General features: G+C 56.9%; 11 protein-coding genes, 1 long non-coding RNA gene and 2 gene segments (V, D, J or C); 5 read left to right on the plus strand and 9 right to left on the minus strand.

Moving 5' to 3' along the window:
* The first annotated feature begins 905 nt into the window (after positions 1 to 905).
* On the plus strand, positions 906 to 5,795 carry LOC310883394 (carbonic anhydrase 15-like). Of its 2 annotated transcripts, XM_083803622.1 has the most exons (8): positions 906 to 1,529; positions 2,883 to 2,918; positions 3,553 to 3,723; positions 3,840 to 4,000; positions 4,341 to 4,433; positions 4,704 to 4,770; positions 4,927 to 5,093; positions 5,372 to 5,795. In XM_083803622.1, exons 1-8 carry the CDS (start codon positions 1,463 to 1,465, stop codon positions 5,576 to 5,578), a joined length of 969 nt encoding a protein of 322 aa, XP_083659748.1. In that variant the 5' UTR covers positions 906 to 1,462; the 3' UTR covers positions 5,579 to 5,795. The 2 variants fall into 2 exon arrangements, with proteins under 2 accessions (XP_083659748.1, XP_083659749.1); XM_083803623.1 differs by lacking the exons at positions 906 to 1,529; positions 2,883 to 2,918 and adding an exon at positions 2,949 to 3,348.
* Positions 4,027 to 8,993, minus strand: LOC310883395. The gene is made up of 3 exons (XR_014573509.1): positions 8,975 to 8,993; positions 8,695 to 8,751; positions 4,027 to 4,126 (listed from the first exon to the last, which is right to left on the minus strand). It is a non-coding gene; the product is annotated as an uncharacterized lncRNA (long non-coding RNA).
* A 3,677-nt stretch (positions 8,994 to 12,670) lies between these two features.
* On the minus strand, positions 12,671 to 49,647 carry IGLL1 (immunoglobulin lambda like polypeptide 1). Of its 32 annotated transcripts, none has more exons than XM_083803606.1 (4): positions 36,842 to 36,990; positions 36,408 to 36,698; positions 14,948 to 14,983; positions 12,671 to 13,186 (listed from the first exon to the last, which is right to left on the minus strand). In XM_083803606.1, the coding sequence occupies exons 1-4, from the start codon at positions 36,885 to 36,887 to the stop codon at positions 12,864 to 12,866; spliced, it is 696 nt and encodes a 231-aa protein (XP_083659732.1). In that variant the 5' UTR covers positions 36,888 to 36,990; the 3' UTR covers positions 12,671 to 12,863. The 32 variants fall into 32 exon arrangements, with proteins under 32 accessions (XP_083659732.1, XP_083659736.1, XP_083659735.1 ...); XM_083803610.1 differs by lacking the exon at positions 36,408 to 36,698 and adding an exon at positions 34,420 to 34,704 and having other exon boundaries at positions 36,842 to 36,944; XM_083803609.1 differs by lacking the exon at positions 36,408 to 36,698 and adding an exon at positions 34,417 to 34,704 and having other exon boundaries at positions 36,842 to 36,944.
* LOC310883291 (Ig lambda chain V-1 region-like) lies at positions 21,542 to 24,021 on the minus strand. The segment is given in 3 exons: positions 23,867 to 24,021; positions 23,425 to 23,723; positions 21,542 to 21,553 (listed from the first exon to the last, which is right to left on the minus strand).
* A 1,054-nt stretch (positions 49,648 to 50,701) lies between the features above and the next one.
* Positions 50,702 to 51,456, plus strand: LOC310883742 (Ig lambda chain V-1 region-like). The segment is given in 2 exons: positions 50,702 to 50,714; positions 51,074 to 51,456.
* Positions 51,457 to 53,074: 1,618 nt separating this feature from the next.
* On the minus strand, positions 53,075 to 56,249 carry LOC310883400 (vacuolar protein sorting-associated protein 29-like). Its single transcript, XM_083803631.1, has 4 exons — positions 55,426 to 56,249; positions 54,882 to 55,070; positions 54,077 to 54,312; positions 53,075 to 53,516 (listed from the first exon to the last, which is right to left on the minus strand). The coding sequence occupies exons 1-4, from the start codon at positions 55,681 to 55,683 to the stop codon at positions 53,399 to 53,401; spliced, it is 801 nt and encodes a 266-aa protein (XP_083659757.1). The 5' UTR covers positions 55,684 to 56,249; the 3' UTR covers positions 53,075 to 53,398.
* On the minus strand, positions 56,245 to 56,844 carry LOC310883743 (pre-B lymphocyte protein 3-like; the record flags this gene model as incomplete). The annotated part of the gene is made up of 2 exons (XM_083804556.1): positions 56,245 to 56,573; positions 56,796 to 56,844. The coding sequence occupies 2 exons, from the start codon at positions 56,842 to 56,844 to the stop codon at positions 56,245 to 56,247; spliced, it is 378 nt and encodes a 125-aa protein (XP_083660682.1).
* LOC310883398 (polymeric immunoglobulin receptor-like) lies at positions 56,438 to 63,423 on the minus strand. 3 transcript variants are annotated; one of them, XM_083803628.1, is made up of 7 exons: positions 62,179 to 63,421; positions 61,016 to 61,369; positions 60,316 to 60,672; positions 59,211 to 59,285; positions 58,563 to 58,705; positions 56,796 to 58,430; positions 56,438 to 56,573 (listed from the first exon to the last, which is right to left on the minus strand). In XM_083803628.1, exons 1-6 carry the CDS (start codon positions 62,222 to 62,224, stop codon positions 58,377 to 58,379), a joined length of 1,029 nt encoding a protein of 342 aa, XP_083659754.1. In that variant the 5' UTR covers positions 62,225 to 63,421; the 3' UTR covers positions 56,438 to 56,573; positions 56,796 to 58,376. The 3 variants fall into 3 exon arrangements, with proteins under 3 accessions (XP_083659754.1, XP_083659753.1, XP_083659755.1); XM_083803627.1 differs by having other exon boundaries at positions 56,796 to 58,705; XM_083803629.1 differs by lacking the exon at positions 59,211 to 59,285 and having other exon boundaries at positions 56,796 to 58,705; positions 62,179 to 63,423.
* Positions 63,424 to 63,631: 208 nt separating this feature from the next.
* LOC310883404 (uncharacterized protein C22orf15) lies at positions 63,632 to 67,656 on the plus strand. Of its 2 annotated transcripts, XM_083803649.1 has the most exons (5): positions 63,632 to 63,978; positions 65,076 to 65,162; positions 65,411 to 65,536; positions 65,892 to 65,966; positions 66,452 to 67,656. In XM_083803649.1, the coding sequence occupies exons 1-5, from the start codon at positions 63,954 to 63,956 to the stop codon at positions 66,565 to 66,567; spliced, it is 429 nt and encodes a 142-aa protein (XP_083659775.1). In that variant the 5' UTR covers positions 63,632 to 63,953; the 3' UTR covers positions 66,568 to 67,656. The 2 variants fall into 2 exon arrangements, with proteins under 2 accessions (XP_083659775.1, XP_083659774.1); XM_083803648.1 differs by having other exon boundaries at positions 63,852 to 63,978; positions 65,892 to 67,656.
* Positions 67,657 to 67,803: 147 nt separating this feature from the next.
* Positions 67,804 to 69,206, minus strand: CHCHD10 (coiled-coil-helix-coiled-coil-helix domain containing 10). Its single transcript, XM_083803632.1, has 4 exons — positions 69,052 to 69,206; positions 68,785 to 68,962; positions 68,506 to 68,659; positions 67,804 to 68,066 (listed from the first exon to the last, which is right to left on the minus strand). The coding sequence occupies exons 1-4, from the start codon at positions 69,105 to 69,107 to the stop codon at positions 68,047 to 68,049; spliced, it is 408 nt and encodes a 135-aa protein (XP_083659758.1). The 5' UTR covers positions 69,108 to 69,206; the 3' UTR covers positions 67,804 to 68,046.
* A 667-nt stretch (positions 69,207 to 69,873) lies between these two features.
* LOC310883399 (uncharacterized protein) lies at positions 69,874 to 90,047 on the minus strand. The gene is made up of 8 exons (XM_083803630.1): positions 88,129 to 90,047; positions 87,945 to 88,049; positions 77,835 to 77,905; positions 77,257 to 77,348; positions 76,641 to 76,817; positions 75,451 to 75,662; positions 74,231 to 74,435; positions 69,874 to 70,266 (listed from the first exon to the last, which is right to left on the minus strand). Exons 2-8 carry the CDS (start codon positions 87,993 to 87,995, stop codon positions 70,103 to 70,105), a joined length of 972 nt encoding a protein of 323 aa, XP_083659756.1. The 5' UTR covers positions 87,996 to 88,049; positions 88,129 to 90,047; the 3' UTR covers positions 69,874 to 70,102.
* Positions 81,189 to 99,789, plus strand: MMP11 (matrix metallopeptidase 11). Its single transcript, XM_083803624.1, has 8 exons — positions 81,189 to 81,429; positions 89,960 to 90,210; positions 91,431 to 91,574; positions 92,570 to 92,703; positions 95,318 to 95,565; positions 95,723 to 95,936; positions 97,684 to 97,941; positions 98,855 to 99,789. Exons 1-8 carry the CDS (start codon positions 81,337 to 81,339, stop codon positions 98,986 to 98,988), a joined length of 1,476 nt encoding a protein of 491 aa, XP_083659750.1. The 5' UTR covers positions 81,189 to 81,336; the 3' UTR covers positions 98,989 to 99,789.
* Positions 99,790 to 99,926: 137 nt separating this feature from the next.
* SMARCB1 (SWI/SNF related BAF chromatin remodeling complex subunit B1) lies at positions 99,927 to 111,664 on the plus strand. Of its 2 annotated transcripts, none has more exons than XM_083803625.1 (10): positions 99,927 to 100,214; positions 101,445 to 101,556; positions 102,222 to 102,251; positions 103,278 to 103,407; positions 103,992 to 104,129; positions 104,753 to 104,880; positions 105,445 to 105,611; positions 106,050 to 106,240; positions 110,212 to 110,378; positions 111,294 to 111,664. In XM_083803625.1, the coding sequence occupies exons 1-10, from the start codon at positions 100,122 to 100,124 to the stop codon at positions 111,299 to 111,301; spliced, it is 1,164 nt and encodes a 387-aa protein (XP_083659751.1). In that variant the 5' UTR covers positions 99,927 to 100,121; the 3' UTR covers positions 111,302 to 111,664. The 2 variants fall into 2 exon arrangements, with proteins under 2 accessions (XP_083659751.1, XP_083659752.1); XM_083803626.1 differs by having other exon boundaries at positions 110,247 to 110,378.
* Positions 111,665 to 114,195: 2,531 nt separating this feature from the next.
* DERL3 (derlin 3) lies at positions 114,196 to 118,276 on the minus strand. Of its 2 annotated transcripts, none has more exons than XM_083803634.1 (7): positions 118,090 to 118,276; positions 117,928 to 117,990; positions 117,680 to 117,753; positions 117,106 to 117,199; positions 115,937 to 116,132; positions 115,436 to 115,526; positions 114,196 to 114,856 (listed from the first exon to the last, which is right to left on the minus strand). In XM_083803634.1, exons 1-7 carry the CDS (start codon positions 118,180 to 118,182, stop codon positions 114,745 to 114,747), a joined length of 723 nt encoding a protein of 240 aa, XP_083659760.1. In that variant the 5' UTR covers positions 118,183 to 118,276; the 3' UTR covers positions 114,196 to 114,744. The 2 variants fall into 2 exon arrangements, with proteins under 2 accessions (XP_083659760.1, XP_083659759.1); XM_083803633.1 differs by having other exon boundaries at positions 117,928 to 117,993; positions 118,090 to 118,254.
* Between the last annotated feature and the right edge of the window lie 5,546 nt (positions 118,277 to 123,822).

Here is a 123,822-nt window from a genome sequence, read left to right on the forward strand (position 1 = left end):
AGCAGCTCCTGGAAGGTTTGATCTGGTTCCTATAGAAACTGCAGGCTGCTCCAGCCTGGTGCAGCGGGAGGGCACTGGGATGGGTGGGAGCAGGTACGGCCTCTTCTTGTGGGGCCGTCGTGGGACAGGGGGCTCGTCCCTGCTGGGTGCCAGCTGGGCATCTCCGCGTGGTGCTCCTGGCTATGTGTCCTCTGTGGTAGCATCTCTGCCCCTGCCTGCCTTGCCAAAAACAACCACCAGAGAAACGCCACGTCCCGGGAGTCTCCCATGCCCTGGTGAATGCCCCAGGGTGGGAAATAGACCTGGGCCTGTTGGTGGGGTGGGTGCATGGAGGGGAGCAGGCATGCAGGGCGGCCACCCCCTGCTGTGGGCACGGTGACATCCAGGGGCAGAGGGACATCGGGCATGGCTGGGGCAGTGGCTCTGCCTAGGGAGGGGGACAAATGTGCCCCAAAGAGCCCCATGGAGGTGAGCCCAGTCCTTGGCGTTGTCCCTGCAGTAAGTGGCAGAGCTGAGCCGCAGCGCGTCCCCGGCCAAGCCGCCAGCAGGATGCTTGTTCCTGCGGCCCTTGTGTCAGTGCCGAGGTTTATTTATCCTGGCAGCACCACCGAGCTCTGAGCCAGGACGTGAGTACCTGCGAGAGATGAGGGATGAGCCCTGTGGCCTCCTTTTTCACTGCTGCCTGAAGAAAGCTGGGATATTTTAGGATAATGTGACAACACCACAATCCTGCACGTTCACTCCCCTTCCTACCTACCCTCTGCAGGAGAATAACTCTTTCGTTGGGATGAGAGCTCCCCTGGGACATGGACCCACCCCCCCATGGGCAACACCCCAAGGGGGCAGCACCTCAGGCAGGTCCTGGTGGCTTCCAGAGCCATGCTGGGGGTAAAGGCAGTTGCACACTCCTTTGCACAAGTGTGTGTGCGTGCAAGGAGCGGGGAGGGGATGGGGCATCCCCAGTATTCTCTGAATACCAATGGTCCTGCAGGGACTTGTCCGTGGCCCTGTGCCGAGCTGGGGGCACAGTGGGATTGTTGCAAGCCCCTGCTTTAGGGATGGAGAGCGTCCTTAAGGGAATGGGATGCCTGTGGCACCCCTGCCACCCCCTTGGCCCCCAGGAGGGGAGCAGGCCAGGCAGCTTGGTGCGGCCCCAGGGCTTTGGGAGGCTGCCGCTGCCCCGCTGCTCCTGGCTGCCCACGCGTGCCAGCCCGGGCAGGGGCCTGGCGCTGCGCACAGGGGCTGGCTGGGGGCCGGGCGCTCCCTGCTCCCTCCTAGCAGGCGAGGAGTTAAAAACTCAGCCCTTGTGATGAATATTTAACAGCAGTGCTCAGGCTGGAGCTGAGGATTTCTCCGGGGCTGGCAGCGCTGCATCCCGCCCCAGCCCTGCCGCCCGCCCGGGCGCACTGCGGAGGAGGACGGGGCATCACGGCGGGGTGGCCGGCACGGCCCTGCTGCTGGCATGGGGCCTCAGGGGCTGGGGATAACTTTTGTGACTTTGCCTCTTGTCATCCGAGCGGCCGCGGGAGGTGAGATGCGCTGCCTGCCCGCTGCGCTGCTGGTGCCTGGGGTGGCCGGAGGGACGGGCGTGGGGCGCGGGTGCCAGAGGTTTGTTCCCCTTCCACCTGTCGGGGAGCGGATATGGGTTGAGACTGCTCAGGCTGGGGTCCTGGTCCTGCCCCATCCCCGCAGGACATCCCTGTCCCCGCTGTGCCATCGGACTTGGGGAGGTGTTGGCCCTGGCAGGAGGTGGCCGGGTGGGTGCCCCTCGGGTGGGGTGGGCATTCAGGAACTCGGGATTTGGGCTGCAACCCAGGGAAAGTCTCTGTGGGTGAAACCTCCAAGCAGTTTGGGGCTGCTGTGCTGGGCTGGGGCATGCAGACACCCTGCTTTGGGGCAAGACTGGCAGCAGCAGGCACTCATCTGGCTCCTGCCAGGGGATGCTCGTGGTGGGGCAAGGGCAGCATGCTGCGGCTCTGAGGGTTCCCAAGGAGCTCAGCTCCCACTGGATAGGGAGGAAAGCCCAAGATCCCTGCCATGGGGACAGTCTGAGTCCGGCACCATCCCGCTCCCAACCCTCTGAGCCTGCTGTGCAGCGAGGATTTGGATGCGGGGCTGCGGGCCAGGGCTGTCAGCAGCACAGGTGGTGCAGGAAGGGCTCAGCGGGGGCCACTTGCGTTGCCCATCCCCGCGGGTGGCTGCGTGAAGGGCCGAGGCTGGGGGCTGCTCTGTGCCACTGCTCCCCCGGCCACAGCATCCGCACCCTGCCGCCGGTCTCTGGCGGCACATGCAGTGCCGGGGGGCCGTGCTCCCACACACGGATCTGGGGCCGGTTGGTGGGACTGCGATGGGAGCAAAGCCCACAGCCCTGGGAGCTCCATCTCCCTGGTGTTCCCGCTTCCCTGCCGCACCGAAGCCCGGCGTGGAGCGAGCTGTCCCCATGCCGCCTGCCTCCGAGCAGCTCCCGGCACTGACAGCAGCGCTGGTGGGAGGGAAACGGCTTCGGATGAGGATGCTCTGGGCGACGGGGCGAGCGTCGTCCCCGCGGCGTGGGTGCAGACCTGCCCACGGCCACCCCTGCGTGCTGCAGCCGCCTCCTGCTGCCCGGCCAGCCGCGGGGGCACCGAGGGTGCCGCAGCCCCCTCCGGCTGCATCCCCCCTCGGGCCGGGGGTGCTGGGCAGGTGGGAGCTGCAGAGATGGGGCCCGGCCACCCCCAGGGGGTGTCCCAAATCGCACAGAGCTGCCCAGGAAGGCAGAGAGGGGGTGAGCGTGCGGTAATGCCAACACCAAGTGGGGCTCAGGTGGCTGAGGGGGGTTTCTCTGCAACAAGAGGGGTTTGGGGTGCCCCCACGGCCCCCCTGACCCGTGCTCTCTCCCGCAGGGCAGTGGTGCTATGACTCGCAGGACCCCAAGTGCGGTGAGTGGGGACAGCCCCGGCACAAGGGCACGGCTCTGTTTCGGTGCCCTCCCTGCCTTGAGAGGCACCTGCCCTCGGTACGCCTGGGGGCACGTTGTTTGGAAGCACACAAATAGCTTGTAAAAGGTTAATTAAGGCTCAAGGAGCATTTAATCAGCTGTTACAGCCCAGCTGCTTTATAGCCCTCGGGTGCACGTGCACCATGCCCGGCCACCGCAGCAGGTCAGCCGTGTCCAGGGGCATGAGTGGCTGGGCTCTGCTTATTGCTGCCCCGCAGAGATTTGACTTCACAACAATTCAACCAAACCGGGCAGCGGCCAGGGCTGGTTTTGGCTGAGGAGCGGGGCTGGCAGGGGGCAGCCAGGGCTGCACAAAGCCGGCCACGTGCCCTGGCAGGGCTGTGGGGACTACCCCTTAATGAAGGCAGAGGGTAACGTGGAGCCTGCGGGGTGGGCAGCACGGGGGGGGGGGGGGGGCGCAGCTCCCCAGGTTTCCAGCCAAAAACCTCGTCAGAGTGATGAGAGAGGGGATGGAGACAGTGCAGGGACTGTGGGGCCAGCTGGGGACCTGGCCACCCTTGTCCTGGTGTCCCCCTGGGGGTGGCGATGGCTCATATGGCTGTGCCCCCCCGCAGGCCCCAGCCACTGGAAGGAGCTGAAGGCCACGTGCGGCGGCAGCAAGCAGTCCCCGGTTAACATCGACAGGCGCCGGCTGCAGAGGGACAGCGGCCTTGGGGACATCGTCTTTGAGGGCTACGACCAGGCCCCCCCGGGCAAGTGGAGGCTGGTGAACAACGGGCACACGGGTGGGTGCTCTGCCCCCACGATGGGGCTCAGCCCCCATGCCGGTGCTGCAGCTCTCTGCTGTCCCCACGGGGCTGCCCTGCGGCCGCCAGCCCCGTCCCTGTCCCATCCCTTGCAGTGATGCTGAGCCTGGAGGGTGAGCCGGCCTCCGAGCACATCGCCATCAGCGGCGGGGGCCTCCCCGGCCGGTACCGTGCACTGCAGCTCCACTTCCACTGGGGCAGCCCGGCCGGGAACGGCTCCGAGCACACCCTGGACGGGCACCAGCTCCCCATGGAGGTAGGCGGGGAGCAGCCGCCGTACCCGCAGGGATCGCACCTCGAGTTGGGCAAGGGAGGGAGGGCGGTTGTGAGCGCGGCTCCACCGAGCACCTTGGGATCCTTCTGGACAAATGAGCCTCTGTGCCTGTAAAATATTTATGGTCTGTCAGAGTAGAGCAAAACTGACTCACTGCGGCTGGAGCAGATGCTCAAGCACACATGGGCTGTGCATCCCCTTTCCCCCTTTCCCACCTCTCCCCCTGGGCGCGCTGCTTTCCCGGTGCCCGGCCCCTGGTGAGGTCAGGACATGGTGGGGGCTCGGCCGGGTGCCCACGCTCAGCCCCTCTGTCTTTCCCCAGCTGCACATCGTCCACATCAACGTCAAGTACCGCACCCTGGGGGAGGCCAAGGGGCACCCGAGCGGGCTGGCTGTCCTGGGCTGCTTCTTCCAGGTAGGCTGGTGGCGGCTCATGGGGTTGGTGCCTGCCAGCACGCGTGGGTTTGAGCAGAGCACCCCTGCGGTCTGACCTGGGGGGGAAGTGTCCCTGGAGGACCTGTGTGTGTTCCCAAAGGCTCCTTGGGAAATGCCGGCTCTGGGAGATCCTCTGTCTGAGAGCCCCCAGCATCGTGCAAAGCAGGGGCCCCGCTGCAAACTCCTCCACCCCACCGCTGGGCTGTGGGACAGGCTCTGCCTGCCTGAGCTGCTCGCTTTCGCCTTGCAGGTCTCTGAAGCCCCAAACCCCAACTACAACACCATCGTCAGCGGCCTGAGGAACGTCTCCCACGCTGGTGAGGCATCCTCGTGCTCCTGCCCTGGGGCATGAGCAGGCGGGAGAGGCCTGGGGGTGGGCTGGGGGCAGTGGGCGGGTTGGGGGGCAGCGGATGGGGGTGGCCCTGCCGTCCCCTGTCCTGGCGCAGGCTGAGTGCCCACATGTCACCACGCAGGGCAGTCTGTGGACCTGGCCTCCACCTTCCGCCTGGGCACGCTGCTGCCACATGCCAGCCGGCTCTCCAGGTACTACCGCTACCAGGGCTCCCTCACCACCCCTGACTGCAGCGAGGCCGTCGTCTGGACCGTGTTCGAGGAGCCCGTGGACATCGGCTGGGCGCAGGTAGCGTGGTCGGCCCTGCCGTGGGGCTGGAGAGCCTCAGATGGCCAAAAGCCGTGCTGTGAGCGTCCCAGTCCTTGTGCATTTCCTTACACCTGAACAATAGCATGGGGGAGATAAAGGGGCTGTCTGCTCCTGGGGCGCCGGGCTGGGCTGTGGGGACGGGGGAGCTGAGGCGGGTGGGTGGATGAATCGCTTGGCCCCGTGTTCGAGCCATGCATGCCTCAGGGCTGGGACACCTAGCAGCACAGCTCCCAACCCCATGCCTCTCCTCCCGGCAGCTGCGGGCGTTCGTGAACACCGTCTACTTCCCGGCCTCGGGCCCCGTGCCCCTCAAGATGACCGACAACTTCCGCCCGCCACAGCCGCTCCGCAGCCGCAAGGTCTTCGCCTCCAGGGACGCCACCTCGAGCCGCGGCTGCCCCTGCCACCTCCTGTCCCCCCTGCTCCTGCTGGCCCTGCTCAGCCCCCTCTCGCCATCCCCATAGGGTCCAGCATCCCCTGCCTGTCACCTCCTAGCCCCCAGCATCATTGCAGAGATTTGAGGTGACATCTGATTCAGGGGAAATGGGGAAAAATGGTTAAAAAAAAAAAAGCACGTCAGGACAGCAGCTGGGCCAGGGTGCTGCAGCCCTGGCTGGTGTGGACGTGGGGCTCGGCTATAGGGTCTGTCGGGGCTGGAATAAAGGAGAGCTCCTGGCCCCATCGCTGCCTCCGGCTCCGTGTCCCTTCAGCAGTGACGGCGCTGGGTAAGTGGCATGGGGGGCAGCAGCGAGCTGGGGGTGGCAGGATGGGGCCAGGCTGGCTCTGTAATGGTGCACAGCTCTCCCGTGAGCCCCAGGGGCCAAATCCTGGCCCAGCACATGTCCATGTGGTCGCTGTGTGTGCTGACGTGGCCACGTTGCCTTCCCCCGGGCCCTGTCATGGGGACGTGGCACATTTCAGCCCCACGGGGTGCAGCACGGGGAATTTGTGGCCCTTTCCCAGGAGCTAATTTTAGGCCAGCAGAAACTGCTGCAGCTGTGCCTGCGCTGCCCGGCCCCGCGCCTCAGGGCAGAGCCACGCAGAGTGGTGGCCCATCGTTATGGTGCTGATGCTCCAGGCACTTCCAGCCTCTTCCAAAGTTATGGGAGTAAGAGCACAGGTCCTTGGCCAGCAGCAGAGGGGGGCTGCTTGGGCTTTTCTTCATTTCTGGGGGGAAAACGGTGCTGCAGCCCTGTGCGGAGCCAGCCAGGGCCAGGGTGTGGGTGCGCTGCAGATCCAGGGAGCCCAGGGGACCCCCGGCAGCCACAGAGCATTTGTGGACCCCACAGCCACTGCCTGAGCATGGATCCTTCAGGACAGCCCCTGGGAGAGGGCCCTGGCAGGGCTGATGGGAACCCCTGGTGAGAGGGAGCTTCCTGGGGGGCTGCAGCACCCATGGGTGCAGGAGGGTGTCTGAACATCCCCCATGTGTGGGCCTTGGGCTCCCACTGAGGGCCGCAGATGGGAAGAGGCATCTTGAGCAGGCGGCCTGGATGGTGTCTGGCAATGACCCCGTGCACTGACTGCAGACCAGAGCGGAGGCTGAGCCCGAGCTGGGTCCGGCCTGACACCTTCATGGAGGAGCAGTTTGTTGGACCCCGGGGGTGCTGGTGCTGCACCGGCATGGTCTGGCTTGGTCACTGCAGCCAGGCTCCGGCTGTCACCACCCTGGAGCAGCGGCCGTGCTCGGGGCCATGAGCACCGACCTGCCCTCAAGGGCTCCGTGAGTGCTGTACAGGGGGGTGAGAGGGCGGCTGGGGCCGGGGCCAGCCAGCACACATGGGGCCTCTCTTGTCCCCATGTGCCTGCCCCTGGCAAGCCACGGCCAGTGTGGAGGCTGCAGGCTGGTCCCTGCCACCTTGCCCCAGGGCTGTGTCTCCTGTGCCCCGCAGTGTCCCTGCACCTGGGGGCTTTGAACACGCACATGGGGGAGGACGGGGCCAGGGGCAGGGCTGGGGCCTGTCCAGGAGCAGCGCAATAAGCCCATCATGTGTGGATGGAGACGGCAGCGGCCCCAAGAAACTCTCAGGCACCGTGCAGCACCTTGGCACAGAGCGGCCCAGGGCCCAGCAGGAGCACTGGTGGTCTGTAGCTGGGGGGGACCAGTCTCTGTGGCCACAGTGGCACTGGGCGGCTCTGGGGAGTGAGGCACAAAGCTGTCTGGCCATGTGAGACCCCCTCACACACACACACACACAATTTCACTGCATCCATGGCTCAGCCTCAGTGTTCAACATGGCTGCAGGATGGGCGCTTTCATGGCCCAGTTTTAGAATCACCGCATGGTTTGGGTGGGAAGGGACCTTAACGCCCACCTTCCCCAGCCCCCTGCCATGGCCAGGACGCCTCCCACCACACCAGGTGTCCCAAAGGCCCGTCCAGCCTGGCCTTGGGCTCTTCAGGGATGGGGCAGCCACAGCTTCTCTGGGCAGCCTGTTGGAAAGCCTCACCACCCTTGGAGTGAACAATTTTTTCCTGATATCTAACCTAAACCTACTGTCTTTTAATTTAAGTCCATTACTCCTTGTCTTATCACTGCACTTTGCAGCATTTGGAGCATTTGAGGTGTTTCTATGAACGGCTGCACTGACGTGCCCCCCATGTCCTGCAGTGAAAGTCTGCTCTGAGTCCAGAGCCTGCTCTGGAGTTGGGGGGCAGAAGATATTCACCACCCATTTTCCCAAATCCCAGCCACCATCACTGGGGTGCTGCCTGGAAACCCCCTCTCTAAGCCATTGCCAAAATGGGGCCAAAAATCAGCTTCTCCTGCTCCTGGCCCTGCTGGCTGCCATGCCAGGCAGCGGCACTCGCGGTGCCAGTTGCTGGAAAGTTTGTGCCGAGGAAGCCGAGCGTGCCGTGGCCGCAGCTATTCCTGGCCACCAGCTGGTGTTTGGCCAAAGTGGACGTATGTTTTCGGCCGGGATGCAATTTTTAGCAAGACTAAGTGCTGCCCCTGAGCCCCGTGGCTGCGGTCAGCACATCTGGCCCGGGGGGAGCACAGGCCCAGCTGTGGGGCTGGTGAAGTGCAGCTGCACATACATGCGATGGCCAGCACACGGTGCCCTTCCAAAAATGCCTAAAAACATGGCAGAAACACTCAAAAACTGATATTTGCCCCATGGAGGTTGCAGAGGGATGGGGAAAGGCCGTCTTTCTGTCTGGGGATGGGGTGTGCTCAGAGCACAGTGGCTGCTGGCAGGGGCAGCGCTGTCTGAGGTGCAGGATCCGGCCCTGGGGTGCACACCACGTCCCCATCACCTCCTGTAAGTCCTCCCCATGCCACAGCTCTGGCACTGGCAGGCTGTCACAGCAGGGAGAAAAATCAGCATTTGGCTTAAAAACTTCCCCAAACGGCTCAGTGAAACAAGCACCTTGCTCGTGCTTGAGGGCCCCGGACAGGGACGCAGCAGCTGGTGGAGCACATCGCCGCACACATCGCCCACCCTCTGGGCCCGGCCCTGCTCCTGCCTCCCCGCTGCCACCTCCCCAGCCCCAGCACCGTGCCTGCTCCCGATATTTCCCAACAGCGAGCTACAAACCTGCTCATGGGCGTCTTAAGCAGGGATGAAGCTCAACTCACGTTCATTTTTCAGACAAGCTGTTTTCAAGACATCAAGAGATGGCTTCGTTGGCGCACCTGCATCAGGAAACACGGCTTTTTACAGTAAACGCCGACAGAAAACAAGTGTTTGCTTCCTTTCCAGAGCAGGTGCATAGCTCTGTTGGGAGTTTTACTTTATTAACACGCTAAACTTGAAATGACAAATATTTTTAAGCAGCTCAGAGGTGTTTATTTTTGAGATGGCTCAGCTTGTTTATGACCTGGACAAGCCATGAAGTTTCTATTTGTTGCTATTTACCTCCGCGCGGGCTGCGTGCGTGGCTCCAGAAAAAAAAAACATCCCACCGGCAGGGCTGCTCGGGCTGCCCAGCTGCGCAGCGGGTGGTTGCTGTTTTGCCACTGCCATGCAAATTTTCTCTTCTCTGCGAGCGGGCGATTTCGGTCAGGTGGTACTTGCAGCTGAGCCCGCCTGAAGCATTTATTAATTTCATTTAATTCCCCTTTAATCGTGGTGCGATGGGAGCTGCGCTCTCTGAGCTGCCCGCAGCCAGGGCTCTGCTGCAGGGGGAACATTCCTAATGTATTTTATTTCACACATTCTGGGAAATCTGCTCCGTATTTTGGGAATCTTGAATCTGCCATGCACATTTCATGGCAGGTCGCAGTGTTGTGGACAAGCTCAGCCATGACGCTGCCTGGAGGCAGGCAGGAATTAATGGTTTAATTCCATCCATCAGTAAGGATTTGGGGTGACCTGGTGGTGGAGAGGGAACAGGGGGCCCAGCATGGGCAGGGGGTGGCACATGGAGACAAGGCCATGGGCAGAGCAGTGCGGGGCCAGCCTGGTCCCAGTCCCGTGTGTGTGGGGTTGGCGGTGCTGCATCCTGTGGGCCCGGTGTGCTTGGTGGGGCAGGGTGTGCACATGTGTGTGTACATGTGCTGCAGCCAGGTCACCCCACGCCGTGCACCATGCTGGGCACACACCCTGGCATGGTGCCGCCGTCCCCAAGCAGCAGCCAAGCTCGACCCAGCCCAGGCTGGCCCGGCCCGGACCGAGGCGCGCGGCACGGCAGCTGCTTGGCGCGGCACTCGCTCTGCTTCACACGTCAGCGCTCGCTGGAGACCGTTTCAGTTCCTTTTTTCTGCCAGCTTGGGCCCCCCAGCTCAAGTTTTGATTGGAGATCGGGGAGTAAATTTAGCTCGGGGACGCCCCGACCCCGCACAGCTGCACGGTGGGGCTGGTGGAGCCAGGGGGGCACGGGCCCTGTGCACCCCCGCAGCTGGAGACCCCCCGCAGCTGGAGACACTGCCCCACACCTTCCTGAAAGAGCTGGGGGGGCCGGGCAGCCCCCAGGGCCTCGCACTCACCCTGTACCCCAAGCCGAGCTGCCCCTCTGCCCACTCCCACCGGCCAGCGGCGGCTATTCTGAGCGCCCGGCTCTTGCTTTCGAGTTTCAGCCCTGCTGCCTCCAGGAAACCCAGCTATTTGCGTGGCTCACAGCTGCTGAGACAGGGCTGGGGATGCCCCCACCCTGCTGTGCCCCGGCCCCGCTGCTGCTGCATGGCAGGAGCTGCTGCCACGTCGCCCCGACCCACCGAGCCCCTGCAGGCTGGTGGGGATGCCCGGGCTCACCGGCAGTGAGATGTGGGGTGATGTGTGGGAAATGAGAGCACGCCCTGGCTGGTTGGGGGCACAGATGTGGAGGGGATCTGGCCTTTTGGTAGAGAGAAACCATCCCCATTTATCAGCCCCCCCACCCGGAGCCCCTGCTGAGCCAGCACCACGACCCCCAGCCTGGGTGTGCAGCCCCCTGTGAGATCCAGACCCTGCGGGAGCACCAGCTGCCTCCGTCTGCAGCTAATTAAAGCCTTCCTGAAGCATGTCATTTACTAAATTAGGTCCCCCTCGATTTGAAATTAATGGCAAGCTGGAAAAAAAAAAAAAAAAAAAGCGACTGTTTAAAATTTCACCAAAGGACACCACAGAACGAGACCGAGAGCTGCAGCCGGGCGGGGAGCCCCTGGGTTGTTTTCCATCAGCACATTTGTTCGTTTTGCAGTTTGGGGGGCTCATTTGCTTTGGGGGAGCCAGCCTGGGGGGGTCAGCCAGGGCGCTGCCGTGCCCCCGCTGGTGGCACCACCTTGCCCCATGCCAAGGCCCCGTTTTGGGTGCAAACCAGCCCTGTTGCGGGAGGCAGGGGAGCACGGCACTGTGATGTATAATTCAGCACGCTTTCCTCAGTGGGCTGTTGCTTACGGAAATGGTTTAGCAAAATCTTTTAATCAATAATTAGTGAGTTCCCCCCTCCAAAGTCTGATTTGTGAAGCCAGAGCCCAGCTCACAGCTGGGAGCCCCTGCTCGGTATTTTCCAGCCAGAGCCTCAGGGCACCATTTGCCAGATCCATCAGGAGTGCTGAGCCTTCGGATTCCCGAGAGGGGAAGGAAAAGAAAAGCCACCCTCCCTGCGCCCATCTTGGCACTCATGTCACTGCGGCCGGGCAGCCTGCAGCAGTTTGCCTCAGGGCTTTGCTTTGTGGCCCTGGGCAGAGGGCAGCGATTTGGGCAGGGACATGGGGATGGCAGGGAGCTGCGTGGCAGGGAGCTGCTGCCTGAGAGAGCCCCGGTGCCACGGAGGGGCTGTCCGTGGCCCTTCATTTCCTGGCACGTCTGGGGTTGCTGCTCCAGCAGGCTCTGCACCCTTGGAGGTTTGGCCAGGCAAAGAGCAGGGCAGGGAGCAGAAGCTTTGCCCCCTCGGATCTTGTAAGAGTTTGTATTTGGCAGGATATTTGCAGTGTAGTTTTGGCTTAATCTCCTGAGAAATCCTCACATAGGAGCAGGAGGAGCTCTGCTTACCCTTGGCGGGTCCCAGCTCTCATCTCAGGGACGCGGTGACTGCAGGCCACAAGTCGGGCACATGCCAGGGGTGAACTGCTGGTCCCAGGGGAAATCCTAACAGAGAGGCATGGGGCACAAAGCAGGATTTCACCTTCAACTGACAAAACTTAATTGCTGGAGGAAGAAAATGAAATTCAGCCCAATCCCGTCCATCAAACACTGTCCTCAGTACCGTGAGTGCACATCGATGGGGCTGGGAGACACCAGCCCCTCCCCAAACTGTAGAAAAGTCCCCCACATCACTGAAATGCCACAACTCCACAGTGAAGAAAACAGGCAGACGTGTCTTCAGTGCTGCACCAAGTGCAGGTGGCTGCGTCCCTCCTCCAGCATCGGTTTAAGGCCATACAAAAATCCCTGTCCTGAGAGCGTGGCCGGCCCCTGCTCCTGCACCCACCGACAGCTGGATGGAGACATGGGCTGGGCTGGGTGGCTGGAGGACAGGATGGTGGGACAGATGGAGGTGTTAGTGTAGGTGGGATGGAGGGGTGGATGGGTGGATGGATGGGTGGATGGAGGTGTTGGTGTAGATGGGATAGAAGGATGAATGGATGAATGTGTGGAGGTGTTGTGGTGGACATGAGAGATGGAGTTGTTTGCATGGGACACACACAGGGGCATATGGTGTGGGGACCAGGTTGCTGTAGGCATGAGGCATGGGGACAGCATAACGTGTGAGCGGCCACTCTGGCATCCCCACCCATGGGACACCGGGGTGACTGAGCACACAGGACGGAGCCAGCAGTGGCCACGTCCCCAGCACACACAGCGAGGGCAGCGAGTCCCTGTGAGGGACCCAGTGCCCAGACACCAGCGGGCGAGGGGCAAGGACAGTACGGCTACGGCCAAGCGCTCAGTGCCAGCACAGCGCTTAGACTGCCCCAAACTGCCTCGGAGCACTCTGCCTTGGGTGATGGAGGTGCCGGGGGGGGTGCATCGGTGTCCCCAGCGCTCAGCCGGGAACCCCGAGCACCCCCGGCACTACCAGTGTGTGCATCCCCCCTGCCCCCCCAACCCTTCCCCACACTGGAGCCGACCCCGCTCCGCGCAGGGCGGTTGGCGCGCACAAGGACACAGAGACACGGATGCAGAGCCAGCGCTAGTTCAGTGTTGGTGTTTATTTGTGTGACACCCGGCGGAGGGGGACAGGAGCAGGGGACAGGCACAGGGGAATGGCAGGGGCATGAGGGGGGACATCCGGGTGAGGAGGGGGGGCTGCTGTCACCAGCAGCGGCCAAGAGGGACAGGAAGGGTGAGGAGCCACTGTCTTCGTGGCTGTGCCCCGTCTGGGTTACGAGCACTCGGATTTGTTCAGGGTCTTCTCGGTGACAGCGCCTTCGTGCGTGACCTGGCAGCTGAAGGACTGGGCGTTCTTCCACTCTGTAGCGCTCAGCGTCAGGTAGCTGCTGGCCATGTACTGATTGTTGCTCTGCCTCTGGGATGCAGAGGTCTCCACGCCACTGGTGCGGGTGGAACCGTCGACTTTCCAGGTCACCTGCACCGGGCTGGGGTAGAAGTCGCTCATCAGGCACACCAGGGTGGCCTTGTTCTGCGAGTCGATCTCGGAGGAGGATGGCGGGAAGAGGTAGATGCTGGGAGACGCCTTGGGCTGGCCTGCAAGAGAGGGGGAGAAGGCCATGAGACCCCGCCACAGCAGCCCCGCCGCGTGTCTCCACCCCAGCTGGCATCGTCCCCGACCCGCAGCGCGTCACTGACAGCCCCGATGGAGGCAGAGTTAGGGCACACATCCACCTACGTACGTGTACGTTTGTATAAAGCTGTGTATGTGTAAAACATGCACACGCATCCATAAACCCTTCTGTGTTACATATATACGCTCTATGTGTATATACATACACATATATTGTAGATCTGTGTACAGATAAAATGCATTAAACAGATATTATCCATAGATATACATATATATTACATACATAGATATATTAATATATAAATATATAACTATATATTAATATATGAAATATATATAAATTATGCAATATATTACCTATATACATACACAAGTATTATATATTATGTACATGATCTACGATAAATGTATATAATATATATATTTATGTATATAAGCATTATCTTTATATACATATATATGTGTATATATACACACATATATACAGATATACACATATATACGTGTATACACATATATATAACCGATATGTATATATATGTGTATATATATGTATATACATATATATGTATATACATATATATATGTATATACATATATATGCATACATATATATATATGTATATATATATACACACAAACACAATTTCAACCATATATATTTGGTTGAATCTGATTCAGTTTTGGAACTCTGGTTAGTTGCCATAATGCCATTTCTTTCCTGTTGCGTGGCTATTTTTTTAAATTTTAATTAAAATTTTAAAGACAAAGCAGCCAATTTTCTAGCCAGCTCTGCTTTAAGGAGTGTTCAGACTCATTTCAGAAATAAGTACAATTAAAAATCACCATGGGAAAGGCTGGTAAAGGAGATTTGCACTTTCTGAGATGGCTACCTCATGAAATGTATGTTAGCCACATCTAATCTGTATCTATATCTAGATCTATATCTTTATCTACACGAGAAACCTGCAATTAAAATTTTTCTGCTGACGAAACTGGTAAACTACACTTTTCTTGGACTTATGCCGAGTGATTTGTGTCAGATTTTTTTTTTTTTGGCTAATTTCTTCTGAAAATTACAAACACAGAAGCAAAAAAGATATTCCTGTCGGCTTTTTAGCAAAATAACCATTTTTTTGACAGCACTTACCTGAACAGCACGCTCAATACCTCTGAAAAATTTAATTTCAGCTTCCAAGGACATGTCATTTCAGTGTCACCCGGACTCACCAACAGTGCCGGGGCCACTTCAGGGTCCCCGGCAAGAGAAGGGACCAGGGATGAAGAACTTACTCCTCAGGACTTAGTCCTCAGGACTAAGTATTTAGACTAAGAGGACTTAGACTAAGTCCTTAGGACAAGAGGAGAGGTCTAACAATAAAGACTATCAACTAATTTCTTGACAAAGACAAAAATTGACTTTCTTATCAACCTAAGTCTAATTTTCTGAAATCGCATGGCAGAGACAGAACTCAGGCACATTTTCTGGTCGAATTTTAAGATCTTTCAATCGTCAAAATAACCCCAAGTCCTCCGTGGCGCACACCAGAGTCCGCCGGGACGAGACACAGCCCGCGGCAGCGCGCTGAGAGCCCGTCCCTGCACCAGCGACAGACCCCAGCCCACCGCCAAGTCCGAGAAAAACCCCCAAATCACCAAAAATCGACAAAATGTCACAATTCCATGGCAGGCCATGAAAGACCGAGGCGAGGTCAGCGACTTACCCAGGACGGTCAACGTGGTCCCGGCCCCAAATACACCTCACAGTGATACGGGGCCATGCAAAAACCTCCCACTCCATGGCAGGGGCAGTCTTGGGTCCCATGGAGATGTTAGGATGGAGGTGATGGGACGGAGGTGTCCTGATGGACGCAGCAGGATGGAAGGTGATGGGATGGAGGTGTCCTGATGGACGCAGCAGGATGGAAGGTGATGGGATGGAGGTGTCCTGATGGACGCAGCAGGATGGAAGGTGATGGGATGGAGGTGTCCTGATGGACGCAGCAGGATGGAAGGTGATGGGATGGAGGTGTCCTGATGGACGCAGCAGGATGGAAGGTGATGGGATGGAGGTGTCCTGATGGACGCAGCAGGATGGAAGGTGATGGGATGGAGGTGCCTCAATGGACACAATGGGATGGAGGTGACAGGCTGGACACGATGGGACGGCGGTGATGGAATGGAGGTTCCCCATGTCCCCAGCTGTTGTCACGCTGTTCCCGTGGTGGTGCTGGAGCCCAGCCGCTGGTGCTGCTTGGGGCCGGGACAGGAGATGTGTCCCCTTGTCCCCTCCAGGGCTGCTCCCTTGCCCCCACTGCACCAGGGCCCCACAGCAGCCATGCTCAATGCTCCTGTGTTTGCTGCAGGAGATGGAACCAGCCCCCGTGGAGCAAGCCCCAGCATCCGAGAGGGCTCCTGCTCCGCTCCCTGACTCTGCCAGAGCATCCCCGCTGCCAGAGCATTCCTGCAGGGCTCCTGGCCCCCTGTGCACAGGGACAGCCCCTGGACAGAGCGCTGCAGTGTGGGGGAATCTCCTAGCATAAGAAAAGGAAACATTCACCAACCCAGTGAGCTCAGGACACGGCAGTGAGCAGTTCAGCTCCGAGCTGATCAGAGCCTTGGCTCATGGCAGTGGCATGGTCATATTTGACCAAGGAGGAAGGACTCGGAGGCACGTTTGAAGGGGCAGCTCTAGCCCAGTGTTTATTTGGATGATGCCCAGGGCAGGGCAGAGAGGAGGGATTGGGCACAGGGAGAAGGAAGGGCACAAGGACAGCAGAGACTTGCCCAGGAGGGATGGGACAGGGCAGGCAGGGAGGTGCCATGCCAGGGAATGTGATGCTCCAGGGCCAGGGCTGATCTGCCCCCATGGAGTTAGGAGGAAAGCCTTCAGAGCATGGTCAAGGCTGTACCAGCAGGGTTTTGGACCTTGCTGGAGCCTTCCAGTGCTGCCCCTATCACCTTCAGCCAGTAACTCAAAGTCTCCATGGACAGATTACTTGTGAAAATAAAAAAGCTTCCCTGGAGGTAGGAGGTCCAGAGGAAACGTGATGTGCTTGTCTGCAGGACTCCCAGTCCCCAGCACCCCACTGGCCAAGGCACTCCTGTCCTCGGCCAGCCAGACCAGCCAGTTCGCTCAGACAGAAAGCCTTCCATTTCAGCCCCCTGTATATTCCTTCATCAAATCATAGTGCACACCTGGAGCTTTCTTTAGGAGAAAGAGCTCTGTTTCATAACTAAATAACCACACCGCCCAGCAAACATACAGATATATCTTTACCAAGGAGCTCCTGCACTCAGACAAGTTGAACAAGACCCAAATAATGCAGCCAAGGATGTGACCAGCAGGGACTCTGCAGATTTCAAAGGACCAAAACAGTTGTGCAAGCAGCACGGAGCAGTCAGCCTGTACAACCTTCCTGCCCATCAGGGAAAGGTACCTGAGCACGTTTCAGTGTGGCTTGAGAGACCGAGGATGCGCTACCACAACCAAATAGAGAAGTTGGAGAACGAAAACAAAACCAACCAAAAACAAATGAAAAAAGCCAAGGAAGAACCTGGGCACTCACCCTCTGCTGGGAAAGACCGTCAGTGAACACGGAGCGACTTATGGAGGGCGATTAGCTGGGTCCCACCACCAAGGAAGCACCCGCAGCGATGCACGGCTGCACCGATGCAGCCCAAGCGGGCCCCAGCCCTGTGTGCGGCCAAGCCCAGCCGCCTGCTGCGGGGCATGGAGCGGGGACGGTATTTGTGCATCCTCCCCATCTCTCCCAGGGGATATGCAGCAGCTGCGCCGCTGTTGGCCAAGGTCTTGGCTGAAGTTATGCGTCAGACCCCCGCCCAGATACCTCCCAAATACTGTGCTTGCTTGTTGGCCAGTTTTAGTGCAGCCCCCCTGGTCCTGGCCAGCCTGCCTTTGGTGGCTGTACACCATCTCTCCCGCCCCATCTATTACTGTGGTGGGGTGGGAGCTCACTGGGCCCGGCTTTACCCTGCTGGAGCAACACTGCCCTCTCCCAGCTGCCGGCATCATTCCACAGAGGAAAAGAAAAGGTGCAGGGGATGTGGACGCCCAGCCAGAGCAGCCAGAACCAAGGCACTGACTTAAAATGAACAGAAAAATATTCAAATGTTGTGGTTTGTGCAAGTGGTTATAGAAAGAGACATAGCTGGTGCATCTCCTGAGTCACTAGAAAATAAATGATACATCGAGGACTTTGTGGTTGGAAATACTTTCTGTTTCAGAGGTTTCTTTTGCCTCTGCAAAAGCTTAGGCACTGGTACAAATGACAAAAAGTCATGAAAACTGTCTATGCAAAACATTTAGTTGAAGCTGACACCACCTATTTTGGATGAGTAGTTTCTAAGCATTTCTGAGGTGTCAACGGGATTTCAGTTCCATTTTACTGAACAGCAATGAAGGACAACAAAATGCATCTTGGAAGTCCGTCTCTCCTTCTCGGTGGGCTGCATGGGGGACAGCAGGCACTGTACTGACATGCCATCCCAGGGGAGGAGGTCCTTCAGCATGGACCAGGCACAGGGCCTCAGCAGGGGAAGAGACAGGCAACGGGGTGCCGGCACTGCTGCACACAGGGAAGGCTGCGGTTGGTGGCTGTAGCCGGGCAGGGAGGCAGCCATCAGGGCATGGGGAGCAGCCTGGGAGCACAGGGGTACCTGGGCCCTGCAGCTTGGGGCAGGGACAGAGCTGCTGGGGCCATCCTGTCCTTGAGGGATGGGCACAGCCCTGGGGCTCTGCGCGAGGGCATAGCAGGGACACGAGGCACAGCCACCAGCAGCACTGGGCCTCAAGGGCAACAGTGAGACGGGGACATGCGCCACCGACAGAGGGGACAGCAGGGAGACAGCTGCTCCTGTGATGGCAGGAGGTTTTTGTATCACTTCCCCATTGCTCTGTGTCACTGTGTCAATTTAAAACCACTACCGTAGCTCGCACAGTAATAGACGGCCTCGTCCTCGGCTTGGACCCCAGTGATGGTTAGCATGTTCGTGGAGCCAGACAAGGAACCAGAGAATCGCGAAGGGATGTCCGAGGGTCTCTTGTCGTTGCTATAGATCACGGTGACAGGACCAGAGCCAGGAGTCTTCTGCTGGAACCAGCCATACCAATATTTGCCATTACTGTCAGCGCTACCCCCGGAGCAGGTGATCTGCACGGTGTCTCCCGGGTTCACCGACTTCGAGGCCGGCTGAGTCGTTGCAGCGTGGACCAGGGAACCTATAGAGGGAGAGAAGAGAGGGGAGAAAATGGGGCTCAGCGAGTGCCCCACACACACAGACCTCACCGCGCAGCAGCGGGACGAGGACAGGGCCCTGTTGCCCAAAGGGCCCGGTCGGGCGCAGCGAGTGTGTCCAGGGCACCTGAGGTGTGGGCGAGCACCGCGAGGAGGAGAGGGGCCCAGGCCATGGCGAGATCCCACCAGCTGCGCGTCCCCACGCCGACGGGGCTGTGCCGCGGACCCCGACTCCCTCTTAAACCCCCGCCCGGCCGCAGCACGGCCCCTCCATGCAAATGCGGCCCCGCGCTCTCGGCCACGTCCCGCGCCTCGCTCCCCACCTCCCCGCCCGGCCCCTCCACCGCAGGCACAGGGGGGTTGTCCCCGGCCTCGTGGTGGGGACACGTGGCAGCACCCAGGCCCAAAGCGCTCACACAGAACCCCTTGCCTCAGTCGGGGCCCTGCAGGCATGTAACCAAGCAGCCAGGGAGAGCCGGGACACAGGGGCTGGTGGGCACCAAGCAGCACTCGCAGCTCCCACAGCCCAGCTGTGAGGTGCGGACACCCCTGGCCTCAGCACCCCATTGTTCCATCTTCCCCTCACGCAGCTTTCCATGTCCATGGCTGCTGCTGCTGCTTTTCCCCAACACAACCGCTGCCTGCCCAGGCACACAGGAGCCGAGTGGCTGGCAGCGGTTCGACAGAAGAGGCCCCAGGGACTGGCAGGACCCCCAGCACACCGGGGCCAGCAAAGTGCCTTGGGGCAAAGGAAGCCACCAGCAGCCGCGGCTGCGTTATGAGGAGCCCCGAGGATGGCGAAGGGCTCAGAGCGTGCTAGCACGGGGACGGCTGGCGTTTCTCAGCCCTGAGAGCAAGAGGCCCGGGACTGTCTTAGCCATGGGAGGGCTCCTGCAGGGGCACGAAGGAAACGGAGCCAGGCGCTTCTCAGAGGCAACCAGCACTGGCACGAGAGGCAACGGGCACAGGCTGACGAACGGGGAATCACAAATCACCGCATGGTTTGGGCTGGAAGTGACCTTAACGCCCACCTTCCCCAGCCCCCTGCCATGGCCAGGACGCCTCCCACCACACCAGGTGTCCCAAAGGCCCATCCAGCCTGGCCTTGGGCTCTTCAGGGATGGGGCAGCCACAGCTTCTCTGGGCAGCCTGTTGCAGAGCCTTACTGCCATTAAGTGAACAATTCCTTCCTGATAACTAACCTAAATCTACCTGCTATCTGTTTAAAACCTTCACCCCTTGTTCTATTACTACATGCCCCTGTAAAAAGTCTCTCTCCATCTTTCCTATAAATGCTGAAAGGCTGCAACACGGGCTCCCCAGAGCTTTCTCTTCTCCAGCCTAAACGAGCCCAGCTCCCTCAGCCTTTTTTTGCAGGAGAGGTGCTCCAGCCCGCTGGTCATTTTGGTCGAACTGTGTTCAATAGAGCAAAACACGTTTTTGCTTCAAGGCCCGTGAAACGCTTGCAACGCGTGTCCTGGACAGCCGCCGAGCCTCCACCTTGGAGGCCTTCACACCAAAACGGGACAGGCCCTGGGCAAGCGGCAGCAGCCGGCCCAGCATGGAGCAGGGTGGGAGGAGACAATCTCCAGGCCAGTGCCAGCCCCAGCTGTCTGGGGCTTTCCCCAGCCCCAGCACCTGCGCTTCCCCTTTACTCTGCTGCTCTTCTGCCCTGGCTCCTGCAGGCAGCACAGAGGGGACGTGCAGGAACGGGGCACGTGCCACACAGCAGGACCCACCTCACGGGGGCATTTCCTGATCCTAGACCAGGCCCAAGCTGCTGCAGCAGGCACCCGAGGGGCCCTGGTACCACAGCAGCTTGGCCTCTCACTTCCCCATTGCTGGGACTCGCCGTGACCAGCGCTGCCACCCCAGGCACCACAGTAATAGACGGCCTCGTCCTCGGCTTGGACCCCAGTGATGGTTAACGTGCCCGTGGAGCCAGATGTAGAACCAGAGAACCGCGAAGGGATTCCTGAGGGTCTCTTGTTGTCGTGGTAGATCACAGTGACATGGCCAGTGCCAGGGATCTTCTGCTAGTACCAGCCATAGATGTTGCTAATCCCAGCAGCTGGGTCCTGCAGCACGGGGCAGGGACGGGGCTGCTGGAGCCATCCCTTCCCTGAGGGATGGGCACAGCCCTGGGGCTCTGCGAGAGGGCAGAGCAGGGACAGCAGGCAGAGCCACCTGCAGCACGGGGCTGCAAGGGCAACACTGAGATGGGGACGTGCACCACCGGAGGGGACAGTAGGGAGCCAGCTGCTCCTGCGATGGCAGGAGGTTTTTGTATCACTTCCCCATTGCTCTGTGTCACTGTGACACCAGTAGTACTGCTGTCGTAGCTCCCACAGTAATAGACGGCCTCGTCCTCGGCTTGAACCCCAGTGATGGTTAACGTGGCTGTGGACCCAGATGTAGAACCAGAGAATCGTGAAGGGATGCCCGAGGGTCTGTTGCTGCTGCCATAGATCACAGTGACAGGGGCACTGCCGGGGGTCTTCTGCTGGTACCAGCCATAACCATAGCTGCTCCCGGAGCAGGTGATCTGCACGGTTTCTCCCGGGTTCACCGACTTCGAGGCCGGCTGAGTCAGCGCTGCCTGGACCAGGGAACCTGGAGAGGGAGAGAAGAGAGGGGAAAAAGTGGGACTCAGCGAGTGCCCCACACACACAGACCTCACCACGCAGCAGCAGGACAAGGACAGGGCCCCGTTGCCCAAAGGGCCCGGTCGGGCGCAGCGAGTGTGTCCAGGGCACCTGAGGTGTGGGCGAGCACCGCGAGGAGGAGAGGGGCCCAGGCCATGGCGAGATCCCACCAGCTGCGCGTCCCCACGCCGACGGGGCTGTGCCGCGGACCCCGACTCCCTCTTAAACCCCCGCCCGGCCGCAGCACGGCCCCTCCATGCAAATGCGGCCCCGCGCTCTCGGCCACGTCCCGCGCCTCGCTCCCCACCTCCCCGCCCGGCCCCTCCACCGCAGGCACAGGGGGGTTGTCCCCGGCCTCGTGGTGGGGACACGTGGCAGCACCCAGGCCCAAAGCGCTCACACAGAACCCCTTGCCTCAGTCGGGGCCCTGCAGGCATGTAACCAAGCAGCCAGGGAGAGCCGGGACACAGGGGCTGGTGGGCACCAAGCAGCACTCGCAGCTCCCACAGCCCAGCTGTGAGGTGCGGACACCCCTGGCCTCAGCACCCCATTGTTCCATCTTCCCCTCACGCAGCTTTCCATGTCCATGGCTGCTGCTGCTGCTTTTCCCCAACACAACCGCTGCCTGCCCAGGCACACAGGAGCCGAGTGGCTGGCAGCGGTTCGACAGAAGAGGCCCCAGGGACTGGCAGGACCCCCAGCACACCGGGGCCAGCAAAGTGCCTTGGGGCAAAGGAAGCCACCAGCAGCCGCGGCTGCGTTATGAGGAGCCCCGAGGATGGCGAAGGGCTCAGAGCGTGCTAGCACGGGGACGGCTGGCGTTTCTCAGCCCTGAGAGCAAGAGGCCCGGGACTGTCTTAGCCATGGGAGGGCTCCTGCAGGGGCACGAAGGAAACGGAGCCAGGCGCTTCTCAGAGGCAACCAGCACTGGCACGAGAGGCAACGGGCACAGGCTGACGAACGGGGAATCACAAATCACCGCATGGTTTGGGCTGGAAGTGACCTTAACGCCCACCTTCCCCAGCCCCCTGCCATGGCCAGGACGCCTCCCACCACACCAGGTGTCCCAAAGGCCCATCCAGCCTGGCCTTGGGCTCTTCAGGGATGGGGCAGCCACAGCTTCTCTGGGCAGCCTGTTGCAGAGCCTTACTGCCATTAAGTGAACAATTCCTTCCTGATAACTAACCTAAATCTACCTGCTATCTGTTTAAAACCTTCACCCCTTGTTCTATTACTACATGCCCCTGTAAAAAGTCTCTCTCCATCTTTCCTATAAATGCTGAAAGGCTGCAACACGGGCTCCCCAGAGCTTTCTCTTCTCCAGCCTAAACGAGCCCAGCTCCCTCAGCCTTTTTTTGCAAGAGAGGTGCTCCAGCCCGCTGGTCATTTTGGTCGAACTGTGTTCAATAGAGCAAAACACGTTTTTGCTTCAAGGCCCGTGAAACGCTTGCAACGCGTGTCCTGGACAGCCGCCGAGCCTCCACCTTGGAGGCCTTCACACCAAAACGGGACAGGCCCTGGGCAAGCGGCAGCAGCCGGCCCAGCATGGAGCAGGGTGGGAGGAGACAATCTCCAGGCCAGTGCCAGCCCCAGCTGTCTGGGGCTTTCCCCAGCCCCAGCACCTGCGCTTCCCCTTTACTCTGCTGCTCTTCTGCCCTGGCTCCTGCAGGCAGCACAGAGGGGACGTGCAGGAACGGGGCACGTGCCACACAGCAGGACCCACCTCACGGGGGCATTTCCTGATCCTAGACCAGGCCCAAGCTGCTGCAGCAGGCACCCGAGGGGCCCTGGTACCACAGCAGCTTGGCCTCTCACTTCCCCATTGCTGGGACTCGCCGTGACCAGCGCTGCCACCCCAGGCACCACAGTAATAGACGGCCTCGTCCTCGGCTTGGACCCCAGTGATGGTTAACGTGCCCGTGGAGCCAGATGTAGTACCAGAGAACCGCGAAGGGATTCCTGAGGGTCTCTTGTTGTCGTGGTAGATCACAGTGACATGGCCAGTGCCAGGGATCTTCTGCTAGTACCAGCCATAGATGTTGCTAATCCCAGCAGCTGGGTCCTGCAGCACGGGGCAGGGACGGGGCTGCTGGAGCCATCCCTTCCCTGAGGGATGGGCACAGCCCTGGGGCTCTGCGAGAGGGCAGAGCAGGGACAGCAGGCAGAGCCACCTGCAGCACGGGGCTGCAAGGGCAACACTGAGATGGGGACGTGCACCACCGGAGGGGACAGTAGGGAGCCAGCTGCTCCTGCGATGGCAGGAGGTTTTTGTATCACTTCCCCATTGCTCTGTGTCACTGTGACACCAGTAGTACTGCTGTCGTAGCTCCCACAGTAATAGACGGCCTCGTCCTCGGCTTGAACCCCAGTGATGGTTAACGTGGCTGTGGACCCAGATGTAGAACCAGAGAATCGTGAAGGGATGCCCGAGGGTCTGTTGCTGCTGCCATAGATCACAGTGACAGGGGCACTGCTGGGGGTCTTCTGCTGGTACCAGCCATAACCATAGCTGCTCCCGGAGCAGGTGATCTGCACGGTTTCTCCCGGGTTCACCGACTTCGAGGCCGGCTGAGTCAGCGCTGCCTGGACCAGGGAACCTGGAGAGGGAGAGAAGAGAGGGGAAAAAGTGGGACTCAGCGAGTGCCCCACACACACAGACCTCACCACGCAGCAGCAGGACAAGGACAGGGCCCCGTTGCCCAAAGGGCCCGGTCGGGCGCAGCGAGTGTGTCCAGGGCACCTGAGGTGTGGGCGAGCACCGCGAGGAGGAGAGGGGCCCAGGCCATGGCGAGATCCCACCAGCTGCGCGTCCCCACGCCGACGGGGCTGTGCCGCGGACCCCGACTCCCTCTTAAACCCCCGCCCGGCCGCAGCACGGCCCCTCCATGCAAATGCGGCCCCGCGCTCTCGGCCACGTCCCGCGCCTCGCTCCCCACCTCCCCGCCCGGCCCCTCCACCGCAGGCACAGGGGGGTTGTCCCCGGCCTCGTGGTGGGGACACGTGGCAGCACCCAGGCCCAAAAGTGACGCACACGGAGCCCCCACCCCAGCCCCTGTAGCTACGTGGCCAAACAGCTGGGGAGAGCTAGGGCTGGCGGGGACCACACGGCGGAGGAGTTGGTGCCCGTGCTGGGCTGGAAGGACTAATTCTTGCCAGGGAATTGCCACGGGAGGCATTCTCAGGGTCTGGTGGCACCAAACTGGGATCTGCCATGGGGGAAGCATGTCCCAGGGGGCTGAGAAAGGGCCGCAGCAGAGCCCCTGGTTGCTTCCTTCCTAGCTCCTCATCTGATTGTTATCTGCCACCCCAGAGCAACGGGCAGCTTGACATGGAGAAGGCAAGGGCAGCAGCACGTGGGGCAGGGAGTGGGGCTGTTAGCAAAGTGCAGACCTCCCCCAGGGCTGCGGGGTGCTCGGTGCTGCTCTGCCCATCCCTCCCACTGTGTACCAAGGTCCTGGGGACAGGGCTGGGGACAGGGCTGCACCCGTGCCCATCTAACTTCCCCCACACATGCCTTATCCCTCTGCCCCAGCATGCTCACAGGAATGCAGCAAATGTCCCTACACAGGACATTTGGCACCAGGTGATGTGCAGAAGCCCTCGCCCTCACACCCAGCGGTAGCCCTGGTGCTGGGCTTAGGGAGCAGGATGAGGACAGGGTCAGGGTCCTGGGCAGCCCTTTGTGGCCCTGGGGACATGGCTGTGGCACGGACCAGGGCCAGGGGCTGCCCACATGCCCCAGTGGCAGGCTGGGGAGCTCCTGCACAGACCCAGCATGAGCCCAAAGCACTGGCACTGGGCAAACACAGCCAGTGCTGCAGCAGCACAGGGGTCCGTCCTCCTGCGGCATGATGGAGCAGTCCACAGTCAGCCCTGAGCTGCCCCTGCAGCCTCGTACAGCGGCCTGTAGCCACAGCATCCACACAAAACATCCCCTCTCACCGTTTGAAGGTGAAGCTTTGACCTGGCTCTTTAGCGATCCACACGTTGTGGTCTCTTGGCGCTTTCTGCATGCTGACCCCCTGCAGCGATGCCCCAGGGCAGCGGCTGTAGCGGGGCAGGGAGGCAGCCATCAGGGCATGGGGAGCAGCCTGGGAGCACAGGGGTACCTGGGCCCTGCAGCTTGGGGCAGGGACGGAGCTGCTGGGGCCATCCTGTCCTTGAGGGATGGGCACAGCCGTGGGGCTCTGCGGGAGGGCAGAGCAGGGACACCAGGCACCAGCAGCAGTGGGCCCCAAGGTCAGGAATGAGACAGGGACCTGCATCACCAGAGGGGACAGTAGGGAGCCAGCTGCTCCTGCGATGGCAGGAGGTTTTTGTATCACTTCCCCATTGCTCTGTGTCACTGTGTCAGCACTAGCACTGCCGTCGTAGCTCCCACAGTAATAGACGGCCTCGTCCTCGGCTTTGACACCAGTGATGGTTAACGTGTTTGTGGACCCAGATGTGGAACCAGAGAATCTTGAAGAGATGTCCGAGGGTCTCTTGGTATTGTCATAGATCACGGTGACAGGGGCACTGCCAGGGGTCTTCTGCTGGTACCAGCCATAATAATATTTGCCATTACTGTGCGCACTACCCCCAGAGCAGGTGATCTGCACGGTGTCTCCCAGGTTCACCACCTTTGAGGCCGGCTGAGACATTGCTGCCTGGACCAGGGAACCTGGAGAGGGAAAGAAGAGAGGGGAGAAATCGGGGCTCAGCGAGTGCCCAACACACACAGACCTCACCACGCAGCAGCGGGACGAGGACAGGGCCCCGTTGCCCAAAGGGCCCGGTCGGGCGCAGCGAGTGTGTCCAGGGCACCTGAGGTGAGGGCGAGCACCGCAAGGAGGAGAGGGGCCCAGGCCATGGCGAGATCCCACCAGCTGCGCGTCCCCACGCCGACGGGGCTGTGCCGCGGACCCCGACTCCCTCTTAAACCCCCGCCCGGCCGCAGCACGGCCCCTCCATGCAAATGCGGCCCCGCGCTCTCGGCCACGTCCCGCGCCTCGCTCCCCACCTCCCCGCCCGGCCCCTCCACCGCAGGCACAGGGGGGTTGTCCCCGGCCTCGCGGTGGGGACACGTGGCAGCACCCAGGCCCAAAAGTGGCGCACACGGAGCCCCCACCCCAGCCCCTGTAGCTACGTGGCCAAACAGCCGGGGAGAGCTGGGGCTGGCAGGGACCACACGGCAGAGGAGTTGGTGCCCGTGCTGGGCTGGAAGGACTAATTCTTGCCAGGGAATTGCCACGGGGGGCATTCTCAGGGTCTGGTGGCACCAAACTGGGATCTGCCATGGGGAAAGCATGTCCCAGGGGGCTGAGAAAGGGCCGCAGCAGAGCCCCTGGTTGCTTCCTTCCTAGCTCCTCATCTGATTGTTATCTGCCACCCCAGAGCAACGGGCAGCTTGACATGGAGAAGGCAAGGGCAGCAGCACGTGGGGCAGGGAGTGGGGCTGTTAGCAAAGTGCAGACCTCCCCCAGGGCTGCGGGGTGCTCGGTGCTGCTCTGCCCATCCCTCCCACTGTGTACCAAGGTCCTGGGGACAGGGCTGGGGACAGGGCTGCACCCGTGCCCATCTAACTTCCCCCACACATGCCTTATCCCTCTGCCCCAGCATGCTCACAGGAATGCAGCAAATGTCCCTACACAGGACATTTGGCACCAGGTGATGTGCAGAAGCCCTCGCCCTCACACCCAGCGGTAGCCCTGGTGCTGGGCTTAGGGAGCAGGATGAGGACAGGGTCAGGGTCCTGGGCAGCCCTTTGTGGCCCTGGGGACATGGCTGTGGCACGGACCAGGGCCGGGGCTGCCCACATGCCCCAGTGGCAGGCTGGGGAGCTCCTGCACAGACCCAGCATGAGCCCAAAGCACTGGCACTGGGCAAACACAGCCAGTGCTGCAGCAGCACAGGGGTCCGTCCTCCTGCGGCATGATGGAGCAGTCCACAGTCAGCCCTGAGCTGCCCCTGCAGCCTCGTACAGCGGCCTGTAGCCACAGCATCCACACAAAACATCCCCTCTCACCGTTTGAAGGTGAAGCTTTGACCTAGCTCTTTAGCGATCCACACGTTGTGGTCTCTTGGCGCTTTCTGCATGCTGACCCCCTGCAGCGATGCCCCAGGGCAGCGGCTGTAACGGGGCAGGGAGGCAGCCATCAGGGCATGGGGAGCAGCCTGGGAGCACAGGGGTACCTGGGCCCTGCAGCTTGGGGCAGGGACGGAGCTGCTGGGGCCATCCTGTCCTTGAGGGATGGGCACAGCCGTGGGGCTCTGCGAGAGGGCAGAGCAGGGACACCAGGCACCAGCAGCAGTGGGCCCCAAGGTCAGGAATGAGACAGGGACCTGCATCACCAGAGGGGACAGTAGGGAGCCAGCTGCTCCTGCTATGGCAGGAGGTTTCTGTATCACTTCCCCATTGTTCTGTGTCACTGTGTCAATTTAGTACTGCTGTCCCAGCTACCACAGTAATAGACGGCCTCGTCCTCGGCTTGGACACCAGTGATGGTTAACGTGTTCGTGGAGCCAGACAAGGAACCAGAGAATCGCGAAGGGATGTCCGAGGGTCTCTTGTCGTTGCTATAGATCACGGTGACAGGGCCAGTGCCAGGGGTCTTCTGCTGGAACCAGCCATACCAATATTTGCCATTACTGTCAGCGCTACCCCCGGAGCAGGTGATCTGCACGGTGTCTCCCGGGTTCACCGACTTCGAGGCCGGCTGAGACACTGCTGCCTGGACCAGAGAACCTGGAGAGGGAGAGAAGAGAGGGGAGAAAACGGGGCTCAGTGAGTGCCCCACACACACAGACCTCACCGCGCAGCAGCGGGACGAGGACAGGGCCCCGTTGCCCAAAGGGCCCTGCCGGGTGCAGCGAGTGTGTCCAGGGCACCTGAGGTGTGGGCGAGCACCGCGAGGAGGAGAGGGGCCCAGGCCATGGCGAGATCCCACCAGCTGCGCGTCCCCACGCCGACGGGGCTGTGCCACGGACCCCGACTCCCTCTTAAACCCCCGCCCGGCCGCAGCACGGCCCCTCCATGCAAATGCGGCCCCGCGCTCTCGGCCACGTCCCGCGCCTCGCTCCCCACCTCCCCGCCCGGCCCCTCCACCGCAGGCACAGGGGGGTTGTCCCCGGCCTCGCGGTGGGGACACGTGGCAGCACCCAGGCCCAAAGCGCTCACACAGAACCCCTTGCCTCAGACGGGGCCCTGCAGGCATGTAACCAAGCAGCCAGGGAGAGCCGGGACACAGGGGCTGGTGGGCACCAAGCAGCACTCGCAGCTCCCACAGCCCAGCTGTGAGGTGCGGACACCCCTGGCCTCAGCACCCCATTGTTCCATCTTCCCCTCACACAGCTTTCCATGTCCATGGCTGCTGCTGCTGCTTTTCCCCAACACAACCGCTGCCTGCCCAGGCACACAGGAGCCGAGTGGCTGGCAGCGGTTCGACAGAAGAGGCCCCAGGGACTGGCAGGACCCCCAGCACACCGGGGCCAGCAAAGTGCCTTGGGGCAAAGGAAGCCACCAGCAGCCGCGGCTGCGTTATGAGGAGCCCCGAGGATGGCGAAGGGCTCAGAGCGTGCTAGCACGGGGACGGCTGGCGTTTCTCAGCCCTGAGAGCAAGAGGCCCGGGACTGTCTTAGCCATGGGAGGGCTCCTGCAGGGGCACGAAGGAAACGGAGCCAGGCGCTTCTCAGAGGCAACCAGCACTGGCACGAGAGGCAACGGGCACAGGCTGACGAACGGGGAATCACAAATCACCGCATGGTTTGGGCTGGAAGTGACCTTAACGCCCACCTTCCCCAGCCCCCTGCCATGGCCAGGACGCCTCCCACCACACCAGGTGTCCCAAAGGCCCATCCAGCCTGGCCTTGGGCTCTTCAGGGATGGGGCAGCCACAGCTTCTCTGGGCAGCCTGTTGCAGAGCCTTACTGCCATTAAGTGAACAATTCCTTCCTGATATCTAACCTAAATCTACATGCTATCAGTTTAAAACCATCACCACTTGTCCTATTACTACATGCCCCTGTAAAAAGTCTCTCTCCATCTTTCCTATAAGCTGCCCCCAAATGCTGAAAGGCTGCAACACGGGCTCCCCAGAGCTTTCTCTACTCCAGGCTAAACGAGCCCAGCTCCCTCAGCCTTTCTTTGCAGGAGAGGTGCTCCAGCCCGCTGGTCATTTTGGTCGAACTCTGTTCAGTAGAGCAAAACGCCTTTTTGCTGCAAGGCCCGTGAAACGCTTGCAACGCGTGTCCTGGACAGCAGCCGAGCCTCCACCTTGGAGGCCTTCACACCAAAACGGGACAGGCCCTGGGCAAGCGGCAGCAGCCGGCCCAGCATGGAGCAGGGTGGGAGGAGACAATCTCCAGGCCAGTGCCAGCCCCAGCTGTCTGGGGCTTTCCCCAGCCCCAGCACCTGCGCTTCCCCTTTACTCTGCTGCTCTTCTGCCCTGGCTCCTGCAGGCAGCACAGAGGGGACGTGCAGGAACGGGGCACGTGCCACACAGCAGGACCCACCTCACGGGGGCATTTCCTGATCCTAGACCAGGCCCAAGCTGCTGCAGCAGGCACCCGAGGGGCCCTGGTACCACAGCAGCTTGGCCTCTCACTTCCCCATTGCTGGGACTCGCCGTGACCAGCGCTGCCACCCCAGGCACCACAGTAATAGACGGCCTCGTCCTCGGCTTGGACCCCAGTGATGGTTAACGTGCCCGTGGAGCCAGATGTGGAACCAGAGAACCGTGAAGGGATTCCTGAGGGTCTCTTGTTGTCGTGGTAGATCACAGTGACAGGGCCAGTGCCAGGGGTCTTCTGCTAGTACCAGCCATAGATGTTGCTAATCCCAGCAGCTGGGTCCTGCAGCACGGGGCAGGGACGGAGCTGCTGGAGCCATCCCTTCCCTGAGGGATGGGCACAGCCCTGGGGCTCTGCGAGAGGGCAGAGCAGGGACAGCAGGCAGAGCCACCTGCAGCACTGGGCTGCAAGGGCAACACTGAGATGGGGACGTGCACCACCGGAGGGGACAGTAGGGAGCCAGCTGCTCCTGCGATGGCAGGAGGTTTTTGTATCACTTCCCCATTGCTCTGTGTCACTGTGACACCAGTAGTACTGCTGTCGTAGCCACCACAGTAATAGACGGCCTCGTCCTCGGCTTGGACCCCAGTGATGGTTAACGTGGCTGTGGACCCAGATTTGGAACCAGAGAATCGCGAAGGGATGCCCGAGGGTCTCTTGGTATTGTCATAGATCACGGTGACAGGGCCAGTGCCAGGGGTCTTCTGCTGGTACCAGCCATAGTAGCTACCACCCCCGGAGCAGGTGATCTGCACGGTTTCTCCCGGGTTCACTGACTTCGAGGCCGGCTGAGTCAGCGCTGCCTGGACCAGGGAACCTGGAGAGGGAAAGAAGAGAGGGGAGAAAACGGGGCTCAGCGAGTGCCCCACACGCACAGACCTCACCACGCAGCAGCGGGACGAGGACAGGGCCCCGTTGCCCAAAGGGCCCGGTCGGGCGCAGCGAGTGTGTCCAGGGCACCTGAGGTGTGGGCGAGCACCGCGAGGAGGAGAGGGGCCCAGGCCATGGCGAGATCCCACCAGCTGCGCGTCCCCACGCCGACGGGGCTGTGCCGCGGACCCCGACTCCCTCTTAAACCCCCGCCCGGCCGCAGCACGGCCCCTCCATGCAAATGCGGCCCCGCGCTCTCGGCCACGTCCCGCGCCTCGCTCCCCACCTCCCCGCCCGGCCCCTCCACCGCAGGCACAGGGGGGTTGTCCCCGGCCTCGCGGTGGGGACACGTGGCAGCACCCAGGCCCAAAAGTGGCGCACACGGAGCCCCCACCCCAGCCCCTGTAGCTACGTGGCCAAACAGCCGGGGAGAGCTGGGGCTGGCGGGGACCACACGGCGGAGGATTTGGTGCCCGTGCTGGGCTGGAAGGACTAATTCTTGCCAGGGAATTGCCACGGGAGGCATTCTCAGGGTCTGGTGGCACCAAACTGGGATCTGCCATGGGGGAAGCATGTCCCAGGGGGCTGAGAAAGGGCCGCAGCAGAGCCCCTGGTTGCTTCCTTCCTAGCTCCTCATCTGATTGTTATCTGCCACCCCAGAGCAACGGGCAGCTTGACATGGAGAAGGCAAGGGCAGCAGCACGTGGGGCAGGGAGTGGGGCTGTTAGCAAAGTGCAGACCTCCCCCAGGGCTGCGGGGTGCTCGGTGCTGCTCTGCCCATCCCTCCCACTGTGTACCAAGGTCCTGGGGACAGAACTAGGGACAGGGCTGCACCCGTGCCCATCTAACTTCCCCCACACATGCCTTATCCCTCTGCCCCAGCATGCTCACAGGAATGCAGCAAATGTCCCTACACAGGACATTTGGCACCAGGTGATGTGCAGAAGCCCTCGCCCTCACACCCAGCGGTAGCCCTGGTGCTGGGCTTAGGGAGCAGGATGAGGACAGGGTCAGGGTCCTGGGCAGCCCTTTGTGGTCCTGGGGACATGGCTGGGGCAGGGACCAGGGCCAGGGGCTGCCCACATGCCCCAGTGGCAGGCTGGGGAGCTCCTGCACAGACCCAGCATGAGCCCAAAGCACTGGCACTGGGCAAACACAGCCAGTGCTGCAGCAGCACAGGGGTCCGTCCTCCTGCGGCATGATGGAGCAGTCCACAGTCAGCCCTGAGCTGCCCCTGCAGCCTCGTACAGTGGCCTGTAGCCACAGCATCCACACAAAACATCCCCTCTCACCGTTTGAAGGTGAAGCTTTGACCTGGCTCTTTAGCGATCCACACGTTGTGGTCTCTTGGCGCTTTCTGCAGGCTGACCCTCTGCAGCGATGCCCCAGGGCAGTGGCTGTAGCCGGGCAGGGAGGCAGCCATCAGGGCATGGGGAGCAGCCTGGGGGCACAGGGGTACCTGGGCCCTGCAGCTTGGGGCAGGGACGGAGCTGCTGGGGCTATCCTGTCCCTGAGGGATGGGCACAGCCCTGGGGCTCTGCGGGAGGGCAGAGCAGGGACACCAGGCACAGCCACCTGCAGCACTGGGCTGCAAGGGCAGCACTAGATGGGGACCTGCGCCACCATCCAAGGGGACAGCAGGGAGCGAACTGCTGCTGCGATGGCAGGAGGTTTTTGTATCACTTCCCCATTGCTCGGTGTCACTGTTTTAAATTAGTACTGCTGTCCCAACTAGCACTGTAGTAGATGGCCTCGCCCTCAGCTTGGACCCCAGTGATGGTTAGCGTGTTCGTGGAGCCAGACAAGGAACCAGAGAATCGCGAAGGGATGTCCGAGGGTCTCTTGTCGTTGCTATAGATCACAGTGACAGGGCCAGTGCCAGCGGTCTTCTGCTGGTACCAGCCAAATAGTCGCCAGTACCCCCGGAGCAGGTGATCTGCACGGTGTCTCCCGGGTTCGCCAACTTCGAGGCTGGCTGAGTCAGCGCTGGTGGACCAGTGTATGTGGAGAGGGAGAGGAGAGAGGGGAGAAAACGGGGCTGAGCGAGTACCCCCCCTCCACTCCCCCCCCGACCTCACCATGAACTTGGAAAAGAAACACCACCACTGGAAGAGAAGAGACCTGCATCCATGGCAGAGAAGGGCAGAAAACCTTCATCTTTAGCTCCTTTGTCTCCCTCACTTCCACATTTTCCTGCGTCACTAAGCCCGCACCACTGCTGCCGTCGTAGTTTCCAGAGTAATAGACAGCCTCGTCCTCGGCTTGGACCCCAGTGATGGTTAATGTGCCCGTGGAGCCAGATGTAGAACCAGAGAATCGTGAAGGGATGCCCGAGGGTCTCTTATTGTCATAGTAGATCACGGTGACAGGGCCAGTGCCAGGGGTCTTCTGCTAGTACCAGCCATAGATGTTGCTACTCCCAGCAGCTGGGTCCTGCAGCATGGGGCAGGGACGGAGCTGCTGGGGCCATCCCTTCCCTGAGGGATGGGCACAGCCCTGGGGCTCCGCGGGAGGGAAGAGCAGGGACAGCAGGCAGAGCCACCTGCAGCACTGGGCTGCAAGGGCAGCACTAGATGGGGACCTGCGCCACCATCCGAGGGACAGAAGGGAGCGAACTGCTGCTGCGATGGCAGGAGGTTTTTGTATCACTTCCCCATTGCTCTGTGCCGCTGTGACACCAGTAGTACTGCTGTCGTAGCTCGCACAGTAACAGATGGCCTCGTCCTCAGCTTGGACCCCAGTGATGGTCGACATGGCTGTGGAGCCAGATACGGAACCAGAGAATCTTGAAGGGATGCCCGAGGGTCTGTTGGTGTTGTAGTAGATCACAGTGAGAGGGGCACTGACAGGGGTCTTCTGCTGGTACCAGCCATAGTTGCTGCTACTGCCAGAGCAGGTGATCTGCACTGTGCCTCCCAGGTTCACCGACTTCGAGGCCGGCTGAGACACTGCTGCCTGGACCAGGGAACCTGGAGAGGGAGAGGAGAGAGGGGAGAAAACGGGGCTCAGCGAGTGCCCCACACGCACAGCACTCCCTGCGCAGCAGCAGGACCGGGCCCAGGTACCCAAAGGCTGCAGGCCCAGGAAGGAATCCACAGCCCCTGACAAATGGGAGCCTGAGGACCAGGGGTTGCTGGTGCAGCCCAGGGCTCCTGGGGGCCATCCCCTGCCCAGGTGATGGGCACAGACCCTGCACTATGGGGTGGGGTGGGCAGGGGTGAGTTGGGGACCTGTGCCACCATCAGAGGGGATGGCAGGGAGACAACTGCTCCTGTAATGGCAGGATCTAGTTTTTCTATCTAGAAAAGTTCTAAGTTTTTCTAACTAGATCAAGTTTTTCTATCACTTCCCCATTGCCCCTGTGTCTCTATACCAGCACTAGCACTGCTGTCGAAGCTCCCACAGTAATAGACGGCCTCGTCCTCGGCTTGGACCCCAGTGATGGTTAACGTGCCCGTGGAGCCAGATTTGGAACCAGAGAATCGTGAAGGGATGCCCGAGGGTCTCTTGGTGTCTCTGTAGATCACAGTGACAGGGCCAGTGCCAGGGGTCTTCTGCTGGTACCAGCCATAGTAGCCGTAGCTGCTCCCGGAGCAGGTGATCTGCACGGTTTCTCCCGGGTTCACCGACTTCGAGGCCGGCTGAGTCAGTGCTGCTTGAACTAGGGAACCTGGAGAGGGAGAGGAGAGAGGGGAGAAAATGGGGCTCAGCGAGTGCCCCACACAGACCTCTCCATGAACTGGGAAAAGGAACAGCACCACTGGAAGAGAAGAGATCTCAGCTGCAGCCATGACAGAGAAGGGCAGAAAACCTTCATCTTTAGCTCCCGTCTGTCCCTCACTTCCACATCTCCCTGCACCACTGAAACACCACCACTGCTGTCGGAGCTCCCACAGTAATAGACAGCCTCATCCTCGGCTTGGACCCCAGTGATGGTTAAGGTGGCTGTGGAGCCAGATGTAGAACCAGAGAATCGTGAAGGGATGCCCGAGGGTCTCTGGTTGCTGTTGTAGATCACGGTGACAGGGGCACTGCCGGGGGTCTTCTGCTGGTACCAGGCATAGCTACCGCTGCTCCCGGAGCAGGTGATCTGCACGGTGTCTCCCGGGTTCGCCGACTTCGAGGCCGGCTGAGTAATTGCTGCCTGGACCAGGGAAACTGGAGATGGAGAGAAGAGAGGAAAGAAAATGGGGCTCAGCGAGTGCCCCACATGCACAGACCTCACCGTGCAGCAGCGGGACGGGGCCCCTGAGCCTGGAGGCTCTGCTGACACTGAGGGATTTACAGCCCTGAACACAGAGTCCATGACCAGAGCCCCACAGCCTCGCAAGGACACCTGCCAGAACCAGGGATGCTGAATATCACAAACGGTGGAGAAGAGACCAGGCTCTGGCCATGTTTGGTGAGTAGAGCCCAGCCCAGCCTCAGACATCTCCCCTGGACACTGGAGCATGAAAGGGAGGAAACTCACAGCTACGGTCATGCAGAGGGGCCAGGAACCTCCCTCAGCCCCACAGCCCTGCTCAGCTCTGAGGCACAAGGGTAGAAAGCCTCCACTTCTAGCTGTGGTCTGTCCTTCACTTCCACATTTCTCTGTGTCACTATAAAAACATCAGCACTGCTGTCCCAGTTACCACAGTAATAGACGGCCTCGTAGTCAGCTTGGACACCAGTGATGGTTAATGTGTTTGTGGAGCCAGATGTGGAACCAGAGAATCGTGAAGGGATGCCCGAGGGTCTCTTGGTGCTGTCATAGATCACGGTGACAGGGGCACTGCCGGGGGTCTTCTGCTGGTACCAGCCGTACCAATATTTGCCACTACTGGCAGCGCTACCCCCGGAGCAGGTGATCAGCATGATGTCTCCCAGGTTTGCCAACTTCGAGGCCGGCTGAGTAATCACTGCCTGGACCAGGGAACCTGGAGAGGGAGAGGAGAAAGGGGAGAAAACGGGGCTCAGCGAGTGCCCCACACGCACAGACCTTCCCCATTAGCAGTGCAACAGGGATGGTCCCAGTGGCAAAAGATCTTGGTCCCACCCAGGGACCCACAGCCCCACACACAGACAACGGACAGAGTCCCAGGGACCCTGAAAGGAGAGATGGAAGCAGCAGCAAGAGAAGCACCAATGGGAGCAGGCAATGGGGCTGGGACAATATAAAGCCGTGCCTGTTTTAGGGACAGGAACAAGGCACGCCAGCCCCAAAGACACCTTCCATACCACAAGGAACAATGGGGAGGACGTTCACAGTCATGGTCGTAGAGAGGGGATAAGAATCTGCCTACAGCCACAGCTCTGCACGGCCAACAGGAAGGAGAGAAAACCTTCCTAAGGCTTTGGATTCTCCCACATCTTGTAACTCGTTGTCACCGTACACCACTCCAGCTGCTGTCATAGCCACCACAGTAATAGACAGCCTCGTCCTCGGCTTGGACCCCAGTGATGGTTAACGTGGCTGTGGAGCCAGATGTAGAACCAGAGAATCGCGAAGGGATGCCCGAGGGTCTCTGGTTGTTGTTGTAGATCACGGTGACAGGGCCAGTGCCAGGGGCCTTCTGCTGGAACCAGCCATAGCCACTGCTACTCCCGGAGCAGGTGATCTGCACGGTGTCTCCTGGGTTTGCCAGCTTCGAGGCCGGCTGAGTCAGCGCTGCCTGGACCATGGAACCGGGAGAGGGAGAGGAGAGAGGGGAGAAAACAGGGCTCAGAGAGCCAGGAAACTTGCAGCTGTGGTCATACAGAGGATCCAGGAACCTGCCTCAGCTCCACAGTCCTGCTCAGCCCTTAGGGAGAAGGGAAGAAAGCCTCCATTTCTAGCTGTGGTCTGTCCCTCATGTCCCCATCGCTCTGTGTCACTGTACCAGCATAAGTGCTGTCCCTGCTCCCACAGTAATAGACGGCCTCGTCCTCGGCTTGGACATCAGTGATGGTTAACGTGGCCGTGGAGCCAGACTGGGAACCAGAGAATCGCGAAGGGATGCCCGAGGGTCTCTTGTCGTTGTAGTAGATCACGGTGACAGGGCCAGTGCCAGGCGTCTTCTGCTGGAACCAGCCATAGCTGTTGCTACTCCCGGAGCAGGTGATCTGCACGGTTTCTCCCGGGTTCGCCGACTTCGAGGCCGGCTGAGACACTGCTGCCTGGACCAGGGAACCTGGAGAGGGAGAGAAGAGAGGGGAGAAAACGGGGCTCAGTGAGTGCCCCACATGCACAGCCCTCACCACGCAGCAGCGGGACGAGGACAGGGCCCCGTTGCCCAAAGGGCCCGGTCGGGCGCAGCGAGTGTGTCCAGGGCACCTGAGGTGTGGGCGAGCACCGCGAGGAGGAGAGGGGCCCAGGCCATGGCGAGATCCCACCAGCTGCGCGTCCCCACGCCGACGGGGCTGTGCCACGGACCCCGACTCCCTCTTAAACCCCCGCCCGGCCGCAGCACGGCCCCTCCCCACAAACCCGGCCCCACGGTCTCTGGCAGCCCCTGCCCCAGTGCTCCCCCTGCCCACGGCACTCGTGTTCCCAGCCTCCGAACCACAAACAGCCTGCAGCCATGCACGCTTCACAGGGCCGCTTGGCAGCCAAGCCAGGTCGTGCTCAGCACGAGGTTGGAACATGGGAGAAATTTCTTCTCAGAAAGAGTGGTTCTGCCTTGGAACAGGCTGCCCAAGGAGGTGCTGGACTCACCACCCCTGGGGACGTTCAAGGGAAGGCTGGATGTGGCCCTTAGGGACGTAGTTCAGTGGGTGACATCGGTGGTATGGGGACAGGGGGGACCGGATGCTGCTGAGGTGCTTTCCACCCCCAGCCACTCGGTGATTCTCTGCACATCTGCCCTCGCTGAGCCCCAGCCGAGCCACCCGGCAGGGCTGAGGGCTGGCGGCGACGCTTTGCCCCCCGCCTGGCCGCAGGAGCTGCCTTCTCCTCCCCGGCGCTGCCCGCGGGGCTCCGCAGCCGGCCAGGCCCCGGCCCCGCGCTGCAGCAGCGCCTCCTGCCCGCCGCAGGCCTCGCACAGCACCACGAGGGGACCCCGGGGCCCTGGGCCCCTGGCGGCACCTGCAGGAGACTGAGGAGGAGAAACACAAGTGTTAGAAATCAGCCAAAGACTCCTCACCGACACCGTGCAGGTTCACGCGATCCAAGACACAAACCCACCCGTCACCACCCAAGCTCCCTGTGCCTCCCTCTGTGTACACATCCCGGGAAGCCTGCACCATTTGTCAGCAAAGAGCAACTGCAGAGCAAAGAACTGGGATCTCGTGCCCGACAGGAACTGTGTGGGCATCAGGAGCTTCAGGGCTACTCAGCAGTAAGTAAACACGCACACGTCCCCTGTGCCTGTGACTCCCAAGCGAGCTGAGGGACTGCAGCGGCCTCACAGCAATCAAGACCAGACGGCTGCACGAGTTCACATGAACTCAGTAGCATGCATCATCCACAAACTCGTCCAGCCAGAGGCAGCCCCACTGTCACCCACTCACAGTGAGGGCCTCAGCAGGCTCCAAAAGGGACATTGGCCCAATCCCAACATCGCCCAGTGCCAGAAGTGGGAGCACTGACACCCACACACAGCAGGGAACCCATGAGCCCGTAGCACCCATCGACGGGCACCCAGGGCAGATGGATACTGGCAGCACTGCAGCCTAAGCTCCCACAGTAATAGACAGCCTCTTCCACGGCTTGGACCCCAGTGATGGTTAATGTGGACGTGGTGCCAGACAAGGAACCAGAGAATCGCGAAGGGATGCCCGAGGGTCTCTTGTCATTGCTATAGATCACGGTGACAGGGCCAGTGCCAGGGGTCTTCTGCTGGAACCAGGCATAGTAGCTGCTACCCCCGGAGCAGGTGATCTGCACGGTGTCTCCCAGGTTCACCGACTTCGAGGCCGGCTGAGTCAGCGCTGCCTGGACAAAGGAACCTGGAGAGGGAGAGGAGAGAGGGGAGAAAACGGGGCTCAGAGAGTCATTAAACTCACAGCTATGGTCATGCAGAGGGGCCAGGAACCTGACTCAGCCCCACAGACCTGCTCCACCCTCAGGGAAAAGGTCAGAAAGCCTCCATTTCTAGCTGTGGCCTGACCCTCATGTCCCCATTGCTCTGTGTCACTACACCACCATCAGCACTCCAGCTGCTGTCGTAGCCACCACAGTAATAGACGGCCTCGTCCTCGGCTTGGACACCAGTGATGGTTAACGTGGCTGTGGAGCCAGACAAGGAACCAGAGAATCGCGAAGGGATGCCCGAGGGTCTCTGGTTGTTGTTGTAGATCACGGTGACAGGGGCACTGCCAGGGGCCTTCTGCTGGAACCAGGCATAGTAGCTGCTACCCCCAGAGCAGGTGATCTGCACGGTGTCTCCCGGGTTCACCGACTTCGAGGCCGGCTGAGTCAGCGCTGCCTGGACCAGAGAACCTGGAGAGGGAGAGGAGAGAGGGGAGAAAACGGGGCTCAGCGAGTGCCCTGCACACAAAACCATCTTCATGTACTGCGAAAGGTATCAACATCACTGGAAGAGAAGAGACCTCAGCTGCCCCCTTGTGGGAAGAGGGCAGAAAACCTTTGTCTTTAGCTCTGTGCTCTCCCGCACTTCCACATCTCTGCATCACTAAACCAGCACCACTGCTGTCCTCGTAGTTCCCACAGTAATAGACAGCCTCGTCCTCTGCTTGGACACCAGTGATGGTTAAAGTGGCCGTGGAGCCAGATGTAGAAGCAGAGAATCGAGAAGGGATGCCCGAGGGTCTGTTGGTGTTGCTATAGATCACGGTGACAGGGGCACTGCCAGGGGTCTTCTGCTGGAACCAGCCATACCAGCTGCTACCCCCAGACCAGACGATCTGCATGGTGTGTCCCAGGTTCACCGACTTTGAGGCTGGCTGAGTAATCGCTGCCTGGACCAGGGAACCTGGAGAGGGAGAGGAGAGAGGGGAGAAAACAGGGCTCAGCGAGTGCCCCATACACACAGACCTCCCCATGAACTGGGAAAAGGAACACCACTACTGGAAGGGTAGAGACCTGTAGCCATGACAGAGAAGGGCAGAAAACCTTCATCTTTAGCTCCCCTCTCTCCCTCACTTCCACATCTCCCTGCGTCACTAAACCAGCACCACTGCTGTCCTCGTAGTTCCCACAGTAATCGAAAGCCTCGTCCTCTGCTTGGACACCAGTGATGGTTAAAGTGGCTGTGGAGCCAGATGTAGAAGCAGAGAATCGCGAAGGGATGCCCGAGGGTCTGTTGGTGTTGCTATAGATCACGGTAACCAGGGCACTGCCAGGGGTCTTCTGCTGGAACCAGCCATAGTAGTTTTCGCTACCCCCCCAGAGCAGGTGATCTGCACAGTGTCTCCTGAGTTCACAGACTTCGAGGCCGGCTGAGTAATCGCTGCCTGGACCATGGAACCTACAGCGGGAGAGGAGAGAGGGGAGAAAATGGAGCTTAGCGAGTGCCCCTCATGGACAGACCACACCTCGCATTAACGAGACAGGGCCAAGGGCCTTGGAGCTCATCCCCATTGCTCTCTGTCACCCTGAAACCAACGTAGCTGCTGTCGTAGTTCCCACAGTAATAGACAGCCTCGTCCTCTGCTTGGACCCCAGTGATGGTTAACGTGGCTGTAGAGCCAGATGTAGAAGCCAAGAATCGCGAAGGTATGCCTGAGGGTCTCTTGGTGTTGTCATAGATCACTGTGACAAGACCAGTGTCAGGCGTCTTCTGCTGGTACCAGCCATAGTTGTTGTAGCTGCTCCCGGAGCAGGTGATCTGCACGGTGTCTCCCAGGTTTGCAGATTTCGAAGCTGGACCAGGGAACCTGGAGAGGGAGAGGAGCGAGGGGAGGAAATGGGGCTCAGCGAGTGCCCCACATGCACAGACCTCACCACGCAACAGCGGGATGGAGCGCCTGAGCCTGGAGGCTCTGCTGACACTGAGGGTCTGACAGCCCTGAACACAGAGCCCATGGCCAGAGCCCCATGGCCTTGCAAGGGCCTCTTGTCGTTGTAGACCACAGTGACAGGGGCAGTGCCAAGAGTCTTCTGCTGGTACCAGCTATAATAGTAACTGTCATAGTAGCTACCACCCCCGGAGCAGGTGATCTGCACGGTTTCTCCCAGGTTTGCCGACTTTGAGGCCGGCTGAGTCAGCGCTGCCTGGACCAGGGAACCTGGAGAGGGAGAGGAGAGAGGGGAGAAAACGGGGCTCAGCGAGTGCCCCACATGCACAGACCTCACCGCGCAGCAGCAGGATAGGGATGGTCCCAGTGCCAAAAGATCTTGGTCCCACCCAGGGACCCACAGCCCCACACACAGACAACGGACAGAGTCCCAGGGCCCCTGCAAGGAGAGATGCAAGCAGCAGCAAGAGAAGCACCAATGGGAGCAGGCAATGGGGCTGGGGACAGTATAAAGCCGTGCCTGTTTTAGGGACAGGAACAAGGCACACCAGCCCCAAAGACACCTTCCATACCACAAGCAACAATGGGGAGGACGTTCACAGTCATGGTCGTAGAGAGGGGATAAGAATCTGCCTACAGCCACAGCTCTGCACGGCCAACAGGAAGGAGAGAAAACCTTCCTAAGGCTTTGGATTCTCCCACATCTTGTAACTCGTTGTCACCGTACACCACTCCAGCTGCTGTCGTAGCCACCACAGTAATAGACAGCCTCGTCCTCGGCTTGGACCCCAGTGATGGTTAACGTGTTTGTGGAGCCAGATGTGGAAGCAGAGAATCGCGAAGGGATGCCCGAGGGTCTCTTGGTGTTTTCATAGATCACGGTGACAGGGGCAGTGCCAGGGGTCTTCTGCTGGTACCAGCCATAACTGTAGCTGCTCCTGGAGCAGGTGATCTGCACAGTGTTTCCCAGGTTCACTGACTTCGAGGCCGGCTGAGTCAGTGCTGCCTGGACCATGGAACCGGGAGAGGGAGAGGAGAGAGGGGAGAAAACGGGGCTGAGCGAGTGCCTTGCACGCAAAAACATCTTCATGTACTGGGAAAGGGATAAACATCACTGGAAGAGAAGAGACCTCAGGGGCACCCTTGTGGGAGGAGGGCAGAAAACCTCTGTCTTTAGCTCCCGGCTCTCCCTCAATTCCTCATCTCCCTGCATCACTAAACCAGCAGCACTGCTGTCCCTGCTCCCACAGTAATAGACAGCCTCGTCCTCGGCTTGGACCCCAGTGATGGTTAACGTGGCTGTGGAGCCAGATGCAGAACCAGAGAATCGCGAAGGGATGCCCGAGGGTCTGTTGTTGTTCTGGTAGATCACGGTGACAGGGCCAGTGCCAGGGGTCTTCTGTTGATAGCAGACATACCCATTGTAGCTGCTTCCAGAGCAGGTGATCTGCACGGTGCCTCCCAGGTTCACTGACTTCGAGGCCGGCTGAGTCAGCGCTGCCTGGACCAGGGAACCTGGAGAGGGAGAGGAGAGAGGGGAGAAATCGGAGCTCAGCGAGTGCCCCACACGCACAGACCTCACCGCGCAGCATCAGGACAGGGCCCAGGCACCCAAAGGCTGCAGGCCCAGGAAGGAATCCACAGCCCCTGACAAATGGGAGCCTGAGGACCAGGGGTTGCTGGTGCAGCCCAGGGCTCCTTTGGGCCATCCCCTGCCCAGGTGATGGGCACAGACCCTGCACTATGGGGTGGGGTGGGCAGGGCTGAGTTGGGGACCTGTGCCACCATCAGAGGGGACAGCAGGGAGACAACTGCTCCTGTAATGGCAGGAGGTTTTTCTGTCATTTCCCCATTGCCCTGTGTCACTATACCAGCACTAGCACTGCTGTCGAAGCTCCCACAGTAATAGACTGGAGGCCTGGAGGTTCTGATGACACTGAAGGACCGACAGCCCTGAACACAGAGCCCATGGCCAGAGCCCCATGGCCTTGCAAGGACACCTGCCAGAACCAGGGATGCTGAATATCACTGCTCAGTCCTGCTCAGTCCTGAGGGACAAGGGCAAAAAGCCTCCAGTTTTACCTGTGGTCTGTCCTTCACTTCCACGTTTCTCTGTGTCACTATAAAAGCATCAGCACTGCTGTCCCAGTTACCACAGAAATAGATGGCCTCGTACTCGGCTTGGACACCAGTGATGGTTAACGTGGTTGTGGAGCCAGATGTGGAACCAGAGAATCGTGAAGAGATGCCCGAAGGTCTCTTGGTGTCGTCATAGATCACGGTGACAGGGGCACTGCCAGGGGTCTTCTGCTGGTACCAGCCAAAGTAGCTGCTGCTACCCCCGGAGCAGGTGATCTGCACGGTGTCTCCCAGGTTCACCGACTTCGAGGCCGGCTGAGTCAGCGCTGCCTGGACCAGGGAACCTGGAGAGGGAGAGGAGAGAGGGGAGAAAATGGGGCTCAGTGAGTGCCCCACATGCACAGCACTCCCCCCACAGCAGTGCGACAGGGCCAAGGGCCTTAGAGCACATCCCCATTGCTCTCCGTCACCCTCACACCAATATAGCTGCTGTCGTGGCTCCCACAGTAATAGACAGCCTCGTCGTCGGCTTGGACCCCAGTGATGGTTAACGTGGCTGTGGAGCCAGACAAGGAACCAGAGAATCGTGAAGGGATGCCCGAGGGTCTGTTGTCGTTGTAGTAGATCACAGAGAGAGGGGCAGTGCCAGGGGTCTTCTGCTGGTACCAGCCATATTCATTGTAGCTACCCCCGGAGCAGGTGATCTGCACAGTTTCTCCCAGGTTCGCCAACTTCGAGGCCAGCTGAGTCAGTGTCGCCTGGACCAGGGAACCGGGAGAGGGAGAGGAGAGAGGGGTGAAATCGGGGCTCAGCGAGTGTCCCACACGCACAGCCCTCACCACGCATCAGTGGGATGGGGCTCCTGAGCCTGGAGACTCCAATGACACCATTCAACCGACAGCCCTGAACACAGATTCCATGGCCAGAGCCCCACAGTCTTGCAAGGACACTTGCGTGAATCAGGGATGCTGAATATCACTGCTCAGTCCTGCTTAGGCCTGAGGTTCAAGGGCAAAAAGCCTCCATTTTTACCTGTGGTCTGTCCTTCACTTCCACGTTTCTCTGTGTCACTATACCAGCATCAGTGCTGCTGTCCCAGTTACCACAGTAATAGGGGTCTTCATCCTCGGCTTGGACCCCAGTGATGGTTAACATGCCCGTGGAGCCAGATTTGGAACCAGAGAATCGTGAAGGGATGCCCGAGGGTCTCTTGTCATTGAGATAGATCACGGTGACAGGGGCACTGCCAGGGGTCTTCTGCTGGTACCAGCCATAGTAGCTGCCGCTACCCCCGGAGCAGGTGATCTGCACGGTTGTGGTGCTTTTACTCGGGTGGGCGGTCGAGCTCCACCACAACCGCTCTCTCACTCCCCCTCCTCAAAGGGAAAGGGGGAGAAAAATACAATGTAAAGGGCTCAAGTGTTGAGATAAGGACTGGGAGATCACTCAACAATTATCATGACAGGTAAAACAGACTCAGCATAGGGAGATAGTAAGGCTTATTGCCTATTACTAACAAGCTAGAGAAGTGAGAAACAAAGGAAAGAAACCAAAAGCACCTTCCCCCCATCCGCCCCATTCCACTGAGTGGCGCAGGGGAATCGGGGAATGGGGGTTATGGTCAGTCTATAGCGCTTCTTCTCTGCCGCTCCTTCTTAGTCACTCTTGTCCTCTGTGCTGTGGGGTCCCTCCCATGGGATGCAGTCCTTGGCGAACTGATCCAGTGTGGGCTGCCCACAGGCAGCAGCTCTTCAAGAACTGCTGCAGATATGGGTCTGTACCACAGGGTCCATCCCTCAGGAGCAAACTGCTCCAACCTGGGTCCCCCACGGGCAGCAGCTCCTGCCAGGTCACCTGCTCCTGCGTGGTCTCCTCTCCACAGGCTACAGGTCTGGCCCAGAATCTGCTCCGGCAGGGGTCTTATACAGGCTGCAGCCTCCGTCGGTGCAGGTCCACCTGCTCCACCGTGGTCTCCTCCATGGGCTGCAGTGTGGAACCTGCTCCACCGTGGTACTCCGTGGGCTGCAGGGGGACAGCCTGCTTCACCATGGTCATCACCACAGGCCGCAGGGGACTTCTGCTCTGGCGCCTGCAGCACCTCTCCCCCTCCTTCTTCTCTGACCTTGGTGCCTGCAAGGCTGTTCCTCACTCCTCTCACCCTCCCAGCTGCTGTATGGTGCAGCTTTTTTTTTTATTTTTTTCCCTGTCTTAAATATGGTCACAAAGAGGCGCAAACAACATTGCTTATTGGCTCACCTCTGGTCAGCAGCGGGGCCCATACCTAACATGGGGCAGCTTCTAGATTCTTCTCACAGAAGCCACACCTATGGCCCGCTGCTACCAAAACCTTGCCACGTAAACCCACTACAATGGTGTCTCTCGGGTTTGCCGTCTTCGAGGCCGGTTGAGTTAGTGCTGCCTGGACCAGGGACCTGGAGAGGGAGAGGAGAGAGGGGAGAAAACGAGGCTCAGCGAGTGCCCCACACAGACCTCCCCATGAAATGGGAAAGGGAACACCACCACTGGAAGAGAAGAGACCTCAGCTGCAGCCATGACAGAGAAGGGCAGAAAACCTTCATCTTTAGCTCCCGTCTCTCCCTCACTTCCACATCTCCCTGCGTCACTAAACCAGCACCACTGCTACCATCATTGCTTCCACAGTAATAGACGGCCTCGTCCTCGGCTTGAACCCCAGTGATGGTTAACGTGCCCGTGGAGCCAGATGGAGAACCAGAGAATCGTGAAGGGATGCCCGAGGGTCTCTTGGTGTCTCTATAGATCAAAGTGACAGGGCCAGTGCCAGGGGTCTTCTGCTGGTACCAGCCATAACCGTAGCTGCTCCCGGAGCAGGTGATCTGCACGGTGTCTCCCAGGTTCCGGACTTCGAGGCCGGCTGAGTCAGCGCTGCCTGGACCAGGGAACCTGGAGAGGGAGAGGAGAAAGGGGAGAAAACGGGGCTCAGCGAGTGCCCCACCATGCACAGCCCTCACTGCTGCCATCGTAGGCACCACAGTAGTAGACAGCCTCGTCGTCGGCTTGGACCCCAGTGATGGTTAACGTGTTCGTGGAGCCAGATGGAGAACCAGAGAATCATTAAGGGATGACCGAGAGTCTCTTTGTGCTCTCATAGATCACAGTGACAAGGCCAGTGCCAGAGGTCTTCTGCTGGTGCCAGCCGTAGTAATATTTGCCATCACTGGTGGTGCTACCCCCGGAGCAGGTGATCTGCACGGTGTGTCCTGGGTTCACCAACTTCAAGGCCGTCTGAGTTGTCGCAGCCTGGACCAGGGAACCTGGAGAGGGAGGGGAGAGAGGGGAGAAAACGGGGCTCAGCGAGTGCCCCACACGCACAGACCTCATGGCGCAACAGCGGGATGGGGACCCTGAGCCTGGGGGCTCTGATGACACCATGGGACCTACAGGCCTGAACACAGAGGCCATGGCCAGAGCCCCACGGCCTTGCAAGGACACCGGCCAGAACCAGGGATGCTGAATATCACTGCTCAGTCCTCCTTAGGTCTAACAGGCAAGGGCAAAAAGCCTCCATTTTTACCTGTGGTCTGTCCTTCACTTACACACTTCTCTGTGTCACTATACCAACATCAGTGCTGCCGTCCCCGTTACCACAGTAATAGACGGCCTTGTCCTCGGCTTGGACCCCAGTGATGGTTAATGTGCCTGTGGAGCCAGACTGGGAACCAGAGAATCGTGAAGGGATGCCTGAGGGTCTCTTGTCATCATAGTAGATCACAGTGAGAGAGGCACTGACAGGGGTCTTCTGCTGGTACCAGCCATAAGCGTAGCTGCTGCTACCCCCGGAGCAGGTGATCTGCACGGTGTCTCCTGGGTTCGCCGACTTCGAGGCCGGCTGAGACACTGCTGCCTGGACCAGGGAACCTGGAGAGGGAGAGGAGAGAGGGGAGAAAACGGGGCTCAGCGAGTGCCCCACACGCACAGACCTTACCACGCAGCAGCAGGACCGGGCCCAGGCACCCAAAGGCTGCAGGCCCAGGAAGGAATCCACAGCCCCTGACAAATGGGAGCCTGAGGACCAGGGGTTGCTGGTGCAGCCCAGGGCTCCTGGGGGCCATCCCCTGCCCAGGTGATGGGCACAGACCCTGCACTATGGGGTGGGGTGGGCAGGGCTGAGTTGGGGACCTGTGCCACAATCAGAGGGGAAAGCAGGGAGACAACTGCTCCTGCGATGACAGGAGGTTTTTCTATCACTTCCCCATCGCCCCCGTGTCACTATACCAGCACTAGCACTGCTGTCCCAGCTAGCACAGTAATAGACAGCCTCGTCCTTGGCTTGGACCCCAGTGATGGTTAACGTGCCCGTGGAGCCAGATTTGGAACCAGAGAATCGTGAAGGGATGCCCGAGGGTCTCTTGGTGTCCTCATAGATCACGGTGACAGGGGCACTGCCAGGGGTCTTCTGCTGGTACCAGCCAAAGTAGCTGCTGCTAGCCCCGGAGCAGGTGATCTGCACGGTGTCTCCCGGGTTCACCGACTTCGAGGCCGGCTGAGTCAGTGCTGCCTGGACCAGGGAACCTGGAGAGGGAGAGGAGATAGGGGAGAAAACAGGGCTCAGCGAGTGCCCCACCATGCACAGCCCTCACTGCTGCCATCGTAGGCACCACAGTAGTAGACAGCCTTGTCCTCAGCTTGGACCCCAGTGATGGTTAACGTGTTCGTGGAGCCAGATGGAGAACCAGAGAATCATTAAGGGATGACCGAGAGTCTCTTTGTGCTCTCATAGATCACAGTGACAAGGCCAGTGCCAGAGGTCTTCTGCTGGTGCCAGCCATAGTAATATTTGCCATCACTGGTGGTGCTACCCCCGGAGCGGGTGATCTGCACGGTGTGTCCTGGGTTCACCAACTTCAAGGCCGTCTGAGTTGTCGCAGCCTGGACCAGGGAACCTGGAGAGGGAGGGGAGAGAGGGGAGAAAACGGGGCTCAGCGAGTGCCCCACACGCACAGACCTCACCGCGCAGCAGCAGGACAGGGCCCAGGCACCCAAAGGCTGCAGGCCCAGGAAGGAATCCACAGCCCCTGACAAATGGGAGCCTGAGGACCAGGGGTTGCTGGTGCAGCCCAGGGCTCCTGGGGGCCATCCCCTGCCCAGGTGATGGGCACAGACCCTGCACTATGGGGTGGGGTGGGCAGGGCTGAGTTGGGGACCTGTGCCACCATCAGAGGGGACAGCAGGGAGACAACTGCTCCTGTAATGGCAGGAGGTTTTTCTATCACTTCCCCATTGCTCTGTGTCACTGTGTCAGCACTAGCACTGCTGTCGTAGCTCCCACAGTAATAGACGGCCTCGTCCTCGGCTTGGACCTCAGTGATGGTTAATGTGGCCGTGGAGCCAGATTTGGAACCAGAGAATCGCGAAGGGATGCCCGAGGGTCTGTTGTTGTTCTGGTAGATCACGGTGACAGGGCCAGTGCCAGGGGTCTTCTGCTGGAACCACGCATAGTAGCTATAACCCCCAGAGCAGGTGATGTGCACGGTTTCTCCCGGGTTTGCTGACTTTGAGGCCAGCTGAGTCAGCGCTGCCTGGACCAGGGAACCTGGAGAGGGAGAGGAGAGAGGGGAGAAAACAGGACTCAGTGAGTGCCCCACATGTACAGACCTCACCAGGCTGCAGCAGTGGGATGAGGCCACTCTGCCTACAGGCACCCGTCAGGCAGCAGGACCTATGGCTCCACAAGGCTGCCCATGAGCTGACGGTGGTGGGCACTCTGGAGTCCCACTCCAGAGGCCACCTGGATTCATGCCTCTTGTCAGGAGCAGCCCCACTCTCAGCTCTGATTTGTACCCGGCAGCCCCTGGTGTCCAGGAGCCACCACACACATGGGAAATGCCCCCACCTGCAGAACTCCCTGGCCCCGCAATGCCCACCCCAAGGTGCCCAGGACTCGAGCAGCCGATGGGCAGGGGAAAGGGCATCATTGCCGGGGGCTCCATTCCTGCAAGCAGCACAGAGGGGATGTGCTGGAACAGGGCACTTGCCACGTGATGGGTTCCATCCCACTGGGCACATTGGCAGCTCCTTCACCATGTTCAAGCAGCAGCAGCAGGCAGTCAAGGGGCTCTGGGCCACACCAGTAAAGTGACTCACTTCCTAACTGCTGGGACTCACTGTGACCCTGGCAAGCACTGCCGTCCTTGCTCCCACAGTAATAGACAGCCTTGTCCTCGGCTTGGACCCCAGTGATGGTTAACGTGGCTGTGGAGCCAGACGTAGAAGCAGAGAATCGTGAAGGGATGCCCGAAGGTCTGTTGGAGTTTCTATAGATCACCGTGACAGGGGCACTGCCAGGGGTCTTCTGCTGCTATCAGCTGTACTGAAAGCTACCCCCAGAACCACACATCTCTGCAGCTTGTTGCATGGACACAGACAACACCAGTGCCTGAACCAGACCACTGGGCAACCAAAGGGCTGAGGCAGGAGCTCTCCTTATCTGCCCAGGGCATGCCCAGGACTCCCCAGGTGCACAACGCGCATGCACCCAGCCATGTGCACTGCAGGCAGCTGTGCAGCTGCAAGGCCCTGGGCAACACTCAGCCTGGGGTAGCTGAAATGCAGCGAAGCCCCGGGACATGGTGGACAAGGGGAAGGACAGCAGGTCACCTGGTGAGATGGCACTGCCTAGCTGAGAGGAAGGGGGAGACTAAACCGACCTCTCTGACATGCAGGATCTCTCTGCCCAGTCAGCATCACCTTATCATAACCACTGCTGCTGTCGTAGCTCCCACAGTAATAGACGGCCTCGTCCTCAGCTTGGACACCAGTGATGGTTAAGGTGGCTGTGTAGCCAGATGTGGAACCAGAGAATCGTGAAGGGATGTCCGAGGGTCTCTTGTTGTTGTCATAGATCACGGTGACAGGGACAGTGCCAGGGGTCTTCTGCTGGTACCAGCCATAGTAGTTGTAGCTGCACCCGGAGCAGGTGACCTGCACAGTGTCTCCCAGGTTCACCAACTTTGAGGCCGGCTGAGTAATCGCTGCCTGGACCAGGGAACCTGGAGAGGGAGAGGAGAGAGGGGAGAAAACGGGGCTCAGCGAGTGCCCCAGCATGGAGCAGGCTGGGGGACACAATCTCCAGATCAGCGCCAGCCCCATGCATTTGAGGCTTTCCCCAGCCCTAGCACCTGCACTTTCTCCTTAATCTGCTGCTCTTCTGCCCTGGCTCCTGCACCCAGTACCCAGCCCCATCTCCTCAGTGCCTTTGCTCTGACCCATGCCTCCGCGTCCCTGCACAGCTGCAGCTGCACGGCACAGAGTCTGGGCCTCAGCACCATGTCCAAAATACAGGCCGATGGGCAGAGGAACAGCAGCAATCCCGGGGGCTGTATCACTGCGGGATACACAGAGGGGATGTGCCACACAGCAGGACCCACCTCACGGGGGCATTTCCTGATCCTAGACCAGGCCCAAGCTGCAGCAGCAGGCACCCGAGGGGCCCTGGTACCACAGCAGCTTGGCCTCTCACTTCCCCATTGCTGGGACTCGCCGTGACCAGCGCTGCCACCCCAGGCACCACAGTAATAGACGGCCTCGTCCTCGGCTTGGACCCCAGTGATGGTTAACGTGCCCGTGGAGCCAGATGTAGAACCAGAGAACCGTGAAGGGATTCCCGAGGGTCTGTTGGTGTTGCCATAGATCACGGTGACAGGGACAGTGCCAGGGGTCTTCTGCTGGTACCAGGCATACCAATAGTTGCCATCACTGGCACTGCTACCCCCGGAGCAGGTGATCTGCACGGTGTCTCCCGGATTCACCAACTTCGTAGTCGTAGCTCCCACAGTAATAGACGGCCTCGTCCTCGGCTTGGACCCCAGTGATGGTTAACGTGGCTGTGGAGCCAGATTTGGAACCAGAGAATCGCGAAGGGATGCCCGAGGGTCTGTTGCTGTCACTATAGATCACGGTGACAGGGGCAGTGCCAGGGGTCTTCTGCTGGTACCAGCCAAAGTAGTTGCCAGTACCCCTGAAGCAGATGATCCAAACAGTTTCTCCCAGGTTTGCTGACACCGAGGCCGGCTGAGTTGTCGCAGACTGGACCGGGGAACCTGGAGAGGGAGAGGAGGGAGGGGAGAAAATGGGGTTCAGCGAGTGCCCCCCACAGACCTCTCCATGAACTGGGAAAGGGAACACCACCACTGGAAGAGAAGAGACCTCACCTGCAGCCATGACGGAGAAGGGCAGAAAACCTTCATCTTTAGCTCCCCTCTCTCCCTCACTTCCACATCTCCCTGCATCACTTAACCAGCACCACTGGGCTGGTGTGCCTTGTTCCTATCCCTAAAACAGGCATGGCATTATATTGTCCCCAGCCCCTTTGCCTGCTCCCATTGGTGCCTCTCTTGCTGCTGCTTCCATCTCTCCTTGCAGGGGCCCTGGGACTCTGTCCGTTGTCTGTGTGTGGGGCTGTGGGTCCCTCGGTTGGACCAAGATCTTTTGGCACTGGGACCATCCCTATCCTGCTGCTGCGCGGTGAGGTCTGTGCGTGTGGGGCACTCGCTGAGCCCCGTTTTCTCCCCTCTCTCCTCTCCCTCTCCAGGTTCCCTGGTCCAGGCAGCGCTGACCCAGCCGGCCTCGAAGTCGGCGAACCTGGGAGACACCGTGCAGATCACCTGCTCCGGGAGTAACGATGGCTATGGCTGGCACCAGCAGAAGACCCCCGGCAGTGCCCCTGTCACCGTGATCTATGGCAGCAGCAACAGACCCTCGGGCATCCCTTCACGATTCTCTGGTTCTACATCTGGCTCCACAGCCACCTTAACCATCACTGGGGTCCAAGCCGAGGATGAGGCCGTCTATTACTGTGGGAGCTACGACAGCAGTGGTGGTGTTTCAGTGGTGCAGGGAGATGTGGTCCAGAAGCTGGTGGTGGCCTCCAGTTATCCTACTCCGCTTTTCCTGGGTGACCACTTTGGCAGATGAAGTCTTAACCTTCAGCAGTTCTTATGGACATTTTGGGAGAGGATTGTCAAGTGAAAAGAAGTACCTGTCTGTGTATCTGTTAAAGGACAGGGACGGTGCTGATGAGAAGAATGATGTGCTGATGTATGTAGAGTCTGAGTGTGACACAGATGGCATGGAATAATGTGTGGGCGTTGTGCTGGGTCTACCTGGGATGCAGTTAGCGCTCCCTGCAGCAGCCCATACAGTGCTGTGCCCTGCACTTGTCGCTAGAACACCACTGCTATGACACCAGTGCTGTGTCTGGTGCTGAGCAGTGCTGGCACAGCACCAGGACTCCACGCAGGCCCCCCAGGAGCCAGCAGGCTGGGGGTGGGCATGAGGTGGGGAAGGGACATCACCAGGCAGCAGGCCTAAGCCGACCCAAGGGATATTCCACGCCATACAAGGTCATACTCAGCAGTAAAGGTGGGAAAGGGACGGAGAGGTGGGGCTCTCGTTAAGAAGCCGTCTGTCCTCCCAAACAACCACTGTGTGTATTGTGGTCCTGCTTTGCAGGATGTGGCCCAGCATCACTTGGTGATGCGAATGAGAGAATAACTTTTTCCTCTTTCTGTGCTTCCACGTGGCCTTTGCTGTTTGTTGTTTTTTTTTTTTTCCCCTCTTCCTTTCCTTTTAACTACATCCTCCATAGCTCAAGCCATGAGCTTTTCCTTTTTTCTTTCTGGCATACTTTCTTCTTCCCCTCTCCTTCTGAGGAGGGGCAGTGAGAGCACGGTTGTGATGGAGTTCAGCTGCCCAGGGAGGTAAAAGCACCTCAGAGTTACAGACCAGAGTTAAAAATGGAGGCTTTCTGCCCTTCTCCCCGATGGCTGAGCAGGACTACGGGGCTGAGGCAGGTTTCTGTCCCCATGCATGGCCATGGCTGTGAGTATCCTCCCTGTCGTACTTTGCTGCATGGGAGGTGATTCTGGGGACAGGGCTCCCACCATCCCTTTCCTCTCAAAGGCACGGCACTGCATTACCCCCAGCCCTGCCACCCGTCGGTGCTGGCAGCCCAGTCCTTCTGCTACTGCTGGAGCTGCCTCTGTGCTGGGACACCCTGGGAGCACTCTGATGCTCCAACGTGCCTGTGGCTGCGGTCCCTGCTCCTTGGATGGTGGCGATCCCCATCCCGCCGAAGTACAGTGAGGGCTGTGCAGGTGGGGCACTCGCTGAGCCCAATTTTCTCCTCTCTCTCCTCTTCAGGTTCCCTGGTCCAGGCAGCACTGACTCAGCCATTTTTGAAGTTGGCGAATCCGGGAGACACGGTGCAGATCACCTGCTCTGGGAGTAGCGGTGGCTATGGCTGGTACCAGAAGACCCCCAGCACTGGCCATTCCACTGTGATCTATAGAAACACCAACAGCCCCGTGCTGCAGCAGTGCCTCCTGCCCACCCCGGGCCTTGCACAGGCACTGCAAGGGGACCCCGGGGCCGTCAGAGCTGTTACAAGTCCTCAGACAGCTCCAACCACTGCAGAAAGGTTTCATGGTATTCCTCGGGAAGCAAACAGAGGCTCCCTTTCAGGCCCCAGAGAGGCCCCTTGGACTCGGTTCCTGCCCCCATTCTCAGTTAAGGAATAATAAATAGGACCCAGTCACATGAAAATATAGGTTTATTTATGCTTATTTTACACATGTTCTGTCCCAGCTACCACCACCCTTTCTACCTCTCCAGGCCAGGAGCACAGCACCTGCTTCTTGGGCACAGCATGTTTTTGACGAGCTAATCAAGTTTCTTCTGCTTCAAGCCTCGATCACGAACCAAGACTACGCTTTGCAGGCTCACCATCATTAACGTTGTAGCCCATTTACAACCAAACATGCTGCTGCAACAGCACCCCCCCGTGGCCTGTCCCCATTTAAACTGGAAAGAGAAGGACAGAGGCAGCATGAAGTTAGCAAGCAGATTTAAAGATGCATCAGTATTTCTTGAACTCAATCCTTTCCACTTTCACATCATCCTCAATTAGTTGGTATACATAGGTCACAACCGTGGAAGCCTGGATATCCATCAGTACAAATGAAGGGATAGTGTTCCTGGAATGAAAACATACTTTGACAATCACCCTGATTAGCTTATAATTCTTGTTATTAACCTATCTTATGTGAATGTGTTCTAAAACAATTGATTGCAAAGGGCTGCAGGGATCTGAGTAGTACCACAGCTCAGAGGCACTGACAGCAGCAGCTCAAACAGAGTTGCAGTTCCCAAGAACAGCTCTCATGACTGGATGTGCCAGCTGCTGTGTGTCTCAGACCCTGGAAGTGCCTCAAAAGGCCTCATTTCCTACAAGAGGTCAGCATGCAGCTCCTGGAAGACACCAAAAGGCAAGACAACTCCAAGAAGCTGCAGCAGCTCACCCCTCTGCGGGCCCAGGAAGCAGCCAGCACCAGACACGCCAGTGCTAGGCCCAATTCATGAACTAAAAATCTTGTTAACAGGGGGAGTGTCAGGCTGCATTATCTGGGAAGAGGAGGGGTGGCCTGCATGTCACAGCTGCTCAGCACTGCTCTGCAACATGGGGGCTCAACACACACATTTGGGGTAACGTGCATGAGCTGTGCTGCACTGGGTAGTTCAAGCTCATTTCACTCACGTTTCTAAAGCACTGTAGGCTCCTGTAGCTGATCCTGGGTTGATGTAGAACTTATTTCCGTGTTCAAATGCTTCAAATTTGTGTGTGTGTCCTGAGATGAGAATGTCCACATCCAGCTGCCTCTGTAGCAGTGCCAGGCTGGCCACATCACCCCAGGGAATAACCTGATGACCGTGAATCAACCCAATTCTGAACTGCCCAACAGTTACAACCTTCTGTTCAGGATAATTCAGACTCTGAGAAGGAGAAACACAAGGGTTAGAAATCAGCAGAAGACTCCTCATCAACACCGTGCAGGTTCACGTGACCCAAGACACAAACCCACCTGCCACCACCCAAGCTCACAATGTCTCTCTCAGTGTACACACCCTGGGAAGCCTGCACCATTTGTCAGCAAAGAGCAACTGCAGAGCAAAGAACTGGGATCTCGTGCCCGACAGGAACTGTGTGGGCATCAGGAGCGTCAGGGCTACTCAGCAGTAAGTAAATACGCACACATCGCCCATGCCTGTGACTCCCAAGCAAGCTGCAGTGGCTTCACAACAGTCACAAGCAGACTTGTACAGGCCTTTGTACAAATTAAGTGCATGTTTTACCACTGCACACCAAGTCCTCCCTGGTTGCAACTGCAATGAGGAACATCTAGAAAGGTATTTTGCTTCTTCAGTCTTACTTATTCCTATTTCCTATCCCAGCACCTTACCACTCCGTAATTGCTAACACTGAAGGACCTCTCAGGTTTCACTGAGACAGCCACAGCATGCAGGACAGTGAACGGGGGAATTAAGAGCAGCAAGAACATTACCTCAGAGTCCCCCCTAACAACGTGAATGTCCCCAGCCAAAGTTCTGAGGTAGTCATAGCTCTCCTTGGTGCAGAGGTTTCCTGTGCACAAGATATGCTGGATTTTTCCTGGAACCAGCAGGTTCTTGAACTTCACAGGCAGACCGCTGCATCGGTGCGGGATGTGAAGGTCCCCGAGTACTAACACCAGCTTCACACACAGCAGGAGGAAAGAGAGAGTTTTAAGCCACGTTACTCAGCAGTACAAAGTCAGTCAGCAGCTCCGGGGCGCTTGCTAATTCCAGCAGCCTTTACAGGCCCGGCAGGGATTTCTTTTGGGTGCAGCCTCCCGGGATTAGCCCCGCAGTGCCCGAGGGGCCGGCAGAGCAGGCCCACGCTACTCCCCCCGTGCAGCACGGCGGGCTCCAGGCTCCCGCTCCCCCGTGGAGGGAATTCACCACCCAGCAACAGCAGGGGTGCAGAGAGCACGGCAGAAAATCGAGCCTCGGGGCCCGCAGGCACCGCCGCAGCCCCGCGGTGGGAGGCGATGCGAGGCGGCCGCTCACCATCGTGCTGCGCCGCAGAGCTCCGCCCGCCCCGTTACCCCGACGCGGACTGCGGTAACCAGGAAGTAACGCACCTCCTTTTCCCCTCCCACAAGCCAATGGCAGCGCCCGCTCCGCCCCACGTGACGCCCAACTTTCCCATGCCACGCCCCCTAGCGCCCCCTCCCCAGGGGTGCGCGACTGTGCTGCGCATGCGCTCTGGAGCGGTCCCTGCTGCGAGGGGGACCTTGAGGCGTTGTGTCCCCTCCCCCCTAGCATCCCCCCGTTTTTCCCATAGCGTTTTTACGTAATCTGCGAGAATTTAACGGAAAAACGCCTTGCCCCCCCTGCGTGCCCACGCTCGTGCGGAGCGCCCAGCAGCGCCCGTGCCGCCCCGCGCCCCGTTCCCCCTCAGGAGCCGGGGGAGCGCTGGGGGGCGCCACAAAATGGCGGCGGGGGGCGCGGGGGGCGCCACAAAATGGCGGCGGGGGGCGACAAGATGGCGGCGGGGGGTAGGGCACACAGAGACGAAGGCAGAAGCGCGGCGTCGGAGGGGCGAACATTTTTATTGCCTTTACCAAACCGCAGCCCCTGCCGGCCACCAGCTCAGGCACCCCGCGGCATGGCCCCGTGCTCCCACCGCCGCTGGGATGTGGGGAGAGCAGGACTGTGAGGGGAGGTGAAGGGAGGGGAGGGGAGGGAAGGAAGGTGAGGGAGGGAAGGTGAGGCGGCTGCGGCACTGCGCCGTGCTGGCCCCGGGCTGCAGGAGGTCTGTGCCCCTTCCCTCCAGCCCTGCATCGCATCACGGCGCATGGGGCAAGCCGGTTCTGCTCCCCGCTGCTACAGCCAGCTGTTGGTGGAGGACAGCGAGCAGTAATATCTGCCGTTGTCTTCCTCCTGGGCGTCCGTGATGGTGAGGATGCAGGCGTTGCGGGCAAGGTCTTTGGTAGCGAAGAAGCGGTCAGGAATCCTGGTGGGTTTGTGGTTGTCGTGCTCCGAGTTGTAGTAGAGCAGGTACCTGAGGGCCTGCCCCGGGCGCTGCTGGTACCAGGTGATGCCGAAGTCGGTGATGTTGTACTGGGGGCTGAGGGTGCAGGACAGCCGGGCGGTCTGCCCGGGCAGCACCAACACGGTGGTCGGCTGGGTCAGCACCTGCTGAGCCTTGCAGGCTGCACGTACCAGGTATGCGGTTACTGATGGGGAGCCGTGCCCAACCACCCCCAGCCCCAAAATATTCCCTTACCCTCTTTAGGTGTCCCCACTGCACAGCCCCACTCATTGCACCACATAGCCTTGGAGCATACCTCCCAGCTCGGCTGAACATTGCCCGTACACACCTCAGTCCTGCCCACCTTCCCCAGCATCAACTAGTGCAGCCACGCTGCCCTTACCTGTCCCTGCTGTCCCCACCAGCAGCAGGACCACGAAGCCCAGGGCCATGGCAGGGGCCAGGATGGGGAGCAGAGGAAGGGAGGCTGTTTTGGAGACGGGCTGTGGTACTGCACAAGCCCGGGCTGATGTGCTGCTAGTGAGGTGTATGTAAATGACACAGGGGGCTGGGGACTTCAGCTGCCCGTGTCGCTCCATTTGCTGCAACTGGGCTTCAGCAAGGGGGCTCGAGTCAGTGGGGCGAGAGCCCAGCCCAGCGTCAGCACCTTCACCTCCAGGCACAGCCTTGCACATGTCAGCCTGCTCCACTGCCCTTGGTACTGGGGTACAAGGGTGGGGACACCACCAAAAACAAGTTGACCTTCCAGAAGACATTTACTGAGGGACACAGTGTGGGGGGCTGTGGCTGCAGCGCAGGTGGTGTCTGGTGAGGAAGGACTGCAGACCGGTAAAGCAAAGAGCTTCCAGAATCAGTGGGTGTGAAGGCCCTCCTGTCTGTAACGCCACCACAGGGCACGCACACCTCTGCAGCCCAGCTCCCAAGGCATCTCCAAGCCTAAGATTTTGTGAGTGGTTGAGCATGGTCTGTGTTTGAGGGAAAATGGAGCCACGAGCTCCGGGACAGGGTCCTGCCTCATTACACCAACCCAACACTGCATCTCTGGTCCCAAAGACTGGGTGCTATGGCCCGCCAGCAAGACGGATGTTTGCTCTGCTTCGACACGCTGCAGTGGTCTCAACAAGGGCCCACGTGCCCAACGGCTCAGCTATTTTTTCCCCTCTTCTCTATCAGCTGGTCTAACAAAAGCAATTACTTCCCCCTACGCAACCTTGACCAATTTACTGTGACACAGCCTCCCCAGGGAGCAGTGAGAGCAAAACGAGAGCAAAAGGTGGTGGCTGAGGCTCCTCAGAGCCGCCATAACGCCATCGCTTGGGAGTGGGCTGCGCGCTTGCAGCACAGGAGGCAGCAAAGTTTGGGTTGTGCCTGGTGGGACTGCATGGCCCTGTGTGTGGCTGGGCTATGGCACACAGCTGCCATGGTCGTACAGCCCCACGAGGAGGCTGAAACACACTGGCCCTCCTTGGGGTTGGGCAGGCATTTGCTGTCGGTGCTTCCCCTGAGGCTGTGGAGTGTTGGAGTGCTGTTTTGATGGGACAGCAATAGGAACAGAGACATCAGCACCTCTCTCCTGCCCTGGGTTAGAGAAGTCCCCATGCAGGCCTTGCTTCATCCTGCAGAGCTGCCAGGCTTTTCCTCCACGGGAGGAGGATGTGGCTGTGTCTGGTGGGTAGCATCAGCCCCTGGGGATGGTGCAAGGGTTGGTCTGAGCCAGGCTGGATACAGAGCAGCTGAAAGCCAGCTCCACAAGGAGCCAGAACAGCCAGGTACAGCAGAGACTGAATGTACACACAGTCTGTCCTTGAGAGGCTTTAATTGAATACAAAAAACAACCATCAAGGGAGAGAAGGTTTTGCTAGGGACCTTTGCATGATACACAGTGGAGGGGAATTATCCACAGTGCCATGAATACTGGAAGCACAGCACAGCTCCCTCCGTCCCACTGGGCTCTCCTGGGCTGTCATCGTTGTCCCCGGACCGCAGCAGCGGCGTTCCTTCCTGGGAAAGTGAGGAGCTGTGAACAAACAACAGCTTCGGTTACTGCTCAGCAGCCCCATCCATGGCTTCCTCCTCAGGGCTCCGTCGCCAGCCCCTGCACTGCTGCAGGAGTCAGCAGTGGCTGGGCTCTGCCCGGCACCGCACTCACGCTGTACTCTGCCATGCTGCCAGCGCTCACACTGACAGCTTCCCCGCCTGCAGGCTGCCTCACGCCCTCCTCTGCGGGCCTGCAGCAGGGACCCGATGCGTCCTGCAAGGTGCGCCGTCTCCTCAGCTGGATGTGATGCTTGTCTGAAACAGAGCAGAGGGGACACAGCTCTGCTGGAGCAGCCCACGCTGAAATAGCACGGCTCTAACACAGCCTCCCTGCTCACAGACCGGGACCGGTCGCTATCGGAAGGATTTTGCCTGACGGTTGTTCCCCACTATAATGGCCTGCTCTACACCTCCTTACAGTCCAAAGGCTGAACCCCGTATCACACTAACTGCTGAAAGACATTCTACCAGGGCATGGGGGAGCTTTTGGCCTCCTCTCACGCTCCTCCATGTGACAGCAGCGGCCTGATGCAGTGCCACCCACGTGAGTCCCGTCTGCTCCCGGTGCCCCACGCTCGGCTGAGACCACAAGGGATGCAGCGAGGTGTCAGCAGAGGACACAGCGCAGTGCAGGTGAGGGCCTGGCCGTGTTGCTGAAGGGCCAGTGTCCTCACAGAGACAGGAGAGATCAGGCCACTGCTGTGATAAGGTGTGAGGTGATGCCTGGGTGAAGCCGTGTTCCTTGCCCAGTATTACTTACACAGAAAGTACAAGCACAGAGCCATGACGGCAAACGCAACGCTCCCCAAAGCAACCAGCAGGACAGCCGAGGAGCCTGGAAAGGAGAATGCAGGCTTGTACTCCTAGAGTTCATATTGTCATATATACTGGGACACACAAACCTGCAAGCGGGTTGGTGGTTTCAGTGAAAACATGGAAGACTCCAACCTCTGCAGCTAGGGGCCGTGGGTAAGACATTGAAGAAAACCTGTGAAAAAAGGCTAACAGCGCTGAGGAGGCAGGCCATGCCCACCCCACCACGGGCGTAAGGATGTGGGAACAAGAACACAAGAACCAGCAAATTTTAAGAGTTTCTTCTGAAATACGAATCACATCTTTTTGGCACCAAATCAGCAGGGACACGGCATGTCCTACACTTCAAAAGAGGGTCCTGCTTTATCCTCACATCATGTATTTCGCACTTGAGTCACGGTGAGTCCAAATTACTGCATAATTTCAATTAACCGTGTTCTGGATTAATTGGCCAGGCTGCAAACACAGTGAACAATTCTGCTGGGATTTGTTACTGAGTAACACTGGATAAAAGGCACTTGTACACATTAAACTAAATGCATTAAAAATCCATGTCATTGTTCGGTAGAGATGAAAATCGGTTCCTGAAAGAATCACATCAAGGTGATACCTTTTACAGATAACCACTTGCAGCAAGGGGTGCGTAACCTGTATCTCTTCACAGATAACATTCTGTGGTTTTGTAGACACTTTACATTTATCTGTGCATCTCGCTTTCATGTTTTCTGACCTTGCAAAGCTTTGCCGTTGCAGCACAACAGCAGCTCACACTTTGGGCAGCCAGGCCTCTCAGCCTGTTGCAGGTACGAGCGTGCTGCAGACATAGCTCCAGCTGTTGCCTGCCTGCACTCCCCACGCTCTGCAGGGCAGTGCAAGGTGAATGAGAGGCACACCACACGTTAAGATGTGTCCCAGCTGAGAAGTGTCACATGCACCCTGTCATCAAGCCCCGAGCAGATTAAGCCCATGGATTAGACTGACTGTGAAATGCAAAGACTTACCAGAGCAGAAGGATTTTGCTTGCCCCACAAGGTCCCAGAAAACAAGCTCACCTTTCACAGCAAGGTTGGTTCTCGTCCCTCTCTGCCTGCCTGAAAGCTCTCCCAGGCCCTCACACTGGTACCAGCCACCATCCTCCTCTTCCAGCCCAGTAATGGTGAGACGGCTCCGGTGATTTTCCAGATCAAATATGCTCTGGAAACGACTCCCAATGCTGCCGCTATCGTTCTGGAAACTGGATGTGAGGTGCCATGCTACGAGTCGGGGTGGGCTCTGGTCTTGCTCGTGCAGCCAAAAGAGGTTGGTGAAGTTCCTGGTCAGGTTGGCAGGGAAATCACAGTCCAAGGTGACTTCGCCTCCTTGAGGTACAGAGAAGCTGAGGCCCCCAGAGGCTGCCCACAGCTGCCGACCTGCAAAGAAGAGAGGTTCACGTGGGTGGTCATGTCAGAGCTGCTTTGATGCCTGCATAATGCCAGCTCAGGCAAAGCACTGTGCCCACAAAAGTTACTGGGGGCTGCACAAGCCAGTGGGAATGTAAAACAAAACTCTGTAAGGCTAGGTGTTAAAATGCAAACCATTCTCCTTTTCCCAGCACGGGGGCGGGTCCCTTGCCTGAGCTCAGTCCAACAAGGCTAACGCTTCCCAAAGGCTTTGGGAAGCCACTCGATGACAAGAGAGGACTACGCTTTCTCAGGGATGCACAGGTGTAATGCTGGAAGGAAAGAAAGGGGAAAACAGGAGAGACGGACTCACCTCTAACGAGCAGGTGAGTCACCTTTTCGGTGGGGTTGCTGCTCCCTATCTTCACATAGCAGAGGTAAGGGCCAGTGTCATTCATAAGCACTTCTGAGATGTTCAGAAAGCTCACGCTCCTTTCAAAATCCACAGTGCCGCTGAAGTGACCTTCGCTGCGGTGCGCACAGGAGGCATTGGACCGTGTCATCCTAAACTGCAGGATCCTTCCTGACATGTTCCTGTGGCTCCAGATGAGCTCATAGAAGGGATCACCACTGCCAGTGTGCTTGCGGAAAGGACACTCCATAACCACAGGCTCCCCTTCAGTCACAAGAACCACTTGACTCTCAGGATATCCAAGAGTCCCTGAACCTGAAAGCGAGAATTGGAGGAGAGCCCCGATTCCTGCTCCCAGGCAAGGAGCAGGCACACTGACTCCATCCTGCACCACTGCGCTGGCTTCAGGTACTGAGCACAGAGCAAATGCCCCAGGTGAGGGCCCGACAGCTGCCCCACCAATTTTATCTCTTTGGGGGGTTCACAGAGCACGCAGATGCCCCAACCAAATTCTCCCTCCCTAAACCTCTCCCTAGGTCCACACAGAGCCGCAGGGAGCCTGGGGCTCATCTGCACGCCCAGTGGCCCCTAAAGCCACGGGAGCCCCCAGTTACTGCAGCCTGCACATCCCTGCTCAGAGACACAGCACAGAACTCCGCCAGGAACAGCTTCCTAGCCAGTACCACGAAGGGTGCCTAGACAACAACAACCCTGCAGAAGGTAAGATTTCATCAACTGAAATAAGCGATGAGGAGGTGGCAGCGAAGGTTTCACCCAAGCAACTGTAAAAACCTTGCAGACTTATTATTTTTGGTTATCAGTACACTAGATCTTGATCAACAAACGGATGCACTCAAGTTCCTTACACTGTGCCTCTGAGCTAGTATTTCTGTCTCCAATTCAGCATCCAGGTACTTTTGCAAAATACATCAGGAGCTGTTTGCTCGTTTCTCTCAATTTCAGGGGGGCTCCGAAGAGGCACGGCATGGCGGGGGATAACAAGCAGCGCGAGGGAGTAAGGCTTTCAAAGCACACCCACACAAAAAAACCCAAAGCAGGGCGAGGCTGAGGCGGGACAGTCCCAGTGCCTCCCAACAGGGCGAAGGGACGGAGCAGGCACTTACCCCAGGGCAGGAGCAGCAGTGGCAGGAGGGCGAGGGCGAGCGCCATGCCCAGCCCCGGTCTCCAGCAGCCAAGGCAGGAGGAGGCCTCTCGGCAGCACCCGATCTCTCACCTCACAGGGAGGAGCTGCCCGCGCGCTACGTGTGCGCAGGACGGTGCGAAACAGCTCCGCTAACAACCCTCAGCACGGGCTGTCCCTCGGGGTGGCTTTGTCCCACCAGGTCACATCTATTTTGGACCAAGTCCGGGGCACGGGGAGGCCCCAGGCGCCCGCCGTGCTGGGGTCTGCTCAAAGCAACGGCACAGGGTCACTCCGAGCCTCCCGGCTGCCCAGGGCAGCCCCCCAGGTCTGTCCCCTGCTGTGTTTGGAGGCAGGAGAGGAGCCCACCCGCTGGAGGCCACAGCCCCTGTGGGACAGGGGGCAAAGTGCTGCACTGACGCTGCTCCACCTGCTCCCCGTGCCTTCCCACCGAGCTGCCCCAGCGTGAGGCTGATCCCCCAGGGCAGGGCGCAGTGTGTGAACGCTCAGGCTGGGGTGAGGGGGCAATTTCCTCCATGTAAGAATTGTTTTTAATCACAGAAACGTGCTCTCCTTCCCCTTCCGCTTGCTCCAGGGACTCTCCCGATAGAGGGTGGGCTCTATCACCACCCTGAGAGCAGAAATACCAAGCGGTGGTGCGCAAAGTCTCCCGGTGCCTCAGAACACAGCCCTCCTGCTGTGGTCATCTCTTGGCTCACGTGTGAGGGCTAAAGAGAGCTGTGATACCACACCACGGCACCTGTAAGGGAAAAATGGGTCCTCCACAGCCCGGTACAACAGCTGCCGTGCCCTGCAGCACAGCGAGCCCTCAGACGTGTTAGATATGGAAACCAGGGTCACAGGGCAACAGGCTGCTTTTAGGCTGGCCCAGCAGCGAGAGCTGCAGCACAACCGGCCCCAGCTCTGAGAGGCTGCTGGGAACCAGACTTCTGCTCTGTGGTTTCACAGCTTCTCAGGAGAGAAATCAGAAGAGCAGTGCTGTGAGCACAGCTCTGCCCACACATGCCCTGCTGCATCGTGCACAGCCATAGGGCCCTTTCTCCATGCAAGGAGATCTGGAGAGAGGAGATTTGTCCACAGAGCTGTGAGTACCAGCTACACAGCACAGCTCCCCGCAGATCACTCCTTGTGCCTCAGCGTCAGTACTAGGTCCCACCATTCAGGTCCTCAGGACAGGATTTCACCTGTGTGTCTTGGCATCCCTGCAAGAAAAGGGGGTGATGCTACAGAGGGTGATGCTACAGGGCCCTGTAAGCACTGCTGAATGTGTATGGCAACATCTGGGCACTAAGCAGCTGCTGCACGAGCAATGCAGATTGCTCTGGTGGCACAGAGGGGCAGGAAAACAACTGCCTGTGCAAAGCCCGAGAGCAAACATGAACCAGCATCAATGCTGGGCACAGCCGGGCAGGCACGGTCTGGCACTCAGAGGGGCTGCAGGGCAAACAAGGGGCAGGAATCACCAGCACTGTGAAGAGACAGACTGGGAGCAGCCTCCTGAAAGGCTGTTGTTAACAAAGCCCTGCTCTACCCCTCCTCTCCCAGCGCCCAGCCACAGGAGGCTCAGGAATCTGCGGGGGCCATTCCCCGTTGCTGGGAAATCTGCTATTGAAACCACGACAGTGTCAGCTGGAAACGCCGCCCCTCCTCTCGGCGCACAACACCCAGGCACTTTGTCACCCCCACTGCGCGCAGGACATCGCAGCCCCTTGCCTCCAGCCCCCGCCAGGAAGCACAATGTTCATCACGGTGAGATACGGAGGTACGTGGGGAAAGCACTGGCTTCGAGGCTGCTCTCGGTGCCAGGTGGTGGCCCCACAGGGAGGCAGGGACACAGCGCCTTGATGCACAGCAACGCCCTGTGGCCAGGGAACAGGGCAGGAGAGCTCTACCAGAGCCTCTGCTCCATCTATTTATTTTAAAAAGTTACCTGATGGAGATATTTAATCCCTGCACACTGACTCACAGAGCAAAACTATGTCAGCAGGGCTCGGTTACCCACAGGAAGGGAGGCCAGGCAAGGGGCGGATCACTGGGCTGCAGCCAGCACCACCTGCGGGGTAAACTCCCTCCAGGTTGTCCTTGCTGCGTGTTCCCAGCTTTGCAGCTCTGAGGAAATCGCTGGAGGGGGCTTTGCTTGTCTAGACAGAGACAGAAAGTCACCAGGCAGTGACAGCTGCCAGCAGTTCCTCTGCTCCCCGCTTTGTGGGAAGGGTTCCCCTCGCTCTAACCCCAGCCCTTGGCTTCAGAGTGCAAGCATCCACAGCAGGGAATGAGGAAATGGGCAGAGACTGTCCTGGCCTTGCCCCCACTTGGCTAGGAGCCTTCACCTGACCCCAGACACTCAGTGCTGAAGCTGCCAGACACACGTGGGACTATGCCTTTGCTCCCTCTGCTATTTCAATTGCCTCCGCAGCTCTGACTGCTGACGTTTGTCAGCCCTGGGGATTTCTCCATCGTGACACACTCGGTGAGAGTTCACGGCCAAAACAGCCCCCGGTGACTCAGCCGAGATGTCCGGCTCCTTCCCCTTGTGACCTGGACAAGTTCATGGAAGGGGAACGTCAGGGCCAGGGCTCGTGGATTTTTCCTACTCCTATTTGAGGAACATAAGTTAAAGGACAGATGCTTCACGAAGCAGAACAGCTTTCCCCAAATCAGAACGCTCATCCCAGCTCCTAGCCTGGCGCATTCCCAGCACAGCAGACACAGCCCATAATACCACAAGCTCAAAGCCCTGCTGAAAGACCACGCAGGGCCCCCAGCTCTGCTGCCCATGACAGCACCCCCCTTTGATGTCAGCGGGGCCCCTGGATCCAGGGTGACCTCGCTTACCCACTTCTCATTCCCTGCCCACAGCCAACTGCCAGGAGCTGGTGAACCTGCAGTGCCGCGTCCTGATCCTCACCGCACACCTGAAGAGGAAGTGTCAGTGCGCGACAGAAGGTACCGAGTGCTCGCGAGCAGCCACCGCCCCAGGGGCAGAGCCTTAGAGAAGCAGCAGAGGGGATCAAAAGGGTTGTGTGGGAGTTGCAGGTCATCCCAAAAACACAGGGGTAGCAAACATCCTCCCCTGCAGACCTCAGTGCGTTCTCTTCATAGCGTAACTTGCCAAGGGAAGTACCTCTAAGCCTGTACCAGCTTGTAGAGGTTGAAGGGACACACGGGATCTTTACACACCTCTTCCCCTCCAGACTGCATCGATCTTGTGGATGAAGCAGGGGCCTTGATGAACCTAAACAAAGTGGAAAATCCTGCCTCTGAGTTTGCCAGTAAATACCTACGGGAAAGGCAACGCTACATCCTCGTCAGAGTCACCAGTAAGTTCCTCAGCAAGGCAGCACAGCTCAGCCTCTGGGCCAGGACGGGTCTGCTGCAGGGGTGGGTAGCACTGCAAGGAACTGCCCCGCACACCAGTGACACTTGTCACAGCCTACCAGCACAGATGTGCCTTTGGACAGGGTCTCTGTCCAGCAGTTGTTTGGACACCACACAGTAGCTCTCAGGAGAAAGAACAGCCAGCGCACGAAGAAACTAGAGCTGTACCCTGAGTCCGAGGTAGCAGCTCTGAGGGAGGAGGAGTTTCATGACAGAGCCACCTGCCCCAATTCCAAGTCTTGATCCCAATTTTCAGCCAAGATAGGGATTAACCCACTTTTCCCATTCTGCTGGTAGGAGAACAAAGCACTGAAGCTACCTGCTACGAACCCTTACTGGAGAACCTGGGGAAACACCACCCTGACCTCGCAGGTAAGTCAGGCACCCACCTCATCTCCAGAGGAGCTGAGGGTGCAGGCGTGACTCCCCTTGCACACCATCCAGGGGACAGCGCTCCTCTGCATTGCAGTGCCCCCTCAGCACAGCTTCAGGACTGGCACTGCTGTGAGAGCACTGTCACCTGCGGGTCTCAGCAGGTGAATTCAGGCAGCAAGAGGGGACTATCAGCAGGCAGAGCTGCTTCGCAGAGCCCCTCCTGCCTACCACAGCAGCAGGCACCGCTGCCCGCCCTCCCCACACCAAGCTGTACAGGGTACAGCACCAGCCCCACAGCTGGGAGGGGTGCAAGGCAAGGAGTCAGCTCCTGGGGCAGGCAGGGAGGGACAACATGAGCTGGGGAGACTCAGATGTCCACCTCCCAGGCTGCAGTCTCACAGCTCAGCATCTCCTCACTTAACACACCAGTGGGCAACTGACACAGCAGGAAAGGACCAAACTCTTTGGGCATTGCTCCACAGATCGGCTGCAGAAGCTCTCAGCAAACACCCCAATGAGAGAGCAGTGGAGGAAAGGCTCCTTGCAGAGGAGGGCCCAGCCCAAGAAGAGCTCAGAGCCAAAGAGCACCCCTAGATGAGGAAAGGGCCTGATGGGAACACGCACAAGTGCAGTGACCGCCTCCAGGACTCGCCATAGTGCTGCCTGAGCCCCCGGCCCCCCCAGGACCCCCCACTCTCCTCTGATGTTCTGCAACTAAAGCTGCACCGATGTGCAAACAGCACCCCGGCCAGGCACAAGCAGCTGCCTTCTGCTTCAAGGTGTCATTCACATTCCCACAGCATGGCCTGCCCTGAGCAGCAAGGAACCACGCCTCCTGCCTCAGCTCACTGGGTAAGTCTGCCCTAAACACCTCCACCACACTGGCAGGGGCCTCCTGGAGGCTCACCATCCCCTGCGGTCAGCAGGAAGTCATTCAAGAGACATCCACAGTGTCAACTGCAGAACCATTGCTGGAACTTGCCAGGATGGGTCAGAAGACAGCACACACTCGCTGCAGGTATGCTTGATAGCTTTCCCTAGCAGCCTCTCCGTACAGACCAGCACACACCAAGTTAAATATTTCTTGAAGGCAGCAAGATGAGACTCATTGGTTCCACTTACAGTGGTTCCTCCTGCTCGCACTGGAGCAGCTCAGCACACAACAACACTCGGGCTTTGAGTCTCTGGCACCTTTCTAACTTGGCCGCCTCTCAGGAGAGCGCGAGGCACCCCGGTTAAGGACAGGCACAGCTCAGAACACCAACTTCCACCAAGCATTTAAGTTCGGATATTTGAATGGGACAGGACCTTCAGCAGCAGTCCCTATGATCTGCTGCCAAGCAGGGTCTCCTGAGAAGAGCCTGCAGGCAGCCGTAATGAGGCTGTTCTGCCATAATGGCAGAAATAGAAAGCAGCCCTGAGCTTCACCTTTAGCCGGTGACCTTGAGAACATTGCATAACTCACTAAGGAAGATCAGCTGGCTGTATCCGAGTCATGCAGCCAGACAGGTCACGCCTTCCTAGCTCCTGGGTCAGAACACGGCTCTTCAGGAAGAGGTTATCAATGCAAGAAGAATGTTACTGAAAATACTGTCGGATATCTCAGATTACCTCTCTCCAGCCCCTGCTCTGTCTGGAGTGTTGCCAATCTGATCTCAGCTCAGTTGTGCATCTACTTTTGCCAAGCCATGCAGGCACAGTTCTTGCTTCTGGGCTGCACCTCCTGCTTGCAGAAACACACAAACAGACGTGCCTTGCCCTGAAAGGGGATAATATGGGTAATATCTGGGTAGCTTAGTTTTAGCTCAAATATTAAATAAAGAAAATGCATAGGTGATAGTTCCAAATAAGCATCTTTATTTTTCCATAATAAATACAACACTATCTGAACTCCAGAATCACAAACCCAACCGTTCCTTTACTTCCCTGTTACTCCAGAAGTAAGTTACCCCTAGAAGACTCCGATCTGGTCAGCCTGTTCCCTCCAGCTCGTCACCTGTCCATCCTTCCTTCCACTCCTTGCAGGCATCAGGGCTCTACACCAGGCTCTTCTTCTCCCTACAAGTGGGCAGATTCCTCACAGGAGAGAGGAAACACCTACATGGGAGAAAACACAAGGTCAGTATTAGGTGCATATTCCAGCAGCTGCAGTTAAAAACTTTCCTGCCTAAGGTGATCACCTTAAGCCTAAGACATAAGGACTGAAATCTACTATTAATAGGTGCAGCAGGAACTAGGAAAGCAGGTGGTAAAAGCAGCAGGCTTCTCAAAGCAACAAAAAGGAAGCTCTGTGAAGTTATCTACAATCTTGTCACTTTCAGGGATGTGGTCAGGGCTACCTCTTCTGCCCTTTCCGGTTCCCTTCAGCATTCCAGGTGAAGGAAAAGGCACTCACACAGGCAGAGCCACTTCCTACTTAGAACCCTGAAGGGCACCGCTCGCTCGGCAGCTTGTTTACACAACCTTCAAACGCTCTGGCATTCTCCCAGCTGCAGTTCCCTCACCACCCAGCCCCACCGCTGGGACTCAGACCCACCGTTACTATATTTGCACTGCTTCAGCGCCTCGTTGAAGCCCTCACAGAAGGTCAGGTCTCTCTGGTTGGTAGCACACTCCAGGAACTGCTTCATCTCGTAGTGGCAGGGCCCATAGGGCGACTGCTGCTGGTACACAGGCTGCTGGCGAGGCTCCTGGAGGCGAGGACGGGGTTAGGGGCGCAGCTCGGGCAGGCTCCGCGCCGCTGGGGCCGATCCACACGGCCTGGGCACCACGGCCCGGCCCCGCAAGGGCGGCACAAGGACACGCGGGCTCCTACCTGCGCCGGGGCCGCCTTGGTGGGCTCGGAGGAGCCGCTGAAGGCTCCGGTGAGGGCGCTGCCCACGACGTGCCCCACGGCGGACCCCACGGCCACGCCGGCCGCCGTGCTGGCCATCTGCGCCATCAGCCCGGGCTGCGCCGGCTGCGCCGCCGGCACCGGGGCGGCTGGGGCCGGGCTGCGGGAGAAGAGCGGGTCAGGAGGTGGGGGGGGGAGCCCCGCCAGGCCCCCCTCAGCCCGCCCCGGCCCCCTCAGCCCGCCCCGTACCTGGCCGGTGCCGGTGCCGCCGCGGGCCGCGCCACGCTCCTGCCGCCGCGCGCCATCGCCTCAGAATGCCTCGCGCTCGCCCCGCGCGCCGCCTTAAGAGGGGGCCCCGCCGCCACGTGACGCACTGCGCACGCGCGCTCGCCGCTCCCGAAGCCGCTCCCGCCCTCGCCCTTCTGAGGGAAGGCGGGGCTTCCTGCTAGGCGCGTGCGCGATGGAGGGGGGCGGCCCCGTGCCCGCGCACGCTCGTGTCCGCCGCCAGGGGGCGCGCGGGGCGGGGGGTCGGGGCCTCGCCTCACCTCAGGGCCCGCCGCGGTAACGGGAGGGGGCGCCGCAGGAAGGGAGCCGCTTAAAGAGGGAATAAATAAATAAATACATACATACATACATACATACCGGCTGCGGGGGGCTGCCTGCAGGGGGCACCGGCGGCGGGTCTGCCCGTGGCGTGCCTGGGGCTGGCTCCGCGCCTCGGCCGGTCCCGTTGTGCCCCAGCCACCCCCCGCACCGTGGCGCCGCCCCCGGTCCGCACTCAGCTAATCGGGGCTCGGCGTCTGTATGGCGAAGGACAAAGCCCCGGGCAGCCCGGGCAGGAGCGAAGAATCCCAAATAACCGCTGGGTGCGCGCGGCCGGGAGCACCGAGGCACCGGCACAGCCCTCGCACGGGGCGCGGCGGGGGCTGGGGCTGGGGCTGGGGCGAGCCGCGAGGAGGGCCGGGGGTGGCCGTGGGGCCGCTTCTCTGCGCCCAGGGGCTGAACGTGCCCAGGGGCTGCTTCTCCCAGGGGTGAGGAGCGCAGCAGGAGGGCGTGAAGGGGCTGGTTGGAAGGGAAGAGGTGGGTAATGAGGGGCTGGGGAAGGCAGGGCGGGCGGCCTGCACGTGGGGCAGAGGCAGCGGGGTGTGGGGAGCAATGGTGCGGTCTAAGCCGTTGGCCAGCACAACAGCTTTTGCAGCAGCCCTCTGGATACAAACCAGAAGATCAAGGAAACCTGTGCAAGGCGTGGACGTTGTTGGGAGGCAGGAACACGTGGAGACGTCCCAGCTGAGCCCTCAGATCACCCACAGACAGGCTGGCAGACGCCAGCTTTCCCTTCAAACCAATCTCCTGACCATCGCTCCTTCCCTGGCACCGCAGCTGGGCTCCGGGGCCGCTGCAGGTCCGTGGCTGCTCGGTGTGTCCCAGGCCTGGTTACCTCCATCTTGGGATGCTCCTTCTGTCCTGGGGAGTTAAAGAAATTTCCAAAATTGACAAGGATCCGGAAATTGTCCAGGGGAAAAAAAAAATCTGTGCTACATTCTGGCTCCAGGGCTGTGTTCATACATTCAGCAACTTACAAAAAGCAGCTCTTTGGGCCGGTTCATTGACTGGCAGGAATTAGAGAGCTAAGTCACTGCAGGGTTGGTAATTAGCTGCTGTGAAAGTGTTTTGTAGAATCAAGTTTCTAGCGTGAGGGGATGAGAAAAGTGTTTGTAAAGCAAGCCAGCCCTGGGCTGCAGGAGCTGGGCAGATGGGGCTTGCGGAAGGACGGATGCAGCTCCCATGCTTCTGCGGAGAGGGATTTTGCCTGAAAATTAGATCGGTTTCTTCTGGGGAGACAGCACCCCAAATTCCTTCCTCCCGCAGCGCTGGGGAGCTCTCCTGCCCCGGCAGTGGTGCTGTGCCCCAGGCAGAGCACAACATGGCTCATCTCAGAGGGAGCAGCAACATTTTACATTCAGCATCTGCCTTTCTCCCACTAACAAACAGGAGAGAGCAGTTGCCAAACTGGCAAAATGTAAGTGACAAGCCCCTGTGTGGCAGCACCTGCCCCAATTCCATCTCCTAGCCCCAATTCCTGAGGGAAGGACGCTCATTCCTCCTGCACCCAGTCTGCCCCTGCCAGGCAGACCCACTCCTGCAGAGGGGGGAACAGGAGTTGAGAAAAAAAGGGGCAGGAGGGGAGAAAAGGACAAACTCAAAGAGCACCCTGCTGAGAGGAAGCCCCCAGGAAGAGACCCAGCTCTCCACATCAGTGTGGAGGTACTGCACCACGTCCTCTTCCCTGCTCCAGCATCCACAGCCCCAAAAAGAAGCTGGGCATGTGCTAGTGGGGAAGAAACGGGGATTTTGGGGGGTGTAGGGAATGCAAGACATCCAGCCATAGGAAATGAAGGCTCCTTGGTTCCACCACGCACACAACTTGCTGAAGGCTCCTGGGCTTCAAGCTGAGGGCGTCCCTTCAAGCTGCCTCTCTGGGACCCTTTGATTTGGTTAATTAGACACAAAGTTGTTCCGTGCTGTGGGAGGAAGGGTACGTGTTGAGGAACCTGGCTACCGATGCTTTACTAATGAGGTAATTCTGTGTGTCTGCCTGACAAGGCTCTGCATGCACAGCCCCACTCGCAGCCGTGTGCCCCCAGCCCCTGCGCTCCGGTCCCGCTCCGGCAGTCGGCAGCACCGGCGCTGCGAGCGCTGCACCACATCCCCCTGCACAGAGCCCTGCTAGCAGCGCTTCTCTGCACCAGGGCTGGTTTAACACAGCCCGTCTGCAGCTGAGTAACCCCACAACAGGGGCCAAACTTCCTAATTCCCTCTATTTTTCAGCCTAAATGCCATCTTTGGTTCTGTCCGGTAACTTGTTTCTGCCTCTCTCTTCTGCTCCAGAAGATCCCACCTCGCATAACCCAAGTATTAGGGCTTGCTTACACTTAAAAGGTAATTTTGGATTAAGGGACCCATAAATCTGGAAGTCAGCAGTTAACTTAATTCCTGGATAGTTCTGGAATGATTTAGTCAAAAATGGCCCTTTCTGAGTAATTCAGCGCACTGGCAGGCCCCCTCCAGTTAGCAGCAGGATCAAGTAAGACAAGGTTTGTAAAAAGCAGGTCTATTTTTTCCTACTGCTTTCTCTCTTGGTCTGAAAGCAGATAATAATCTCCCCCTTCGGAGCCTGCCTCACTTAAATCCTCACACTGTCACCGCTGAAATGTTGTTACAGAGATCTAGGAATTCCCCGAGCATTTGGATTTCACGGGGTTATTTCACAGGTAAGGAATGCAACGCTCTGCCTCCACGGGTCTCTTACACGTCTCCTTCCCCTCCATCAGGGCGACAGACAGCCGCCCTTTCTTTACCAGTTTCGCAGGGTGTTTGCTGAGGGGCACGGTGCCACCCCCAGGTTCCCACAAAGCCTTCTCCAGGCGGCTGCAGGGAGGGACGCGGCGGCGCGGCGCATCCCTTCCCCATCCCTGCCCCGTGCCGCAGCCAGCAGGTAGCCACCGGGAGATGCCTACAGAGCCTCCTGCCTCCCCAGCTACAGGTTTGCGCTTGGAGTGCCCTAATTACTGCATGCATGGGCAGATCTGGGCAGTGCTATGGGTGTACCTGAATTCAAGTTATTTAGGTTAACAGCAAATTGCACAGGATGGTTGCTCGGGGATCTGGGCAAACTATTCAAAGAAAAAAGAAAGCGTCTGATGAATTAGCCAATGTTTTTGTTTGTGGGCCATCCCAAAAAAAAAGAAACAAAACCTCCAGTTCTTACCAATGTGTTTGGTACTCAAAATTACTCCATGAATCATTTATGACCGAATAGATTGCAGTCAGTGGGTTTCTCATGTCCTGTTTGTATTTGTATCTTTGAGCCCTGGCTGGTCCTAATTTTGCCTGTGCTGAGTGGTTGATTTCAGTCTCCCAAGTCCCTACAGAGCTTTCAAGTCAGACCTAAATATGCAAGCCCCACTTTTTTATCCCGTGAAGTTTTTTGCAAACAAGTAGCAACTGACAGTACAAAATTGAGCAAGCTGCTGCCACTACAAGGAATTCACAGATTTTTCATGAGCACATGGGCTTGTTTTCTGCAGTGCTGCCTCACCGCTGGCTCCTCCAAGGGACAATGAAGAGTAACGTCAGAGGGAGGTGATACCCGATGGCACATCTGCTGCAGCACGGCGCGTGGCTGTATCTGACACTGAATGCCATGGGCTCTGAGCACCCACTTCCCACACAGATCTCTTGCTGCCTGCATCCTACCTCTGTCCCTTTTTAGCCAAAACACAAGGCTTTGAAATGAAGTACTTGCACTGCAGGGCTGATTCCACTGCGAGAGTCAGAGATGAGAAAAAGTAGGAATTAAGAAGTGTGGTGTCTAACTGGAGGAGCCACAGATGGCTCGACGTGACTGCACGGGAAGCGAAGGCAGCGCTGCAGAGCGCAATTTCAGCTTTCAAGTCTTGTGCTCCCAAGATCTACATGCCATTTCTTGGATGTGGTTTGCCCTGAGGGCAATCTCAACAGCTGTGAAGTTTCAGCAGATGAACAATGTAGTTTTTAATAAATTTCACAAAGCAAACAAAATGATTTTAACTCATTCCTGTAAGCCCACTGCCAGTGCGAAGGCTCTTCCTGACTTGAATCCATTCATGTCATGAGTGTTCCCCATTTGAAACCCAGGGCCAGGCTGCTGCAGCACACCAGAGCTACCAGCTAGATTGCTCTGCTCATGGTTTTCGGAGAGCCCTTCCCCATCAAAAGAGGTTTCCCTCAGCCATGCCCATGGATCCTGGGAGGTGTAAGTACATTTCTGCATTTGCCTGTTCCCCCTACCCCCCAGTAACCTGCTTGCGCAGGAAGGTACCAAGCAGGGAAGCTGGATTCGTTTTTCCTGGGGGCTGTTGCCTCCCAGCTGCTGCACAGACTGCTGAGTCGTGAGCACCAAACCTTGTACGAGGGATTCCCCTGGTCTCCTGGTGCGGAAAGAGGAGCCATGTGCTGATCCCAGTCAAGGGCTGATGTCATTAGTTGCAACTTAAAAAGGACCTGCATGTCCCAAAATTCCTCCATTAGTCCTAGTCAAGAAATCAACTCTTCCAAATCACCCTCAGCATACACTCAGACCACGAGGACAGCAATCACTGGGAGCAATGTGAATTCACCTGCTGAGACAAGATGGCAAACCTGAGCCCTGTTTTGTTTCCTTCACCACAGCAGAGTACCCATAAGCAGTACAACGAAAAAGTCAGGGCACGTTTGTTTCGTGTGTAGCTGAAGGATCTGAGCCGCAGTTTGCTGCCTTTTCTCCAGATGGGATCTGCCAGGCTCTTCCACGGAGTCCAAAGCAGCGAGCTCACACGCCCTCGCAGAAGATACCAGTGCTGAGCAGCCCTGGAGCGATCTCACACCTTCACAGGGCTCCCTGTTTTACCTGTGCTGCCCCGGCTGATGGGCTTGGGGCTTGGCATTTCCTCCTCATCCACATGTCTACCCAGAGGCCATTTCCCTCCGTTCTGGTCCCTGGCTGGTCTCACTTCCCTCCCCTCTGTTGCAGACACAGCAAACGTCTCCAGAGAGCTGCTCTCGGCTGTTTTCCCAAGCAGAGCGCTGCGTGGGGACTTACGGCTCAGAGGAGTCTGCAGTAAAACAACACGTGAGCGAATTCAGAAGCGAGGATGGAGGCTGTGTGTCAGGCAGAGGCATCTGTGACCTTTTAGGAGGCTGTTAGCACCAACTCACGAACAGCTACTGCTTTGAACTAAAATATTACATTAGCAGCTGCCTGCCCCCCTTTCCCTCTTCCCAAGCAAGGATGTAATGGCTGTATAGCAGCCTGAAAGATCCTGTGCAATGGTGCAGGCTCTACACAAACAGTCCACAGCCACCTGTGGCTCTGGGCCCTTTGTCTCAGCTCTCCAAAATGTCTCAGGACCACATCGCGCTCCTCTGCCCTACTGACACTGTCCAGTCCAGCAGCTCCCAACATCTGTTCTCAGTTGGAAATTTCTCCCTTCCCTTCCCTTCCCTTCCCTTCCCTTCCCTTCCCTTCCCTTCCCTTCCCTTCCCTTCCCTTCCCTTCCCTTCCCTTCCCTTCCCTTCCCTTCCCTTCCCTTCCCTTCCCTTCCCTTCCCTTCCCTTCCCTTCCCTTCCCTTCCCTTCCCTTCCCTTCCCTTCCCTTCCCTTCCCTTCCCTTCCCTTCCCTTCCCTTCCCTTCCCTTCCCTTCCCCTCCCCTCCCCTCCCCTCCCCTCCCCTCCCCTCCCCTCCCCTCCCCTCCCCTCCCCTTCCCTTCCCCTCCCCTCCCCTCCCCTCCCCTCCCCTCCCCTCCCCTCCCCTCCCCTCCCCTCCCCTCCCCTCCCTTCCCTTCCCTTCCCTTCCCTTCCCTTCCCTTCCCTTCCCTTCCCTTCCCTTCCCTTCCCTTCCCTTCCCTTCCCTTCCCTTCCCTTCCCTTCCCTTCCCTTCCCTTCCCTTCCCTTCCCTTCCCTTCCCCTCCCCTCCCCTCCCCTCCCCTCCCCTCCCCTCCCCTCCCCTCCCCTCCCCTCCCCTCCCCTCCCCTCCCTTCCCTTCCCTTCCCTTCCCTTCCCTTCCCTTCCCTTTCCCCTTTCCTCTTTAGAAGAACCTGACGGTGTCTTCTCCTTGTGTAGAGGACTAACACCTGGCCAGTCCAGCTGTGTCCCCAGCGCTCGGTCCTGCAGGCACGAGGGGAGTGCTCTCTCCTGGGTAGTGACGGTCCTGGCTTGCCAAGCTGGCCTGCACATCCCAGGGACAGGTGCTTTCTGCTTACCACAAGCAAAAGCACAGGCTGGGGCGATGCCCAAGCAATGCAGGGGGGCAGGAGCGATGCTTGTTGGTTCAGCGGGGTTTGCTGAGGAGGGGGGGAGCAGGAGGGAGATTGTGAGTTTGACTTTTCTGAGCAGAAACGAGTGTGAAGAATGCCTCAACCCACACCCTGAATTCCACAGCTCAGTGCCGGGGACAAGGGGAAGGAGGACAGGACGGGACATTTCCAGCAGACCCACGGCGTGTTCATAGCAGCCTCATCCCCGCAGCCCTGCCTCCCTCCCTCCCCCATCGCCTTCACATCTCGCGCTGCATTTTATTAACGCAGTCCCCCTTAGGCGAGAGGGAATCATATCCCAGGAGACATTCCAATCTCGGCTCCGCTTCGGAGGGGATCAGAGGGAGGCAAAGGTGGGGGTGTTTCACCAGGACGTCTCATTTGCGGAAATCTGGCAGGTCGAGCGCGCTGCAAGACGGCACTAGCAACCTCCTTATCAGACGCTGAGCCGCGGGCTGGAGCCAGCTCTGCTCCACGCTCACGCTGCGTCTCGGTGCCTCCCAAGGGCCGGTTGTTTGTGCTGTGCCCACGCTGCGGGCTCAAAGTTCAAAACCTGGGCCGGGGGCTGCTCAGCGCAGCTCTGCTACCAGGGCTTGCCCCTTTGCTCAGGGATGAGCGCTGCTGGGCACAGCATGCAGGCAGGCCCCTGCTGCCACGGGGGCTTGGCTGGGCCAGCACCCTTCTCCTGTGCAGTGTGCCTCAACCGCCAGCTTCTCACCGCATTCGCCCGCTGTGCAAGCCGGGGCTGACACCTCTTGCCCGAAATGGGAGCTGGCTCCCAGGCGTCTGGCTCCAGAGGTGAATTGTGTTGTGCACTGAGCCTACGCCAGGAAAATGCCAGCAGATGAAACTCCATCTCAGGCCAAGAGACGCGAAGATGGATGTGTTTTCCTTGCCCGGCTTATCTCGCAGGCAGCGCTTCTCACCGGAGCCCCGTGCTGTTTGTGTGCGCTCCGCTCCTGGCACGGGCTAGGAGCTGATTAGACAACAAACACCATGCCCTACCTCTCCCCGAGCCTGGAGCCCGCCGGTGCCCGCGCCGACCACGGCGGAGCAGGGAGCTGCTTGCTGGGGGCGAATCCCAGGGCTGGATGCAGCTGCAACAGGGCTGCGGGAGGAGAGGGGGAGGAAGAGCTGCACGGCCCTGCTGCTGCTCCAGCTCCGCGTGAGCTGCCGGGTGTGCTACACAGAGGGAGTTAATGGGGAAATGAGGGGGCTGCAGCTGCCTTAGCTGCTCCCCCATGGACCTGCTCCTGGGCCGAGCCCCCGACATGAAGAACATGCTGTGGGAGCACAGGGCTGGGTAAGGACCTACAGGGCACAGCAGCCTGGTCACACATGCTCCATTTTACAGCTGCGCAGGCGAGGGAAGGCAGGCTCTGGAAGGTGGGGTGCAGGACAGTCCTGCTACCCTCCTGCTTGCTCCTGGCCTGGGGGAGGCAGTGCCTGCAGAGCAGCTCATCCCCGTTAGCCTGCACCCAGCCCAGGGACTGTGCTCCAAGCGTGCCCCTTGATTTAACAAGGGCTGTATGCACAGCAGATCCTAAACTCAACAGACTCCATGGCAAACCCAGAATGAAAGTCAAAGTTTTTTTTTAAAAAGACAAAACCAAATAAATACCGAACAAGTAGTAGTGGCCCAAGCAAAGCTTTCTGGCCCAAGCAAAACTTTCTGGAAATTCATACTGAGGCTGCTGTATCAGCCCAGTTAAGCTGAAATGCAGAAAAAAAAAATCAAACATATTATTTTGGAATTTTGAAGGTGCATGGTTTGGATTCAGGACAGCCTGCACAAGTCATTACATTACAAAAATTATATTCTAAAAAGAGCTTTGAAGCAAAGGATTTTGCCAACCAACAGACGTTTTTACTTATTACTTTAGATACTACTTTTACACTTGTGAGTCCAGGCCCGAAGGCCAAATTTCCAGTGACCCCAAGTCCTCTTCTTGCCCCTTCCCCATGCTTTGGGCTGCCAGCTGAGGAAGAGAACCCGGTAATCAAAGGCCTGTTCGGGCGGGAAATCCTCCCCAGCCCTGGTGCTTACAAGGGCAGCTCACTGCGCACGGCCCCCAGCCTTGTTTGCACCTACCATCACCTGTACAAACACCCACTTTGGCTGCCCCCGGGGAAAACACGATGCCAGGGCCAAAGCAAAGGGGAAGCCCTGAAAGCACAAAGGTGAGAATAGAGACTTGCCTGATGGGGATGCGTTCCCATTTGTCACCCACAGACCGTGATGCTGGAGACATCAATTCATGACGCCTTACCTACAGAGCGAACAGGAAAGATGTTAGAAAAATCAAAAGGGTTTCTCTGTCCTGGGGCACTGGCTGCCGGGCCCCCCTCCAGCTGCTCTGGGAAATGCCCCGGAGGTGTAAAGCTCCGTGCTGACTTTGCAGGGAGCCTGAAGCCAGGCCCTGAGCCACACAGAACACAGCTGTGAAAGTCACACCAGGGAGGTGGCAGGAAACAAAAGGACTTTGGACAGACAGCCTTAATCCATTTAAATTCAGTTTCTCTCTCACCTCCCCCTTCCCCTTCGCTCAGAGACCTCTTCCCCCTCCTGCTCTCAGTCCAAAGTGCCACAGCAGTGTCTCACAGCAGTTTCACAGTGAAATGGCCCCATTGACCAGGAGAGTTATGCCACCTCTTTGCTGCTCTCAACAGAGAAGAGTCGGACCTGCCCTTGCTTTCCTTCCTCTTGTACACAGGTTGTTGCCTTGGTGCATTTCGAGGCTCGTGTTGTGATCAGCACCAAAGGAACAAAATGCTCAGGGACTGCGTCCAGCCAAAAGCTAAAACCCTGCAAACTGTCCCCCAAATCCAGCCAAATGGGGATTCCCCAGAGAGCTGGGAAAAGTGAGCAGAGGATGCTAGTTGTGAGCAAAAGGGCAGGGGATCCTCCAGCCACCCGTGCACACCGTTTCTGAGACCACAGAGCTCATTGCGCGTGTGACACAGCACAACAGGTTTGAGGAGAGGTTTCCCCATGTGCTGTCATCCCCGGTCCCACTGGCTTCTTTCCTCATCCCTGGTCCCATTGGCACCTTCCAGAGGTGCAGGGGGGCCCCCGCACTTTTCTCAAAATCTAGGAGTAAAAGAAAACATGCTGGACCATGTTAAGACATACATCCCACTGGTGCGAGATAGGAGGGGCAGCTGTCGGGCACGAAGAGCCGTGCGTGGGGATGCTTTATCAGCACCAGCAGCGACTGGCAGGACCTCCTGATCACGAAGGCTTCCACGGATCTCCTGCAGCCACCACAAGCTCGCTGAACCCCAGATTTGGCTCCGGCCTGGCAGAGGCTACAGGAAAGCAAGCAGGCAGCGCCTGCACTGAGAGATGTCAGGCTGTCGGCGTGCTGGGGCTGGGGTGGAAGCCTGTGCTCATCTGCCAGCAGCCCCGGTACAGCCAGCAAGTGGCAAACTGAGGTAGGGACGAGGCATGAACAGCATGAGCTCCCAGCAGAGGAGGGTTAGCAAAAGGGCCTGGGCTGGCCCCGTGCAGAAGGTGAGCACACACGCTCCCAACCCACCCATCTTTCTGCTGCTAACCACGTCCCTGTTCTGCTGGGAAATGTTGGGAAACCCAAACACACCATACACTTTCTTTTGTGTTCAGTGTCTTGGCAGGAGCCGGCCGTTCTCACGCACAGTCCCGTCTCTGCAAGGGCTGTGTTTCCCAGAACACCCCCTTCGAAAGTCTCCCTTTTTTAACAAGAGCCAAACTGCCTGTCGCTGCCTCGCAGGCTGCTCCCACGCCTCTCCCTGCTTCCCCAGGGCACCGACAGACTCCACTGGCATGGGCTGAAGGCACCGAGCTCCCGGAGACACCAGCCATTCAAATGAAAGACACTAAAGAAAAGAGACACAAAGCTTTCCTTGCTAAGACCCAGCTGTCTGGCTCAGAGCAAGGCAAGAAAGTGGGAACTGCTCCGCGTTCCCGTGCACAGATGGACCAGCAGGAGCGCACACTGCACAGCGTGCAGCCTGAGCCCTGTGAGCACTGCCTCCCTGCTTCTTCCCTCCTGGCTCCTCTCACAAGCCTCTGGGACACTCCTGACATGCTGCTCCGACACAGGGACGACTCCTGCCAGTCCCAGTGCTTGCGCTGGTGGGGCTGGGGCTGCGACCAGGCACGGAGCTCTGCAGCTGGGGGTGCCCCCACATTTGATCCGCGCCCTGCTGCTGGTGGGGCCAGGTCAGGGCACAGCTCCCGACTGCCTGCCACGCGATGCCGTGCGACTGCTGGCCAGGATTTCGCTTTTCTGCCTCCTCTCCCGTTGCTCAGCACTGCGGTGCCATGCAAGCACGGCCACCGCCAGGCTCGTTCTTCCTGCATCTGCTTATCGTACTCAGTATTTACACCCTAAATATGGTTCCCATAAAGCAAAACACGAACAATTGATCGCAGACAAATAAAACCGTCACACGGTCTGGGATGTCAGGAAGCCTTCCCAACTCCCTGTGCACCAGCCCAGGCAGCTGGAGATCAAAGTCTCCTTATTTACATACATTTCTTGAACCAATTTGCAGTTAAACTCTGTCTGCTGAGGGGATGCTGACACAGTCCAGGGCCACAGAAACAGGAACCAAGAAACCAGAGCTGTGCACTGCCTGCCTCCGTCTCCAGGCTGAGCGGATGGGGGCTTTGGCATCTCCAAAATGGGGTGCACCCTTCCTTCCCCTTCCTCAGCACCCTGCACAGGGAAAGCCTTCCTGCAGGTGTGGAGCGAAGGGCTGGGTGCACACGTATGGCTCCAGCCGAGCCCTTTACAGACAGAGCAGCGATGCAGACACGTTTCCTGCATTAAATCCAGAGGTCACATCTTCCCCGTGGGCACTGAGAGGCCTAGGCAGGCACTAAGGGTGTAGATGGATTGGGTTTTGTCCCTGGGAGGTCCCAAGGGATGGGGGAGCTGGAAAACACCTTCACTGTCCTCCCATCCACCCCCTGCTTGCAGCAGCAGAATCAGAGAATATCCCGAGCCGGGAGGGACCCACAAGGACCATCGAGTCCATCTCCTGGCACCACCCAGGTCCACCCCACGATTCGGACCACCTGGCGGAGAGCACAGTCCGAACGCTTCCTAAACGCCGGAGGCTGGGTGCCGTGACCAGTCCCCGGGGAGCCTGCCCCAGTGCGCGACCACCTCCGGGTGCAGAACCTTTGGGGAATCGTCCTTGGAGTCAGTGCTTTTGTGAATCCCCACAGCCAGCAGCGTCCGAGCCCCTTCCAGCCCGCCTGGGGACGGCTGGAGGAGCTGTGCCACCACAGACCTGAGGGGACCGAGGGCGCTGCGTGCCTGGGGGATGTCGGCCCCGCTTCTGGGAGCCCCCCGGGGGCCTCCTTCCCCGGCAGCGCCGGCTCCCGGGGCCGGGGCTGGAAACAGGGAGCCTGCGGTGGCTGTGGGGAGTTACCGGCCCCCCCCCACACCTCGGGGAGGAAGAGGAGGAGGAGGAGAAGGGGGGCGGCGGGGCGGCCCCCTCCCGGCCCGGCTCCGCCCGGGGGCCGGCGGCCGCGTCCCCTCAGCCCCGCAGCGCCGCGGCCCGGCGAGGGGAGAACAAAAGGGCGGGCGGGCGGGGGCTGAGGGGGGGATAAAAGGCGCCGCGGGACACCCCCATCGCCACCGCCACACGCACACCCCTAACCCGCCCCTCAGCCCCGGCCCATGTCCGAGCCCGGCCGCCGCCCGGCATGGCCCGGCCGCCGCTGCCCGCCGCCGCCCTGCTCGCCGCCGCCCTGCTGCACTGCGCGCCCGCCGCGCCCGCCCGCCGCCCGCACAAGCCGGTGAGTTTGGGGGGGTCCCACGGGGGTTGGGGGTCCCACGGGGGTTCGGGGTCCCACGGGGGCTGCAGGCAGAGGAGAGCTCGCTGGGGACGGGAGAGGAGGGGTGGGCGAGGAGAGCTGGCGGGAGGGGGGCTCTGGGACTTTGGGGGGCTCTGGGGGGCTTTCGGGGGGCCCTGGTGGGCTTGGGGGGGGCTCTGTGGTTTTGGGGGGGGGGCTCTAGGGTTTCTTCTTGCTCCTGCCGGGCACCCGAGCCACGAGCAGCTGTCTGTGAGGGTCTCGGATGGGAGCAGACAGAGGGCTCCTTGTGCTGGGAGTTGGGTTATCGGATCCGTGCGCCGCCGGCGTGCCATAAAGCGGTGACAGCGAGCGCCCGGTAGCAGCCCGGGGGATTAGCTCAGGTTCTGCGGGGGGTTTGTTATCGGCTCTGTCATCCGAGCGCTTTCTAACTTGGCTGCTAAATAGGCTGTGGGCTGGGACTTGGCACAGCGCAGCCTTGGCCCCCAACGTGCTGGTGGTATTCCCAACAAAATGTCACCGCGCTCGGCTCTGCCGCTGAGGAAGGTGAGCCGGGTGCCCCCGCAGCGATGGCACCGCTCTCCACGCTTGTTTCACGCAGACCCGAGCGCAGCAAGCCGCGGGCTGGGTGGTGTGTGGGGAGGGCAGGGCTCCGCCGGCGTACGGCCGCCGACGGCTGGTTCGTGCGGGACGTGTGCCGGGCTGGCGGGGTGCCTCGCGCTCGGCCGTGCGCACGCCGAGAAGCTGCTGCTCCTAGAGGGACCCGGCAGCCTCTGGTCCTGCTCCTGCTGCCACCAAGGACCCGTGGGGATCCCAGGGGACAGGGAAGCCAGCCGTGGGTTTCACACCCTCGGTCTTGTCCGTCTGCGACTCTCACTTTCGTGTCCTTCTGATGTGTGTGCAGCGCTGACTGCTTGCACAGGTTGGTTAGGGCCCCCCAGTTGGGAGCCGGCTGCCCCGAGGTGGTTTCCTCCTTGCCCTGGGACAGTGCTCTCCGTCCTGAGTGCTCATACTTTTGTCCTGGCTGCAGTAACTCCATGTGATGCTCCTACAAATATGTTTTGTTAGGGAACATCTCGTGCTGATGTGTTTGACCAGCCATGTGGAGTTCGGGGTTGTAAATCGATGTTTCATTCGGTCTTTGTGGAGATGGTGGCTGCACTGCTTTGGGGTTTGAAATGGACAGATGTTTTCCCATCCTTTCATATAGATGTCCTCTCCATCCCAAATAGATTCCTCTTTGGGTACATGTTCCTTAGCTGGTGTCAAGGCTTCTGAAGGTCATTCTGGTGCCTCTGAGGTACAGCCAGTGGTTGCTTTCACATACAAGTAAGGTGACAGCAACACCTCGTCCCTCTCCTAGCACCCGAGCCAGGGCACACATCAATGTGGAACGGCTGAAGGGGGACTGCTGGGTTGGCAGTAGCCTGTACACAAGTTTCTGGCCTCACCCCTTCTCTGCCCTCTCATAAGAGAGCTCTGCCATGCCATCACATGTTCTCCTGGCTGTTTTCACTCCCTCTGCACAAGGAGATGTTTCCCCATGTCTAACTGCAGCTATCTTCCTCCCTGTGCACCTTGTGCTGGCGGGTGATGAATGAGAAAGGAGCCAAAGGGCTGAGCTGGGAAGAGACTCGCTCCTAGGAGACAGAAGTCGGTGACCTCCTCGAGCTGTGCTAGTAGAAGGGGTGGGCACGGACCATGCTGCCAGCACCTCGCACCACGACTGGGGCTGTTAGGTGCTCCAGCACCAAGTCACAACAGCAGTAGTTTGGGGATGGAGGGGAAACAGGGGTTAAGATTCATTTTAAGACCCAGCTGCACAGCGCAAATTGCAGAAGAAGCTGTGTTCTTTGTAGCAAACTTCACAGCCCTCCTTCACTTTTACATTAACACCTAAAGAAAGAGAAAACAGAGCAAAACACAGGCGGTGCCTGGTGTCCACTGTAAAACTTGAGAACAAAAGAGCTGCAGTCCTCGGGGCAGTGCACGCGCGCACGCTGAATTCCTGCATTGCTTCCGTCTCCCCTGGGAAATCCAAGTCAGTCCCTTCGCTGGGAAACTCTCTCTCTCGGTGGAGAAGCGGTGGCACCTCCCCAGCTGCCAGCATCGTCGCTCGGAGCCGTGCCCTGTGGCTGTCCCCCTGCAGCCTGCGGGTCCCCGGGGTGCCCTGTGCTGCCCTCCCTGCAGGCGCCGGGGGGGAGCGAGCCGGCGAGGCAGCTCCTGCAGGAAGGGTTTGATTTGCACTGTTTGGTTTGGCTATTTAAATACTGCAGTGAGTGTTGGGGTAATTTTAGGCATGTTTATCCTCTGCTCTGGGAGAGACTCAAGACACATGTAAGCAGTTATTCTCCAGCGGGCTTGTTGTGTTTGTGCTTTCACATGCAACACACGCACACCCTGCAGTGTGGCAGACTCGGGCGGTGCTGAGCAAGCGGGCTGGAAAGGGAGAAAAGGGCAGCGAGGAGAGGAGCACTTTGGGGCAGACCCCCATGCACTTTACTCGCTCCCCTGTGCACATCCTGCCCGGCAGCGTAGCTCCGGGGGCTTGCAGAGGCAGGATGCAGGTGTAGGTCTGTTGTTTAAAAAGGGTCTTCTGTGGCAAAACTGTCCTGCGGTGACTTTTCACAGCAGAGACAGCTCGTTCATAGTAATCCCAAGTATGGCAGACGGGTAACTGGGGGGTTCCTGGATACTCTTACACTGTACTGATATGCAGCCTGTACCACAAATGGAAGCACTGCTCAATCTGCTTCGAGCTGTTCTCCTCACCGTGGGATTTAAGCAGCGGAGCCATCGCCATCTCACATAAGTGGCTCTGAAAATTAGCAGAGGGGAAAAACCCACCAGATATCTTCAGCAGATTTGGCAGGGAGACAGTGTTTGTGGGTTTGGAGGTTTCCCAGCCTGCACACCCGAGCAGGACACGCTCCCTGAGGGCAGAACATTTCCCATAGCTCGGGAGAGGGCTGCACTGTGCCCAGTGGCTGTACCAGTGGGAGATGTCCTGGCTGCTGTCCTTGGGCTGAGCACCAGTAGCTCGTTGCTCACCTTAACTTGGTTGTAAATGCACAATGAACAAAATATCTCAACCCTGTCCCTCCTCTGGCTGGAGCGTGCAGCATCCTAGAGCAGTTCCTTGGTTTCAAGGGTATTTCTAGGTCATCAGCCTAAGGGCTCCTGAGACCTTTTGCTGTCCTGGCGTCCTGGGGCTTGTTTCCTTGTAAGTACTCCTGTTTCTGGCAAACTGTTGCTTGGGTGACACCAGCAGTGTGGTCGCGGTGTTATTGATGGAGTAAACTCACAAACTGTCACGTAATTAAAGTGTCTGATAATAAAAATAGTCCTGCAGTGTTTATTCATTTGCTTTCTCTTGTTACATTGGAGCCCGGGCCTTTTCATTGTGACTGGGCATAAACATTTGCAGTCTATAATGTTTCATGTTCCACGTTGCTTAGGAAAAATAAACATTTTCCCTTTTTTGTTGCCAACAACAACTATCGCCAAATAATCCGGAAACAAACTGTCAGGCCCCAAGAGGTCATGCTTGGTGGTGCCACGGAGTATGGGAGCGAGTGGAGAGGAACCTCCAACTGCGTGCACGAGGCCTGGCACTGCAGCACCTCCCGTTTGGCCAAGGTTTGGCCTTGCCCTCTGTGTTCCTTCTGCTCTGCCCTAGGACAGGGCTGCAGCCCAGCACAAAGGAGCCAGTCCTGTTACAGACGTATTTCGTGCAAGCAAAGAATTCCCAGTTAGAGGTGTTGGGAGACTGCCTCTTTCTGGGGGCAGGATCAATAAACCTGGTGGCTTTGCCTACGCATTATTTCCAGTGAGTTTCCATTGTTTCCATAAACAGCGCCTCTTGACCAGGAGCATGCTCGGCTCAGGGGCTGACCAGGCCACAAAAAAATCTGTCCTTGCCATGAACTTTCAGCTGTGGCATTCACACCTTTGCAGACATCCAGCACCACACTTCTGGGACGCAGCCTGTCCCCGTTCTCCACTCCAGATTGGAGTAGCTCCAGCTTTACTGCTAATTAGCAGCTGTAGCCACACTTTCAAATCCAACCCCTGCAAATCCACGCTGGGCTGAGAGGCAGGCTGGCCAAAATACTGGTACTCTGTGCATGAGGAAAACAGTGCTGATGTCAGGCAAGGACATTACTGCAGGCTGCTCAGGGGGTGCAGAGCCTCTGGGGGGCACAGCCACGCGACAGCGGTCAGAAGCAGGGTGCTGGAGCTCTCCTACATGAGAGTCGCAGGAGAAAACATCTCTGTTCTCCTTCCCCACACACTGAGCTAAGGGACGGAGTGCTCCACGGTGCAGACTCATAGGTGGGAGGAGGATAATCCTGCTAGCCAAAGGGGCAGCAGGTACCAGGGCCTTGCCAAACAGTCTGCGTAACAGAAGGAGAAAGCAGGGAGAAATGAAAAAGCAGCGGCAGAAGGGACAGGGAGGTGGGGAGAAAACCCATCAGCTCATCTCCCAGCAGAAGAGGAAATAGCCCCCAGCGACAGGGGAAGTATCCGAGACTGATGGGATTCGTGCTGTAACTTGCCCAGTCCCCCCGATGTGATGGGAGGGGGTCGTCTTTCATGTCCGTGCTGCAGGAGCAGGCAGCAGCCCAGTCAGGGCGGTAATTAGCTGCACGACAGAAGACAAGTCTGCGTACAGGGCAGGCAGCAGAGGATGGACCCAGGCGGGGGAGAGCACCGAGACTGTCAGTGTCAGACAGCAGTCTCGCTCTTGAGTTTTTTATATACCCATTTTAGCTGTGCTGCTCCAGCTGCTTCTCCTGGGAGGCTCTGGGGGGCGAGTGCTGCCCAACATACTGAGGTTAAAGATGCTCCTGGCTCCTCGGGATGGCTGGAACACTTCCTGGGAAGCTTGGCTGGTGTTCATCTGGCCCCAGCAGAGCCAGAGTGATGTCTGTTGTGTCACAGCACTCAAGGGCTGATACAGCTGGAAGGAGCCGAGCGGGCAGTCTGCACCTCCACAGTGGTTTCTGCTCTCCCGTGGGATCTGTCCTTTCCCTCCTGTTCCCCCTCAGCCTTTTGGTCACAAGGCTGCTAGGAAGAGGCGCTTTCTTTGCGCAGCCCTCTCTGCCCACAGCTCTGTTCTTCTGCTGTCCTCACTGCCTTCTTCCCTTGGTTTCGGGCCTGGCAGCCCCTCAGTGCTTCTGTTGTGCAGACAGTTTGCTGCTCAGTGTCTACTGCAAAGCCCTGGCCCCTTCCCCCGGCTGCAAGCTGCCTGTTCCCAAGCACAGCAGCCATCCCTGACCGTGGGCTGTCCCGTGAAGGGCAGCGCAAGTGGCTGCACACAGCCTGAGCTGGAGGCTCAGAGGCAGGCCCGTGCATGGGAGGGTTTTAGGGGGCTGGGGGGCAGCCGTCCCTGGGGGAGCTGGCAGGCTCCCTTCCCTGCAGCCCTCAGCTCCCCCCGGCCGGTGAAGGGGGATTGCTGTAGGGTGAGGCAGGCTCTCGTCCTGTCTGGTTTCCCGTCTTCCCTGCAGGCGTTGTCCCTGTGCTCTGATCCAGCTCTGCACTCTGAATGCCTTCCCTGGCTTGCAGGGACCTCCCTTTACTTCTGGTCTCCAGTAATCCCTTCCCCTCCTGTGCTGGGATGGGAGAAGTGGGGGTGCCCTGATGGTTACCCAGCAGCCGGCGCCTTCCTCGGCCTCTCCACAGGTTTGTACTCACTTCAGCAGCAGCACAGCCCAAAACAAACCCCCAGGCATACAGCTGGGGCATGCCACAGCCTGGGAGAACAAAGCAGGAGCTCCCTGAAATTCCCACCCATCCCAGAGAGGGGTGGCTGCCGCGTGAGGTGGGAAGGATGCAGTCTCAAGCGAGAGGATGTCTTATCGAAGCCCTGGGAAGTGACTGCAGCGAGGTGTGTCCCGACAAGGAGGCTGAGATCTCCAGCCTGACACGTCTCCTGAGCATTGTTTGGCAAGTGGTTTCTGCCCGTAACATTTCCCCTTGCCGACTGCGCCTGCAGTGGCATTTTCCAGCCCTTTCCTGCCATCGTGTTAATGTCGGTGCAGTGACGGCAGAGAGCGACTCGCTGCCCTGCCTCTGTTTGTCTGGGGGCGAGTGGGCAGCAGGGCAGGTCTGACCTCCTGCCTCCGGCCAGGGCACCCACGGCGTCCCCTCCCTGGCCTGGTGTCCCCTCCCCGGCCCGGTCACGCAGCTGCCCGCAGCTCTGGGTGGCTGGAAGCTGGAGCTGGAGCCAGTGGCCTTAAGTTAACCAGAGAGACAAAACCAACCTCCCCTCTGCCCCTGCACAGGGGCTCCCTCAGGGCAAGAAGGAACCAGGCAATTCCTCCTCTATGCCCCTGCTCGGAGGAGGGCGATAAATCTCCAGTTTACGCCAGTGCTCCCAGCCAGGAAGCCAGCAACCAACTTTCCCTCCACCCATCAGGCCCCCCGCAGTCTGAGTGGATCTCGTTAGCATAGCCAAGACAAAAAAAGCCCATCTGGATCAGCTTCAACTTGCCTACCTGCACGACTCCTGTCCCAGCTCCACAGCGAGGGCTTTCCCCAGGGTCCATCTCCACTCCTGCTCCCCACGTGCCTCAGAGCAGCTGCCCTGCGCCTCCTGGTCCCTGGGAACGCAGACATATTCATCACCCCATGGCAGCAGAGTGAGCCTGAGCAGTGTGAGCAGCACGAGGAGCTGAGAACCTTTCAGGCTGGGCTTAGGTGAAAAGCACCTGCAGACACAGCTGCCATCATGTGCTTAGCAGAGGGTCTCATGGGGGCTGAGAGCAAGGTGTTGGCCAGGACACGAACCTTATGAGTGCCTTCTGCCAGCTGTCCTGACATCAGCTGCCCACCCAGACAGGGTGCCAGGCAGCTCTCAGAGTTCCTCTTGGAAGGACAGGTATCTATCTCCCGCCTGGCAGGGCTCCAGCGTTCAGTGGGAGCAGCCTGGTGCAGCCTCCCTCGGTCCGGCCACCCCACGCGTCCTCCTTTCACTAAGCATTAGATGGAGGCCCCGTGCCACAGCTGGTGGGCTGGGCAGGCTTTGCTCTATGGGACGTAAAATGGCTTTTTTTGCACTTTTTAGTGAGCAGTTCCTGGTGTGTCAAAGTGCAGAGGGACACCAGGACGGGGTCAGTGCAGGGTGGCAGGTGCTGAGCCCCAGGCTGGCTGCAGGGGAGGACAAAGCAGAGGCTGGAGTGGTTACAGAAATACCAAGAGCAGGACACCTGAACTGCACCTCGTGCGACCTCCCTGGCTCCTGCGCCCGTCTGTGCATCGCTCCGAGGCACGGGGCCATTGCAGAGTCGGAGCCCAGTAGCGGAATTAATGCCAAGGGCTTCACACTTCATGTCTGCCCGCATGAATGGACTCATTGTAGGGGAGCAGAGCGACGGCAGCACGCTGATTACACGGCATCGTGGCAGTGCTGGCCTCACGCCAGCCCGGCCTTCGTGTCCCCAGCTGAGCAGAAGGAGAGCTGGGCTGGAAGAAGGCAGCACTCTGCAGGGGAAGGAGGGGACCCCTAAACCTACCTGAGCCCTGTGGCACAGAGCCTGCCTGAGCAGAGATGTGTCACTGCTGCGCCTTGAGCCCTCCTGGTGTTCAAGCACCTTTAGATTTGGCTGCACAAAACCAGGCAAAAAAATCTGCACTTGGATCTGGGGCTTGCGCAGTGCGGATACGCAGGGACCAAGCACCCCCTCACCCCACAGGCCTCGCAGCACATTGGAGATTAACCTTGGGTTGTGTATCGAGGCAGCTTGTGCCCCATAATCCTACTGTTAGGTGAGAAACCAATGTGAGTCAGCTAATTAGCACTAATTAATGCTGTGGAGGTGACCTTATCCCCAAGCAGTGCCACAGGCACAGTGAGGCAAGGGGAGATGGTCCTGTCCGTCCCTCTCCAGAATCAGTGACCTCAGGCAGTGACAGGAGCTGGAGGGACGGTCACTGCTGCTCTGTGCTGGGCTCCGAGTCAGCCCCAGATCCGTGTGTCCTGCTCTCCCTCCAGCTTGTGCTGTCCCCCAGCCGTGAGGGCTGCTCACCACACCAGGACACCACAGCGGGGAGAACAGGGAGCACAACTGCCTGCTGTTGGACTCAAGGCTTCCTCCCATTCACATCACCCCTACCAGGCCCAGGAGGGAATACAGGCTAAAAGGATGTGGGGCAAAGGGGGAGAATTTACTCCCTAGTGATTTGTTTCGTTTTTGGAGGGTCTGGTTCTCATCCACAGTTTGCAAAAGCATTTCCTGCAGGCCAGCTGCCAAGGAAAAGTGGACCAAAAATAGGCCGGTGCTTAGGGGGTGCCATGGCATCAGGCTGCTCCCAGGTGTGACCCAGCCTGGGAGCAGGAGCCCAGGGAATGAACGGGGGACATTTGTGGGGAGCAGGACGTGCCCTAGCAGCAGGGGAACAGCCGAGGGAGAGGTGGAACTCACCACTGCAGGACTGCTGTGGGCAGACGGCCATCACTGCATCGGGACCTCTCTTCCCAGACACAAGTCACGGCTTCGCTTTTCTCTCCTAGGACGTGGCTCGAAAACATCACACCTGGAAGGAGCAGAGTCCCTGGCTGCTGTCCCTGGTGAACGCCGTGGCGACCGGCGTGCCCACCAAGGGCTTCCCCATGGGCGCGGGTGAGCAGGCGGCTCGCTGGAACCCGCCCCGGTGCGGCGTGCCCGACCTGCCGGCGCCGCCGGACGGCCAGAACGGGCGCAACCGGCAGAAGCGGTTCGTCCTCTCGGGGGGACGCTGGGATAAGACCGACCTCACCTACAAGTAAGGAAGATGCAAAATGGGAGTGAGGACAGTTTGCTTCTCCCTCCCCGAACCTCTCCGTCTGATGTTCCCTGTCTGCAGCTCACACAGGGCTGCCCTCACCCGAACAGCCGGCCTGGCAGGGCAGCCACACACCAAGAACCACCAGCGGGATCGTAGCCAGCGCCTCCCCATCCCCTCACACACAAGCTCCCCTAAAAGCAGCTGCTCACCCACTCCTGTCCAAACATCTTCTGTGCAGCCCCAGCATCATCCCCCGCACGTGCGTTCGCTTCCCAACATCAAACCCCACCTCACGCCGAGCGGAGCCTCCGCCACCAGCCCGCTCCTGCTGTGCTTTTGTCCCCCCCTCCCCACCCCCGGCCACCTTTCTGTGGGATCAGCTCACAGTTTATTTTAAAAAGACCCTTTTATGCTGCTATTATTGATGTTCCCGTAAACAGGACTTCAGCGTAAAGTTTTGCCCAAATCAGCCCACACCTTCTCAATTGCAGATCTGCTGAGCAGGCTTCAGGGAGGGTTGTGCTTCCTGCCCAGCTGCCCACAGGGGCACAAGTGAAGGAGTGAGCGCAGTCATATGGACTTTGACAGCGTGTACATCATATTGTGTTTAATTGAGTGCGGGAGACTCTGTTCCTCATGGTGTTAGGAGGCTACAGATAACAGAAAGGCTTCTTCCTTTTTTTCTTTGGTCAAGTGTTAAAGGAAGAAACACAGCTGAGATGAACGCACACCAACACTGTTAATGGAAGGGAAAGAAAGCTCCCTCTGCGGCAGACCTGACACTCTGTTATGTTGTAGGGGGGCAGAAGAGGCACCAGCTGCTGTGAGCAAGCCCAGGTTTCCAGGGGCAAAAAACGCAGAGGTTGAGGAGCTGACATCCCATCCCACCACTCCCAGGCACCTCTGTGGGGGTGGACTCACAGAGGACAGACCTGGAAAACGCTGCAGCCCTTCGCTCCAGAAAAACGTAGTTCTGTGAAGCTCTGCAGAGAGCTCACCCCTGGGCCCACAGCCCAAAGGTTTTGGCACTGATGGGATTTGTTGCTTGGAAGAGGGTGCTAGAGCAGTGCCTCTGTGGATTGGAGATGCTCTGGTGTGGCAGAGAGGACGGAGTGGCAGCCCTAACGCCACTGATCCTACAAATAGTGTCTTCATAACAGCAGCGTCCACGGGACAGCAGCTGATGCTCTCTTCACCTGCTGTCTGTTGCCTTTCAGAATTATCAGGTTCCCGTGGCAACTTGTAAAAGCCAAGGTGAGAAGGACCATCGAGGAAGCTCTGAAAGTCTGGAGCGATGTGACGCCGCTGACCTTCACCGAGGTGCAGGAGGGCCGGGCTGACATCGTCATCGATTTCACGAGGTGAGCGCGAGGTGAGCGCGGTGGGCAGCCGGAGCAGCACCCTGTGCGAGACCCCGGGCTGCAGCCGGGGTGCAGAGCTGCCAGCACTCAGCACAGGCACTTAAACACTCACATTTCTGCCTCCAGACGCGGGGATGTTTTTGTTTGCTGTCAGATGTGGGCTGCTTGGTGTAAGCGCAGCTGTTCCGTGCTGGCTGTGCGCAGTACCGTCACCGATCCTTCATTAATTTTCCGGGTACATTTACGTTCCTCTGCCCACAGGCTGTTTTCCCAAGTGTTTGTTTTGACGTTACATCTTCAGGTCCTCCATCCTGTCCCTTGACTGAAAACGTAACTGTCTGCCCAAAGACAAATATAGCTCCTTGGTTAAAAGAACCTTGGCTCTTGGCCTGAAATTCACTTTTGGCAAAAGACGCACGGGGGCAAAGACTTCCCTCTGCTGCCTGTTTGCACAAAACTAGTGACAGCAGTGGAGACTGTCCAAGCGGTGATGTGATTCACGTTCTGTGTATTTGCCTGTGCCTCCCTCAGCTCTCTAAAGCGGTCACATCTCTCGTGGGTTTCCTTCATTTGTCACCAGTGGGCTTGGCTTGAGCGAGGACCCGAGGGTTTGGCTGGGTTCTCTGCAGGCGGCCCCTCCGCATCCCCCCGCCGCTCAGCTGCGTCGGCTTGATCTCGGTTCTGGCAGCCACCTCCTTAATTCTTTAGGCTCCATCCTCAGCTTTGTGCTGAAAGCTGAGCAGGGGGAGGAGAGAAACATTCTGAGAAACCCATTAAAAATTCCCCAGGGCTTGGTGTGACTGGGCTCTGCCTCCTCGGTGCCCTGACGCAGAACCCAGTTTGGAACCCGGCGGGCTGCCGGTGGATCGCGGGATGCCTGCGGTGGCGGTGAGAGCTGCTGTCCCTTCGCAGCCGCTCCCCACCTCTGGCTGTGCGGTGCTGTGCACCTGAGCTACACGGCCGTCTGCCTGAGGTGTGCCGTGCTTTCCCCCCAGGTACTGGCACGGAGACAACTTGCCCTTCGACGGGCCCGGCGGGATCCTGGCGCACGCGTTCTTCCCCAAGACGCACCGGGAGGGGGACGTCCACTTTGACTACGACGAGACCTGGACGATTGGGAACAACCTGGGTACGGCACTGTTCTAAGGGGGCCCTGGGGGCTCCAGGATGCCCCCAAAGAAGTGATTTAATTGTGCTGCGAGCAGGGCCCTGTAAAACTGAGAGGCAGCCATCCTTTTTGCGGTATTGTCACCTCCCACCACGTACAAGCCTGCTGGCAGGTAGTGTTCGGGACTTTTCTCGTCACCTTCCAGCCACATCAAAGCCCAAGCCCAGCACGAGGACGCTGTGGTCCCAGTGAGGACAGAGGCTCCAGCACCGGGTGACACCCGGCACCGGGTGACACAGCAGCTGACACAAAAACAACGCCGTCCTCCAGAGGACAGCATAGCAGCCAGTCCTGCCTGCCCACAGAGCGTTTTCTCTTTGAACAAGTCCATAAAGGGAAGCCACCCAGGCTCCAGCTCTATCCCCGTGGCCTGGGAATGTTCTGACCATAAACAACGCCACAGCAAGTCAAGACTTTTTTTTTTGCTATTAATAGATCCACACTGGTAGCTCCCTGCTCGGGCACTCGGGGCCTGGTGTCAGGATCCATGAGATACCGCAGTGCTGCCTGGGGCCTGCTGGAGCAGCGCCCAGAGCATCCATTTCCACAAGACCCACCAAAATTAGTGCAGGGACAAAGAAACAATCACAAAGCCCGAGTTCAAACCCTGCCTCCCTGGGGTTTCCCAAATATTTTGTCCACACCAGCGTTCAGGGCTCTCAGCAGGTTGGCTCTGAGGGGGGTCAGGACCCTCACATCTCCTATTTGGTCCATGCTGCCCCAAAACAAGAACGACAGAGCACCAGGTCTTGCTGCAGAAGCCCTTCTGCTACCTAGGCGTGGGTGGGCTCTGCTGCTTTGCACCCTCTGTCGGGGCTGCCTGTGTTGTTGAAGAATTTCCAACATTCTCCCACAGACAGTGTTGGAGGCAAACCAGGAACTGTCGGAAGAGATGCCAGTTCCTATCAGAATCCAGCCCTGTTCTGTGGCCTTTTTCCCTCTCTGCCTTCCATAAATAAATGTTGTAGAAGCTCTTTGCAGCTAATTGCCATTTAATATGCCGAAAAGAGCTTTATGATATAAACATGGTTTAATCCTTGCCTGAGCTCTCGGAGATGGGGAAATCCTTAGCCTCATGATACGGACGGGAGAGCAGGACTACGAGGAGGGGAAGGTGTGCTCCGGGGTTAGCCCGGAGCCGTGCGGGAGGCAGAAATCCACGCCGAGGACCTTCTGCGAGGGACAGCGATGCTCCCAGCACAGCTCCTGCAGGCGTGCTGTCGTTCACCTCCCCCGGAGAATCTGACAGTGGTGCAGCAGATCTGCCAACACTGGAAAGCATCAAGCAAGGAGCCTGCCAAGCTAAACAGAAATGTCTGAAAGTTTGTAATTAATCACTGACGCAGAGATCCCACTTTCTCAGCTGCCCTAGATGTGTTGATTTAATTGTGTCAGTGCTACAAAAATCCATGGCTTCAACACGAAGCTGACCAGCAAGGAGGGCAGGGGCTCACCTTCCCCTCTGCCCTTCCCAGGCGTCCTCCCAGCTGCAGCCCCGGTCCCGGTGCCCTGCTCCCCTGGGCCAGCAGGGAAATCCCACTTGGAGCAGTGAGACCAGCTGACTCCCAGCCCTGCCTTTCCCATCGCTTGGGCTGCAGCTCGGAGGATTTCTGGCTGAAGGCAAGTGAATGAATGCGCTGGGACTTGTCAACAAACGGCCTCGGCTTACCATCTTTGCTGCCTAATGCCTCTCTTACAACTTTCCATACAATTTATCTACTTCAAAAAGGATCCGTTGGAAATAAAACCTGCCAGCCAAATGACATGTTTTTGCATACTGAAATCTGCTCTCCCCCCTCTCCTTTCGTAGATGCTGTGAAGTCATGTATTCCTAAAGTACAATCTCCCTTACATCCACCTGAGCCTGGCGAAGAAGGGCCAGGCCTTGGCACTGGAGGAATTTTTATGTGCTGGTTTTTAAATGTCACCTTCTTGCCACAGCCCACAGCCAAGCAATAAGTGAGCTCCCTCTGCTGCCTGTATGGCAGCCGCCACTCACGGGCTCTAATCCCGCAGGCTTCCCCACTGACACCGGCAGCTGCCACAGCAGACACAGACACGATCTGAACACGACTTGTTGCATTACACTACAAGCCTGGGTGGACAAAAACCAGCCTTCCCACCTCACCACCTACTTATATGGGCCAGATTCCTTCTCTCTGCTAAATTCTCCTGTCCAAAAGCACATGGAAAACATTTTCTTTCCTGATAGTCAAGGAGTGCAGAAGCCCCCAGAGACAGTTACAAATTACCAACATGCCCAGGCTAATACCTGAGTGTCTGAATTCACTCGCAGCGCTCCAGAATTAGTGGATCCCTTTAATTATGCCCTTTGATTCCTTAAAAATACAAACAAGATGTAGAGCTACGTGGGAAAACGCCAGAACAACCTGAGAGCCCAGTAGCCAAGGCAGATTTCTCTCGCCACACGTTAGACTCCTGCAGCATACCTCTGCATTGCCAGGAGCTGACGAGCAGCAGAAATGAGCCTAAGGGGCAGGCACCCTCTCTGCGGGCACAGCTTGCCCATCTCCCTCAGGTAGGCAAAAGCGTCTCCCGTCTCCTCCCTTTGCAGGCACTGACCTCCTCCAGGTGGCTGCTCACGAGTTCGGCCACGTCCTGGGCTTGCAGCACACGGCTGTCTCCAAGTCTCTGATGTCTCCTTTCTACATCTTCCGCTATCCGCTGAGCCTGAGCGAGGATGACAAGCAAGGTATCCAGTACCTCTATGGGAAACCCAAGCTGGATCCCGAGCCAACCCCAACGCAGCCAGCAGAGCTGCCCCAGCCAGACCTTGAAACGAACGAGATCACCAACGTGGAGGTGAGTGAACAGCTCGTCTCTGCCTCCTCTAACACCGGGGCTTGTTCCCAGCTGCTGGGACTGTCTTCCCCAGGAGGGATGTCCCGTCAGCTGAACCCAGGCTGGGTGAGGGGGGCTCCCGCGGGTCCAAGCCGCTGACCAGGCCGTGCTTTGGCAGTCTGTGCAGCCCGACGCCTGCGACACGGCTTTCGACGCCGCGGCCACCATCCGGGGCGAGCTGTTCTTCTTCACATCCCGCTACGTGTGGCGGCTCCGAGCTGGAAAGCTGCAGGCTGGCTACCCAGCTCTGGCCTCTCGTCACTGGCAGGGGATCCCAAGCTCTGTGGATGCCACCTTCGAGGACCCTCTGGGCAATATCTGGTTTTTCCAAGGTAAGAGCTGGACTGGGATCAGACGGCTCAGAAGTGCGTCTTCTTTACTGAGGGGTATTCAGGACCCAACAAGTCCCTGGGAAGAGAAACCTTCCAGACGTCCTCAGTAAATCAGTGATCCTTGCTGTTTGTTCCTTTCTCTGTTTAGTTCAAATTTTTTAGCAGATATTGAGGGGGAAAGAGAGAAGGAAGGGTCGTTTTTAGTTTAGACACAGCCAAAGTATCCCATTCTCCTCCTCTGAAACACAAATGTTTGTTTTGATATTCTGCCCTGGCAATGCTGCTGGCAGAAGAGGAGGAAAGAAACACTTGCTCCATCTTCCTTGGGGACAGAAACAGGAGGAGAAAAAGAAACAAAAAGTCTTCCCTGCAACAGAGCCCTCTGCAAGATGAGTGGAGGCCATTGTGCTTCCAGCAGCCCCAGTTGAGGGAAGATGGGAATGGGAGCAAGCACCACTATTAGACACTCTAAAACCTCCCACCAGCTGTCCTGGATGCAGAGCTCCTGTAGTACCCCAAGACTGAGCGAGCCCACATCCAGGCAACCTCCAGCCACTGCAGGGGTTAAAAACCAGTTACCCACGGTGGGGCCAGACCTCCTCTGGCCATCTCTGTAGTTCAAGACCTGCAACGAACCCTGTTTCAGCTCCGCCGTTTTCTCTAATGCTCTTTCCAAGCATGAAATTAACAGCAGGGATGCAGAATGTAGCTACCCAGCTGCCCTGGGTGTGCGTGCCCTGTCTGCACACCATGAGACGAGCACCAGAGAACAGAGTGGCTCTGCAGGCAGTGTTCCTGCATAAACAGATTGCTTAGCACCTCACCTGCAGACAAGGGTTTACAGTGTGAAAATTGGCAGACTCCCACCATGAGTTAAAATGAGATAAGGGGAAAGTATTACATGCCGTAGGGTAATTAGAGATTCCCGTTTTAATCTAAACTGGAAATATGCTCCCAGTCTGCTTCAGCGTGGCAACTTCTTCCTGGTTTCTGTAGCTTCCTTCTTTACACCGCATGCCCCCCTTGTGCCCGTGCATGCCCAGGTACGATCTCCAAGAGCTGAGCTGGCAGGGTAGGGGCAGGTCCCTGCGCTCTGTCCCACACAGAAATGTGGCACACAAAGAACGTGTCCCTCCCAATCAGGCCATGACCCATTTTGCTTATCTGCCCCCACTTGGCAGCCCCAGGCTTCACCACAGAGGTGTTGCAGGAATCAGCCTTTGTCCTGTCAAACTCCACAGCTTTGTATGTTTCTTTATCCAGCAACGGGTTCTGCTCTTCCTTCAACGTGACCAGAGCAAACTCGAAGCCCCCGGCTGATTCATCTCCCCGAAGGACTGCAGCCAGTCCCATCGGAGTGGAGCAGGCAGAGAGAAACATCCTTCCGCACGCACACAGGGCTCTCCAACACCACGACAACGAGCCTCTGAGAAGCCAGGCAGGGCAGCCTGGCAGCTCAGAAGGAAAGCCAAATCTTTCATTATAACTTCCACAAATACAGACAAGGCAGCTGCTAAAAGAGCCCTCCTCATCCCACCATTGACAGCTCTGGGTTGGACTGAGGGGGGAATTCTACACTTTGCCCTCCTGGCACTGTGGGCACTATCAGCGACAGTGTGCCTCTCGCCAACAGCTCTCCCTGGGAGCTCTGCCAAGGCATCAGCTCCACTTCTGCAATTCACTGCCAAATTATCTGACATCAAAGAGCTTCTGAACCTGTCTCTCCCCTTTTCTGCCTCCTCACCAGATTCTCAGTACTGGATTTACGATGGCGAGAGACGGGTCTCTGGTCCCACTCCGATCGTGGAGCTGGGCCTCCCTGCTTCCCCCGTGCAGGCAGCTCTGGTGTGGGGGGCTGAGAAGAACAAGATCTACATCTTCAGTGGAGGCAACTACTGGCGCTTCAACCCTCACACCCGCCAGGTGGACAACATCTACCCGCGGACCATGGCCGACTGGCGTGGGATCCCTCAGGAGATCGATGCTGCTTTTCAGGATGAGTTTGGTCAGTGCCAGCAGGGACAGGGCCTGCTCTGGGGTGGGCGCTCGGCCTGACGCCACCTCCCAGCTGGAAGGTTTAGACATTTGGTAGCTGGGGACACTTCTCAGCCTAGCACATGCCGTGTAGTGTATAGAGAGCGAGGCAGCTCCCTCCGGTAGGTAGGGAACTGAAGCTTTTCATGAAAGTGAGAAGCTTTATAATTATTAGTTGGAACAATCAACATTTAAGCACCTGATACAGAAAACTCAAACTTCTGACAAAGAAACAGTCAGAGTCCTACCTAGCTGTAACCGCTCCCAATACAGGCATTGATGAGAGGACAGCAGAAACTGTGCCCACAATTCAGCCGAGGCAGCTGTGCTAGTGAACAGGCTGCTTTCAGTATCACCGTCCCCCCAGATGTGCCCCATGCTGCACACAGCGTCGCGGTGCCGCAGAAATACCTGGGACAGCTGGGTGCTGGGGACGATGGGTGCAGCGACTCCCTCTGCTCCCTCCGGGCGTGGAGTGGCTCCCCAGTGCTTCCAGAGCCTGCATCCCAGAGCAGTTTCCTCGTAGTAAAGGATGTTCCACAGCAGTTCTTCACAAGCTCCCTGCCACAGGCCCTGATCGGGTCCTAGGCACCCTCTGCTCTCGTAAGGCCAGGCCACTGCATGAGTACAGCATATTTACAACCACCAGCTATATAAAATAAACTCCATCCTGTCTACACTCCTGTCAGAACTAAAACTGTGTGAAAGAAGAGTGTAAGCCACAAACCTGGATTCAGGTGAAATGAATCTAGCAGCATTTCCTGCCTCCTCCAGGCTCTCTTTTGGTATTAAACATGCTGTGGGGAGTCAACAAGACAAAATGCTAGGAAAGAGCTGAGCTGTGCAAACCCTGTCTCTCCTAACCTTTCCTCTCTCATTCCCAGGTTTTGCCTATTTCCTGAGAGGCCGAGACTACTGGAAGTTCGATCCCGTCCAGGTGAAGGTGCTGGAGGGCTACCCGCGCCACATCAGCCAGGACTTCTTCAGCTGCACACCCTCCTCCAACTCCTTCAGATGAGGGGGGTGCTTGTGTCCCTCCATTTCCCTTCCATCACCCTGACCTCCTGCAGCCACACAGAGGGCTCCCTCTGCCATTCATGGCTTCCTTGCAGGCCCAGTGTCTGACACAGCAGGTGTCTGTCACAGCAAGTGACAAAGTTTGCTCCTCTCCTCTTCCAGCAGCCCCAGCTTCAGTTGCTATCAATACAAAAGCGTCCGCCATGTTCTTCACAGACGAGAGCCCTGAACCCTTAACGCGGCCAGGCTCTTCCAGCAATAGCATCCCAAAAGCCATCAAGCCAGCCTGGAAAGGGATCACACTCTTCTACTTAACCCGGACCCCATCACGCAGAACTGACTTGATGGCATTTCCTATGTTTACGTAGCTCACGAGGGCAGCCCTTTGGCTGTTCCAGCCATTGGCCTCAGAGGACGCCTTCCGCTGAGGCAGCGTCCCCAGCGTGAGCCGGGGAGCTTTGAAGACACCGAGTACCCGTGGAGGAGCTCGGACGCTTCTCCGGGCTGCGGCTGTGGATGGCCCAGCTCTGGGCTCTACGCTATCAGTAGCATGCATGAGAGTTCCCTATGAACCTGTGTGCGGACAACGCGTGACGCCAGGTCCCAGCGCTGGACGCTGCCCTGGTGCCCCGCGCTTGGCGGCGGCTCCTGGCGCTCATGCAGGCAGAGAAAAGGCGGCAGCACCGGGCCGCCTCCCTCCGTCCCTCCCTCCGCGGGTGTAAATGTTTGTACGACGTGTATAAACCCTCCTTATATATACTGTGTATATATTTATGTACCAATAAACCGCCTCTTTTCTACGTGCCGCCTTGCCTTCGCCTCGGCTCGGCCGTTAACGGCCTCGGCGCGCAGCGAGGCGCCAAGGGGCGGGCAGGGCCGGCTGCGGGCGGGCAGGGCGCGGGGCACCGGGCCGGGCAGGGGCCGGGAAGGGGCCGGGCAGGGCGTGGGGGGGCCGGGAAGGGCCGGGCCAGGCCGGGCCCGCCCCGCTCCGGGCGCTGCCGCCGCTGGGGGCCGCCGAGCGGGAGCATGCGCGGAGCCGAGCCCGAGTAGGCCGCGGCGCTGCTCCCGCCCGCTGCGCTCCGCCGCCGGCCCCTCAGCCCCCGCCAGGCCGCCGGGGCCGCCCCCGCCGCCGCGATGATGATGATGGCGCTGAGCAAAACGTTCGGGCAGAAGCCCGTCAAGTTCCAGCTGGAGGAGGACGGCGAGTTCTACATGATCGGCTCCGAGGTGCGGACAATGGGGCCGGGCGGCGGCGGGGGGAGCGGGGCCGGGGGGGGGGGGGGGGGCTGCGGGGCCGCCCGGCTGCGCGGGGCGGGACGGGGGCTCCGGGGGCTGAGCCCCGCCGCCGCACGGCGGCTCGCCCCGCTCCCGGCACGGTGCTCGGCCCGCTGTGGCCGTGGGGAGCCGGGACGAGGCCGCTTCAGCACCGCAGAAACCGCCACGGGTGGAAGCGGGGGGGGGGAAACAAGCGTGTTCCGGCCCCACCCGGTGGAGAAAGGGGGGTCCTGGGGGGCTGGGTCGGTGCTGGGCGCCTGCAGCGGGGCTCGGGGGCCTCCTGTGACAAGTGTGAGGGTTGTAAGAGCCGAGAAGTGCGAGGGTTGTAAGAGCCGTCGCTGCAGGCAGCACGTCGGTGAGATCGCCGTGCCACGCACGTGGAAGAGGAAGAAGGGTTGCCTTTTCTGCCTGCCACTAATTCATCTCTTGATGAGCAACAGATACAATTAAAATTGATCTGAACGTGGACGTTAAGATCAAAAAGACTCTTGTTAAGGAATAAAAGCCCTTTGTGGCAGGCTGTGAGCGTAGCACCCATCTGAAAAATTGGTTTCAGAGTCTATAAAATCCTGTTGTCGTTCAGCAAGGCTTGCTGTAGCCTTCAGCACAAGTGAGGACGTTGTGCCAGGAAGAGCAGAGCTGCTGTACAGATGTTAAGTAAGTTTGGAACGGGGTTTCTGGCAGTGATCATATTTTGCATGTTCAGAGGTTTTAAAATAAAACCAAAGGCAGTCTTGGGGTGTTTGCTCTATCCACGCAATGTCTGGATGGCACAGAGGTTCAATGTGAAAGTGACACTGTCAGAGAGCTGGGTATCTGGTTTGATTAAATTCCTACAGAGCATCGTGCATTGAAACAGCAATTGAAGTAACGTTAAAATTGTTCAAAAATACATGTAAACAAATGTGGTTTTTTTTTCCTATTAAATTGATTTTTGTCAATAGATAGGACTTTGTTATCAGGCTAGTGAAATAAGAGCTCATAAAAGCTGTTTTCTGTATTGCTGCAAAAATTGTGTGTTATGATGCCAAACCCAACACGGTCAATTGCAAAAAACGTCTAAAAAAATCTTCTCCTGAGGTCTGGCGTCATTACAAAGAACTGAATTCATTTCAGCTTCTGCTCAGAATTTCTCTGAATGGAATACATTTCCAGGCTATGCTTCTGCTTTTCTTCCTGTAGGTGGGGAATTACCTGCGTATGTTTCGGGGTTCCCTGTACAAGAGATACCCCTCACTCTGGAGACGACTAGCCACTGTGGAAGAAAGGAAGAAGATAGTGGCATCTTCACATGGTGAGAAATGAGTACTGAAGTCTGAAAGATTGCCTTGAAAAACTTTCTCTGAGGTTCAGAAGCTTCTGCAACTGTGAACATCGCTTTAGATTCACGCTGCAGAGGGCTTCATCACCTCGGTGATGGAGCAGCCTGCAGCAATGGCACATTAGCTCCTGGTTCTACCTTGCAGAGAATATGAACTGATCAAACATGATCTGAAATCAAAATGAGCCTTGTGGCTTTCCTGGGGTTGGCTGCATTCATCAAAATGCAAAAGCCACGTCTCAAAAATAAATACCATATTAGAAGAGACTTTTGTTGGCAGAGAGGGCCATTTTTGTCCCTTTTTTCAAACAGGCAGGAATGTTGCAAGGATGTCCCATTGAAAATGTGCATCTTTACTTAACTTCTGTTCTTGCAAGGACTGAAAGTTTATGGCTCCCAGAATTTGTGGTGGTATGTTGCTACTGATGTAACTGCTACAGTAAGAATACAGCTGTCTTGGTGTTATAGTTGGTGGGAGACTAATAAAAAGCAGTTACATTTCTTAGCAATAGAACTTGTCGTGCACTCTTCAGGCCAAGGCATAATAAAAATAAATAGTTCATTCTAGACTTATGTCTCCTTCCTCCAAGTATCCTGGTGACCTGTTGCTCTTTTCTTTTTTTTTTTTTTCCCAACAGAAAATCAGCGGTCTCACAGTCCCAGGAGATGTAAGTCTTATCTGTGTGTTGTTATTAGCTGTGCTAGAGTAGGAATCTCCACTGTGACCTTTGGTGCTGTTACAATATACATTAATGTCTCATCCTCTTCCTCTGATCTCTCCCTGTGGTCGTCCTAATTGTGCATCCTCATCACATGCTGAACTTTTCTTTCTCAGAACATTAAGGGACTCTCAGACGCAGATGGTTTGTGCAATTCAGCAAGATCTGTCCTGAGGTTCTCCCCCTTTTCCAAGTCTTGCTGGTTTGTGCTCCCCTGGCTTAGCTTTCATAGATGTCCAATGTGTCTGTCCAGTGACTTGCTTTTCTATTGACCGTTAACTCTCCATTTCCAACCTTAAATCCACCGAGGATTTATAGTTTTCTGGGCTTTTCCCCTCAGAAGGTTGTGAAAAAGATTTTACATCATTTTAGATGTGCAGAGCTAAACCATGTGATTGCAGAGGGCAACGCAGGGTAGGAAAAAAAGTTTTTCTCCCCTTAAATAAAGGCACATTAGATAAGCTTTAAAACTAATGTTTATGAGGATTTAAGGACTTTTTTCCAGGTGTTTTGGATTTTTTTTTTGCTAACATTCTTTTCCATCTCAAGTAAATCTCCTAGAAGAAACGAGTACATTCTGTAAATAAGTTACACCCTGGAAGAACTAGGTTCATCCACGGTTGATAAAAGCCACATCTTAGTCCTCTAGTTGGATGTCTCCCTACTCTAGAAGCCCAGTACAGTTCCCAGAGTCTCCTGGTAAATCCAGTCTGCAAAGTAGGTTTAGGATGCTATTGTGAAGTACAGTGATGATAATTGAGAGAAGCCCATGCAATTCTAACTCTCTTGTGTCCGGACTCCTTCTGCAAGAAGACAAATGAAGCCCAAAGCACTTTTGTGTCACACACTCACACCATTTGGTAACTTATTGTTGTCCCACCTGGCAGGAAGGGCTTTTCACTCTTCAGCTTATTAATGCCATATTGCTATGTAGTACTTTTCCATGTTAATTACTGGTATCTTTCTCGGTAATAGATCACGGCTATACGACATTAGCCACTAGTGTGACACTGTTAAAGGCCTCTGAAGTGGAAGAGATCTTGGATGGAAATGATGAGAAGTACAAGGCAGTGTCTATCAGCACAGAACCTCCCACCTACCTCAGGTAACCAGCACTGGTGAGGGCCAACATCAGAACAGAGCTGCTTGGAAGGTGTTGGCCTGGATAAGAAATGCTGTCCTGTCCCGTCAGAAATCACATAAACCCAGGGCCTCGCCCAGGAGGATGCTTGCCCGTCTGTGCTAGCATACATTTACAGAGTTGGGCAAATGAAGATCTTCAGAATGTAAGGATTAGGTTACTGCCCACGTACAACAGGAAGAAAAACATTAGTGTTTGATGATGCAGCTCATTTTGCAAGTGCTCCATTCCAATTGTAACAGATGTTTTGCAGAACACTCCGTACACGTACCGTCTGCTGAGACGTCATATTTCTCAGCAGCCCCTCTGTAAATACAGACAGAAAATCCAAATATGAACCTAGTATTTATAATGGCACACCTGGCTTCATATATGAGGAATAGTTATGATCTGGAGAATGGGCTTCCTGGAGGCTAGGCTAGCGTGGAACATGAGTTCTCAGTCGAACTATCATTAGGCAGGAGCTTGTAATTTAAAATTATACTGTTCCTTAAATAACAGCAGTGGTGTTCAGGGTATGTAGGTTAACATCCATTCTTCTTCTTCAGAGAACAGAAGGCAAAGAGGAACAACCAGTGGGTGCCGACCTTGCCCAACAGCTCTCATCACCTGGATGCGGTGCCGTGCTCTACAACGATTAACAGAAATCGCATGGGCAGGGATAAGAAGAGGACTTTCCCTCTGTGGTAAGCTTCCGTCTTCTGAAAAGCATAGTCACAAGCATGACGTACTGCCAGGGTCTGCATTTCTTCTCTAATACATGAGGCCTGTAGTTCCCTAAATTGGAGGTTCTTAGTTCAACTGTATGCCATGAGGCTCTTCTTTACAGCAGCCATCTGTGGCTCAGAGAGGAGGCTCTCCTTCTGTCAGGAAAATGGTCGATACGTTTCCTGATCAGTTCCTTGTACTTTCTGCTGATTCGCTAAGCATTTGTCATTTGAGGAGCCTGCAAACCCTCTCTGCAAAGGACTGAGACTGCCTCGCATTGACATATTCCTGTAGCTTTAATTTATTCGTTGAAAAAGGCTGCTTTCGTTTTCCATGTAAAAGTTGAGGAAAACAGGATAAAACATTGTCTTAGAAAGGCATCCTTGTTTTATTTGCAGAAATGTATTAAGATAGGTGCATAAAAGGTGATAAACTCGCTATTGGTTGCCATAGCTTTGTACCCCTGTCCTAAGGAGTCTGTCTAAAGACTGGGGAGTTGGAGTATGGGGATGGTTTCCAACAAACAGCTCCTTCTTTCTATGGAGGATGCCAGATGTATCATTTTCTAGCGCAAATACTGTATTGTTGCTCTTTGTATTAGCTTTGATGACCATGACCCAGCAGTCATCCATGAGAATGCATCCCAGCCGGAGGTTCTGGTTCCAATCAGGCTCGATATGGAAATTGATGGGCAGAAACTCAGAGATGCGTTTACATGGAACATGAATGGTATGTAGGAAGGAGGGTTTCCTGAGGCTGGAGAGAGAGTGTTGCATTCATCACTGAGTATGAAGAGAGAACAAGCATGAGTCCCATACACACAAAGCTTTAAAGCTCTGCCACTTGGTGGGTTGTGGTCAGCTCTCATGTCTCGTAGCAGATGCCCTGCCACTTCCATGAGTTCCAGTTGTTCCTGGATGCATGTAGTCTGAAGAGTTTAACTGGCTTGTTCTCCTGACCCGGTTCATCAGCTCAGCAGCATAATGGAACTACTCTGTCAGCTGCAATACTTAAATACCAAACAATTAATATGTATGGTTCCTTTACATATGTGGATTATTAGACTGTAGCTGTGTTATCTCCATGGGGCAAGTAAAGAAAGCTGATACAGGTCAAATCCCTGTGTCGGTGTGCACGTGTACAACCCTGGGACAAAAGCCCCTTTCATCAGCAAAAGGTGATGCGTTTAGAATTCCCCTCTTCACACTATAAGCTTAATTTTGTGTATTCTGTAAATGGCAGGCATTGGTGGCTGAGAAAGTTAAGTGTCTGTTTGTTCTTGTTCTGTATCAGAAAAGCTAATGACCCCAGAAATGTTCTCTGAGATTCTTTGCGATGACCTGGATTTGAATCCTCTGACGTTTGTCCCTGCTATTGCCTCTGCCATCCGACAACAGATCGAGTCATACCCAACGGACAGTATTCTAGAAGATCAGTCAGACCAACGAGTTATTATTAAGGTAATACAGGAAAGCAGTAGAATGAGAGCCGAACCAATTGCATTTCTCTGGTTATGTTACAGTGGAGGAGGAGTACAAAGGCTTCCCTCAAAGCCAAGGAGCTCTTAATTCCAGTCCTGTGTCCAGATTAGATTTTGTCCTTTGTATTGAGAACAAGACCACGGTAGCAGATTACTAAACATTCATGTGCCAACCCCTGAGATGATGAAAGAGTTCATTTAAAGCATTGTGGTTTCCTTTGTAAGAACTGAACCTTGGTGACCAAAGCTGAGTTGTCTTTTGTTACTGAACTTAAGAATTCAATTAAGGAGCGCTGTAGATGTAATGAACTAGGAGTTACTTCTCCACTTCTCCAGCCTCCACCTCCTAAGTTAAATTACCTTTGACAAGCTATTGCAAGAGATGGAAACAAATGACTTGTTCTTTCCTTGTCTCCAGCTAAACATCCATGTAGGGAACATCTCCCTTGTAGACCAGTTCGAATGGGATATGTCAGAGAAGGAGAATTCACCAGAGAAGTTTGCCTTGAAGCTGTGCTCAGAGCTTGGTCTGGGCGGGGAGTTTGTCACTACTATTGCCTACAGCATCCGAGGACAGCTGAGTTGGCATCAGAAGACATACGCCTTCAGGTACAGAACTGTCACCTTCCTAGCAGGGGTGTGGATGTGTGTTCTTACTCGTGGCCGTTAGCATCAGTGAATCTTGAACAGCCGACCTGATGCAGAAAGTTTAATTTGAAATTGGTCCTTAGGGCTTACGCCCACTCTATCCTCCTCTACTTTTTTTTTTTTCCATGGCAACATTGTTTGGCTTCTCACATTCATGTGCCCACTGGCTCATAAAACCACCTTCTTTTTAAACAAGTTTATCAGATGAGAAATATGTAGGGCGCAACTAAAGCCCTTTTCTTTCTTGGACATCATTTTGTATATTTCATCATCAAGAGATCTCCATAGAGACAGTATCATTTAAAGACCATTACTTGCGCAAAGTTAGCAGTGTAGAGAGTTTCCTTTTTTCCTCAGTGTTTTGGGTGGCTGTCTGCCTTGAAGTGACTGTGTCACACATCACAGGATGGTTAGATGTTACTGGTGAGGTGCAAGAGGCACGTTAGAGCATCGTGTACTGCTTGTATGAAATAGGTGGACTCTTCTGGATAACAGGAATGTTAGTGGCAGATCTAACCAAAGCACTCGGAACATTAGTGACACTTGTGTAGTCACATCTCAGACACAGTCCTCTCTCTGGTTGTCACTGGCTGCCTAACTGGTGAACAAATGAACCAGTTTGATCTAGCGCCTGCTGTGTTTTGTTCTAAAGTAGAGCCTGGTGCAGCTCAACCAGCCTCTGCTTTTGCTCAAGTATCTTTTGGTGGGGCATGTCAGTGAAACATCAGCTTTTGCCACAGAGAGGAAGGCTGTTGTAATGGACAGTGACAGAACACCTTGTACCTCCTTCTTCTAATGTATATGAATGACCAGTGCTTTTCTGTTTATGAGCTCTGCCTGACTTGGGCCTTACACTCTCCCAAGCCTTAGTATTTTGAGCTAGAGCAGACTGACACTGTAGCTCTCTACCCTGGCTGAAGTTAAAGTTGGCTTGATCAGAGGCTGTTCTCATAGCTGGAATGCAGCAGTGTCAGGTTTGATTAGTCAGCTTTGTAACTTGTCTCCTAATAATAATCATTTCCAGTTGTGCCGTGCCGTGTTCTGTGGCAAGTTACTGTACTGATGTTATCCTCCATATGTTGCTGAGTCTGCAGTCTGTAAATATCCCTTAATGCGTGCTGGCGGGTTTTTTTTGACCTCGCGCCATGGTGTTACTTGAGGAAGTTTGAGAGTTCAGCAAATGATGTATTTGCAGAGGTGGGGGAAAGGTGCTGTTGACACCAGTTCTGAAGAGGTCGATTTAAGGAAACTTGCTTCTAAAACGATCCCCAGTGTGGTTCATGTTAGACAATGGAGAGGGGCTCTTGACCACACGGAAACTGAACTCTTAGCATAGAGGTGGGGAGGTGACTTCTACGTTGCCATCCATGACAGCCGATTGATATTTGCAGATCCCTTATGGGATCACATCACCTGTAAGAGCAATGGGTATGTGCTCCAGAGAACTGATGAGGTAATAGATGGCAATGTGATGCCTTTCCTGTGCCACTTTCCTGTGCTTTTTCTCCTATTGCAGATACCTGAATCCCAAAATTAATCTGTGTACATACTTAATTGTTGGGGGGGCTCATTTCTCCCTTTGTATCGATCTTTCTAACTCACGGCAAGTAAGGTTTTATTCAACACTATCCAGGCTCTCGCAGGTGTATCAGATTAATGCCAAATTTACATTATGCTCTCTAAAAACATATATCCATCTCTAGTTGCTAAGGAGTGCTTCAATTTAGGGGTAGTTGAAATAGGTGGATTTCAGGCCTTCTTTAGCTTGTTGCAGTATTGTAAAGGGGGAGAATCAAAAACAGGAAGAGGAACCCCAAAAGAACTACATACATAGCCATGAACTGTTCAGAGGGAAAAACACTTAATTTAAGCCTTGTTTTGTGTCATAGTACAAACATGCCCTCTTATTCCCTCTTTTCTTCCTGCAAAGGAGTACTTCTGAAACCTTCCTGTTGATTAATGATATTTGGGTTTTGTGGTTGGTTAGTTCCTGAATTCCCAAACCACAGGAGTGGGGGTTGTTCCAAAGTCATTCCACCGATGTAAGGAAAGGGTCTGCTTCAGATATATCAAAAGAACCTTAATATCTCCAGGGACTGGGGGTTTGAGAAGTCATGAGCCTCTTAATCATCTGAGGGAGAGGTGAAACTCTTGTTTAGTTGATGAACTCCAGGGCTGTCCTTTCAGCTGGCCTGCTCTGTGCAAAACAAAGAACTTGAGAGCCCAGTGGAAGTGGCAGGACAGGAAGCAGGCAGGTAATGATGCATGCGGGATTTTCAGGGGGATGGTGTGCTGCAGTGCTTCCTGCCTCGTTGCTGACTTGTTTCTAGGGGCAGCGCACAGTGCTTCATAGCCAGGGCTTTGCCTTCCAGACCGGAGTGACGCTCCCTCGCACACCAAGCCCACTTGCCTGAGGAGCTGTCCTTCCAAAGGAAACCTGGGTATTGGTGTGCCTGTGACACTACTGCCACTTGGACTCCACTCTCCAGTGGAAATCCTGCAGCTGACAGGGCGTTGCAGTCATTCTGCCAGCACCTCTTGTTTAAAAAAACAATGGGGGGGGTGTAGCTCTGTTTCTTTAGAGGTTAGGAGCTGAGGGAGGATTTTTCATTTTATGTCTGATTCTATGCTACAGAAACATGGATGGCTTGCACATAAGCTATGCTCACAAGGCTAGCTTTACAGCCCCTATTTAATTCTAGTGGGTGCTCAGCGCAGAGCACAGTAAAAGAGGTAGAGACCATATTACCAAGTCAAGATCTAGCAGTTAGTCTGGAATTTGTAGCATGTTGTGGCTAAGATGAATTTCCTGGATTTGTTGCTTGGTGGACATCCACAATCCTGGAGGTAGATCTGACTAAAGTTTCCTCCCAGAATCAGATACCAAACGCTTTGGATTAATTTTTTGTTTAATAGCTTTGATATAGATTGTCTGTTCCCGTGGCGATCAGCATTTGAGTTCCTTCCTGTGGCTGAGACAGCCATGTGTGAGTGCTGAAATCCTGCGTGGAGGCATGTCCCTGGGGAAGGATCTGGATCTTGCACACACCTGCGGGAGGGCTCCTCGTACACACACACTTGCGCGGCTCAGGCTGAGCTGCTTTCTAGAATTCAAAGCAAACATTTACATTCTGAGGCTCCTCTGTATTTATGCTGGGCTTCCAGTTCCACTGTCAATATTTGGGAAGCTACTCCTGGTCAGTTCCTGTTGACTTTTACTGAAAAGTGGCTAATGAAGCAGTAAACATTTTTGTGCATGTGATAATACAGCTGTTCGGGGCAGACAGATCTCTGAGGAGCAATCTTGTGATCTGGGACTGAGCTGTGTGCTTCATTGGTCGTGCTGGGTGTAACCAGTCTCTGGTTGCAACAGCAGGTCCTAAAAGACAACACTTTCCATAGCAACTGGGAGAACAATCCTCGTTCTGCTGTCAGGTTCCCATTCTGCCAGGCTCCCAGAAAGCCAGATGTGCCAGGGAAGAGCTGTTAGAAGTGTACTAGGCAAACTGCAGCTAGGAAGTGAGAGTTAAGAATAGCAGAACTAGATGTAAGAGCCCCCTTGACAGTACCTGCTCAGCTATTGCTCTGGGAAAAGTGCTCCCCGCATCAATAAACAGATAGGAACATTGCCTGTGCTGTGTTTGAACACTGTGAGCAAGGTACATAATGGCCTTAATGGGAGTGAAGTGCTTCAGCCACAGTAGCTTTGATGTACCCCCTCTCTTGTGGTTATAGAGAGGTAATAATTGGTCTCCCAGAAACTTCAGGCTCCACCAGATGGTAACTGTCTGTCCCTGGGGTACTTCTGAGAACCAGACTGGGCTAAGTGGGGCTAAAAGCGAACGCTGAAGCCTGAAAAACTTTTAATGCTCTGTTGTGCTTGTGTCTTGGATCTGGGCTGATAACCCAGAGGTAACTGTGACCACTGACAGGTCTTGCTTTGTTGCCTTCTGCCCTGCCGCTGCAGCGAGAACCCTTTGCCGACTGTGGAAATCGCGATTCGCAACACGGGGGATGCTGACCAGTGGTGCCCTCTTCTGGAAACCCTCACAGATGCTGAGATGGAGAAGAAGATCAGAGACCAGGACAGAAATACAAGGTGCTGCCACTCGTTCAGACAGTTCTCATTCTGGCCTGTCTTTAAGACAGAAGTTAAAAGCTTTGATGTTTGTCTCTCTCTTCTGAGAGCCAACTGGCAGGATTTCAAACTCGCACACCACAACAGAAACTCATAGCCTTTTTGCTTCAGGTTATTAAGTTGTTATCACCTCACTCCACAAATATGTAGCATCTATTTTAACCATCTCCTGCTTGAAGCAAAGTTTCCTTTTTTTTTTTCCCTTGAGCTCTCTGCTTGTAAGGGGGATTTGTCTCTGTAGGAAGGCATTCATCAAAAACACTGGAGTTTCGTGCACTCTCAGGCTAACTAGCGTCCTGCCACAAGGCTTCCTTTTATGTAGGATAAAGTGCTGCTTGATGTAGGAACGGGCAAGGTCCCAGCTCCGGCCTGATTGATGTTGACCTGTTTGTCAGCATGGGAGCACTTCCATGGTTCCAGGAAGAGCTCTGCTTGCCGTAGAGACCCACTAAGCAGTGTTCAACAGGAAGTCAAGAGCACTTGCTCCTACTTGGTTAAATTGCTTTTGGCAGGTATAAGTGAACTGCTAGAATCTCTCCAAAAGATACGTTATGGGAACAGTAAATGTGCTGTCTCAGCTCTTTCTCAGGAGTATTTTTCTGCTGATGAACACATTCAGAATGGTTTTGCTTCTCAGCTGTGGCTGAATAGTTCTCAGTAGCAGTTGGTTTTATCCCACTTAATGAGCAAAATTGCCCTAAAAGCTGTTGCTGAATAGTGTTGTGGCGGGGGCACTCTCAAGTGACCAAGGAATTCCATCTGGGCAATAAATCTAAGGAGATCACAAAGCTGTGGTAACCTCCCCAAAAGCGTCAGTTTTAGTAAGACATCACACGACTAACACAACACTTACTGTACCTCTTTCTCTCTTCCTAGGCGCATGAGACGTTTGGCCAATACTGCTCCAGCCTGGTAAACCTCCTGTTGTGACACTGGTGCTCTTCCTACAGACTTCATCCATACTCCTCTCCCCAGATGGATCTAGGATTGGCAGGGGTCTTTCTGTCCCTGATGGGGACACACATTCCACTTGCCAAGAGTTCCCAGTACTGCTGACTTCTGCCCCCATCCCCTCCACCTAAATGCCACGTACCAGGAACGCTGCATTAGCACATGATCTAGCTGAGACCTGTGGCAGCTGTTGGAGCCCTTATATACCTGTGTGTGGACAGTGTAAAGATTCTTTTGTATAGGTGCAACATGCACTATTAGGACAACTTTTTAAATAAAAGGAATGCATACTGCTAGGTTGAGTTCAGTAAGTTTTAAATGAGTGGTGATCTCACACTGGTTTTGTCCTGTTAAAGCAACTGAGCAGTCCCAGGGCCTAATAATAATGCTGAACACCCGCATGCATTCAGTTTTCCTAAAGCATGAAGGAAACTTTTTCTTCAACAGGTAAAACAGTCTGAAATGTTTTTGCTGCAGGGATAAAGTGATAATGAGGCTTGGAAGATGCAACTGACTCTAAAGGATGGGTCTAAGCTGTTGCCCTACTTGGTACAGCCTGCAGTGAACTCAAGCGTCCAGCTGCCTTAATTGACAGTGATAGAACAGTTTGTGACTCAGTTAAGGTAACATTAATTTCCGTCAGCCATTAGCCTGGTGAAGTGTGATGTTTCCAACCCTTTTTTCTGTGAAAACTGCAGCTGGAAGACAGTGTCTCTGAACTGGTACAGAAGTTAAAGTCTGCACTCACCAAATGAGACTGCAGCTTCTCTTCAACAAGTGGCTCTGCTGTGGTCACTAGCAACCCACACAGCTGCCAGTTACAGCACACAGCATCCAAAACAAAGTGCATGGTCTTGAATACCCTTAGCACTGCAGTGTCAGGATTTTGCAACCCTAGGAACAGCCTGTTTCCCTGGAGAGCTTAAAACAAAATTCATTGAACTTTAAAAAAAAAAAATCAAGCTTGCTTAAAAAACTAAGAATCTATCTTGCTGCTGCAGTACACCAGTTCTCTGATGGAGTTCCTACCCTTCACTCCAAGGAACTGACAAGCACTGCTAGCAGGGCAGATCTTGCTGGCAGCCTGACAGCTTCATTCAGGCTTTTATGATAAAGCCAATCAGTTTTACAATACTTGCTTGTCCACCCACACTGCTAGCACAGTCAAAATCTGTTTTCTGGCTTTAATTTATCATGTTTAGACTCGAGTAATGCAGAGCCAGCTCTGATTCCGGGGTGGGAGGGAACTTCTTCCAGATATTAGCCTGCAGAAACCAAGAACTTGAAGTTTAACAATTAATATTATTGCAGCCTTAGCCTAGACTCCTGGGCCAGAGTGGTATGCTATCCCTTATTGCAGAGGGTGAAAGATAGTTCAGTGCATGAAACAAAACCTGGAATTCCTGCTGCCTCCCATGCAGAATGGGTTTTGCCTTGTGGACATTAAGAACTTGAGTTCTTCCTGAGAACACTTCAGCCTCTTTGTTATGATCAGGTGCCTCTTCTGCAAAGAGCCTCTTCAGGGAATGTGATCAAAACAAGTACAAAACTGCCGTAGCCTTAAACCTAGCATCAGGCGTGCATTTTTTGAATTGCTGTGAAGCTTGCGGTTAAGTAACCCTAAACTTCACAATGAGGTATGGACAAAAGCACACAAGGATGAGAGCTTCTGTCGGGGTTTATGAGCACCTCCCTCTGCTTCTCGAGACCCAGAGAAGCTGTGGGAATTTCCCCTCCAAGCAGCCAGAGACAAGACAGGGAAGTCCAGGGGGCCAGGTCTCAGAAAGATGAGAACAGCCTGCTTTGTCCAAGCATCACAACTACCAGGAAGCAGCTGGGAGCAGCTTTCCCACCCTGTAATTACAGCTCCTTAGTTTAATCCTAGCCCCCACCAAGCACAGTCCAGCTTCTACATCTCACAGCTGTAGTTCTGCAGACCTTACAGACAAAACTTTTCCAGGGACTGAAACACCAGCTGCGCATTAGGTCATGTGCAAAGCACACAGCAAGCACTTGTCTAGTCTGAGGCCACTTAGCCCCTGGTACCTCTCTGCCCCCTAGAAAAAGATCACCATCTGTATGCTGCTTTCATCCTCTTCCTAGAGGGAAACGTAAGCGCAGCAAAACAGCTTGTTCAAATTTTTCACAAACAAGCTGTTTTCACGGGAAGCCCACAAAGGAGGTGAGAGCGGGGTGACTGTGATTTAATCTTCCTTTGCCACAGGGCTCCTGTATCGTGTTTACCTGGATGCTGGTTACTCACATTTCTGCAGCTTTAGCGGTGGCTTGCAAGCAGGCAGCTGAGCAGAGGGCACAGCTAACAGCTATCGTAAGATACTCTGCAGGTTTACTTAAGCTTCTGAAGTGGGGTAGCAGCACACATGCACTAACCTAGCAAGAATGATCAAAATCCATTTAGTCCAGCTGTTATGTTAGACTAATTTGTTTAGTTTCCTCTAAAATTCAGAGGCTTCATTCCAGAACTAAGAAATGCAACAGGAGTGGAATTACGGGCATGTTTAGGCAGCCTTTATTACTGGTGTCAAGTGCTACTTCCAGTCACTGACTAGAATGAGCTTCCAGCTCTGTTCCCTGTCCCTTTTTTCCAGGCATCCCTTTCTCCAACCAGACCTCACTGCCCTTCTCATACTCTGCAGTAATGCTTACAGCAGAGGGGAAGGACATCTTACAGCTAGACTAAATCTTGCCCACAAGAATCAAAAATAAGTAAGAAGTGTTTGAGCAAGCAGCCTGGCAGTTTTGAGCTAAGTCCTGATGAGTACTGGGACCTAGCTACCTCCATCCCTGGCAGAAATGGACACACAACTGAAAAATAAAGACTTTAATGTAAAGACTTTTTGGAAACAACAGTGAAAGAGGGTGGGGGGCTTAGAAAGATGGAAGAGGCTGAGCTGCATTCCACTACGGCAGTTTTTTCTTTAGGGACCAGGTTGTGCTTACACTGATGAGAAGTACTACTTGGTCAGAGGCCCACACAGATGTCTCACAGCAGTGAGAGCAGAGATCAGTCTTTGTACAGAGGACAGAAGTGACTTGGCACACAGCAAGTCAGTAACAGCAAGACAATGAGTAACTGGTTTAACACCCCGCTTAATACTTATCCCCCACCAGGTAACAGGAGCCATGGCGTAAATTCCAGCCCTTGTCCCTAGGACACCTCCATAAGCGGTCATCAGTTCTCGTGGGCAGAGCTCTGCAGAGCCGCTTGGTACGAGAGGAAGATGGGTTACCCACACAGACAGTGAAACAGGACATGGCAGAATGGCGGCAACAAGTATTATTCCAGTGGGATCTGGGGCACAGCGTAAGCCCAGCTGGGAGAGAGGAATCTGGCCACATAGAGGCGTCCTCTGTGTTACTGGGGGGGCTGCTGGTTCAGGTCCTGGTCTCGAGGCTGGTTTTCCAGACGATCCTCAGGGAGGGGGTTATAGTTGGGATCCTCTTCAGGCGTGTCAAATACCATCTTCCTGGCAAGGGACGTGCCCATCCCACCAAGCAGGCAGGTTAGGAAAGGGAGCTGAGGACAAACAGAACCCCCAGCCCCCCCGAGGAACATCCCAGCCCCCTGACACAGCCCCTGGCCTGCTGCACAAGCACCAGCTTCTCAGCAAAACATGCAACAGTACCTCAACCTCAAGGACAGCTGTGATCCCCAGCATGCAGCAGAACATGTTCTGCTTTCTTAAACCACAGGAGTGCTTTAGAAACTTTACGAAAAAAATAAAGCAGAACTGCCTGCATCCAGCATTTCCACAAGCAGTAAGAAGGCTCCAGTTCAGCTAGCAACACTTTCAGTACCAGCAGCTGCTTTATGTGCCCTGTGTACACACGTGTAGCATGCAGAGTGCCAGGGCTTGCTGCAGCAAAGGCAAAAGCTGTTGAGCTGGGCTGCTACCGGCATGCATTTGGGTCCTATGGCTTAGCACAAGGCAGCAGCAGGAAGAGTAACAGCCAAAACAAGGTTACTCCACAATGCAACAAACAAGTTTGCTATGGAAGCAATGCAGCAAACCCAAGAAAACAAAACAAAGAACGGCTTTACTTACAGAAAGCTGGGAGTTAAAAGCAACTTCTTTCCTCCAGGCTGGTTGGGGAAGACATCTTCCAAGAAATAATAGATGTGACCCACTGCGATCCCTGGGGAGAGATGCCACCCAGGTCAGGCCCAGCCGCACCTCCCTGCCCTGTGGAACTGGAGCTGCTGGGAGCTTACATGAGACAGAGCTCCAGGAACCGCTCGGCTGGGTACCCACACCCCAGCTCCCTCCAGATCCACCTGCGCTGCAGCACCAGCAGCCTGGCTGTTTGCCGTGATGGTGCTTTACATGGGTGCAGAGGCAGGTGGGGCAGAACCAGACCCAGACCCAGAGTCAGGCCGAGCTTCCTGCACCCAGTTTCTGTCCTGGGTAGGACACAACAAGACACAGGTCACAGAGCTCAGCCGGCTCACTTGAAAAAGCCCACATCTCAAGTAAGATGAAACCAAGAGCAGAACTGGCAGCACTGTGGAGTGCCCTCGTCCCCAGCTCCCACCCACTCTGACTTACCCAGCAAGTCAATGATGATAGAATTGCCCAGGAGCAGAGAGAAGCCCATCAGGACCCATGGCAAGAAGGGGGCCTGGAAGTTAAGGAGCCCGAAGAAGTTCATGCGAATATAGGGGTTCCTGCGACTCCACACGTACACCAGCATGATGGTGAAAGCCTGGCCCAGGAAAAACAGGCTGGCAAAGAGACCAAATAGCTAGGAACTACCGAGTCAAGGAAAAACCTACCCTCCAGGCGCAGGATGCACGTGACTAGGAAAGCCACAGCTAAGCCAGCAGGTCAGTGTGCAGGACATTGCCCAAACCTTTCCGAGGCTGGCTGAGATGTACCAATCCCCCCCTCACACCCCACTTCCCTCCCTGCACCCCAGAACAAGACACTCAGCAGTGGCATGTCCACATTGCTCACTCCTTAAACTGCTTACTAGGGCCATCAGAGGCCAGGGAGCTCAGTGACTCTACAAAGTGACCATCATGAGTGGCCTTTAGGGACAGGCCTTCACTCTGTTACAGCACTTGTGAGCTGGCTCTGAATACAAGCCACAAGTGGGTGGGATCCCATCCAGCACCACCCTTCTGTGGAAGAATTTTAGGAGAAATGGCTCTTGCCATTCACAGCCCTCTTATCTTGGACACAAGGGGGTAATCAGAGCCAGAAAATCCCCATTGTAGTTGGATTCCAAATCCAGCTAAGGCCAAGCATGTGGCTGCTGCAGGCAGCTGGACACTGAGCAGGCAACAGCCAAGGATGGCCAGCAGCCCTGAGAGCTCACACAGCTCCACACAGAGCTCTGGGGGGGGAGCAGGACTTCAAGACATCTGCGTAAGACAGCAGCAAGACATTCAGAAGAGGTTGTATGCTTGGGAGGGAGATGTTTTCCTCTATCCAGACTATTTTGTCTTACAATTAAGAAACTTCTTATAACTGGGACATGTGATGGCCTCTCCAGCCAGTGACCGGTTGCCAGGACAGACGGCTGGGCTTATGATGATCAGCATGCTGAAGGCAGATGGCACGTGAGCACCCTACTCTCTGCACTTGCAGCTCCACATTCTCCATTGCAGCCATGGGTCAGTTTTCTACACCCACCTCACACCCATCATAGCGTATAACGCTATTCACAGTGTCTCAGAAGAGTCCAAAGGGCCTCAGCCAGCTCAAAAGGATACTGTCATGAGAAACCCTCCGAAGAGGAACATGAAGACAAAGTCAGCTGTCCTTCCACGGAAGGAGCCTTCTTCTAGCATGCGGCAGTACCTGTACCTGAGGGCAGGAGAGAAGGTTGCAGTATAGGAAATTAACAGCTGGCCACCCCGTGTCCCCAGCACGACTTAGGGAATCAGCCAGCTGCAAGCTCTCGTCACAGGAAGCCACCAGCCAGGTGTCCAAGCACCGGAACACAACACAGCAAACTCCACCTTGCACCGCTGACTGCAGGGGAAGAAAACAGCAGCTGCTGTGCTGCTGCCAGCCTGCTGCAGGTGGCCAGGGCTCAGCCCCAGGACCGGGTGCTGCTCCCCAGCACAAGCTGCAGCCAGCCACAGGCTTCTTCTGCCTTCTGGCTGGGGTGGCTGCAGGCACAGCCATGGCAGCCTGGGGAATGGCTTCAGCACAGACCCAGGGAGCTGAGGGAAGTCCCCATCCCCAGCGGGCTGCTGAGCCAGATCAGCGCACACAGGAAGAGGGTGGGGGGATTACACCTAGGCCAGGAGAGCAGGGAGCTTTACTGCAACCAAAGGATACAGAAATATCATGTTGAAAAAGAAACTGAATCCCAGGGGCCCGAAAAAGAGGAAGTTGGTGACCAGCCTCCAGACCTGGAACAGAAAAGAGAGGGGGAAGAGGAGGAGGGGGGCAGGCCGGGGGGGGGCTGTGTGGGCCCGGCAGCCGGCACCCAGCCCCATGGGCACCCCCGGGGCCTCCCCGCAGCCTCCGAGGCCGAGCGGGGCAGGGAGGCCGCGACACCCCCCGGAGCCCCCCAAGGGCCTCACCTGGAGCTTCCTGAAGATGAGGTCGGGGTTGAAGTACAGCTGGAAGGGGGTGAGGAGCTCCAGCTGCTGCGGGGACACACACACACAGACACACAGAGCTGGCACCGCCGCCCCGGGCCGCACCCACCACCACCCCCCGCCCGCCGCCGCCGCCCCCCTCACCACGGCGGCGGTGGTGAGCACGCAGGCCGTGGTGTAGGCCCTGGTCACGGCCGGCACCCCCAGGTACTCCTGCGCCAGCCCCGCGTAGGCCATGGCCGCACGGCCCGCACCCGGCCCCGCCGCGGGGCCTTTAACGCCCCCCCCTCCCGTCACCGTGCGCACGCCCCCGCCTCGGCCAATCGCGGCGCGGCAGGAGGAGCGGGACGGCCAATGGGAGGGCGCCTCGTGCCGGCTGGGTCCGATGGAGAGGGGATGGGGTGGGAGGGGAGCGGGAGGCCGGAGGAGGGAGGGGATGGGGGATCACGTGCGGCCGGGGGGGCGGCCAATCAGCGGGGGGACGGGGGGCGTGGCGGGGGCGTGGCGGGGGCGTGGCGGGGGCGTGGCGGGGGCGTGGCGGGGGCGTGGCGGGGGCGTGGCGGGGGCGTGGCGGGGGCGTGGCGGGGGCGTGTCGGGGGCGTGGCGGGGGCGTGGCGGGGGCGTGGCGGGGGCGTGGCCTCGGAGCGCGCGCTGCACGTGGTGGCGCGCCTGGCGCCGCCGGGGACCGGGGGGAACGGGGCCGGGGCGGGCCGCGCAGCGCAGGGTGCCTGCAAGGAGCCGCCAGCGCGGTGTCAGCAGGGGAGGGAGCCCTCGGTGAACAAAACCCAGCAGGACGGGGGTACCACGAGGTTAAAGCAGCACAGAGTCACAGAGTCGTCCCGGCCGGCTGAGCCCCCCCAAGCCCACCTGGTGCCACCACCCCCTACCACCGCTGTCACCGCTGACCCACGTCCCCAAGCACCGCGTCCAGCCTCCCCCTGAACGCCCCCGGGGATGGTGATGCCACCACCTCCCCGGGCAGCCCGTCCCAACGCCTGGCTGCTCTTTACATGGGGGAGGAGGAGCAGAGGAACCAGGTGGCACACGAGGCAGGGGCAGGTCGCTGAGCACCCCGGTGCTGCGGTGCCCAGAAGAGCGCTGCAGGTCCGAGCTGCGCTGGGGGTGCTGCGAACGGAGCCCAGGGGGAGTGTGGGCTTGAACTGCAGCCGGGGGGATGCGCTGGGCTGTGCTGGTACAGCCTTTTGGTGGGAGCTCCAGCAGGCGAGAAGGGCCAAGCTTATGGGGACGGAGAGCTGCTGATCAGGGCCAGGAGCTCTCAAAGCGCTGCCTGGATTCGTGTGGCTATTTCAGCCCACACGTCCCACGGCCGCCGCTTTGCGCCCTGGTGGTGCACAGCCCCAGCAGATGGGGCAACTGCAACCGAGTGCACGAACTGAGAGCGAACAAACGGATGATGAATGAAATGAATGATCAAGGATCTGCTCCTCTGGATGGGGTATTAGAGATTTCCTATCTGCTCTCACTGGAAGCAGACAGGGGGACAGGCAGAAGCGGAGTCCAAGCCCTGTGATTCCTGCCCCTACCTTGCTCGAGCCAAGGCTGGAGACAAACATTTGGAGCCTCAGCTGGAAGGTCGGCATCCTGGAGCTCAGCCTCACTGGCTCCACGGAGATGAGAACCCAAATGACCGACCCCACTTGCTCCACGTGGAGGACTGTGTGCAAATCAGACATTACGTGAGATGTAAAAGAAATGTCATCAGTTTATCATTTTCCTTCTTTTCCTTTGTTTAACAGCCAAAACTAGAGAGCTCTACACCAGGGTTTCGCTTAAGGCCTTCTTTTCTATGAGCCAAGAGGGGAGAGTGGGAAGGTGATGAAACGCATCAGGAAGCTCCCATCCCGCACAGGAGGAGGCCAAACAACCCCGTGACACCTCCGGTTCCCAGGCTGCTTTCTGCCCGTGATCTCACTCCCTTCGGAGCCCAGCCAAGCTGACTCCATGCATTACAGCACCCGGGGCAGCTTCAGTCGTTATTACAATCCTTGTCACATTTTATGGGCTCTGGGAATTACGTCCTCCCGCCACCTCGCATCAGCCCAGACGCATGGCTGGGCTCTCATTATGCCCCTCTGTACTGATGCTGACATGGCTCCTTCTGCAAAACCCCGGAATCCAATTAAACCCCCCCAAAAGCCAAACCAATCTATTTGTCTCAGCTGCAAGGCAGTACAAGGGACTGCCAGAACAAAAGTGCTGCCCAGGAGCTGCTTTGCCGCCCTGTCTCCTGTCATCCTTCCCCTGGCCTGGGCCCCAAAGCTGATGCGAACACAGCACTGGCAGCAGGGACCTGCCTGGGGAGCTGGTCGCCACAACGCCACAGTCTGTGTTCAAGTCAGGCATGGGAAGAACTGAAACGCAACGGCACCAGAGGCAACTCCTCCATGCAGTGTTTACCAGCTGTGCCTGTGCGGGTTTAGTGACAGTAACCCGTTGCACTGTGAGCTTTTGCGGTCTACAGACCAGCTCGCAAGAAAATGTTCCTGGGCAGGAAGAGCTGGTGTGTGCTGCACGCCCATCGCCGGGCGTTCAGGAGGAGAGAGTGGGTCTTGTGCACTGTTTGCTGTGGATTCGTTTGGCCTTTGATTTAAACATATGTTTATATTTCCTGAGGGGAATGGTTTTGTGAATACACAGTGACGGACCACTACTGTTACCTCTCGTTTTGTTTTCTCCAATTCTGGGGTGATTTTAAGGAATCACAGAATCACAGAATGGTTTGGGATGGATGGGACCTTAGAGATCATCTGCTCCAAGCCCCCTGCCCTGGGCAGGGACACCTCCCACCGCAGCAGGTTGCTCAAAGCCCCATCCAGCCTGGCCGTGGGCACTGCCAGGGATGGGGCAGAAGCATTCGAACATGCAAGTATTTGCCTGGGGTGGCAGGTGAGCTTCGTCCCGCGACAGAAACTCAGCAGCTTCCCGTCTCAGTTTCTGCAAAGCAAACCAGCAAAGACTTAGCAAACAAAGAAGAAAGCTCAAACTCTCCCCATGAGTTAAGCAGCTCACAAACCTCAAGGAGGCACATGAGCAAAGATAAATGGGCTGTCGTACAGTTCATCTCCTTTGTTTGTAGTAAATTATTGTGTGTAATTCATGTTTCCTGTCCATAAATGCCAGAGGAACTTGAAGACATGGAATCCTTTCTAATTTAGTAAAGACAAAAACAATTCCTCTAAAGCCCATCTGGAACTTGTTTTTATCATAATTGTTTTGGGCTCAGTAACGAGTTCAAGATCTAACTGCCCTCCCTAATTGTTTCAAGAATAAACAGATGCTCTGTTTAAAGGCAGCAGCTCCCCTTTTGCCCAGGCAGCAGTCTGCGGGGTTGTGGATGAGAGGAGCCGTGTGCCGCGTCAGCACAGCCCTAACGAGCACTCGGCGCCCTCCAGCAGGAGCCTCAGGTCCGTCAGAGGCTGGTGGGGCCCGAAACCAGCCCCCAGCCACGATCTCAGTGAGTGTCCCGCTGGTGACATGTGCCTTCTGCTCTTTCATGCCATCAGCTCATCCCCAGGCCACCCAGCCCTGAGTCCCTTGGCCTCCCTAAGGCTCCATCCCCAGCAGTAGAGCCCCAGTTCTTCGCTTCCCCTGAACACCACAACAAGCCCCCTGCCTGTGTGAGGGGCAGGGTGTGAGGCTGTGCACAAGGTCTCACCCACCCTAGTGGTCCCCAGGAGCTGCCGTGCCTCAGGTCACTGCCAGCCCGGGTGTAGGAGCGGTCACCACATCAGTGGAGCTGCCTTGCATGAGGAGCACACTCAGAAAGGCACAACGGCCAGAGGAATCCTCCTGGGGAGCTTGTTTCTCCTCGCAGACTGTCCTTGGTGCATGGCTGACAAGTGCCAAGAGCCCCAGATCCACCACAAAGCAGTCACGAAGTGTCTCTCCTCCAGTTTCGGAAACTCAGCTCCATGAACCCGCGGTGCATAGATAAGCCGTGTAATCATAACCACCCGAGGCACTTGGACTATTTACTTTTCCGTGTTTAATGGCCATATATAAATTCCTTCACTGGAGGATTTCCTATCACACATCAGCTAACTCTCTAGTTTGATGGCTGAAGTCAGGGGAAGATGAATCATACAGAATTGGATGTTGTTTTTTTATTATTTGCTTGTTTATTAGAAAGAAACTAAAAATAGCATTTATTGCTCAGTCCTCCAAGGACATGTGGGTTGCACAGGGTTTGTGGTAAATCAGAGTTTGTGTTGTTTTTATTTCTTATGGCTTTTTAGTTCAAAAACACAGCTTTGCTTCTGGCATATCACGAGAAAGAAGATGTAGCCTCAATCTCCTTGAGCAGAGCCTGGTCACACATCCAAATACAGCACCTCTTCCAAACAGCTTCTGATCACGAACATCAAAAAAGAAAAGCTCTGTCTTTTAGCATAGTTGTTGGTTCTTTGTTTTGTTTTGTTTTCCCCAGTGCTTAATCACTCTTGTTACATTCTTCTGCCTTGTGATCTGCTCTCTGCACCCCAGGTCACCTCCCACAGCTGTCGGTGGGGAATATCATTCAAGGGCATTCATTTTGTAACGCTCATTTCATAACCGCTGTGGCCAGATCACCACGAGAACGACAAACAATGCTCGTTTCCTACAAAAGAAGGTCTGTGCTCAGCTGCACAACAGCAGCACGTACAAGCGAGCACGCTGTCAGCTGGTGAAGACCCCTGCAAGGCATCAGAAGCAGCGGTGGCGCTTCGGTTCTCAGGGAGGCAGGACGATGTACGTGTCCCAGCCCAGGTGTCTCTCAATAAGCTGGGAACAGCTCTAAGAAAAGGCTCTGTCTGAGGGGGGTGTTAAATAAGATGTCAGGATGAGTCTGACGCTGTGACACGCCTGCACACATTTCCCTCGCCTCTGACAGGCACATCCAGCACCACTTACTGCCATGTGGCAGAGGTAAGCACTCGTCCCTTGCACACGGAGGTTTTGTTCAGCCGGTTTGCTCTCCCCAGCCTTCAGGTCACCCAGTTTCAACAAAGCCCCTGTATCAGAGTATGGTACAAAGGATGAAGGAAAGGGAATAGTTCAGCTACAGCTTGACCTACAGCTCAAAATGGACCGAGAAAAGGGCACTTCAATTATTAGTAGTCTTTTGGGCTTTCTCGGTTTTCCCAGAGAACCTCCATTGCTTATCAGGAGGATGAAAATGTCAACTGCACAGGAGACCGAGCCATTCTTCTGACATCCCAAATCCCAGCTGGCAAGTGAAAGCAGCGAGCTGTCCTGGCCGCGTCAGCCCTCGTGTCCTCACAGGACTCAGCTCCCATGCGTCTCCTCGGGGCTGGAGAGCATCCCAGTGGCTGTGTGGTAGCAGAGGCTCTGTCAGCATTGGGTCCCTGCCCTGAGAAGCCTCGGCGATGCAGCCCACTTCCTGAAGTTGTCACACAGTGTCTTGACCTTACACAGATTGCAGTTTTTTTTCTAAGGAACATTACGGAACTGCTGGAAATGGAATAACGGTGTCACAGCGGGGCATTTGCTTCCTACGCAGAAAATCCCTTTTAACAGCTAAGTTTTATAAGCATTGCTTTCACCATAAAACCAGCAGAGCTGCTGGCTGGTGCCCCGAGAAAACAGCTTGTTTGTGGATGATGTTACCTGTCTGCTCCTGCGTTCTGAGTGACACCTGCAAGAGTCAGGACAAGCAGACGGAGGTATTTCATATTTCACTGTGACAGCCCTTACAGGAAAGAGAGAATGCCTTGCAGAAGCAGCCCGGCTACAGCCTGGGAGACGGCCAACATCCAGCCAGGGAACAGCTCCGACTGTCCTGTGAGTGCAGTGTTTGTAGGGGGAATTCATCCCATGGAGCCAAGCCCCGCAGATGGAAACGGGGCCCCTTTCCTC

The sequence above is a fragment of the Anser anser genome (genome assembly GCF_964211835.1).
Source record: "Anser anser genome assembly, chromosome: 18".
Taxonomy (NCBI): Eukaryota; Metazoa; Chordata; class Aves; order Anseriformes; family Anatidae; genus Anser; species Anser anser.

Coding starts and splice junctions, on each gene's coding strand:
- LOC310883399 (XM_083803630.1), bottom strand. CDS start 87,995: ATGGACCCTGGGGAAAGCCCTCGCTGTGGAGCTGGGACAGGAGTCGTG. Junction 75,663..76,640: donor GGCTCCAGGCTCGGGGAGAG/GTAGGGCATGGT, acceptor CCCCCTCCTCAG/CAAACCCCGCTGAACCAACA. Junction 70,267..74,230: donor CATCAGCCGGGGCAGCACAG/GTAAAACAGGGA, acceptor TTAACTCCCCAG/GACAGAAGGAGCATCCCAAG.
- LOC310883400 (XM_083803631.1), bottom strand. CDS start 55,683: ATGCTAGGGGGGAGGGGACACAACGCCTCAAGGTCCCCCTCGCAGCAG. Junction 54,313..54,881: donor TTGTTAGGGGGGACTCTGAG/GTAATGTTCTTG, acceptor TCTCCTTCTCAG/AGTCTGAATTATCCTGAACA. Junction 53,517..54,076: donor GCCTACAGTGCTTTAGAAAC/GTGAGTGAAATG, acceptor TTTTCATTCCAG/GAACACTATCCCTTCATTTG.
- LOC310883398 (XM_083803627.1), bottom strand. CDS start 62,224: ATGGCGCTCGCCCTCGCCCTCCTGCCACTGCTGCTCCTGCCCTGGG. Junction 61,370..62,178: donor ACTGCTGCTCCTGCCCTGGG/GTAAGTGCCTGC, acceptor TCTCGCTTTCAG/GTTCAGGGACTCTTGGATAT. Junction 58,706..59,210: donor TCTGTGCTTGTACTTTCTGT/GTAAGTAATACT, acceptor GCTCTGTTTCAG/ACAAGCATCACATCCAGCTG.
- MMP11 (XM_083803624.1), top strand. CDS start 81,337: ATGGCCCGGCCGCCGCTGCCCGCCGCCGCCCTGCTCGCCGCCGCCCTG. Junction 91,575..92,569: donor ATCGTCATCGATTTCACGAG/GTGAGCGCGAGG, acceptor CTTTCCCCCCAG/GTACTGGCACGGAGACAACT. Junction 95,566..95,722: donor ACGAGATCACCAACGTGGAG/GTGAGTGAACAG, acceptor GTGCTTTGGCAG/TCTGTGCAGCCCGACGCCTG.
- CHCHD10 (XM_083803632.1), bottom strand. CDS start 69,107: ATGGCGCGCGGCGGCAGGAGCGTGGCGCGGCCCGCGGCGGCACCGGCA. Junction 68,660..68,784: donor CCAAGGCGGCCCCGGCGCAG/GTAGGAGCCCGC, acceptor CCTCGCCTCCAG/GAGCCTCGCCAGCAGCCTGT. Junction 68,067..68,505: donor GCAGTGCAAATATAGTAACG/GTGGGTCTGAGT, acceptor TCTCCCATGTAG/GTGTTTCCTCTCTCCTGTGA.
- LOC310883404 (XM_083803648.1), top strand. CDS start 63,954: ATGTTCATCACGGTGAGATACGGAG. Junction 63,979..65,075: donor CATCACGGTGAGATACGGAG/GTACGTGGGGAA, acceptor CCCTGCCCACAG/CCAACTGCCAGGAGCTGGTG. Junction 65,537..65,891: donor CATCCTCGTCAGAGTCACCA/GTAAGTTCCTCA, acceptor TTCTGCTGGTAG/GAGAACAAAGCACTGAAGCT.
- LOC310883394 (XM_083803622.1), top strand. CDS start 1,463: ATGGGGCCTCAGGGGCTGGGGATAACTTTTGTGACTTTGCCTCTTGTC. Junction 2,919..3,552: donor CTCGCAGGACCCCAAGTGCG/GTGAGTGGGGAC, acceptor GCCCCCCCGCAG/GCCCCAGCCACTGGAAGGAG. Junction 3,724..3,839: donor GGTGAACAACGGGCACACGG/GTGGGTGCTCTG, acceptor CATCCCTTGCAG/TGATGCTGAGCCTGGAGGGT.
- IGLL1 (XM_083803615.1), bottom strand. CDS start 49,632: ATGGGGCTGGCGCTGATCTGGAGATTGTGTCCCCCAGCCTGCTCCATG. Junction 14,984..49,241: donor GAGCTACGACAGCAGCAGTG/GTTATGATAAGG, acceptor TATCACTGTGAG/GTGTATTTGGGGCCGGGACC. Junction 13,187..14,947: donor GACCACGTTGACCGTCCTGG/GTAAGTCGCTGA, acceptor CCTCTCTTGCAG/GCCAGCCCAAGGCGTCTCCC.
- SMARCB1 (XM_083803625.1), top strand. CDS start 100,122: ATGATGATGATGGCGCTGAGCAAAACGTTCGGGCAGAAGCCCGTCAAG. Junction 101,557..102,221: donor GATAGTGGCATCTTCACATG/GTGAGAAATGAG, acceptor TTTTCCCAACAG/AAAATCAGCGGTCTCACAGT. Junction 102,252..103,277: donor GTCTCACAGTCCCAGGAGAT/GTAAGTCTTATC, acceptor TCTCGGTAATAG/ATCACGGCTATACGACATTA.
- DERL3 (XM_083803633.1), bottom strand. CDS start 118,182: ATGGCCTACGCGGGGCTGGCGCAGGAGTACCTGGGGGTGCCGGCCGTG. Junction 117,994..118,089: donor TGCTCACCACCGCCGCCGTG/GTGAGGGGGGCG, acceptor GTGTCCCCGCAG/CAGCTGGAGCTCCTCACCCC. Junction 114,857..115,435: donor CTTTTAACTCCCAGCTTTCT/GTAAGTAAAGCC, acceptor GTCCCTTGCCAG/GAAGATGGTATTTGACACGC.